Source organism: Nomascus leucogenys, chromosome 13, assembly GCF_006542625.1.
Source record: "Nomascus leucogenys isolate Asia chromosome 13, Asia_NLE_v1, whole genome shotgun sequence".
Lineage (NCBI taxonomy): Eukaryota > Metazoa > Chordata > Mammalia > Primates > Hylobatidae > Nomascus > Nomascus leucogenys.
In genome coordinates this window covers 43,688,276-43,822,100 of record NC_044393.1, presented here as the reverse complement: position 1 = coordinate 43,822,100, position 133,825 = coordinate 43,688,276, and the positions used below count along the sequence as shown (strand labels likewise).

The window sequence follows — 133,825 nt, the reverse complement described above, 5'->3', positions numbered from 1 at the left end:
TGAAGCAGGTGAATCACTTGAGGTCAGGAGTTTGACACCAGCTTGGCCAACATGTTGAAACCCCATCTCTACTAAAAATACAAAAATTCGCCAGGCAGGGTAGTGGGCACCTGTAGTCCTAGCTACTCGGGAGGCTGAGGCAGGAGAATCACTTGACCCTGGGATGCGGAGGGTGCAGTGAGCTGAGATTGTGCCACTGCACTCTAGCCTGGGTGACAGCATGAGACTCCATCTCTAAATAAATAAATAAACAAAAATAGAAAAATGGGCCAGGTACAGTGGCTTATATCTGAAATCCCAGCACTTTGGGAGGCTGAGGCAGGAAGATTGCTTGAGCCCGGAGTTCGAGACCAGCCTGAGCAACAAAGCAAGACCTCATCTCCACAAAAAAAAAATTTTTAAATGTAGTCGAGCTTGGTGGTGCAAGCCTGTAGTCCTAGCTACTCGGTAGCTGGGACTACAGGATGGCCTGAGCCCAGGAGGTCGAGGCTGCTGTGAACTGGGATTGCACCACTGCACTTGAGTCCCCAGTTATGGTCACTCCCCGTCCCTTTGCCCTATTATATTTTAGTTTGTAGCACCTACCACAACCGTCACAGCATGATATATTGTCTTTTCCACCTGTTTGCTGTCTCTCTCTCCCCCAACCTGCCACCCCAAGAAGACTGTAAAATCTAGATGAGCAGGCACTTTGTGCTGTCCACCCAGCACCTACAACCACATCTGGTGCACATCGGCTGCTTAGTCAGGAGTTGTTGAAGGTAATTAAATGAATGGAGTAACTCCAGGAAGGGAGGTGGAGCCTACATAGCTGAAAACAAGTGGCAATCAGACCATTGATAAATAACAGTTATCAGTGTGTTAAATGCAGATCACCAATGTCACAGGCATTCAGACAAGGGAGACAGCATCTCATCCTGACTCATGAGAGCTGGAAGTCTCCTTAGGGGTGACTTGGTTTAGCTCCTCATTTTCTGGGTGAGGGTAGTGGGATCTAAAGGAGATGAAAGGCTCGTTCAAGGACATACAGCAGCAGGCTTAGAAGGCAGGCCACGTGACGTGGGTCACTAGTAAGAGCTCCAGGCTCTCGGTCTTCTGCAGCAGGGCTGCCTCCTCCGCCAAGTGCAGCATCTTTTAGGAAAGGAGTGTTCCTAGCCTGGCAGTGCAGTTAGGTAGAAATGAATGAGATGTCAGAAACAATATTGACTCTGAATTGGATGTTAAAAGTCAGGCTAACACTTTGAGGGTTCTCTTTGTACTAGACAGAAGGAAAATGCATTTTCCTTGGAGTTTTAGGTCATTTGTTTTACCTTTTGTGGTGGGATCAGCCACATAAAAATATTCCTCATCTTTGGGTGTAATAATATCCCCCCCTTTTTTTTCTAACCATAGGCTAACATGCTCTCTGTAAAAGGTAGTGATTTCTAAGCTGGTTCTCTTTAAGCAAGTGATTCCACGATAAACAGATAGAAACGTGTTCCTGCCATTCACTGGAAGAAAAGCTTTTTGATCCTTACCTTTGTTACATTTCTGAGAGCACTAATTAATTTAAGGCATTCTTCTATTGTGCTGGACTAAATTCTACACTATAAGCAGCCCCCACATTGTCAACCATAGCCAGATAATGACTCATTTTTGCATAACGCAAGTGTCCAATTCCCTGTTTTAGTTATTATTCAAGTTTATTGATGGATTCTATTTAAGTAACATGTGTTAGGACAAAGAAACACACTAGTCCAGGTGGAAGATTCATTTCAGAAAAGAGTATGGGGATTCACAGAACAGTGCAAATCAGGTTTTTAAAAAATAGAAGAAATGAGAAATAGTGCTTAAACACGTTGTACACTAAATTCCTAATGTATTTTCTCCTTCAAATTGATATCATTGTCTTACTAAGTGAAATTGGCCATTGGTGATTTAAAAAATGCATAATTCTTCTCCCCTCACCCCCCTCCTATCTTGTTTTAATCTTCATGACTAGCATTACCTTGAAGAAACCACAGCTGAGCCCAGGAGACATTATGGAACCAAATCTTGCCCATGACGATACTACTAACAGGCACAGACTTCATTCAAATTCAGCATCACCCAAATAGATGATTTAAGTTGTTTGCTTAAGCAATGAATGAATGAATGAGACAGGGTGGGTTGCATTTTTCTTTTTCTTTCTCTTTGTAAGTGTCATGAACCATACATTCCAATTTTCCAGTTTGTGCTTCAGTTAAAATCACATCAGTCCACTTAGTTTCTTCAGGCTCTCTAAGAGCCTCTGCTGGTTTCCTCCCTTTTCAAAGGCAGTGACTCTCAACCATCCTGCAGAGACAGTACATTTGTATCTCCCACAAAGCTTTGCTTATAGTAGATGCTTTATTGAATGAATCTTTGAAGAGAGAATGCCCTCTGTACTCCCCTCCTTTCAAAAAACAAGATTTCTGGCTGGGCGAGGTGGCTCACACCTGTAATCCTAGCACTTTGGGATGCCAAGGCGGGTGGATCACCTGAGGTCAGGAGTTCAAGACCAGCCTGGCCAACACGGTGAAACCCTGTCTCTACTAAAAACACAAAAATTAGCTGGGCGTAGTAGCGTGCACCTGTAATCCCAGCTACTTGGGAGGCTGAGGCAGGAGAATCGCTTGAACCCAGGAGGCGGAGGTTGCAGTGAGCTGAGATCACACGACTGTACGCCAGCCTGGGAGACAGAGTGAGACTCCGTCACAAAAAAAAAAGTAAAAATAAAAATAAATAAAAAGAAAAGGGGGATTTCTAAAATCCTAGAAACATGTTTGGTATGGCTCTCCTTAGAGACAAACAAAATTTCAAGATGGATAATGTCTGTGAAATTTGTCTTAAGAAGGTAGTGAGTCACATATCCATGCTGATGCCTAACCTAGATCCTGTTGATCCTAACCCTGACCTTTCGGTTGGTCATTGTGTGTCATTGGCCACATGGAAAGCCAGAAAAAAGCAGCACCAGGCCAGCCTAAGTCCATTTGCAGCCCTGGAAGCACTGTCATGTATGGCTCAGCTGTGGATAAGAAAGTGGTTCAATGGTGAGTGAGCAAGTGAAGCAAGCATTTACCAGGTCAGTGGAAGGCCAAGTCTGGAAAGTGAAATAAGGGCAGACAGTGGAGAGCCAAGGATGCTAGACTCGGGAGTGTGAATTCCACCCAACAGATAACCAGAGAGGCTTCCACATTTTTTTTTAAATTTTATTATTATTGTACTTTAAGTTTTAGGGTACATGTGCACAACGTGCAGGTTTGTTACATATGTATACATGTGCCATGTTGGTGTGCTGCACCCATTACCTCGTCATTTAGCATTAGGTATATCTCCTAATGCTATCCTTTTTTTTTTTTTTTTTTTTTTTTTTTTTTTTTTTTTTTGAGACAGAGTCTTGCTCTGTTGCCCAGACTGGAGTGCAATGGCGCAATCTCGGCTCACTGCAAGCTCCGCCTCCTGGGTTCACGCCATTCTCCTGCCTCAGCCTCCCAAGTAGATGGGACTACAGGCGCCTGCCACCATGCCTGGCTAATTTTTTTATTTTTAGTAGAGACGGGGTTTCACTGTGTTAGCCAGGATGGTCTTGATCTCCTGACCTCGTGATCCGCCTGCCTCAACCTCCCAAAGGGCTAGGATTACAGGCGTGAGCCACCGTGCCCAGCGGCTTCCACAGTTTTTGACAATGGCCATAATGCTCATGGAGGCCACTCCTATAATCACCAAGCAGATATTTAGGAAAAATGGCACAACTACTTTGGAAAACAGTTTGGTAGTTTTACAAAGTCAAATATACACTATTATGCATCCTTTATTCCTATTTGTTCCAAAGAAATGAAAATGTGTTTCCACAAAAAGACTTGTGCATGAATATTCATACTAGCTTTACTCCAAAAAAATCCAACAGCCCAAATATCCATCAATGAGTAACTGGGTAAACAAATTGTGTTACATCTATACAATGAGATACCACACAGCAAAAACAAAAACAAAAACAAAACAAAACAAAACCCCAAAACCAAAAAACTACTGATAAACACAACATGGGTGAATCTCAAAAACATTACACTTAATATAGCCAGATATAAGACTATAACTAGTATGATTTCATTTACATAAAACTCTAATGAAACTAATGTATAGGGACAAAAGGCAGATCAACGGTCTCCTGAGGCTAGGGCTAGGGAGGTAGTTTCTACCACAAAGAAGCAAAAGAGACCTTTTGGGGTGAAAAAATTGTTTTATATCGTGATTGTAGTGGTGGTTGCCCAAGTGTATGTATACATTTGTCAAACTTCATTGAACTGTACACTTAAAATGGATGCATTTAAATATGTGCAAATTATACCACAATAAAGTTGACGGGTTATAAAAAAAGAGAACTATATTTGGGCATAGCTTTACACAATGCCAAGGGGAAGAAACAGAAGAGACTTTCCTAGGGTGTTTATGGTTTAGTACGAAGCTGAGGTGCAGATCCATGGCACAAGGCCCTGCACTTAGGAACAATGGGTGGCAGAATGGATTAAGTGGCCAAAGAAGCCTATGGACAAGAAATAGAGAAGGAGGCAGAGAGAAAGAGACAGAAAGAGAGGTGGGGGAGTAGGTCCACCATAGCCTGGAGTTAAAAGAATGATACATCATTTTAGAGAAGGTCTTATTTCACTCTTCCGTCAAGGCCTGTTCAAATCCCACTTTCTTCGCAAATTCTTGCTTGAGTCCCTACCCACAGCAACCTTTTCATCTTTCCCTCTTTTGTACTCTTATAGTAAGTTCTGTTTAATTTATGTGTAAATAACTATGGCCTCTTTCTCTTGAACTGCTATTCAAATCGCTTACTGCTAGTTATTTTCAAATGTGCTTATGCCTTATCTCATATCTAGAACACAAGTTCCTTAAGAGAGTCCTGTACCTTGGATCTCCCCATAGTTCCTTAACTACAGCAGCTGGGCAGATTTGTAGATGTTCTTGATTCATCGATTTTCGTTCCTAAAACTGGACTGGGTTAACATTTTGGGGAAGGAAGATAAACCTACAATTCTATTATGACTGTACCTAGGGACTAAGTAGGGAGGTATTGTGGTTTGTGAACCCCTTGGTAATTCATTCCACTCCTCCTTTAATTGCCAGACCATACTTTCTATCACAAAGCCAACACCCTCTTCAGGCAAAGGCTTCTGTGAGGCAAACTGAAATTGAGTTGATATAGTTACCCCATCCCATGATTTCATATCTCAATTTTTTGTTTGTTTTGTTTTTCCAATCAGGAATTTCAGCCAGGGCAGTCACATTTGTATTCGAAGCCTGCCAACTCTGACCAGAAATCAGGTCTCCGTTTAAGACACAACTTGACAAGTGGATTACATGTTCTAGTGAAAGGCAGATAAATGTCACTCATGTCACTATAAATAAAAGTCTGGGCCTGCTTATCAGCTTGTAGGGTTGAGGTCTTACCTTCAACACTTCTCAGAGTGCTTTACGCTTTATTATCCTTTAAATGAGGTCTTTTCCATCCAGCTTCTTCCAGGGAATTATTACTGTTCAGCTCTTTGAAACATATGGCTCCTGTCAACTCCCTGTCTTTTCCTTTAAGGAACAATACAACCTGTGGCCTTAAACAGAAATCTGCCAGAATTTTCTCAAATGTCATATTAGGGAATGAAATGTACGAAGATCTTTCATAGTAATGGATCTAGGACACCTTCCATAGTAATGGATCTAGGATCTTGTACCTGCTTTACGAGCAAATCATGTTCTAGCAGGCTTTGGTTGCTTGGGGTTATGGTTTAGACCATGGGATTGGTCATCTAAATCCATGTAATAACAAGTATGGTTTGCAAAAAAGGATTTTCATGGTTAGAGAAATTTAGAAATGCACAATCAAAAAGGCTCTAAGATGGTTGCAGAAATGTAGTCTGTTTAGCTCGATTTAATCCAGAATTCTCAAAATTATTTGACCACAGAACTTCCTTTTCACATATTTTTGGATACACTACTCACAAAAATGTTTTTGAGTGACTTAAGGCATTAATACAGATTGAGAAAGTTTAGAATTGAATTAAATAATCTTTTCTTTTTTTTTTTAAATTTGAGGCAGGGTCTTGCTCTGTTGCCCAGGCTGGAGTGCAGTGGCACAATCTTGGCTCACTGCAACCTTGACGTCCTGGGCTCAAGCTATCCTCCTGCCTCAGCCTTCCGAGTAGCTGGGAATACAGGCATGTGCCACCATGCCCAGCAATTTTTGCATATTTTGTGGAGACAGGGTTTCACCTGGTCTCAAACTCCTGAGCCCGAGTGATCTACCCACCTCGGCCTCCTGAAGTGCTGGGATTATAGGCATGAGCCACAGCACCAAGCCAGAATTAAATAATCTTTCTATATTTATCAAAGTACACTTATTGAGGCCCTAAAAAGGCACATTTTTGTGTCTATATATCTGTATTACCTTTCTGTACATTTCTGAGCTATATTCTAAAGCTCAATGAAGACAGAACTGGATATACACAAAAGTGTTTTGTACATTTGCTCACCAATGTCATGTTCATTTGTACACTTGGTGATAATGATTGCAGACTGTTTTAGGTAACAAGGAACATTTGAGACAAGATCTGAATATAACAAAATCCTGGAAATGTGAAAAATTAGCTTTGGATGGGTTCTAGGAGGAGAAACTCGTAGATTCCACTTCCAGTTTTACATTCTAAGACAGAGGTTCTCAAATTTTTGGTCTCAGGACTTGTTTATACTCTTAAAATCCCAAGGAGCTTTTGTTTAAGTGGATTATATCTATTCACTTTTACTATGTTAGAAATCAAACCTGGGAAAATTTAAAAATACAAATTTATTACCTTAAAAATAAGAAACCCATAAGATCTTAAAAAGCAACATTTTTGTGAAAATAGCTACATTTTTGCAAAAAGATCAGTGAGAATATTGGCATTGTTCTACATTTTTGGAAATCTTTTCAATGTCTGGTTTGGTAGAAGACAACTGGATTGTCACATCTGCTTCTGATTCAATTTGCTGATACTGCATGTCATAGAGTCTCTGAAAAATTTCACTGTTACACTTCAGAATGAGAACAAAAAGGCCGGGCCCAGTGGCTCATGCCTGTAATCCCAGCACTTTGGGAGGCCGAGGTGGGTGGATCACAAGGTCAGGAGATTGAGACCATCCTGTCTAACACGGGCGTCTCTACTAAAAATACAAAAAATTAGCCGGGTGTGGTGGCGGGCACCCGTAGTCCCAGCTACTCGGGAGGCTGAGGCAGGAGAATGGCGTGAACCCAGGAGGTGGAGGTTGCAGTGAGCCAAGATTGCGCCACTGCACTCCAGCCTGCGAAACAGAGCGAGACTCCGTCTCAAAAAAAAAAAAAAAAAAAAAAAAAGAATGAGAACAAATAGGGTAAATAACATCCTAATATTATGAAAATAGATTCAACCTCACAGACCCTCTGAGAGAGTCTCTGAGGCCCTTGGGGTCTCCGAATCACACTTGGAGAACTACTGCTCTAAGAATTCAATTCAATAAAAGTATAATATTTATTGAGAACCTACTGGATGCCCGTAAGATAAATACAAAGACATGTCCTCGCCTCCAAGGAACCTACAGTGTCCCCTTCCACACCTCATTTCCAACCAAATCTTAATATTCCAAGACTCAGTGTCATTCCATAATACTTCCTCCTTGTCATTTTTTTATCCCATTATATGACAAGAGCTCTACTTTTTTCCTAAGTGTCTGTAGCAATTATTATCTGTGCAATTCATTTGGGATTTTAATCATACACCACAGAGGGAGACTTATTATTGATCAAACTGTGACTTATTAATAGTTCAAATTTTGTGGTTATATCTTGTCCTTGCTACTGATGGTAGGCTCTTTCAGAGCAATAACTTATCTTACTTATGGTGCTCAAGGTAAGTAGCGAAGACTGTGGATCTTAAACTGGTATTTAGTAGTTTGATTTGCAACTATTGAGTGTGGCAGAGACAAAGCTATGTGCTCACCAATCCTATTTCCTTTTCCTGTTCTTGAGCACTCAGACTCTTTCCCAGTCTCTCCTGCAATTGGGTTAGGGCCATGTGACTGGGTTTGGCCAACAGAATGTAAGTCACCACGAAGCCTGACCCTTAAAAACACCCAGTGCAGCCCTCCTGCCCTGTCTTCCCTTTCGGTAGTGACTATGGTGGCCATGTTGAGCTGGCAGAATCCCAGGATGAAAACAGCAGGATGCCCGAGTCATCACCTGGAAGACAGCTCTGGAGAGTAGCCTGATACCACATAAACTAAGCTAAAGAGGTTTCTGGCATTACTTGTTACTACAGCAAAGCCTACGTTTTCCTGGAATATTAGTGGAAAAAGAATGTTCATAAATGAAATAGGAAATAATGTAAGACACAATACCATGTACGAAGAGTCAGGAGTGATGTGGAAGATGAGAATGGGCAAGAGTCAGTTTGGGCTCATGTGCTGGGACAGACTTTATGCAGAAGAGGGGAAGAGATAATTTGAATGAGTAGAATTTGAGCTGTAAAAAAGGTGGTGGGAAGACTACGAGTCTCAGCAAAGTGGGAATGAGCAGGAAATATAAGTGAGGGAAAATGAAGACAGAGTCAATATTAGAAAGTTAACACCATAGCAGTGTGGTGGCATGCCTGTAGTCCAAGCTACTTGGGAGGCTGAGGTGGGAGGATTGCTTGCATCTGTGAGAGGGAGGTTGCACTGCGCCACTACACTTCCACCTGGGTTACAGAGAAAGATCCTGTCTGAAAAAGAAAAAAGAATGAACGAACGAGAGAAAGAAAAAGAAAGAAAGAAGGAAATAGAGAAAGAGAAAGAGAGGAAGGAAGGAAGGAAAGAAGAAAAGAAAGTTAATACTAGCTGGGGAGTGGCAAAATGAGGCCTGTTAGATTATTAAATTGTCCAAAATAAGTGGAACATGCTAATAAAATTGTGAGGCTTCTTCAAAGCAGTGTGGAGCACAACAGATAGCCATACAATGGCGATCACTTCCTGGTTCTTAGCAAGTTTTGGCCTGTGCACTGGGCATGGTATCACTGAATTTTCACAGAAAACCTATGAAGTCTATGATCCTCATTTTACAGATGAAGAAACTGAAGCTTAGAGAGGTGAAGCATCTTGAAAATGCATTAGTCAGAATCCTCCTGAAAAACAGGACCAATACGATGTGAGAAAGTTTTATTTGAAGAAATTGGCTCACACGATTGTGGGGGCTTGATGAGTCCAAAATCTGATGGGGTAGGCCAGCAGGCTGGAGACCCAGAGAAGAGGTGCATCTGCTGGCAGAATCCATTCTTGCTCAGGGAATGTCAGTCTCAAGGGCTGTAGTGCTGCAGTGTCCACTTTCAGGTGGTGTCTGCACATCATGCAGAACCACCTGTAAACCAGCCCTGAGCTTTCTCTTCTCTACATTAAACCCAAGTAGGCCTGGCATTTCTCACTCACTCACTGTGGTCTACCTTTTGGTCCACGTTTCAGTCAACCAACCCATCAGTTATAGCACTAACTCCCTGAGTTGCAACATTAAATGCAGAAATCCTGCTCAATTGGCCCCTATTAATACATTCAGCCTGATTCAATTTTATGTTTCTTCCATCTTTATCCCACACCTTTAATTTGCATTCTCACACATATTCCCTGAATTTCTGACTAAATTAGAAAACTCAAGTAGTTCTTTTGGAGTGTAGTATGTCTCGTGGATCACATTTTGTGCCTCACCTTTTGGGACTGCTAGGACTTAAGTCTAGTTATAGTTCTAGAAGCCAAGAGGGGTAATGCGGGTGTGTCCTGAGGAGAATCAGCATTGTCTTGCGAGACAACTCTATCAGGGAAGGTCACGATAGATTCCTTAAGCAATAAAAGGTTAGTTCCCTCAGGTGGGGGTGGAGAGGATATATCTACTGGGGTGGAGAAAATGCTTCTACAGGCAAAGATGACTCATTGGAATTTAGGAACTCAATGTCCCCAGTGCCATCAAGGTCTTTCCATATGCCCCCATTCCAACTTCCAGGATCCTATTCGTTCCCAATCAATGCCCTCACTTTAGAAGTAGACAACCTGCAAAGTCAAGAATTCAATCTGCATTTTAATTCAGCCACTTACAGGATGTGATTCGTAGTTGGCTCTGCAGCTACAGGAGATAAGGGTATCTTTCAGGGAAGAAATAGAAAGTTTCAGGTCACTTACGTTATACTTGAGCTGGGAATTTGAATCCCTGAGCTCATCCTTTTCTTTTCCCACTTCGTCCAGCAACATTAGGGGCAACCAATCTCATTATACTTGTTACTTTGGCAAACATGTTATAAAGTATCATACGCATGGTCACCCAGATCCTGCTTTTTAGTTTTGGTAATATTTTGTGTAATTCTACTACTTCATCATGCCACAGACTATCAGTGTTTTATTTACTACTGGAAAGTCATTCCTGTTTTTAATCTAATCAGACTAGAGAACCACTTCCAGAAACCTCAGAACCAATTACAAAAATGCATCCCTAAGATTCCGTTCCACTTGAACCACTTCTAGTACCAGAATCTAGTGTCAGCGTTCTCTAGAGACATGGAATCAACATGTGGGCATATATAAAGACATTTATTATAAGGATTTGGCTCACATAACTATACAGACTGGCTAATCCAAATCTGCAGTGTAGGCCAGCAGATTCAGGACTCAGAAGGCAGATTACATCTCAAGGCAGCTGGCTAGAGAATTCCCTCTTGTTTGGGGGCCAGACTTTTTGTTCTATTCAGGCCTTCAACTGATGAAATGAGGTCCACTCACATTATGGAGGGCAATCTGCTTTACTCTACTGATTAAAAATGTTTATCTCAACCCAAAACGGCCACAATTACTGTTTTAAATACTTCAGGTTATTCACAATGAATTTTGTAAGGATAAAGAAGGAAAGGAAGCACTTGGTAGAGGGACCAATAGTAGGCAAAAAAAATTGAGATTTTTTCTATGATAATTACAATGTTAATGGGGCTTAAAAATGAATTGATGAATATTTAAAAACATCCTAGTTTCTATATATATTTTTCATATTGTTTTTCACATTAATGTAATCCAGATACTAGCTGTGGCCTTCCTCTCTCCTTTGAGATCTAGGCAAAAATGTTTCAAAACCTCTGGGTTCTCTGCCTGCATAAGTCCAAAGTCTGGTTCAGTATTTCTGCTAATCTCTTTTCTTTTCTCTTTTTTTTTTTTTTTTTTAGATAGTGTCTCACTCTGTCACCCAGGCTGTAGCGCAGTGGTGCAATCATAGCTCACTGCAGCCTTAAACTCTTGGGCTCAAGTGATCCTCCTGTCTTAGTCTCCCAATTTGCTAGGATTACAAATGTGAACCACCACACCTGGCCTCCCTGCTAATTTCTAACACTAATAAATTCTCACCTCTTCTGCTTCTAGAGCTTTGCTATGTTGCCCACCCGGTGGTGGTTCCAGGCCACAGTGACCCCAACTGGAGACTTTTTATTTGATTTCTACAAGAAAAACCCGTATCAAGCCTGAGTCTGACAGGCTTTACTGGACACATTGGGCCAGGGAAAGTGTCACAATACTTAGTCCATATCCTCCTGCCACCTTTCAAGTTTCTTCTCTCTTTTACCCGCCCCTTCTCTGAGTGCCAAAACTCCAATTTTTGTACTTCTATGCAAACCAATTTCACCACTCAGGTGAATTAGCTTGCACTCCCCAAATTTTGTTACTGGACTCTTTCCTTTGCAAGGGATAAGAATTTAGCCCAAGCCAGCTTAGGGCAAAAGGAAACTTTTGGCTGTGAGTGGTGGCTCACGCCTGGAATACCAGTACTTTGGGAGGCCAAGGCGGGCGGATCACGAGGTGAAGAGATTGAGACCATCCTGGCCAACATGGTAAAACCCCATCTCTACTAAAAATACAAAAATTAGCCAGGCGTGGTGGCGCACATTGGTAGTCCCGGCTACTCTGGAGGCTGAGGCAGGAGAATCGCTTGAACCCGGGAGGCGGAGGTTGCAGTGAACTGAGATGGCGCCACTGCACTCCAGCCTGGTAACAGAGTGAGACTTTGTTTTAAAAAAAAAACAAAAAAAAAAACTTTTTTAGCTCACAGAATCAAAGGACAGACTTAAACTGCAGGAAGAGAGGGATTTAAATGGAACCAGGGAATTAACCCTGCTTTTCTCATTGCCTGCTGGCAACAAGTCCCAATTCTTATCTTTTAGTGTTCACGCACTGGAAAGATGCAGTCTTAAATTTCTTATGGTTCAAAGCTCAAAAATGCTGGTAAGGCTGGGCGCAGTGGCTCACACCTGTAATCCCAGCACTCTGGACGGCCGAGGTGGGCGGATCACCTGAGGTTAGGAGTTTGAGACCAGCCTGGCCAACATGGTGAAACCCCGTCTCAACTAAAAACACAAAAATCAGCGGGGCGTCATGGCAGGTGCCTGTAATCCCAGCTACTCGGGAGGCTGAGGCAGGGGAATCGCTTGAACCAGGGAGGTGGAGGTTGCAGTGAGCCTAGATCTTGCCACTGCACTCCAGCCTGGGTGACTGAGTGAGACTCCGTCTGAAAAAACAAAAACAAAACAATAAACCCTCCCAACCCGCCAAAATGCTGGTTAAGGATTCTAAATGGCTCAACTTGGCCAGCTGTCTATCCCTGAACTGCCTATGCTGTACATGTTCCTATAACAGCACCTCCCAGGGAAACCAGAGGGGCTGTTTCCAGGTAAAAGGAGGAATTTCACCATAGACATACTACTTTGGAATAGTTTTGGCTATCCTTAAGTAAAACACGGGATGACTATTTCTCTAATTTCCACACTAGTAGTTTAAACGAAGTAGTCATCAGACCACAGAGGAGGGGGCAATAAATACTGCCTGCCAGGTAACTCGGAGGAATACTTTCACAGAGGCCTCATAAGGTTAGCATTTAGCATTGTGTGTGATGTGTGTCAAACCAAGAGGGGATTCAGGGAGACTTCCAGGCTTGAGCAAATGGACAAATATACCTCCTCTTCCAGACCGCTCCTTTCATATGAAAAAAATTCGTTTGGGACCACCAGAAAACAAAGGATAAAAGTACCATGTTAGAACAAGGACGGATTAAAAATGACCTTTGCTTGAACTGAAACAGAAGCTATCTGCATAAGTGACTTAACCCCTCTGTAACTTGGCTTTCTTATCATCTACACGAGGGTGCTAACAGTACCCTCACAAGGCTCAAGTGATGATTACATAGGACAATCCCTTAGTCAATGTCTTGGTACACTGTAAAGGTTCAGTAAATGCTGGAAAATCATATTAGCAACTATTTTATACCCATAATTGTAGCTGGAAGGTTGTATTGGATGCTAAATACCGGCTAGATTCCATTCGGTATTACAATTATTTATTTGCATAACAAGCAAATTATTGGTGCAAAGCAGCCATTATTACTGTAAAATACTTTAAAATGCTCCTTTTTATAGTCCAGGTACGTACTGCGGCACAAAACTAGGAGAAACCAGGAAATGGAAGTAACGAGTGAGTTTGGATGCTTCGATTCTACCCTAGACGGAGATGGGTGAGAATAGAGACAAAAGACATCTTCTTCCAAACAAGAGGTGACCAAACGGGCAACGGAGACCTCCTCCCGGGCATGCAGAGCGCAGCGATTCTGTGCCCAGGGAGCCGGAGGGCTGGGGCTGGGGCTGGGGCTGGGAAATCCCGGCGGAGCCGCGGCAGAGCAGTCGCCCGTGAGCCCCCGCGACACAGACGCGCTCGGCCTCGCGCTCCGGGGCTGGGACCGCCGAGGGCGAGCTGCAGCCTTCGCCACCCGGTCTGCCGCCGGACTCCACCTCACACAAGCAGCCGGGCAAGGCTCTTTTCCGCAGCTCCCTCACCCAGCGTAGCCTCCTTCCCAGCTTCCTCGGCGGCGGCGCCGTGACGTCACCTCCGGTCTTCAGCGCGCACGTGGGAGGAAGTGCTGGTGCCCTCAGCCGCTGCTCCCGTCTCTTTGGTTACGCTCGTCAGCCGGTCGGCCGCCGCCTACAGCCGTGTGCCGCTATGGGAGTCCCGGCGTTCTTCCGCTGGCTCAGCCGCAAGTACCCGTCCATCATAGTCAACTGCGTGGAAGAGAAGGTGAGGAGGCGCCAGGCGGCCGCCACACTTGAGCCGGGGCTCCCGGCACGTCTAGGCCGCGGCCCTCGGGCTCCGCCGCCTGCCCCCGGGGAGCCTTGCCGGAGCTCGCGCCCTGCTGCCAGCCTCGCTAGCAGTCGCAGCCCCACACGCGGTGGGACGCGGGCTGTGGGGTTCAGCCCCCCGGGGGCGAGGGATTCGGGACCCTCGGCGGGGCAAGGGCCTATGGGGTTCCGAACTCGCAGGAAGGTCGCTCCTCCCCTACCCGCTTTTTCCCGGCACCGGAAGGCCCCGCCCCCTGCTTTGTTTCCTCTCGAGACCGCGCATTTTGGGTCTCGGAAGAGGTTCGGAGGCTGTTGTTGAGCAACGCATGCCAGGTCTGCTGAACTAGCGGGTTATGGTTGCACGGATTTGGAGGCCAGCTTTTTGACAACCTTGTAAAGGAATCCCTGGCGGCGAGCTTTTCGTTGTTTACCAATCGTGCCTGAAAGGTTTTTCTCCTACTGTTCAGGACCATTTGTTGTTTTGGTTAGATTGGGCGCTGAAAGCAGTATGTCGGGTCCAGGATGAGCGCTATAGAATTCTGAGAAGTTACCCTTCTCTATGTGCCCTGACTACTGGACAGGGTGGGTGCTTGTTGAAATTTTCAAGATTACTGGATGTACTTGAGCAGTACAATTTTTGTTGTTAGTTAATACGTAAGTAGATTTTTGGCCCTTATTGAGTTTTGTTTTTATTGTTTTCGTCATTCCGTGCGGATTCGATTTTGTACTCTTAATTAGAATTTCTGGATTGGAAAGGTTCGGAGGCACATCACGCGTACCTCACTCCTTAGTTTTTGAAGGCAGTGCTTGCCTGTCACTGTGAACTTGTTTCTGCTTTTTTTTTTTTTTAACTTTCTTGGCTTCTATCCAAGGAGGAACCAAAAGCCTTGTTTTAGTGACATTCCCACTATTTCTTGTTTTTTTCAAAAAGCAACTGCTAAATTGAATACTTGTTTCCTTTGTAAAATTTTAATCGAACTTTATTGAACTTTACTTGCATGTGGGTTAAACAAAAAGCAACAGCTCTTGCTCTACTCCTTCTCATCCCATTTCTCCACCTTTAACTGTTTTGGTTCTGTCTCTAAGTATCATACTTATACTTTATCACTTTTAGATCTGTTGAATTCTAGCTGGAATAGGAGAGGATTTAGTCACTTATTCAGCCCTCCCTCTATACTCTTAATGGAGTAAATCACTAGATATGTATTTTTATTGGTAAGCGTTATAACTAAGTAATTTGACTTTTTCATTCCATCGCCTGTGTAAAGTATCCCTTGACTTAATGCTTTCTAAGGTCGATCTTAGCTTTTCTTCCCTTTCACCTCAAGTTTGTCAGCTGTACTTTTGCGTTGTGGGCATCCAAAATTAAATGATCAGGGCTTTGACTATACAGATTTAAAAAGCTGAAAAATCAAATAGAATAGTTGACTGTTGACACTGTGTAGATTCAGGTTATGTACTGTGATTCTGTTTTTTTGTGCTGCTTTTGTCTTTTTCCCTGGGGGTGCCTTTCTTTTTCCACTTTCCATCTTGCCGCGCCCGGACTCTATTTTACCAGGTAGTCTATCAAGAGTCATCTTTCTTCTTGAAGAGTCCTCCTTGGGGACTATTTTTGTTGCTGTTACACCTGGCTATTCTGTAGGCTTGCTGGAAAGCTGCATCTGGGATTTTATTATTATTATTGCTATCATATCTTTCTTCAGTGGGAGGTACTGTTTTCTGGATCATCATCTTTATTCATTTATTTATTTATTTAGAGACGGAGTCTCGCTATGTCTCTTAGGTTGGAGTACAGTGGCATGATCTCGGCTCACTGCAACCTCCGGCCTCCGGGGTTCAAGCCATTCTTCTGCCTCAGCCTCCGGAGCAGCTAGGACTACAGGTGTGCACCGCCACGCCCAGCTAATTTTTTTTTTAGTAGAGAAGGGGTTTTGCCATGTTGGTCAGGCTGGTCTCAAACTCCTGACCTCAGGTGATCCGCCTGCCTCAGCCTCCCACAGTGCTGAGACTACAGGCATGAGCCACCACACCTGGCCGTTTTGTTTTGTTTTGTTTTTTTTTGTTTGTGTTTTTAGTAGAGACGGGGTTTTGCCATGTTGGCTATGCTGGTCTCTGTCGTGACCTCATGTGATCCGCCTCCCTGGGCCTCCCTTGTGCTGGGATTACAGGCGTGAGCCAAGGCGCCTGGCCCACCTTTCTTCCTTTAAATCCTTTTCTTAGTTTTTATTCTTCTTTTTTTTTTTTTTCTTGAGACGGAGTCTCGCTCTGTCGCCCAGGCTGGAGTGCAGTGGTGCAATCTCAGCGCTCTGCAAGCTCCGCCTCCTGGGTTCATGCCATTCTCCTGCCCCAGCCTCCCAAGTAGGTGGGACTACAGGCGCCCGCCACCACACCCAGCTAATTTTTTTGTATTTTTAGCGGAAACGGGGTTTCACCATGTTAGCCAGGATGGTCTCGATCTCCTGACCTTGTGATCCGCCCACCTTGGCCTCCTTATTCTTAATTCTTAAGAAATGCTGTGTGGGATGTGAGATTTCGGAGTCATTGTAGGACCCAAAATAGCTGCATTGTACCCTTATACACGTGAATGATCATTAGCTAGGCATGGAATTCGAGGTTATTTTATTTTATTTTTTTTTCAAGACGGAGTCTCGCTCTGTCGCCCAGGCTGGAGTGCAATGGTGCAATCTCGGCTCACTGCAAGCTCCGCCTCCTGGGTTCACGCCATTCTCCTGCCTCAGCCTCTCCGAGTAGCTGGGACTACAGGCGCCCGCCACCACGCCCGGCTAATTTTTTGTATTTTTAGTAGAGACGGGGTTTCACCGTGGTCTCGATCTCCTGACCTCGTGATCTGCCCGCCTCGGCCTCCCAAAGTGCTGGGATTACAAGCGTGAGCCACCGCGCCCGGCGGTTTTTTTTTTTTTCTTTGAGACGGAGTCTAGCTCTGTCACCCAGGCTGGAGTGCAGTGGTGTGATCTCGGCTCACTGCAACCTCCACCTCCCGGGTTCAAGCCATTCTCCTGCCTCAGCCTCCCGAGTAGCTGGGACTACAGGCGCGCCACCACGCCCGGCTAATTTTTGTAGTTTTAGTAGAGATGGGGTTTCACCATGTTGGCCAAGCTGATCTTGAACTCCTGACCTCAGGTGGTCCACCAGCCTCTGCCTCCCAAAGTGCTGGGATTACAGGTATGAGCCACCGCACCTGGCCAGGAATTCGAGTTTTAATATTAGGTTCCCTTAAAACTTTGAAAGAGATTGTTCTTTTGTACTCTCTCATCTAGTAGTGTTGATGACAAGTTCGGTGTTAATGTGGTGTATTTATTTAATCAGCAGTTATATAGCATTTACCATTGTTTTAAGAACTTTATTATAACTTGTTTGATGCTCACAACCACATGACTCCTACTGTTGTAATTATTTTTATTACATACAAATAATAGAAGCATGATATTTAGAGACAACCAATATTGTTATTACGTTATAATAATTACTGTGTTTATTGGCTGGGTGCGGTGGCTCACACCTGTAATCCCAGCACTTTGGGAGGCTGAGGTGGGTGGATCACGAGGTCAAGAGATCCAGACCATCCTGGCTAACATGGTGAAACCCCATCTCTACTAAAAATACAAAAATTAGCTGCGCGTGGTGGCGCGCCTGTAATCCCAGCTACTTGGGAGGCTAAGGTAGGAGAATCACTTGAACCCGGGAGGCGGAGATTGCAGTGAGCCGAGATCCCGCCACTGCACTCCAGCCTGGTGACAGAGCGAGACTCCATCTCAGAAAAATAATGATTATTGTTATGTTTATTATTATTACATATGAGAAAATGGAAGCACAGCAGGGTGGAGTATCATACCCAAGGTCACTCAGCTGATAAATGTCAGAGCTAGTGTGGGAACCAGAAGGACTTAATTTTTATGCTTGTATGCTTTCATTCTTTTGTGATCAGTTTTCCTTCCTAGATTTTAAAAAGATTTTTTTCTTGATAGTGTAAACTTTCATTATTAGGTACGTAGGTATAGATGTTATTTTAAATTCAGATTCATTTTGATCAGTACATGGCTCACTCTTTGAGTCTGGAGTCTTATGTTCTTCGGTTTTAGGGAATGCTATTTGATGATTTCTTCACCTTTTTCTCTTCCCTTTCCAGACTCAGGATACTGGTCCTCCTAGACTCATGTATTTTTATTTTTATTTTCTCTCTCATTCTCTGGCTTTCCTTGAAACCTCCCCCAACCTTTGGCGTTTTTGCAGCTTTGTTGAGGTATACTTGACATAGAATAAACTGCAGGTAATTAAAGTGTACAATTTTCTTTTAACTTTTTTTAGAGATGAGGTCTTGCTCTGTCACCAGGCTGGAATGTAGTGTGCAATCACAGCTCACTGCAGCCTCAAACTCCTGGGCTTAAAGTATATGATTTAATACAGTGCATACATCTGTGAAACCAGCACAACCAAGACAGTGAACGTGACCTCTAAAACATTCCTTCTGCCCTTTTGTAGTTCCTTTCTACCATCCCTCCCTGCCACCTGTCTTTTGTCAACCACTGACTAGTTTGCTTTCTGACCCTATGATAAGTTTTCATTTTCTGTAATTTTTTATAAATGAGATTATATAGTATATACTCATTTTTTGCCCCTGTTACTTTCATTCAGCATATTTATTTTGAAATTCTTCCGTTGTTGTATGTGTCAGTAGTTTCTTTTTTCTTTTTTTTTTTTGAGATGGAGTCTCACTCTGTTGCCCAGGCTGGAGTGCAGTGGTGCGATCTTGGCTCACTGCAACCTCCACCTTCCGGGTTCAAGCAATTCTTCTGCCTCAGCCTCCCGAGCAGCTGGGATTACAGCCGCATGCCACCACACCTGGCTAATTTTTGTATTTTTAGTAGAGACGGAGTTTCACCATGTTGGCCAGGCTGGTCTTGAACTCCTGACCTCAAGTATCTGCCTGCCTCGTCTTTTAATTTTTGGATAGTATTCTGTGTGTAGATACACCACATTTTATTTATTTATTCACATGATTGATGAACATTGGGATTGTTTCCAGTTTTCAGCTTTCAGAAAAAGAAAACCTATGAACATCTGTGTATGAGTCTTTGTAGGGACATATGCTTGCATTTGTTTGGGGGAAAAACATTAGGAGTGAAATGGTTGGATTGTATAATAGGTGTGTAATTACTTAAAAAGAAAAACCTGCCAGACTTTTTTTTTTTCCCAAACTGGTTGTGCCATTTTACATTGGCATCAGCAGCATATCAGGGTTCCAGTTGCTCACCTTCCTCACCAACACTTGATATAGTTAGCCTTTTTAGTTTTAGGTAGTCCAGTGTACTGTTACCTTATTGTGGTTTTAACTTGCATTTCCTTCAGATGCTTATTTGCTTTCTGTATATCATCACGGGTGGGGTGAGGCATCTGTTCAGATCTTTTGCCCATTTTTACCTTCGGTTGTCTTACTTAAATGTAGAGTTTGTTACATATTCTAGATAGAAATCCTTAGTTTGATATATCTTTTGCAAATATTTTCTTTTGATCTGTGGCTTGTCTTTTTACTTCTTAACAGTGTCTTGGGAGCAAACATTTAAAAATTTTAATGAAGTCTGATTAATTTTTTCCCTTTATATTTCTGCTTTTTGTATTTAAGGAATCCTTTGTCAAAGCCAAGGTCTCCTGTGTTTTCTTAGAGAAGTTTTATAGTTTTAGTTCATTCTGTGGTTTGCATTTTTTGGTCTAGTCATATGGTGAATTACTGGTCTTTAAATGCTAAAGCCACCTTGCATTCCTTGGATAAACCCCCACTTAATCATGTTGTATTATTTTTATATACTGTTGAATTCAGTTTGCTAAAGTTTTCTTGAGAATTTTTACGTCTCTGTTCACAAAAGATATTTGTAGCATTCTTGTAATGTCTAGTTTAGATGTCAGAATAATGTTGACCTCAAATTGAGTTCCTTCAGTTTTTTGGAAGAGTTTGTATAGAGTTAGTATTGTTTCTTCCTAAAATGTTTGATAGAATTTACCAGTGAGGCCATCTGGACTTGGAGTTTTGTGGGAAGGCTTTAAGCTGCAAACTAAGTTTCGTTAGTAGATCTAGAACTATTGAGGTTACCTATTTATTTATTTATTTTTTGGATGCGCTTTTTTAGTTTGTATCTTTCACAGATTTTGCCCATTTCATCTAAGTCAAGCTTGTCCAACCTGTGGCTTGCAAGCCGCATGCGACCCAGGATGCTTTGAATGCAGCCCAGCACAAATTCGTAAACTTTCTTAAAACATCATGAGATTTATGCACAGACCTTTTCTTTTTTTTTTTTTCAGTTCATCAGCTGTCGTTAGTATTAGTGGCCCAAGACAATTCTTCTTCCAAAGTGGCCCAGGGAAGCCAAAAGATTGGACACCCCTGATCTAAGTAGTTGAATTGGCTGACATAAAGTTGTTCATAGTATTTTCTTACTATCCTTTTTTTTGTTATTAAAATGTTTTCACTCCTGTTTTTACTTCTCTTTTGTTTTCTTTTTTCTTCCTATTAACTTATTATTATCCTTTTAATATTGTTAGAATCTGTAGTGATGTTACCTCTTTCATTCCTGATGCTTGTAATTCTACTTTCTTTGTTTTGTCCATTATCAGTCTGGCTATACTGTTTTCAGATAACTAGCTTATGGTTTCACTGCTTTTCTTTATTGTTTTTCTGTTTTCTATTTCTTTGATTCTGCTCTTATATTTATTTCTTTGTTATGCTTACTTTGGGTTCAACTTGTTTTTTCTCTTGTTTATTAAGGTAGAAGCTGAGGTCATTGTTTTGAGACATTTCTTCCTCTCTGATATAGATCTTGAGTGCCATAAATTGCCTTCTAGATATTGTTTAAACAGTGTGCCACAAATATTGACATGTTGTATTTTCATTTTCATCCGCTTAAAAATATATTCTAAAACTCCCTTTGGCCCATTGGTTATTTAAGAGTGTTGCTTAATTTTCACACACATGGGAGATTTTCCTGGTGTTTTTTCCTGTTCGTGGTTTTTAATTTAATTCCCTTATCAGAGATCATATTTAATTTGAGATCTGTTGAAGTTTATCAGACTGGTTCAGAATATGGTCTCTATAAATGTTTTATGTATATTTGAAAAGGATACATTTTCTGCTGCTGTGAAATTTTGACTATAACTTTTGGATTTTTCTGTTTCTCCTTTCAGTTCTATTGGTTTTTGGTCCGTGTATTTTGAAGCTCTTTTATTAGGTACATAAATGCTTAACATTGTTCTAGTTTTTTGATGGATAAACACTTATTATGAAATGACCTTCATTATTCTTGGTTAATATTTGCTCAGAAATCTATTTTATTTGTCATTAATACAGCCAGTTATTCTGACTAGTGTCAGCATGGCGTATTTTTTTCTATCCTTTTATTTTAGCCTGTTTACATATTTATGTTTAAAATGGACGTTTTTGTAGGTAACATAAAAGTTGGGTCTGGCTTTTTTTTGTTTTTATTTTTTATTTTTTATTTTTTTTTGAGATGGAGTCTCGCTCTGTTGCCCAGGCTGGAGTGCAGTAGCGCGATCTCGGCTGACTGCAAGCCCCACCACCCGGTTTCATGCCATTCTCCTGTCTCAGCCTCCCGAGTAGCTGGGACTACAGGTGCGCCACCATGCCTGGCTAATTTTTTTGTTTTTTTTTTTTAGTAGAGATGGGGTTTCACTGTGTTAGCCAGGATAGTCTTGATCTCCTGACCTCGTGATCCGCCCGCCTCCGCCTCCCGAAGTGCTGGGATTGCAGGTGTGAGCCACTGCGCCTGGCCGGGTCTGGCTTTTTTATACAGTTTGAGAATCTCTGCCCCCTCTTTTTATTGGGATAAAACATACATAACATAAAATTACCATTTTGACTATTTTTAAGTGTACAATTCAATGGAACCAAGTATGTTCAAATTGTTGTGCGTCACCAATGTCTATTTCCAGAACAATTTTATCATCCCAAAGAGAAACTCTACCCATTAAACAGTAACTCCTTGTCCCCCTCCCCACTTCCTATCTTTATAAATTTGCCTATTCTAGTTACCTTATGTAAATGAAATCATAATATTTTTCCTTTTGTGTCTGGCTTATTTTTCTTAGCATAGTGTTTTCAAGTTTGTCCATGTTGTTACAAGTCCCAGAATTTCATTCCTTTTTAAAGCTGAATGATACTCCCATTGTATATGGGAGTATATGTCACACTCTGGACACTTTGGCTGGTTCTGTCTTTAGTCTATTATGAATAACACTGCTATGCACATTGGTGTACAAGTATCTTTTTTAGTCCCTGCTTTCAATTCTTTTGAGTATGTACCTATGAATGGAATCATTGGATCATGTAATTCTGTGTTTAGCATTTTGAGGAACCACCAAACTGTTTTTCTAGTCTGCTTTGTAATTGGGCCATTTAGAACATTTATATTTAAAGTGATTATTCATGGCCAGGCACGTTGGCCCGTTGGCTCACGCCTGCAATCCCAGCACTTTGGGAGGCCAAGGAAGATGGATCATTTGAGGCCAGGAGTTCGAGAGCAGCCTGGACAACATGGTGAAACCTCGTCTCTACTAAACAAGTAACAAAAAAAAAATTAGCTGGGCATAGTGGTACAACACCTATAAACCTAGCTACTCAGGAGGCTGAGGCACAAAATCACCTGATCCCGGGATACTGAGGTTGTAGTGAGCTGAGATTGTGCCACTGCACTCCAGCCTGGGCGACAGAGCAAGACTCTGTCTCAAAAGACAAAAAAAGATTATTGATATGGTTAGATTTAAATCTGTCATCTTACTATTTGTTTTCTGTCTCATCTGTTCATTGTTTCAGTTTCTTAAGTCTTATGCCTTCTTTTAGGTTGTTTTTTTTTTGTTTTTTTTTGAGAGGAGTTTCGCTGTGTTGCCCAGGCTGGAGTGCAGTGGCGCGATCTCAGCTCACTGCAAGCTCCGCCTCCCGGGCTCACGCCATTCTCCTGCCTCGGCCTGCCGAGTAGCTGGGACTACAGGCGCTCGCCACCAAGCCCGGCTAATTTTTTGTATTTTTTTTTTTTTTAGTAGAGACAGGGTTTCACTGTGTTAGCCAGGATGGTCTCTATCTCCTGCCCTCCTGGGATTACAGGTGTGAGCCACCGTGTCCGGCCTTAGGTTGTGTTTTTATGATTTCATTTTATTCCCTTTGCTCACTTATTAAGAACTCTACTGATTCAATCATCAGCTTCTTCACTTCATATACTTTAACTGCTTGGCTCATGCAGTCCTCCATTTATCAGCTTTCTGACCATCGGAAAATGACTTAAATGCCTAAACTCTAGAGAGCCAGAGCTTCTTGTTAAAACCAAACCCCAAGATAATTTTTTTTTTTTTTTTTTGAAGGCAGAGTCTTGCTCTGCCGCCCCGGCTGGAGTGCAGTGGTGCAATCTCTGCTCACTGCAAACTCTGCCTCCTCGGTTCAAGCCATTCTCCTTCCTCAGCCTCCCAAGTAGCTGGGACAACCAATGTGCGCCATGACGCCTGGCTAATTTTTGTATTTTTAGTAGAGGTTTCACCACGTTGGCTAAGCTGGTCTTGAACTCCTGACTTCAGGCGATCCGCCTGCTTCAGCCTCCCAAAGTGCTGGGATTAGAGGCGTGAGCCACCATGCCCGGGCCCTAGATAAATTAAATAACACAGTTTAATTGAGCAATGAACAATTTGCCAATTGAGTGGGCCTCAGAACCAGAAGCGGTTTGGGGAGCTCTCGAAAACAGAAGTGAGGTACAGAAACAGCTTGATCTTTTGGGTTATTTGAACACGGCCAGATAAGTTGGCAACCTGTGATTGACTGAAGCTTGACTGCTGTGATTGGCCGAGACTGCTTTTTGTTACAAAAGTACGCTCCTAAGTTAGGCTTTTCCTTAATGGACTCTATGTAAGTATTATTGCAGTTCTCAAGTGAAGAATCAGTAAGGAGCCGTCCTCAGGCCAAATTTTCTGTAAGTTACACTATGCTACACTGTGCTGCTCCCTACAGTTTCCCCCTCTGGTCATCTCTGTGCAAGGGCTGAAGCAGAAGGCTGCGTGTCCTCATTTGTTACCAGCTGGGAGTGTGTGTGTTGGGTGACTCAATTTTTCGCTGCTCTGTGCATGTCCACAAATGACTGCGAAAGTACCATGATTATTAATTTTGGGATTAAAAATAAATTTCAATGAGTAGACATATTTGCAAATATGGGATTCATGAATAATGAAGATTGGCTATGTATATATCACAGAGGGTGATTGTGTGGATTAGATGTATTAGTACCAGTTACAATCCTGTTACAGAAGCATTTGCTAAATGGCAACTATTTGGAAAATCTGATTTCAGAATTTTATTTGGTAAATTAATTTTTAGTAGTTTATGTGTCCAAGTAAAGGCAGAGATGTTTTTGAGTCTAACTCTTGGTAATCTGTGTTGTAGTGTACAGTGTGGTCTTACTGTTTTCATGTAATGAAATCCAGGTTTCCTCCACTGCCTCTTTTCTCTCTTCCATTTCATTGAGTACTACTTTTGTGATAGGCATCACTCTGAGGGAAGGGAGAAAAATAATAAGGTGGACATTTATCCTTGACCCTACATTCTATTTTCTCCAATATGATTATTTTTTTGGAGCTGGTTACCACATTCTTTAAACAGCTTTGTTGAGATATGATTTGTATACAATAAAATTCACCATTTAAAGTGTACAACTCAATGATTTTTAGTATTTTCACAAATGTGTGCATCCATCACCACAGTCAATTTTAGAACATTTTAATCACCTTGAAAAGAAACTTGTACCCTTTAGCTGTTGTCCCTCTGACTGCTGTTGTCTTTTCTCCCAGCCATAAGCAACCACTAATCTACTTTATGTCTATATAGATTTTTCCTAGTCTGGACTGTCACATGAGAGGAATCTATAGAATATGGTCATTTCTGGCTGGCTGCTTTCACTTAACATGTTTTCAAAGTTCACCCATGTTGTAGCACGTTTCAGTACTTTATTATTTGCTTATGGCCAAATACTGTGCCATTGTATGGATATACCACATTTTGTTCATCCATTTGTCTGTAGATAAACATTTGAACAGTTTCTATCTTTTGGCTATTATGAATAATGCTGTTTTAAACATTCATGTCACGTTTCTATGTGGATATGTTTTCGTTTTTCTTGGGTATATACCTAGGGGTAGAGTTGCTGGATTATATGGTTTAATCATTTGAAGAACTGCCAGCCACTTTCCCAGGTTCTCGCTCTGTTGCCCAGGCTGGAGTGCAATGGCATGATCATAGCTCACTGCAGCCTTGAACTTCTGGGTTCAAGCGATTCTCCTGCCTCAGTCTCCTGAATAGCTAGGACTATAGACATGTGCCACTATGCTTGGCTAACTTTTTTTTTTTTTTTTAAGAGATGGGGTTTCTCTGTGTTGCCTACTGGTCTTGAACTCCTAGCCTCAAGTGATTGCACTATTTTATATTCCCACCAGTAGTGTATGAGGGTTCCAATTTTTCCACATTTTTGCTGTGAAGCAGGTTTACTGTGTGTTGCTTACCAACTTGTCTGAGTCTGAGGAGACAAGGACATCCATGTTCAATGTTACATGAAGAGGGTTTATTATTTACAAATAGTAAAGGACAACAGAAGCCTAGGATTCATTCTGAATGGGTCCCCCATGGCTCAGGAATCATGCCCAGGGCAGATAGAGTCTTGACTGCAGGGGCCACACTTGCATGGCGGGAGAGGAACCCCGAAAGGCATCCCACTCTGGGTTATACACCTTAGGGTTCATGTGACACACTGAGCTAATGCTTTAATAAAATGTCCTGCTTCCAGGGGTGAAAGGAACAAAGCCCACCTTGTCCTGGGCAGTTGCACCCTCACTCAAGATGTTAAATTCCTGGGAGGGACAGGAGCAAGGCTGGACATTTTCAGGCAGTTCTTCCCTATTTCAGGATATTGCATTCCCATCACATTCTGCAGTCACTTTTGAGAACTATGAGCAAGAAAAGGAACTGAGTTGGTCCAAGGCCAGCCAAAGAACTATGCCACACTTGCCAACACTTGTTTTCTGACTTGGCTTTAGCCATTCTAGTGGGTGTGTGACGTGGTATCTCCTGTGGTTTTGATTTGCATTTTCTGATGACTAGTCGTGTTGAGCATCTTTTCATGCGCTTACTGGCCATCTGTGTATCTTTTGGAGAAATGTCTATTTAGGTTCTTTGTCTCCTCTTCCCCCTTTTTTTTTTGAGACAGGGTCTCACTCTTGTTACCCAGGCTGGAGGGCAGTGGCACAATCTCAGCTCACTGCAACCTCTGTCTCCCAGGGTCAAGTTATCCTTCTACCTCAGCCTCCTGAGTAGCTGGGACTACAGGCAGGCATCACCACGCCCGGCTAACTTTTTGTAGTTTGGATTGAGACAGGGTTTTGCCATATTGCCCAGGCTGGTCTCGAACTCCTGAGCTCAGATGATTTTCCTGCCTCAGCCTCCCAAAGTGTTGGGCTTACAGGCGTGAGCCACCATACCCTGCCTCTTTGCCCTTTTAAAATCGAGTTGTCCTATTATTGAATTGTAAGAGTTTTAAAGAATGTATTCTGAATATAAGTCCCTTATGAGATAAATGATTTGCAAATGTTTTCCCATATTCTGTGGATTGTCTTTCCACTTTCTTGATGGTGTCCTTTGAAGAATAAAAGTTTAAAATTTTGTCCGGGCGTGGTGACTCACGCTTGTAATCGTGGCACTTTGGGAGGCTGAGGTGGGCAGATCACTTGAGGACAGAAGTTCGAGACCAGCCTGACCAACATGGTGAAACCCAGTCTCTACTGAAAATACAGAAAATTAGCCGGGTGTGATGGTGGGTGCCTGTAATCCCAGCTACTCGGGAGGCTGAGTCAGGAGAACGGCTTGAACCCAGGAGGCGGAGGTTGCAGTGAGCCAAGATTGCACCATTGCACTCCAGCCTGGGCAACAAGAGCAAAACTCAGGCTCAAAAAACAAACAAAAAAGTTTAAAATTTTGATGATGAAGTGCAGTTCATCTGCTTTTTTCTTTTATCGTTTGTGCTTTTGATGGCATATCTAAGAATTCCATTGCCAAATTCAAGGTCACAAATATTTACACCTGTTTTTTGGAAGAGTTTTATAGCTTTAGCTCTTAAATGTAGGTTCATGATCCATTTTGAGTTGTTTGAGTTGAGTTGAGTTAAGGTGTGAAGTAATGGCCCAGCTTCACTTTCTTGCATTGGCTGTCTAGTTGTCCTACGCCATTTGTTGAAGACTGTTCTTTTCCCCATTAAATGATCTTGACACCTTGTCAAAAATCAGCTAATAATAGCTATGTGCATTTATTTCTGGACTCAGTTCCATTCCATTGATCTAAATGTTTATCCTTGTCCCAGTACCACACTGTCTTAATTACTGTTGCTTTGTAGTAAGTTTTGAAATCAAGAAATAGAGTATAATTCTTACCTTATTCTTTTCCAGGATTATTTTGGCTATTGTGGCACCTTGCAATTTTATATGAAATTTTAGAAGCAGCTTGTCAGGTTCTACAAATAAATCAGCTGGGATTCTGGTACAGATCACATTGAATTTGTCAATCAGTTTGGGGAGTATCGTCATCTTAATGTTGAGTCTTCTGTTCCATAAATATGGGATGTTATTTATTTAGAACTATTTTGATTTCTGTCAACAGTGTTTTGTAGTTTTCAGAATATAAATTTTGCATTTCTTTGTTAGATTTAGCCCTAGTTTTTTGATACTATTGTGAGAATGTTTTAATTTTATTTTTGGAATACTCATTCCAGGTGTATAGAAATGTAATTGATTTTTATATATTGATTTTGTATCCTATAACCTTGCTGAAGTCATATATCCTAAGAATTTTCTAGTGGATTCCTTAGGATTTTCTATATACAAAATCATGTCATGTGCAAATGTAGTTTAATTTATTTTTTTCTAATGCCAATACCTTTTCCTTTTCCTGCCTAATCTCCCTGGCTGGAACCTCCAGAATAGAAGTGGCAAGAGCAGGCATCTTTGTCTTGTTCCTGATTTTAGAGGGAAAGCATTTAGGCTTTGACCACCAAGTATGATGTTAACTGTTGGGTTATTTTTTTATGTGTTTGTTTTTGTTTTTGCAGATGCCCTTTATGTTGAGAATTTCCCTTTTATTTCTCGTTGAGTATTTTTTTTTTAGTCATGAAAGTGTTGGATTTTTCTAATGCTTTTTCTGTATGAAGATGATCGCGTCATTTTGCTTTGCAATCTTTTAATATGATGTGTTTAATTGATTGGTTTTTGGATGTTCAACCAACTTTGCATTTCTAGGATAAATCCTACTTGGTCATGGTGTATAATATTTTAATATATTGCTGGTTTCTGTTTGTTAGTCCAGTCGTCTTGCAGTATCTGTGAGGGATTGGTTCCAGGACGTCCTGTGGATGCCAAAATCAACAGAGGCTCAAATCTCTGATATATAATGGTGTAGTATTTGCATATAATCTATGCACATCTTCTCGTATATTTTAAATCTCTAGGTTACTTAAATACCTGGTACAATGTAAATGCTGTGTGAATAGTTGTTATACTGTATCGTTTAGGGAATAATGACAAGAAAAGGTCTGCACATGTTGAGTACCAATGCAACTGTCCATTTTTTTCCTGAATATTTTTGATCCATGATTGGTCTATTCCATAGATGTAGAATTGACAGATATGGAGGGCTGACTGTATTTTGTCGAGGATTTTTGCATCCTTGCTCATAAGAGATGCTGGTCTGCAGTTTTTTCTTTTATGTTGTTGTGTAGTCTTGGTATTGGTCATATTGGCCCAGTAAAATGTGTTCGGAATTGTTGGGAAGAGTTCATGAAGAATTCGTACAAATTCTTCTTTTGAATGTCTGATGTAATTCAGCAGTGAAGCCATTTAGGCTTGACTTTCTTTGTGGGTAGTTTGCAGATTACTGATTTAATCTCTTTAACTTGTTACAGGTTTATGCAGTTTATATCTTTCTTGAATCATTTTTGGTAGTTTGTGTCTTTCTAGTAATTTGTCCATTTCATCTAAGTTATCTAATTTGTTGATGTATGACTATTCATGGTATTTCTTTATAATCCTTTTTGTTTTTATAAGGTTAGCAGTAATGTCCTGTCTCTCGTGTCGTATTCTAGTAATTTGAGTCTTCCGTTTTTTTTCTTTCATCAAACTAGCTGAAGGTTTGTCATTTTTTGTTGATCTTTTTAAACAACTAGCTTTGTTGGTTTCATTGATTTTTCTCTATTTTAAAATTTTCGTTTCATTAATTTCTGCTCTAATCTTTTATTCTTTCTGCTTGCTTTAGGTTTAGTTTACTCTCCTTTGGTATCTTAAGGTGGAAAGTTAGGCAATTGATTTGAGATTTTTTTTTTTAATTAACTTTTTCAGAGCCAAATACTTCTGAAGAGATATTTCTTAATCTGAGCATTTGCAACTATAAATTTCCATCTGAATACTGCTTTATATGTATTCCATAACATTTTGTATATTGTGTCTTCATTTGTATTGATCCCAAAGTATTTTCTGGTTTCCCGTTTGATTTCTTCCTAGATCCCTTGGTTATTTTGAACTGTGTTGTTTAATTTCCACATATTTGTGAATTTGCCAATTTTTTTTCTCGTAATGGTTTCTAATTTTATTTCATTGTGGTCAGAGTATATACTTTGTATTATTTCTATGCTTTTACTTTTTTTGAGAGCATATTTCGTCTACGCCTGAGAATGTATATTCTGTTGTTAGGTGTAATGTGCTAGAAACATCTGTTAGGTGTCTGTTGATAGTGTTGTTCAAGTTATCTGTTTTTATGTTGATCTTCTATTTTGTTCTATTATTGAAGGTGGAGTATTGAAGTCTCCAACTATCATTGCTGAATTGCCATATGTCTTGTTTTGTGTATTTTGGTGCTGTTATTAGGTGCACCTGTATTTTTAATTGTTATGTCTTTTTCTTGATGGATTTACTTTTTATCATTATAAAATGATCCTTTTTACCTCCAGTAACATTTTTTTATTTGTTGTAGTCTGTTTTATCTGATACCAGTATAGCCACTCCAGTTTTCTTGTGGTTGCTGTCTGCATGATTATCTTCTCTCATCCATTTACTTTCACTCTTTTGGGTCTTTGAATCTCAAATGTATCTCCTGTAGATAATGCATAGTTAGATCATGTTTTTAAAATCCACTTTGACAAGCTACCTTTTTGTTGGATTGTTTGATCCATTCACATTTTAATGTAGTTATTGATAGAGTTACATTTTACTTTTTGTTTCTTGTATGTCTCATGTCATTTTTCTCTATTTCTCCTTTGTGCTTTCTTTTGCAATGAGAGGATATTTTCTAATATAGCATTCAAATTTTTTTCTTTTCTTATTCAGTGGCCAGTTACTAGAAGGATTCTAAATTCATTAGTAATTTTTTTCCACTATATATTTTTTCAAAGCCATGGTTCTAGAGCTTACCCTATGTATCTTATCAGAATCAGATTCAGATTTATACTTGCTTAGTTTCAGTAATACATGCTAAAATTTATTGAACTTTACTGCTATATAGTTCAATTCCCATCCCCCCTTTGTATATTATTGTTATATATATTACATATATTGACATAACCCAATGATACATTTTTTTAAGAGTTACTTTACCATCCGAAGCCATTACCTTAGCCCACTGCAACTTTGTTTCCATCCACCCCTTTTGTGCTATTAGGGCAAATATATTACACATATATTACATTCTACCTTATAAGCTCAACATTATACTATGTAATATCTATACAATTGCTTTTTAACTCATTTAAGAGAAGAAAGGAAAGAAAATATAGTTGTGCTTATTGTTTGCGTGGACTTGAATTACCATCTAGAGTCACTTGCTTTAGTAACTTTAGTAAACTTTTTGTAACTTTATAGCTTGAAGAACTTCCTTTAGTAGTTTTTGACAGTGTGGTCTGTTAGCAATAATTCTCTCAGCTTTTTATTCATCTGAGTCTTTATGTCACCCCAATTTTGAACCCTAGCTTTCCTGGACTGAGAATTCTTGGTTGACAGGGTTCTTTTGTTATTGTTTGTTTGTTTCTACTTCTTTACTGCTTTTTATGTTATCCCACTACCTATTGGCCTTATTTATTTATTTATTTATTTATTTATTTATTTATTTTTTATTTTGAGATGGAGTCTCGCTGTGTCGCCCAGGCTGGAGTGCAGTGACATGATCTCGGCTCACTGCAAGCTCCACCTCCTGGGTTCACGCCATTCTCCTGCCTCAACCTCCCGAGTAACTGGGACTACAGGCGCCCCCCCACCACGCCTGGCTAATTTTTTGTATTTTTAGTAGAGACAGGGTTTCAACGTGTTAGCCAGGATGGTCTTGATCTCCTGACCTCGTGATTGGCCCGACTTGGCCTCCCAAAGTGCTGGGATTACAGGCTTGAGCCACCACGCCCAGCCTTATTTATTTATTTTTGAGACAGAGTCTTGCTGTCACCCAGTTTGGAGTGCAGTGGCATGACCTTGGCTCACTGCAACCTCCATCTCCCAGATTCAAGTGATTCTCCTGCCTCAGCCTCCCAAGTAGCTGGGGCTACAGGCATGCACCACCATACCCGGCTAATTTTTTGTATTGTTAGTAGAGACGGGGTTTCACCATGTTGGCCAGGCTGATCTCGAACTCCTAAATTGTAGATCTTTCCAGGGATTAGTTTCTGACGTCAGTGTTTGGTATTTGTGCCAACCCCAGGAGTGCTCCTCCCAGCCATCTTAATCCCTAGTTTTCTTCTGCAAACTAGCCTGTAGTCCAGGCCTGTATCTTCATTAGATCCATTAGTCTCCTCCCAATTGCTTTTCACCATAACTTGCACTGTTTTGGTTTGTTTCTTTATATTTGAGACAGGGTCTCACTCTGTTGCCCAGTCTGGAGTGCAGTAGTGCGATCTTGGCCCACTGCATCCTTGACTTCCTGGGCTCAGGTGATTCTCCCATCTCAGCCTCCTGAGTGAGCTGGGATTACAGGTGTGCCATCACACCTGGCTAATTTTTTGTAGAGGTGAGGTTTCACCATATTGCCTAGGCTGGTCTTGAACTCCTGGGCTCAAGTGCTCTGTCTCGGTGTCCCAAAGTGCTCGGATTATAGTTATGAGCCACTGTGCCTGCTGTGTGTGTGTGTGTGTGTGTGTGTGTGTGTGTGTGCAGGGTCTCATTTTGTCACCTAGGCTATAGTGCAGTAGTGGCACAATCAGCTCACTGTAGTTTCCAACTCCTGGGCTCATGCAGCCCTCTGCCTTAATCTCCTAGGTAGCTGGGACTGCAGGTACATGCCACTGCACCTGCCTGATTCTTGATGGGGCTCCGGGACTCTATGTTTCCCAGGCTGGCCTTGAACTCCTGGGTGCAAGGGATTCTCCCGCTTCAGCCTCCCAAAATGCTGATTACAGGCATGAGCCACTGGGCCTCACTCTACTTTCACTGTTCTTGAGAACAGCTTTTTTTTTTTTTTTAAACTTTACTGTGCACTTTTGCAAATGAATTTTGTTCTAAAATTTTTACAGGTTTTCTTGATTTGCTTGCTGTTTGCCCTCAGGATCATTTCCAAAGGCTTTAAATGTTTTTGTTTTAAAAGTAGTATTTACCAGTTTCACTGAGGAGCAGGTCATTGAAGCTCTTCATGCTGTCATGCTAGAATAAAATCTTCTGATAAGACTTTATGTAGCAAATGATGATCAATGTCACACACTTTGACTCTTTTGTATCCTCTGTAGTACTTGATACAGACCTCGGCACACATCACTTTGAATCTAGTGAAATTACAATTAATTAGTCTAACATACTGGTTAAGGTACCATCTCTGAGTCATGGTTTTAAATCATAGTTCCTGAACCTGTAGTAGTGTGACTGTGGAAAAGCCACTTAACCTCTCTAAGCATTTGTGTTCTTAATTGTAAGTGGGATACTCCAGACCTCACAAGGTTGTTGTGAGGATAGAATGGAATAATCCATGAGTAAAAGCCCTTGTAACAGTGCTTATCACATGTTAAGTGCTCTGTAAATACTAGTGGTAATTATTAGTCCTCATTTACTAACATTGTATAAAAATGAAGATCTAACACACGTACAACTTGAAAAAATACTAATCACCCACAAGTGTTAAAATGTTTTATTATAGGTTGAATTTTAAAGCCAAAATACTGTAATTTAAATTTTTCATTAGCCCTTTGGCCATTTCTCTCTAAAATATCACCCATGTTTTGAATTTCTTTTCATAGTTCCAAGCTTCTTTAAGGGAAATCTAAAACTGAGTTGTATGGTTTGGCATATGACTTCCATCAGTGGGATACTCCTGTTGCCCTGGAACTCAGACAGGATTCATGGTTTTTCTAATGTTGCTGTTAAATCCTTTGTAGGTTTCAACAAAAACAGTGCATCTACTGAGCTATTGGTGGTGGTTTCTCCTCATAAGGTTGACTGGAACAGTAGGTTGGCATGAAATTCATTTTAGGGATTTACTTCAAAACCTGTGTAATGTATATTTATACAAACATTATTTGTATATTTGTATTATCTTTACTTCTTTAAATACCTTCTTTATCTTGATTTCTTGGCATTTTCACGCACAAATATAATGATATCCCAACTGCCTACTTGGAATAAATATGTCTCCTGCTTTATCCATGAAGTCATGAAGGAGCAGGCTTCCTACTAGGCAGAGCTACCTTGACTGCCAGCCTTCTGGTAGGGGTGTTCTCTGTTCCTTCCTGGGAATTGTTACTCAGCCAGGGCACTGCACTGCCTTTCTAACCTAAGCCTTCACATTCTCTGGGAGCTCCTTTCTCAAGTTGCCTGGTTCACATGGGACCTGGGTGGGTGAAGGGAGAGGAGAGGGTAGGAGTTGACCCACCTGGCTGTTGCTGTGACTGGCGCTGATGAATCATCCAGAATCTATCCCTTGAGCCTCCTCTCTGGGCCTAGAGCCCTCTTGTGTTAGCCCACCTTTGGCAGCATGTCTCTTCTCACATGTTGGAGGTACAGCACTCCATCTTCAGTTAGGGCTATTGGTTCCCCATATTTTAGATATCCCTCATCATTTCTCAGCCACAGAAATTCTGATTTTCCGCCGTAGTTATACAGTAGATTTGTTTGGTCTTTCATGTGGTCTCGGGGTAGAAGGGGAAGACGGCAGTTTGTGTTCAGTCTGTCATCTGGGGAATCCAAAAAATAATTAAAAGTCGTTACTTGAAATACATTGGTTTTAGGGTTCAGAATGGCTCTCCTTTTAGCTGCTCTTTGATTAAGGATCTCTCTTTAACTGAACAGGAAACGTGTTGGTATAGCATTGGACAAGGTTCTTGAGGAGTCAGTTCTTTGTTGAGCAACAGTCTTCTCTTGATGAAAGGAATTCTGAAGTTACATAATAAGTGTGTTGGACATGTCTACAGTACTCTTGAGGGGAAAATATATTCAGTTTTCTTACTGGGAATACCTGGAGCTCTTTTCTCAAAATTAGAACCCATCTACTCCATACTTTATTTTTTTCCTAGGTAGTAGAAGTAGAAATTCTCATGTAGCTCCACTCCATATGAAGAGCTGTGCCTTTTCTTGTGCTAGGCAGTAGGGCAGTGATTAGCCTGCTAGTGATGTCCTGTTTTTGTGAGTCAGGTTTTATTGGAATACAGCCATACCCATTCATGTTGTGTTGTTTATGGCTGCTTTCACTCTTTTTTTTGTTTTTTTTATTATACTTTAGGTTTTAGGGTACATGTGCACAATGTGCAGGTTTGTTACATATGTATCCATGTGCCATGTTGATTTCTTGCACCCATTAACTCGTCAATTAGCATTAGGTATATCTCCTAATGCTGTCCCTCCCCCCTCCCCCCACCCCACAACAGTCCCCGGTGTGTGATGTTCCCCTTCCTGTGTCCATGAGTTCTCATTGTTCAATTCCCACCTATGAGTGAGAACATGCGGTGTTTGGTTTTTTGTCCTTGTGATAGTTTACTGAGAATGATGTTTTCCAGTTTCATCCGTGTCCCTACAAAGGACACAAACTCATCATTTTTTATGGCTGCATAGTATTCCATGGTGTATATGTGCCACATTTTCTTAATCCAGTCTATTGTTGTTGGACATTTGGGTTGGTTCCAACTCTTTGCTATTGTGAATAGTGCCGCAATAAACATACGTATGCATGTGTCTTTATAGCAGCATGATTTATAGTCCTTTGGGTATATACCCAGTAATGGGATGGCTGGGTCAAATGGTGTTTCTAGTTCTAGATCCCTGAGGAATCGCCACACTGACTTCCACAATGGTTGAACTAGTTTACAGTCCCACCAACAGTGTAAAAGTGTTCCTATTTCTCCACATCCTCTCCAGCACCTGTTGTTTCCTGATTTTTTAATGATGGCCATTCTAACTGGTGTGAGATGGTATCTCACTGTGGTTTTGATTTGCATTTCTCTGATGGCCAGTGATGATGAGCATTTCTTCATGTGTTTTTTGGCTGCATAAATGTCTTCTTTTGAGAAGTGTCTGTTCATGTCCTTTGCCCACTTTTTGATGGGGTTGTTTGTTTTTTTCTTGTAAATTTGTTTGAGTTCATTGTAGATTCTGGATATTAGCCCTTTGTCAGATAAGTAGGTTGCAAAAATTTTCTCCCATTCTGTAGGTTGCCTGTTCACTCTGATGGTAGTTTCTTTTGCCGTGCAGAAGCTCTTTAGTTTAATTAGATCCCATTTGTCAATTTTGGCTTTTGTTGCCATTGCTTTTGGTGTTTTAGACATGAAGTCCTTGCCCACGCCTATGTCCTGAATGGTATTACCTAGGTTTTCTTGTAAGATTTTAATGGTTTTCACTTTTCAAAGGCAGATATTAGTTGTTGCAGCTGAGATCATATGGCCAGCAGGTCTGAAATATTTACTGATTGTTTTCCTAGGGGGCACAAAGAATGAGTTTTGATTTTCCTGAGTGTGGTGGGCCCTTGGACAGGATGAAGGTAGATGTGGACTTTGGGGTATAGAGGTTAGATGAAGAGGCAGAGAGCCTCTTGCCATCATAGAGCTTGTTTTAATTTTGGGGTCATCAAATTATCTTTTTCTATAGACTCCACCTCCCCCCCCAAGAATTGACCTGCTTTTTTCTTTACCGCTTATTGCACTCACTGTTCCTGATCAAGCCTTTTTTTCTTGATTCACAGCATGTATGTACAGAAGATTGTCTAATAGCTTCTTCTCTGTTCTGCCTTAAGTCCCTTTTGTTATTCTTTCCCTCCAATTCTAAATGCAACTTGAAACCCAGTTGCATTCCTGTGATTCCTTCTCAAAGATTGTCAGTATCCTGAAGTTGGTGTTTATCATTCCTTTGCTTTTCACCATGCTTTCATTGCATATGTATTCGTCCCTGAGCAATATTGAATGCTGTTTTATTTATTCATAACTTTCTTTAAGTGGTATACTGTATGTGTTCTTTTTTTTTTTTTTTTTTTTTGGGCTTAGCAGTATGTTTGTGACCATCTAGCTCTAGCTCTTCCAATCTCACTTGCATCTCACAAGTATATGGATGTTATATGAGTTTATTCTTTTCCTGATGGGCTTGTTTCCTTTCCTCTCAGTTGATCTGTTTACTTGTTTAAGAGATGAGATCTTACTCTGTCGCCCAGGCTGACGTACAGTGGTGTGATCGTAGCTCACCGCAGCCTTGAACTCCTGGCCTCAAGCAGTCCTCCCACCTCAGCCTCCGAAGTAGCTGAGACTACAGGCACATACCACCATACCTGATTTTAAATTTCTATTTCTAACAGCTTTATTGAGATATAATTTGTATATCATGAAATTGACCTGCTGAAAGTGTATGATTCAGTGGTTTTTAGTATATTTACGGAGCTGTGCAATCATCACTAGTATCTGATTTTAGAGGGTCTTCATTCTCAAAAGTAATTAGCAGTTGCTACCCATCTCCCTCCCCTGTCTCCACCCTCACCTGAAGCAACCATTAATCTACTTTTTATATTTGCAAACATGTCTATTTTAGACTTTTCATGTAAGTGGGATTGTATAGTACTTGGTACTTTATGACTGGCTTCTTTCACTTAACGTAATGTTTTTGAGCTTCATCCATGATGTATGTACATGATGGACTTTTAAATTGCTTACAGTTTTTGCTGTTACAAGTAATGTTTTTTATGTGTTTGAGGAACTGTTTTTTTTTTAAGTGACTTTTATTGTTAATAGATTACATCTCATAGTCTTAATCTCTTGCTGAGGCTCTGGAAGAGAAAAAAAACATAATTGAGTATCTCTGGCAGTGAGTAAGCCCTTACCTTTTGAAGAACTCAATGTAGCTGGGGTAGATTGACTAATTATAAAACAGTGGAAGTGCTACAAGTGAATAAGCAAAATTATGAGGACATTCAGAAGGAACAATTAATTTCTTGGGAGACATGTACAAGATGTTATAAAGTGAGTGACATTTGATTTGAGTGTAGACCCTGGAAATTAGTAATTTTTCAGGAAGTGGCTGTTGGCAAGGGAGGAAGAAGGCGTTCTGAAAGAAGCGTCATGTGACGGCATTGAGAGATCAAAAGGCATTTTCCAGAAACTTACAAGAGAGTGAGTGGGCCTCAACAACAGTATGGCAGGATAGGAGACTAGGAAGGCTCCAGGCTCATTGGTAAGCACCTGCCGTGAGAATCATTAGAAAAATTAGGTAAGATTAAGACGTACACTTTTATGTTTTAGAAAGAGACAATGCAGAAAGTGAGCTGACAGTGCAGAAAGTGAGATGTCAGAAAACTGACAATGCAAAAAGTGAGCTGGAGACCAGAGAGTCTAGAGGTGGGGCAGACTAGATGAAGGTTGTTGTGCTCTTTTAGGTTAAAGATGGTAACTTCTTGTTCATGGTGGTGGGAATGAAAGGAGATGAAGTAGGTAAGCATTTTTTATGTTACTTTGACAGGACTTACTGATGTGAGTGGTGAGGGAAATGAATTTTAAGATGACTCCCATGATTTCTCACTTGAACAACCTGAATGATTTGGGAATTTTCTAAACATCTCCTACATTGTCAAAAATAACTTGTGTTAGAAGCCATCCACTTCCTACAGATAAAATATCTGCTTCAGTTTGCTTTAAGGAATAAAATAACTTATTATAATTTAAAGGTTACTTGAAGTGTTTTATTTCCAGTTTAGAAATGAAACACAAGTTCATACTGAGCCTAGGATCTGTCATTTTTAGACTTGAACAATCAAACTACTATTAATTATCACTTCCTCATAGCCAAAAGAATGCAATGGTGTAAAGATTCCAGTTGATGCCAGTAAACCTAATCCAAATGATGTGGAGTTTGATAATCTGTATTTGGATATGAATGGAATCATCCATCCCTGTACTCATCCTGAAGACAAGTACGTAACCCATTTTTGTCACTGATATAGCAAATCACAGAGGAAACACTATATTATATTACATTGTTTGGTTGTCATTATAGACCAGCACCAAAAAATGAAGATGAAATGATGGTTGCAATTTTTGAGTACATTGACAGACTTTTCAGTATTGTAAGACCAAGACGACTTCTCTACATGGCAATAGATGGAGTGGTAAGTGCTAAAATAATTAACTTAGAAGCCTCCATTTTTGCTGTGTTACCAGTGTCTAGAATGAAAGTCAGCTAAATAATGAAAAATGTTGACAGTGATGAACTTGAGAAAGAAAGCCTCATCCTTCAGTCATTCATTCAGATTTTTGTGTGTGTGTGTGTGTGTTTTGTGCTTATTTTGTGCTCAGTACTGTGAAATACTGAGGATGTTGGCGACTGCCCTTGCTTTTGAACTTTTGGCTTACCGTCAGAGGGAAGGAGGCATAGATAAATGGGTGAGCTTAGTTATTTATAGGCATTATAAGTACTAGATAATACATGCAGGGTGTTGAGGGAAGAGGAAGTCAGTGCTACTAAGGAAGTTAGAATATAGAGAAGAGGTGACTTTTGTTCCATTTCTTTAACAATGAAAAATAATTGGGAGATTGGTGGGTGGTAGTGGGAGATGGATGGGACAGGGTTTGGGGAGGGAGGACCTTCCAGATTTCTCAAATGTGGCAGGTAAACACACTTTCCATGCCTTTGAGCACACTGACATGTTTTGGCAACTACAGGTGGTTTGAATTGAGAAGGGAAGTATAGCAAAAGCTTGAAAAAGCCTTACCATCTGGAGTTTGGATTGTATCCTATAGGCAACGAGTAGTCATGAAAATGATTTGAGAGGAGTAAGTTACTGACCTGTGATAATAATACCAAGTAGCTCCTTTTATAAATGACCAGCAAACTGTATCAGGGGGGTAAGGTAAGATATAACTCTAAATTTATTTAGCTATGTGCAAGTAGATTCTTTTAATTTTAGTGCATCCTAGCGGCTAATGGAATGATTTTGGAAATCCAGAGAACTTTGAAACCAAGAAGATTAACTTTTCCGTGACATTCGTCTTACTCAGTGAAAAACCTTAGCTACCAGGTGATAACTTGCTAAGTTGCAGTTAGAATGGAGTAAAGAGTAAAAAGAAAAGGAATATGTCTTGTTTAGAGCACATTTCAGTTTATATTCAGCTAATTTTTTTTGAAGAAATCTTTAGCTTTACTCCAGTGTGTTCTTTCTGCTACATCAAGTATAAAATATGTACACATTTATATGCATATGTGTATGTACATATTTATACACACATTTTTTTGTTTATATATAAACGTAGATACAGAACTTTGTACTTGAGAGGACTACATTAGATGGTCTCATTCTACAGAAAAGGGAATTGTTTAAAGAGAATATTAAATAACTTACATTTAGTTGTAAACAAGATATTTCACAGTTTCTTCCCACCCCAAAACTCAGTTCAGTAACTTCCAAAATCTTACAATCTAGTTCACTTTATTTGGGCTTTTCCAGTGAAATTGCATTTGGTTAGAGTGATTTAAAAGTACTTCTGGTTAAAACATTATTTCTTTTCTAACTGCTATGCCTTATTGAAAAGACAGAGTAATAATTATAAACCTTATTGTGGGAAATAGAAGCGCACCAAGATTCTTCACATAAAGAAATAGTGTTCTGTTGCTTTTATGAGACATTGTGGATCCCATTTGGAGACCATTATTCCTTTTAGGTGTGGACATAGAGAAGGTCTTCCTGATCTTAGTTCAGTAGTAACTACTCATCAAATGCTGGCTGGGTCTTTTGAGTAAAGTGAGCTTTCTTTCTTGGGTGCCCTGAATCAAGCACCCTAACCGAGGGGAACTGGTGTTAGACTGGAGGACTTGCAGTATAAGTGCTAGGGCTTCATAGGATGTTTGTCCATTTGACATGGCACTCATTCACCTGATTGAGCTCAGCTTTTAGGTTCTCGGTCCAAATTTAAGTTCTCAGGATCTGGTATCTGTCATGAAAGGATTATTAGACACATTACTTACCTTTCTTCCATTTTAGTATACTACTTTTATAAGAACAACTGATTCAAAATAATGTACAGATTTATTTGTGAATATTTTGATTAGTATTATGGAATATGAAATACATTTTCAGGCACCACGTGCTAAAATGAACCAGCAGCGTTCAAGGAGGTTCAGGGCATCAAAAGAAGGAATGGAAGCAGCAGTCGAGAAGCAGCGAGTCAGGGAAGAAATATTGGCAAAAGGTAAAGAATATGCATCTTGAAGTTGGATTTTTTTATAAGATGTATGCAGAATGAGGGGGTAGTGGCAACTTTTTCTTACAAATAGGCAAGTTTTTAATTTAATAAGGATCCCAGACTATCCAGTGTTCACTGTTGAGGAAAAGTAGTTCATGAAATCTACCAATAGGCTTAATAGGCTTGTTTATTTTCAAACTCTCCAGTGAAAGGGAGCCTTGGGAATAGGGAATTCTGGTGGAGAGTGCAAATTGTCAACTCCTCTCAGGGCCAGTGCAGCTCCTTAACAAACTTTTATATCTCTGTAGAATAGAAATATAGTAAGTACTTTTTACTACTTTTCTCTGTGGTGGCTGTCAGAAGGCTATAGTGCTGTTAACATTTTCCTCAAATCAGCTTTGGTTTGCTTGCTTTTTGAAACTCAGAGGTCTATCTGAGGAAGCCAGAGGTGATTCGATCCACATTTACAGGCTGTTGCCAAGTCATTTTCATACTTTCAATGTAGGTTGATGGAGCAGGCACAGTACTTAGGGTTCCTTCAAGTTTGGAGGGGTTGGGGTGGGATTTCTTCATTTTTGCAGTTCCCCAAAGCCTTAAAATTCCTGGTGGCTACATGGGTAGGAACTGACTAAGCCTCAGAGAAAAGGAAGATCAGGGAGTGTTGATGCCAGTTGGGACTGGTTCTCTCCTACCACACCTGTGTGTGAGGTAGGGTATGGTTGTAGCAGGTTTGTTTGGTGTTCTGCTCCTTAAGGGGGTATAATAGACCAGAAAAGCCACAGTGTCTTGGCTCCAGATAATTGCACTCTGCAGTTGAAAAAGGATGCCATAGTATAGTCAGCTCAGGCCTGCAATTACAATAAATTTTATATTAGTTTAATTTTGCTGGAAGTGTACAAGTATATAGTTCCTTTAGCTGCAACTTGTAATTAAGACTCTAAAACCTGTTTGTATTTGTAACAATGTTTCTGATTTTAAGAATGTCTTTTTTTTGAAGATATGATGAAATATATGTTTCTTGAGAAGCAGCTAATAGTGATACAGAGGAAAAAACAGGATTTTTATATTCCTCTACCTGATAATTGTATTTCTTATCCTGTAAAGCTGTGATGAACTCGGCATTTTAAATTTCACTTTTCTTAGGCACCTTTATTTTAGGAACTGTTATCAAAAATATGGCCTCTATCTGGTGTATATATGTGTGTGTGTGTGTATGTGTGTGTGTGTGTGTGTGTGTGTGTGTTCTCTTACAGAGAGAAGAACTTCATAATTTTTATGTAACAATATAATACCTTTTGTGTACCATATATTGTTTTACAGTCTTATTAAAACATAATTTAAAAGGCTGAGCGCGATGACTCACCCCTGTAATCCCAGCATTTTGGGAGGCCGAGGAGGGCAGATGACTGGAGGTCAGGAGTTCGAGACCAGCCTGGCCAACACAATGAAACCCCGTCTCTACTAAAAATACAAAAATTAGCCAGGCGTGGTGGCAGGCGCCTGTAATCCTAGCTTCTCAGGAGGCTGAGACAGGAGAATCGCTTGAACCCCAGAAGGCAAAGGTTGCAGTGAGCCGAGATTGCACCACTGCACTTCAGCCTGGGTGACAGAATGAGACTCTGTCTCAAATAATAATAATAATAATAATAATAATTTAAATTTGAGAGATGGAATCTTATTTTCTTCCCAGTGAGGGAACATTGTTCCTTGGATGACAAGGCTTCACTTTCTTTTGTATTTGAACTTTTTGTTTTTGTTGTTCTGGCTTAATATTGAGTAATTTATCTCACTTTTTATGGGGAGAACAAAACGTTGCCTCTTTTCTCTAGGTGGCTTTCTTCCTCCAGAAGAAATAAAAGAAAGATTTGACAGCAACTGTATTACACCAGTAAGTAGTCTCATATTTTGCTAGCTATTGCTAACTCTTAAATGATAGGTTAATTTATTTCTTTCTATCATTTTAGGGAACTGAATTCATGGACAATCTTGCTAAATGCCTTCGCTATTACATAGCTGATCGTTTAAATAATGACCCTGGGTGGAAAAATTTGACAGTAAGTTTCACATTTTGATACTTCAGAAAGATTAGGGTGATCATTTGAGGCTGTACTTTGATATGACTGACATTATCCTTCTGCCCTGCCCCATAAAATGCTAGTTGACTGTTGGAGGAAAGAAAAGCTTCCAGGGTTATTGGAGATGGGGTATCCTTGCATGGTTAGGTTTTAGATAACTGAATTTTCTCTTAAAGCCAATTTTGTCCTCTTACCATCACTACGAAGCCATAAAATGGGATTCATAATTTAAAAAATATATATAGGAAAGTAATTTTTAAATGGAAATTTCCATTATTACATATCAAAATACAGCAAGATTAGTGTTGTGGGGCTGCCTTAAATGGCTATGTTCCCAAATATTTAAATAATATTTAAATGAACTTGTTTGTAATTTTAGGTTCATAAGCTGGCTTCCCTATTAATGAGAAATGTTCAATTATATTTAATAGGTATCTGTTATTGATTATTCTTGGGGCATATATGGTTCAGCACTGTATCCTTGCATAGTAGTGAAAATAGGAACTTGTGAATGATCAGTTTTTCTGATGGCTAGGTCTGACCCAGACATTTCATTCCTTTCCATTCCATGTAGTAAGTTAATCAATGAAGTAGTTTTGGTGCCTCACATACACACACACACACCCCTACTTTATTCAGAAAATTTTCATTGAAGTAGTTTTGGTGTTACACACACACACACACACACACCCCTACTTTATTCAGAAAATTTTCAGTGAAGTAGTTTTGGTGTTTTTCTCTCTCTCTCTCTCACACACACACACACACACACACACCCCTTGTTCAGAAAATTTTCCCGTTAACACTTATCTCAGTTTTTCTTGAGACACATAATTCTTTTGATTTTTGTGCCTATAGAAAATTGGGGATAAGCTGAAAGTGTTAAAAATTTTTTTATAGGTTATTTTATCTGATGCTAGTGCTCCTGGTGAAGGAGAACATAAAATCATGGATTACATTAGAAGGCAAAGAGGTAAAGCTTACTTACCAATATTTGATTATATGTTCTATTTTTAAAAAGCCATTGAATAGAAAATATTTGGTATGAAGTGATATTCTTGTGGAATATAATATATTAATGTAAATACATGTTTCTTTCTTGTTTAGCCCAGCCTAACCATGACCCAAATACTCATCATTGTTTATGTGGAGCAGATGGTAAGTTTCTTCTTTGGGATTTGCTTCTCTTGGATTAAACCATATCAAGTTGATGGGTTGGTGTGCAGTAATGGATTATTCATGGTTACCCGGAAGTTCCAAAATGCCTTGGTTATTTTATGTTCGACCGGGAGCTAGTATTGAGTTGCTGTTTAATCTGTGATCAATGATCTTTAATTTCTTTTCTTCTTTCTTACATTTTTCAACCTTTTAACTCCCCATACCTTTAAAATGGAGAATTTACGAAGTGTTTAATCCTTAGTGGCATTCTGTGTTGTAGGTCCATGTATCTAGAGGACTTCCTGTTAACTGGGAACTGCCAGGAAGTGTCAGGCTTTGGGGCTTTGCTGCTCATTTGGGTGCTCATTTGGGCTTTTCTTTGTGTTGGCATCTCATAGTAGTTTATGGTAAGACTTTTCTCAGAATACTCACTGTTCAGTGTTTTTCTCGTTGATTGATAGCTGATCTCATTATGCTTGGCCTTGCCACACATGAACCCAACTTTACCATTATTAGAGAAGAATTCAAACCAAACAAGCCCAAACCATGTGGTCTTTGTAATCAGTTTGGACATGAGGTCAAAGATTGTGAAGGTTTGCCAAGAGAAAAGAAGGGAAAGGTAAGAACTTTGAGATGGTAGTTGCCTCATTAAAAAAAAAAAAAATCTATTGTAAAATGTATATGACATAAAATATCATTTCAGCCATTTTAAAGTATACAATTAAATAGCATTAAATATCTGACTTACATTGTTTTCAAAATGGATGAAGAGAAGATTGTGGTTGATTAGTTTTTTATGTGCTTGTTCTGTTACCGTTACCCTTCACAGAGATGTATCTTTTCTTTTTTTTTCTTTTGAGACAGTCTAGACAGAGACGTATCTTTTAAAGTACTTTAAAATAAACCTGCATTCAAAAACATGCACACACTCATCCTTTCTACTTAGCACTTTTTCTGATATTGCCTATATCTACACGAGGCTTAGTTCCCATAGATAATAATGCCCATAGCTTGTAATTTGTTTGTGGAAGTTATTTGTTTGAAATACTCTTCTTAAACGGAACTACAACTTCTTGAGACTTTTAAGTTATTCCCACTTTTTATGTATTTTAGGTTCACTTGGTTATGTCCAGTCCCCTTTAAAGGGGCTTCTGTTTCAATAATACAGCGCCTCTTGAGTCATATACTTTATGAGGGGAGAAAAAGAATATGGTGCCTCTTTCTTTTTTTTTTTTTTTTTTTTTTTTTGTCCCATGGTTGTGCTTTATTTAAGAAGTATACTGTTATACAAGGGTATATTTTTTTTTTTTTTTTTAACATATGTATCCATGTGCCATGTTGATTTCCTGCACCCATTAACTCGTCATTTAGCATTAGGTGTATCTCCTAATGCTGTCCCTCCCCCCACCCCACAACAGTCCCCGGAGTGTGATGTTCCCCTTCCTGTGTCCATGAGTTCTCATTGTTCAATTCCCACCTATGAGTGAGAACATGTGGTGTTTGGTTTTTTGTCCTTGCGATAGTTTACTGAGAATGATGTTTTCCAGTTTCATCCATGTCCCTACAAAGGACACAAACTCATCATTTTTTATGGCTGCATAGTATTCCATGGTGTATATGTATATGTGCCACATTTTCTTAATCCAGTCTATTGTTGTTGGACATTTGGGTTGGTTCCAACTCTTTGCTATTGTGAATAGTGCCGCAATAAACATACGTGTGCATGTGTCTTTATAGCAGCATGATTTATAGTCCTTTGGGTATATACCCAGTAATGGGATGGCTGGGTCAAATGGTATTTCTAGTTCTAGATCCCTGAGGAATCGCCACACTGACTTCCACAATGGTTGAACTAGTTTACAGTCCCACCAACAGTGTAAAAGTGTTCCTATTTCTCCGCGTCCTCTCCAGCACCTGTTGTTTCCTGATTTTTTAATGATGGCCATTCTAACTGGTGTGAGATGGTATCTCACTGTGGTTTTGATTTGCATTTCTCTGATGGCCAGTGATGATGAGCATTTCTTCATGTGTTTTTTGGCTGCATAAGTGTCTTCTTTTGAGAAGTGTCTGTTAATGTCCTTCACCCACTTTTTGATGGGGTTGTTTGTTTTTTTCTTGTAAATTTGTTTGAGTTCATTGTAGAATCTGGATATTAGCCCTTTGTCAGATGAGTAGGTTGCAAAAATTTTCTCCCATTCTGTAGGTTGCCTGTTCACTCTGATGGTAGTTTCTTTTGCCGTGCAGAAGCTCTTTAGTTTAATGAGATCTATGGTGCCTCTTTCAAAGACATCGTTAAGTGAAAAAAGAGATGTAGTGTATTATTTCAGATATGTAATACAATAAAGACAGTATACATGTATCTATGTACATATTTCAGATATGTAATACAATAAAGACAGTATACATGTATCTATGCACATCTGTTCACAACTGGAAGGGGTAATCGTTGGTTGGGTCTAGGTCATCAGTTGGCAAACTTCAGTCCTCCAGGTTTGGCCTGTGAGCTATGTTTTTTACATTTTTAAAGTGTTGTTAAAAACAAAATAAAAAATGAAAGACTATTAAACAGAGATCATATATGTCCCCCAATAGCCAAAATAATGTACTGTCTGGCCCTTTGCAGAAAATGTTTGCTGACCCCTGGTCTAGACGTGGTTGATTTTATGGGTAATTTTTATTTTAAAATGGGTTGGTGAGCTTTTAAAAATTAAATACTTGTGATATTAAAGTGGATTGTGCGTTAGAAAAAGCCTTAAAATTTGCTTGGTTGGAAAAAATTACTGGACGTAGAGTAGACTTCTTTCATCTTCATTCCTGTTCTTACAGCACGATGAACTTGCCGATAGTCTTCCTTGTGCAGAAGGAGAGTTTATCTTCCTTCGGCTTAATGTTCTTCGTGAGGTATGTAGCAATAATCATTGAAGTCAGCACTCTAAAGCAGGGTGCCTTTGATAGCTGTAATGGCAACATTCCTTTTTGGTTGTAGTATTTGGAAAGAGAACTCACGATGGCCAGCCTACCGTTCACATTTGATGTTGAGAGGAGCATTGATGACTGGGTTTTCATGTGCTTCTTTGTGGGAAATGACTTCCTCCCTCATTTGCCGTCGTTAGAGATTAGGTACGTGCATTTGGGTAGCTTTTCAAACTACTGTTTTAGGCTTCTTGACTTTACTGTGCCTACTGGTCCTAATGCATAATGTTTGTCTCTTGCTGACAGGGAAAATGCAATTGACCGTTTGGTTAACATATACAAAAATGTGGTACACAAAACTGGGGTAAGTTCATTCTTCAATGATTTCAAAACAGAAATATTTGCTTTAATAAGAAGATCATTTTACATGTATTTTATCACTTACAGGGTTACCTTACAGAAAGTGGTTATGTCAATCTGCAAAGAGTACAGATGATCATGTTAGCAGTTGGTGAAGTTGAGGATAGCATTTTTAAAAAGAGAAAGGATGATGAGGTAAAGTGTTTCTATTGCAGTAGCTAAAATTACTCCTGTCTCTAATAGGCTATGATGATCCTGTGATTATTTTTAATCTCTTTGAATGTGTTTTTATATCATTATGGTGTGTCAACACTAATGTAATCATGAGTGGTCAGTTCTTTGATTATTTTATAAAGGTTGTGCTGCTTGCTCTGTGGAACTATGTATTGTACCCTGTTTGAGTTGCACTGTAATGCTTTTTCTGTCTTCATAATCTGAATATAAATCCAAACACATTTCTAATCAATAGGATTTGAAATGCGGGTACCAAGGCTGGAAGACTATTGGGATTGAACTAGTGGCTGTTATGTTTTGAAGGCAGGAAGACAGGTTAAGAAGAATTGATAATGTAGGGAGTGTGGGTTGGATTATATCAGCCAGGGCAGAGGGTTGGGAGAATGTAGGATCTGTGGAGAGCTGCATCTCTTAAGAAATTGAAACACAAGAAGGAAATAAAATAACAAAGCATTTGAAAATTGCATATTATGGATGAGTGCTTACATGAAAAGTCTAGGTTCTGGCTTGGGCAGTTAGGAATTTGCTGGTGCCACTTACTAAGATGCAAGCACTAGGGGTGGAATGGGTTGGGGTGGGGACAAAGTAAAAACTGAGTTTCATTTTGGAGATGTTTAATGTGAAGGGGCTATAGGACACCTGAGAGGAGAAAAGTCCATTAAGCAGTTGAATGTGTATAAAGCTCAGGGCAGAAGTCTTTTGAAAAGAGATTTGAGAACCATTAACTAATGGAAGGTACTTGAAACTATGAGTGTACTATGAGTGTGACCCTGGGAGCTTGTGTGGAGTAAAAGTGCCTTTAACAGAAGCCTGGGGAACCATGGACATTTAAGGAGAAAGAGGAGCCAGTTCTGGAGAGGTAGAAGGAAATTCCTGAAGAGATGAGAAGCCATGCTCAAGGGGTCACAGTGAGATGGACAGGCACTTCGTCTGTGGACAGGGTTTGGGATCCCCTGGTGAGCTGATAGGAGTGGAGGGGCAGCAGCCTGGAGGCAGAGTGATTGGAGGGTGATTGCAGGGTGTAGCAAGGGAGGCCAGCAGTGGGCAAAATAAGCAGATAATAGCTTCTTAGAAACAGTAAGGAAATCCTTTCAGAAACTGATTTTATAAAAGTCATGTGTCTATTTTAAGCAGATAACAACATATGTTACTGCTACATTGCTTCATGATCTCCCAACACATTAAAATGTGTCATTGAATCTTATTTTCTGTTTTCATCAACTTTGTATACTGTAGCTAGTGATCTCTTATTTTTAGAACTTTGGGTGTCATTTTATGTAACATAGTGAGTTGACCGTAAGCATTCTTTCCAAAAGCCTTCAGTACTTGGTAATGTTTTTATGTGATGTCAAGAGTTTTTTGCATATAGAATTCAAATTACAGAACTAGCTTTGTCTGGAGGATCAGATGTCAACTGGAACATTTTTAACTACTTTTTCAACAATTATGGTGGCATCCCTTGATCTGCTGCTACATACTTTGTACCACTTGGTTTAAAAACCTCGAGTTACAGTAGCCTTCTACTGTCTCTTTAGCAGACTCTGCACCTTGAGTTGGCATTAGAGGAGGAAGTGTGGGATTTGGTAGATACCATAGTGTTACAGATTTAATTAATACGATTTTTCAGCTGACCTGGCAGGAGAGGGCATTTTAAAGCTTTGGATCTTTGTTGGTGTCCCTGAAGTCATGCCATGTCCTTCAGCATGATTGGACACCAGGGGAAACCCTCAAAAATGCAATAGGAAAGTTTCCGGATATATGTATTTTTCTGGGAAGTGTGTCCCTGGCATTTGACAGATTTCCAAAGGAGTTCATAGCACAAAAAAGGGAGAGATCCATAAGGTCCACCCAGGTGGTCTTCTGTTTGTGTGTGACTACCACCCTTAGAGATAGGCATTTAACAGACGAGCAGAACAAATGGTAGAAAAGGAATACACATTACTATTTGTTATTGGCTAAGCGTGGTGGCTCATGCCTGTAATCCCAGCACTTTGGGAGGCCAAGGTGGGCAGATCACCTGAGGTTAGGAGCTTGAGACCAGCCTGGCCAACTTGGTGAAACCCCATCTCTACTAAAAATACAAAAATTTAAGCTGGGCGTGGTGGTGGGCGCCTATAATCCCAGCCGCTTGGGAGGCTGAGGCAGGAGAATTGCTTGAACCCAAGAGGTGGAGGCTGCAGTGAGCCAGGATCATGCCACTGCACTCCAGCCAGGGCGACAGAGCGAGACTCTTGTCTCCAAAGAAAAAAAAAATTGTTATTAAAGTTGAGCATTTAGGCAAGAAATGTGTTGCTTTTTATTGTATGAGCTTTCATGTTTACCTTTTATCTTGGGAATGTTGTTCATTTATTAAGCAAATATTTAAGTATTTACCATGTGCCAGACAGTGTTCTGAGTGCTAGTGATACAGCAAAAAACAAAAAAGGAGACAGAAATCCCTGCCCTCATGGAGTTTACATTCTCTTGGGAGAGCTGGAAGATAAACACAGTAACTAAGTAAACCTCATTAAGTGTTAGAGAATAAGTGCCACAAAGAAAACTAAAGCAGGTGAGGAGGCATCTGGGAGGGAGAGGTTGGGCATTACAGTTCTAGAAAAGGTGACAAGAGAAGGCCTCACTGACAGCTGACCTTGATTAAAGATGTAAAGGATGTGAGGGAGCACACCATGCAGATGTTTGCAGGAAGCACATTACAGACAGAGTGCCAAGGCCCTGGGGCAGGAGCATACTCAGGATGTTCACAGAACACAAAGGAGCCAGTGTGGAAGGAGCAGAGGAGGCAAAGGAAGAGCAGTAGGAGATGAAGTCAGAAAGAAGACGGAGGGCCCAGTCTGGTAGGACCCAACAGGTCATCATAGGACTTTTAACTTTCATTGTGCATCAGTGTAAGGTTTTGAGTAGAAAAGTGACAAGATTGGACACATACTGTAAAAGGATCACTCTAGCTGCCTTGTTGGAAGTACTGTGTGGAGGGAAAGGTCAAAGCAGTGAGCCCCAGCCCAGTGAGGAGCCTTTTTTACAGTAATCCAAGGGAGCCTGGATGGTAGCAGTGGAGATCATCAGAGGCAGTTGGATTCTGAACACATTTTGAAGGTAGAACCAGTGGGATTGGCAAATGGATCAAATATAGAGTGTAAGAGAAGGAGAGGTGACAAAAGACTGAAAGATGTTTTGAGCAACCCTCATGGAAAGACTGGGAGGTGCAAAGGTGGGGTGGGGATTCTATTTCGGACATGTGAAGTTTGAGATAGCCAAATGGAGATGCTAAGTATGGAGAGGCTCTGGTTGGGGAGTCATCAGCATGTGGATGGTGTTTAAAGCCATGAGACCAGGTGAAGACTCCCATGGGAGGAGAGAAGTGGAGAGATCCAAGTACTGGGCCCAGGGGAGTACCAACATCAACCCATTTGTGCCCAGTGTTCCATTATTGGAACGATAAGCTTGTGGGAGTTATTTATATCCTACTGCTAAAGGTCGTCACCAAGGTCTGATTTTTCACACAAAAACTTGCAACCTCCGGCATAAATGGGTTAAGAGGCTGGGGAGTTGAGGAGCAAAGACACATAGCAAGAGGGAAGGAGATCAGGTGAGTGTAGCCTCCTGGAAGCCAAGTGAAGACTGATCCAAGGAGGAAAGAATCCTGGTCAGATAAGGACTGAAATCTGACTAATGGATTTCATAGTCCGCAGGTCATTGGTGACCTACACAAGAGAAGTTTCATTGAAGTTGGGACAGAAGCTTGATTAAATAAATCAGTGGTTTCTGCATCAGAGGAGGTTTTAGGGTAGTTGATCACCTGGGCTCCACTTTAGAGCAGGAGACTTATGTATCCGGCATTCAGCTTTTTGCCTGGCAGAAGCACCAATTTCCAAGTTCCTTAAGGCCTTATATTGCAGTTGGTAGGACTGACTTGGAAGCGTACCTACTAGGATGACCATCAGTATAGGATCCACTGGCCCCTGTTTTAGGCTACAACAGTAGCTATGGCCACCCCGTCATTTCAGTTCCTTGATACTCAGGGAAACTTGGGCATGGGTATGGGAGGCCTGCGAATGGCCCAGAGTTAGTAGGGAACAAGATGAACACAAAATTCTGTTTAGTTGAAACCATGGCTACAATTTGGAAATGAGTAGGGGGAAAGAATCAACGTGGGCTGGACCCTCTCCTGTGAATTAGATTGGCCCAGAGTAGTAAGCCGTGCATACATCTGAATTTCCTTCCTTTTTTTCCACTGGATTGATATTTTTGGAATCTGGCCAGGGTGGGGGATAATGTTTGCACAGAGTCCCACTTCTCTCTTTTCTCCATTGTGCCATGCATGCTACAGAGTAAGAGCCCTTTTTAGGTAACAGAGTCTAAATTGTCTTGCTAATTTTTTAAAAAATGGATACCTTAGTTATTAACTACCTTCAACTAAACCTTAAGAATTTTTTTTTTTTTTTTTTTAAACTTACTTGTATCTTCTCCATATTGACAGCCTGTTTGCTCCAAGATAAAACCAAGGGTCTTTGTAATGGTTTTGCATTTTCCTGAAGTGATTGAAAAGCTTTCTGAACAGAATTACCAAGAACAATTAAATTGTATCTAAATTCAGTCTTCCATTGTTAAGTTCTGATAAGCAGCATTTTGAACAGATAGTCTTACTGCCTGGTTTAATCATGTACCTAGATTTCTGGGGTCGTCCTTTAAAACTTAAGTTGTCTCCCAAATCATTCCTGGTAATGCTTAACTCTGACATTTTTGTGTAATTGACAGAATGTGTGGATTTTATACTTTTAGGACAGTTTTAGAAGACGACAGAAAGAAAAAAGAAAGAGAATGAAGGTGAGTTTTAATTGATTTCATGAGATTGGCAATAGCGTAATTTTACAATTTATGAGGAAGATGTTCATTACAGTAGCTTTATTCCTTGTCCAGTAGGACTTGGTCAGGGACGTAAGTGTCCACCCAGCTGCCTTTTTACCTGTAGAAAGAACACTGGTGTCGATTTTAAAGAAGGTCCTCTAGGCTCTGATGTCTGAAGGGACACACTTGGGAGGTGAGAGGTGGGTGGCGTTTAGCTATTTGAATGGTTTACAGCAATCAAGTATTGTTTTTTAAGTAAAAATGGTCAATCTTTTGTATCCCCTTGAAAGTTACTATACTCTTATTTCTACATCTTTGTCAGATTAATCTTTCTAGAACACAACACTCTAAACTTGTTCTCTGTTCTAAAAGCACCACTGACTCCTTAATCCCCTCAGAATCCAATTCTTAGTTTGGTGTTCAGAGCACACTGTCATCCGGTTGAATTCCAGCCGTCCAGCATATCCCCTGTTGTCTTCTAAATACACCATGTCCCTGCTGACTAAGAGTGTTGCCTTCATTTGTAACCTCTGAATGGATTTTTGACTTTGCATCTCACTGACATCTTACCTTTTCTACAAGGCCTCCCTTCTTGGTTATGCTCATAGTACAGGTTGAGCAATCCTTTCTTTTAACTCTGGTGCTTCCTACCTCTGATACATGTTTTCTTACTTAATTGCATAATGCTTTATAGTCATTTAATTTCTTTAGTTCTTGTTTTCTTATCTTCCCTACTAGATTTTCAAGCTTGTGGAGTTTAGGGACTGCCTTTTACTACGTTTTGTTAGAATTAAGCAATTTCAGGAAACAAGAAGGGAGAAAAGTAGAGTTGTTTATTGTTGCAGTGGGTTAAAAATCATTTAGATTGGGAGGGGCATATTTGGTTTCTACTTATATATTATTATTTTTGTCAATATCTTTTATCAGTCAGCCAATACTATCACCTATGCTAGCTATAATCATATTAATTGGAAATAAAGAGTTAAATTCTAGCAAGGCGAAGGGTAAATAAAAGTTGTATTTCTACAAAAATTAGCCGGGTGTGGTGACGTGCGCCTGTAATCCCAGCTATTCGGGAGGCTGAGGTGAGAGGATCCCTCGAATTCGGGAGGCAGAGGTTGCAGTGAGCTGAGATCGCACCACTGCACCCCAGCCTGCGCAACAGAGTGAGACTCTGTCTCAAAAATAAATAAATAAATTTAAAAAGTTGTATTTCTCAAGTATAACTCAAACTCAACTTTTTTTTAAACCTAAATTATGTTGTTTTTATTTGCCTGAAATTGTGTCTTGAATGTTTTCTGTAATTGTAAAAAGCAGTGGATTAGCCTAATGAGACTTGAAAGATTTTCTCTATGTTTCAGGACAATGTATTATATGTACTTTAGGGCTGAGTTATTAAGTATTATAGGCTATTGTTTAGAAGGTAAAAGTTACCATCAAATCGAAGTGTAGACAACCTTGTAATATTAACGAAGATCATTTGGTCTTTTAGTGAGTTTTGTAAAGTGCTTACGGTTTGGACTTTATTCCATTGCCCTTCTTTTCTTTCTGTCATCTAACTGTGTTGTGATTTAATTTTAATTTCTACATTCATTTCCATTTATGTTAGAGAGATCAACCAGCTTTCACTCCTAGTGGAATATTAACTCCTCATGCCTTGGGTTCAAGAAATTCACCAGGTTCTCAAGTAGCCAGTAATCCGAGACAAGCAGCCTATGAAATGAGGATGCAGAATAACTCTGTAAGTGGCTTACTTTTATGTGACATTTAAGAGTGGTGAATATCACATACCTCTTGCAGGGGTGGTGTGTGTGTGAAATTTATCACAGCCTGGAGTTTTGTTTTATAGTTTTTCTTAATTGCTTTGCCTTGAGATATTTTTAGTTCTGTTAAGTCCATCATTATCAATATGAAAATATCCAAATTATGTGAAAGAAGAGCACGTAGGATTGTTGATACATGCGAATATAAAGAGATAGCTGACTCCAGTTTGGGTGACAGAGTGAGACCCTGTCTCAAAAATAAGCTAAGTGGCTGCAGTGTTTTTGTAATGCAGATGAACCACATACTGCTTCTCCCTTCTCCAAAGAATAGGATAGTGAATGGTGCTAGAAGCTTGTCAAGGGACATCCATGTCTCAAAGCTGGGGCAGGAGGAGGAGGATGGGTTTTATTCCCTTATTTCCCCTTTCCTTCAGTGGGCCATTGTGAGCATTTTACCTTAGGTGTAAACTCTGGCTCTCCAATTCAGCATGGAATAGATCTGAATAAATAAGGTAGCCCTTACTATTCAAACTCTGGTTACTCCCTGTTTGTGAACTCAGCAACTGCATGCATTTATTTGCCTTGTGGTATTCTTCCGTATTTGAACTTGGTAATCCAAACTCCAGAAGCAAATCAACCTATCCTGCAAGGCTGTACTTTGTCCACCACCTTCCTATTGTAGTGGAAATAGACCATGAGCTCTCAGAATACCCAGTGGGGCAGCAGCAGGGCTGAGGGAACAGACCCTGATCTAACAGTAGAGGAAGGAACGTACACTTTTGCTATGATATATCCAAGGAAATTGAATAAGCTTGGATATTTAATTTTTGTTATTCTGTTAGTTATCCTATTGATGCTCATATGGAACAGACATAGCTGATGCCCATCATTCAAGATTTTAGTGACTACCATCCCTGCAGAGCAGAACTGAGAGTGACTGGTGTTGTCATATGCCCCGTTGATGGTAGAGTACTTTTTTTTTTTTAAATCTTGGGAGGCAGGCAGGTTTAAACTTTGCCAGCTGTGGTTGCTTCAAGAAGGATTCTGGTATTATCTTCAGGCCCGGTAGTATTAGGCCACAGGACCAGACTGTAGATCAATAACATCTGCCATAGGAGTAGTAATGGGGAGATTGGTGATGATGTTGCTTCTTTGATTCTGTCTTAATTAACTTCCCTTGCCACAGTTATTTCTATATAGAGGAGGTATGGAATTTGAATCTTTGCAGAGTGGGATTTTCACCTAGAATGTTCTAAATTTATGGAAATTTTGAAGTCAAATTACCAGTTTATTTAAAGGGAGCCATTAAAGTTACAGATTTCTCGTGTTTTATTTTTCTGAGCTGTTGGGTTGTAGTCTCTAGTACTTGTCTACTGATGATTAACATTCTTAGTGTTTTATTAAATAGCTTCCATTTCCTTATATATGTGGTTTTATATTTAGCATTCTTCAGTATGGTTTCATTATATCTAATTTGATGAAAAAAACAGCTTAAGAAGAAATTTGAATTTAATATGAATCTGGTATGTTCACAAAGGAATATTTTTGTTGGTAGAGACAGAGCAGCGGAGATTTAGCATTAAATGGTGAACAGCATTTTTTTCTGGAAAGTATGTTATTATGTTTGTTTTCTAAAGATAGAGTTTATATCTTGTTAGTCAATAATTAATTTTGTTAAAGTTTGCTTTTTACACAACTTCTCTGTAGACAGTTAATGGGAATGTCGCTCTCATAATTTAATCCAAATGGATTAGTGTAGGGTTGAAAAAACAATAGTGATTACTTACTGAATGGTTAACTACCATGTACCAGGTAGGCAGCGTGCCAGTAATCTTTCACATGTATTGATGCATTTAATCCTTGCAATAACTTGTAAGGAAACAGAACATTATCATCCCCATTTTAAGATGAGGCTCACAGAGGTTAAGTAATAAATTGTTCAAGGCCACGCAGTCAGTAAAGGTTGAATTTGGTATTTCAGACTCAGATCTGTATAACTAAAATACAACAATACCTGCCTTGTTTTCCAAGTACAACAGTGCCTTCTTGTATTTATTTTATTGGGTTTTTTTTGACAATATTGTCTATATCTTTTCATTAATAACATTGACATTATGTTTTTAAAAGAGACGTGCTCTAAGTTCTATGTGAAATATGATTTCATGTTATTTTAGCTTTTCTTGACCTGTGGTATGAACTGTGTTTATGCTGTGGTTACTCTAATTGTTATATCATTGAAATGGACTTCTGTGCTCTCAGTTTTAAAAAAATTCAATTTACTTGAAATAGCTAATATACTGTGAATAACAGAAGAAAAACTTGACTGTGGAAATGTTTCTGCCCCTTATGTTTTTGGTGATGTGGTCCTTTAGCCTGAGTAACTAAAGTTGCAGAAGATTTTTTTAAATTTTTAAATATTAAAATATGTTAATTAAAATTAATCTATTATGTTAATTGAGTTAGGTATAAAGGGAAAATAATACTGAATTTAAAGTGACAGCTAAGTCTTTGAAATACTAATAAAATCTGCATTTTTCTAAGATGACTGATAGATTTTTATTTGTAGATTGATTTTTAAAATGGAACATATAATTTTTCTAACACAGTCTCATTAAACTTGCTTTTCAGTGGTTGTACTAGGTTGAAGACTTAACCATTTAACTGCATTCTCACCAGCATTGACTATTTTATATATTATTACATCTATATTATTGTATATTATATGCTATATATGTAATATATTTTATATATAACATAGAAATATACATATATATAAAATATATGTATGTTTTTTCCCCTCATAGCTTTGCCATTTGGTAGGTGGCAAATGATTGTGAATTCCTAACAGGAATTGTTACAATTGATTGTCACAAATGATTGTGAACCACCAAAGGAAAATAAAATTCAAGTACTATAATTTTTAAAAATCTATAAAATTAAAACTTTTTTTCTTCAGGAACTTTTTTTTTGCCCTAATAATGTTAATTCTTTTCAGTTTAAGCATAGAAAGTTTGGGTATTATGTTACTTCTTTTGAGGGGAAGTGAAATGGAGCAAGATCAGTCTCTGTACCTTCTAAATATGTTTACCATCTCTATGTAGTAGCTTTAAAAATGTTACTGTGAAACACAGTAAGTAGTGGTGGTTGGATGTACCTTCTTATGTAAAATGAATAATGAAATCCTTCTTCTGTAATGTCATAATTGTCTGCAGAGTCCTTCAATATCTCCTAATACGAGTTTCACATCTGATGGCTCCCCGTCTCCAATAGGAGGAATTAAGCGAAAAGCAGAAGACAGTGACAGTGAACCTGAGCCAGAGGATAACGTCAGGTGAAGCCATTTTTTGGTAGCACTTTGTTAGCAAATTGCTGAAATAGATGCAGTCTAATTAATGCTATTTAGCTTAGAGCAGCAGTGCCTTCAGATGCTTGCCTGTGATCTTTTTATCCATCAGTAATTAATGTGGAGGGTTAGAATAGTCAGTAAATTCCAGTGAGATGTGTAAGCTGTAGCTGTTAAACCTAAGTGTCTAGATTAGTATGCGTGCAGGCTTTCGTCCTCCAATCCACTTTTCCCTCTGAGACCAGGCACAAGATCAGCTAGATATGAGGTGTTTAGCTCTGACTATGTGATCTGAATGTTGCTGTTTGGAGACTGATTAAATTTTCAAGCTGCTTAACCTAGAAAGTTCAGTTATACTTAGATACTTAATATAGTTTGCCTTAATCTTCTCTATTGAGAGTTCTTCCTCAAAATGAAATATGCAGAAATCATTCTGTTAAGAGATCAATATGTATGTTTTTTAAAAACCACAGACTTGCATATGTGCAATTATATTTCATGACAGAGGAGTTTCCCTTTAACTGTATACTTCAAATTTAAAATAGGAAGCTGATTCTTTAATTCATCCTGAAGTTTGAGATCATTATATAATAAGATTAACAACCTCTCATGTAATTAAATCCAGATTTGAACCGTGGGCTCCAAGTGCAAAAGGCCAACAATCTCAATAATTGTAGCTCATTAAGAATTTAGGAAAACGATCTATTTCAAAGGTAAACAAGACAGTAGTCACCTACAGCTCATGCTTCTTTTACAGGACATGGAAAGTGTGTGATTTGTGTTTATGATTAGAAACTTTGCAAGGGTCGTGTGGTTCTGCACATTTTTCTAACATCCTTTGATTTCAGATTCATGTCTACTTGTGATTGAACATTTACTCTATATATCTTTAGTTTCTATCCTCTACTTTCTGTACTTTGGATTTTCCTCTTACAGCATGTCTTTGGTTTTGTTTACTATGTAGCCATCATGATCAATACTAGTTTAATAGGTAACTTGAGTTGTTTAGTATTTTATTGTTTAATCCTAGAGGATAATTAAGGGTGGAAATGCCTCTACCAAGAAATGCTTGGGGCTTTTAGCATTTTTTCATTAATATTTTCTGTAAAATAGTGATAATCCACCTTATGAATAGGGGATATTTCTAACTGTTATTCTATGAATCCTTTGTGTTGTGGGAGGGATAGATTAAAATTGATACGGTATATTCTGAAACATGACTGCAATTAATATGTGAAATCTGGCACATGGAAAAGAGGCCTAAATGGAGAATCATCTTGATGTTCTTGATCTGTTCTGATGTTTTTAAAAGTGTTCTTTGGCTTCTTCATGTTCCTTAAATGTTAAATCTTAGAGAATAAGAAATGGATTCTTAAAAAAACATAATACATTGGGTGAAAATGTGGTTGGTCACATTGTATTTTCAGTGATGAATGATAATTTAGTGGATTCATTGACCTGCTTCTAGATTTTACCATAACATACATATGTTTGTGTGTGTGTATGTATACATAGATACATAGAGATATAGAATGTGTATGTCTCTCTATATATATCTCTATCTCCTTTCCTTAAGCCATCAACAGCTCTTAGCTGAAAGAGGGATAAGGCCCAAGCAAGGATAGAGAGAGTAGGTATACACATAATTTCTGCCTAATGTCTAGATTATTCTTTTATAAACTATTTTTTACATTTAAAAAAGTTACTTGTGTGAGTCTTAAGTAATTTAGTTGACTTTCTTTGTATGGTTTAAATATATTTTAACAAACTAAGGAATTTGAACTATATAAAATATCTTCAATATTTGAATCTTAAAATGTAGCTTTAGAATTGTACAAAGAAACATATAAAGTAGTAGTAAAATTTGAGCAAACGTGTTCTATATCTTTTTCAATAATATTTTTTAAAACGTGGTTTTATAATGGTCTTACCAGAATCAGTGATTGGGGTGTGTTTAACTGTCTTTAAGTTGATAATAAATCCTATGAAATTAGACTTTGTAGAAATAATTAAATGAATCTGTGTTAGCATGACTGTTTAACTCTTTCACATTTCCCCTGGGTATTAAATATAAATTGATTTGGGGTATCAATTGGTAGACAGCCTGTTACTGATGGTGTGTTAATTCAGCATAAATGAGCTGTGCCTGGTTTTAGGTTATGGGAAGCTGGCTGGAAGCAGCGGTACTACAAGAACAAATTTGATGTGGATGCAGCTGATGAGAAATTCCGTCGGAAAGTTGTGCAGTCATACGTTGAAGGACTTTGCTGGGTTCTTAGATATTATTACCAGGTACAAAAAAGAACATTTCCCTCTGAATTTGTAGTTAATCATTTAAGAAAAATAGTAATTTCTTTTTTTTTTGAGATGGAGTCTTGCTCTGTCACCTGGGCTGGAGGGCAATGGCGTGATCTCGGCTTACTGCAACCTCTGCCTCCCAGGTTCAAGCGATTCTCCTGCCTCAGCCTCCTGAGTAGCTGGGATTACAGAGCACACCACCACACCCAGCTAATTTTTGTATTTTTAGTACAGATGGGGTTTCACCATGTTGGTCAGGCTGGTCTCAAACTCCTGACCTCGTGATCCGCCTGCCTCGGCCTCCTAAAGTATGGGATTACAGGCATGAGCCACTGCGTCCAGCCCAGTAATTTCTGTAATAATGGTATTATTGAGCTGGATCTTGAAAACAAACCCAGGCTCATTTTTTAAAGCTCCCTATTCAGAAGTCCGTATTTGTAAATACTTGTTTCTGAAGATGTGGAAGCTTCTTAGGTATTAATATAGAAACAAAGCTAATTTTGTTAAAAGTATTTTCAGCATCAAGTAATGTGGTTGACTGCACTTTGTCTTTAAGATGATGAAAGGTTAGTGCTTTTTAAATTGGAGTTTAAAAATAACTGAGTAATGAATTGACAGTCACTAAATGACTGAACAGAGGACAAAGCCTGGAATATACCAATAAGAATTCTAAAGGAATTTGAATGCTGCTCTCTTTATAATACAGTGATGATACATGAAGCACATTCTAATTGGAATAACCTGTATCCTACCTTTTGATAATTGAGGTGTCAGATTGGTGAGAAATTATGTAGACATATTGAGGATTGTAACACTGATAGTTAATATCTGGTTTCGTGCTTAGAGAGCAAACCAAGTTAAATTTGATGTGACCTGGGAATAGATGAAGTTTGTTGACAAGTAGAAAGTAACACAGTGCACTGAGTCTTGACTGTTAAGTACTCTGCATGTTTTACTCCTACTGTCAAGATTTAAATTCGCTAGACATTGTCTTAACACATCTTAGATATCTCTTTCCTATGAGTATAACTTGCTTTTGTTTTCTTTTTGCTGTGTTTACTCACATGTTTTTATAGTCAAAAGAAACTTGTCAGGTGAAAATATAATGGTGAATTTTAAAATGAAACTCATGGCTGTTTTACTTTCAAGTGCTGTTCCAATAATGTCTCTAACCACCTTACATGCTCAGTAAATGTCTGCTGTGACTGCTTTTGGTTTTACTTGATGATGACAGCTCAAGAGATGGAAAGAAATGTCACCAAATGTATTTTAAGGATAAAAATCTTACCAAATTGTGTTTGTGAATATGAAGTTTGGCAGTAACTACTGATTTTTCAAAGATGCTTTGTAGCATTTTTAAAGTCAAAGAGCCATTGATATGAATTAGAAACTTCAAACTTAACAATTTTTAGGAGTCATGGAAAAGATCAGTATTTGGAATATATGCCAGAAGTCATGTGTTTTATAAATAGAATATTCTAGCTTAACAGTCTAATTTTTGTTTTGTAATTGTGTTCATCATTAACATAGGTTTTTGATATTGTTGTTACGTTTTAATGATTCTAGGGCTGTGCTTCCTGGAAGTGGTATTATCCATTTCATTATGCACCATTTGCTTCAGACTTTGAAGGCATTGCAGACATGCCATCTGATTTTGAGAAGGGTACAAAACCGGTAAGCTTAATTACTTAAAGTCATAAAGTTTATGGAATTCTGGATTAGATAATAATCTTGGGTCTTTAACGTTTTTCTTTTTTTGCAGTTTAAACCACTAGAACAACTTATGGGAGTTTTTCCAGCTGCAAGTGGTAATTTTCTACCTCCATCATGGCGGAAGCTCATGAGTGACCCTGTGAGTCTCAGTATTTTGAGTGTGCGGGTGACAGGATTTTTGTCACATTTTATTAATATCAGTTACAATTGCTTTTGCAGCTGATAGTTAAAACAGTGAAGTACAGAAACAAAGTATGTTTTTTACTCCAAACACACATATATTTCCTGCTTTCTTTGGCCCTGCACAGTAAATCAGTTTGTTTTGGGGAGAAATTTTTTTGTTTAGTTTTTGATTTTTTGTTTTTGTTTTTGTTTTTTGTTTTTAAGATGGAGTCTTGCACTGTTGCCCAGGCTGGAGTGCAGTGGCACGATCTCAGCTCACTACAAGCTCCGCCTCCCGGGTTCACGCCGTTCTCCTGCGTCAGCCTCCTGAGTAGCTGGGACTACAGGTGCTCGCCACCACGCCCAGCTAATTTTTTGTATTTTTAGTAGAGACGGGGTTTCACCGTGTTAGCCAGGATGGTCTCGATCTCCTGACCTCGTGATCTGCCCACCTTGGCCTCCTAAAGTGCTGGGATTACAGGCGTGAGCCACCGTGCCTGACTGGGGAAAATTTTTGTTCTCTGGCTACCTGTAAGTCTTAATTTTATTTGTTCCAGCCATATTTGGTAGCCACCAGAGATGAGGAGACTGCCTTACCCAAAATCACCTGTGAACTTGTTTTGTATGCTAGCTAGAAAGAGTGAGACCCAGCCGGGAAGTAGGAAGTGTTAGAGTACGTAAACCCTTTACTTTCTGCCTGCCTGAAGCATAGTTGTCAATTCTAAAATTCTTCTACAGTAATGCTTTTTCTTTTCATCTTTTAAAACAACATTGTTCATTTTGTTTTAGTATACCTGGGATTAATGACCTAATGTCTCTTAACATTTTTTAAAAGGAATGCACTTTATTTTCTCATCGGAGCTTATAACTTGAATGAAAGTCGTATCAAATTCTTTATAACAGAGATGTGTGACTTCTGTTTTGATTCTTTACTTTTCTCCCTAATATAGGATTCTAGTATAATTGACTTCTATCCTGAAGATTTTGCTATTGATTTGAATGGGAAGAAATATGCATGGCAAGGTAAAATTTAGACGTTCTTTTCTGGTAAAACTGTGAATAAACATAATTTTTGAAATGAAATAATTCTGTAAAAGATAAATATTTTAGCCTGAGCAACATGGTGAAATCTCATCTCTACAAAAAATACAAAAATTAGCCTGGCGTGCTGGCTTGCATCTGTAATCTTATCTACTTGGGAGGCTGAGGTGGGAGGATTGCTTGAATCTGGGAGGTCTGGGTTACAGGGAGCCATGATTGCACCACTGCATTCCAGCCTGGGGGACAGAATGAGGCCCTGTCTCATAAATAAATAAATAAATAAATAAATAAATAAATAAATAAATGTTTTAAAAGGTAAATACTTTGAGAATTATATGTGAAATGTTGATATTTCTCCATCCAACCTGGGCTTAGCAATGATTAATAGTAAATTTAATTATAACATTCTTAGAAGCAGTAAATTGGGTTGAAATAGGTTGATAATTACATCTTTTGTTTCCTTTGTGATTAATTAATGGGGCTTGTTACAATTCAGTCAGTAGCTCATTAACACCTTTTGAGGTTGCTGAGAAATACAGAAACACAGTAGTGTCCATGTGGAGATTTACGTATACTCCATGGAAACTTTTGAAAGATATGCTCGAAACTTTTATTTAGTTTGAATACTTGATATTGATCATTACTTTTCCTACTAGTTTTTCATTCCATTAACAGATTTTGTAGGAATGGCTGTACAAAATTTGTACTAACTTTAAGGTATGTTTACCACTCAACCAATGTGTGATGATGATTGAATGTAAAATACAATAAAGAAATATCTCGGCTGGGTGCAGTGGCTCACGCCTGTAATCCCAGCACTTTGGGAGGCCGAGGCGGGCAGATCATGAGGTCAGGAGATGGAGACCATCCTGGCTAACACAGTGAAACCCCGTCTCTACTAGAAATACAAAAAATTATCCTGGTGTGGTGGCAGGCCCTGTAGTCCCAGCTACTCGGGAGGCAGAGGCAGGAGAATGGCGTGAACCTGGGAGGCAGAGCTTGCAGTGAGCCGAGATAGCACCACTGCACTCCAGCCTGGGCGACAGAGCAAGACTCCGTCTCAAAAAAAAAAAAAAAAAAAAAAAAAGAAATATCTCTTACACTGTAAACCAGCTGTTGTTTCACACTAAAGTCATCCTGCAGCAAATTATTTAACCTTTTCTTCCACCATACATTTTCCTAGGGTAATAAACACATTTGGTAAAATCATATTTTCATTTTTTACTTATTGTTCCCTGTGGTTGGAATGGCCAATAAAATGACACAGAGAATCTTGAGACAAAGGGGAATAAATAATACAGTTTACAAATTGAAAAATCAGGAGGCTTTGGAGTTGACTTGATTTATTTAGTAGCAGAAATATCATATCACTTCAGTGGAATGATCATGAAAATGCACACATTGGGGTTATATAAGTGTTGTGTGCTTCATGATCATGTATTATTACATGTTAAATGGATTGGAGATTCGGGTTTTTCAAGGTGCTTTGTGGAGGATGTCTTGATTAAAGCAGAGAGAGAAGATGCATAGGACAGTGAGCGATGTAAAAATACTAAGTAAATTAATTAAGCAAATATATTTTTGTGTTTGTTAAATAAGTAAATTATTAAATCATCTGGGTTTATTAAGTAGATATATAAACATGCAGGTGACTTGTCAACTCTGTCATTGTGGTATATATTATTTCTTTCACTGACAGGATATGAGATAATGTACAAGAGTTCAGATTTCTTCACATCCTCTCCAACATTTGTTATTTTGTTTTTATTAGTAATAACCATGCTAATGGGTGTGAATGGTATTTCATTGTGGTGGCGATTTGCATTTTCCTAATGATTAGTGATACTGAACATCGTTTCATGTCCTTTTTGGCCATTTCTAAATCTTCTTTGGCCAATTTTGAATTGGGTTCAAGTCCTTTGCTCAATTTTCAATTGGGTTGATTTTGTTGTTGCATTATAGAAGTTTTTTATATATTCTAGACATTAATCTTTTATTGGATATATGATTTGCATATATTTTCTCTTATTCATTCTGTGGATTATCTTTTCACCCTATGGTGATGTCCTTTGATGCACACAAGTTTTTAATTTTGATGGAATCAAGTTTATCTTTTTTGTTGTTTCCTGTGCTTTTGGTGTCATATCCAAGAAATCTTTACCAAATCTGACATCATGAATCTTTCTTCCTATGTTTACTTCTAAAAGTTACACAGTTTTAGTTCTTACATTTAAATCTGATCCATTTTGAACTAATTTTTGTATATGGTGTAAAGTAATGGTCCAACTTCATTCTTTTGCATGTGCATATCAAATTTTCCCGGCACCACTTGTTGAAAAGACCATTCTTCCCCCCATTGAATAAGTTAGCACTCTTGTTGAAAATCTTCTGGCCTCTCTATTCTGGTTCATTGAGCTATGTGTTTGTCCTTATGCCAATGCTATACTGTTATAATTACTGTAGCTTTGTAGTGAGTTTTGAAGTCAGAAATTGTGTCTTCCAACTTTATTCTTATTCAGGGTCCCTTGAGATTTCACATGAATTTTAGGATGGGTTTAAATTTTGACCTCAAATATTTTTGTATTTTATACAATGTTTTATGTAAATATTTTTACTTAGCTTAGTAGCGAGAACACACTTTTCTTGAGGTAAAATTTAGTACTGTTGGGAAATACAGTTTCTTCCTCATACATGTTTTTAAAACTTACTTAGTGAAAGTAATGATAATAGTTAAGGTCTTACCTGGGTTGAGTACATCTTAATAGAAGATGAAATATATCTGGATACGTCAACATTTTTAAACGTGTGCTTATCAACATTATATGTAATTTTTTTTTTTTTTTTTAAAGACAGAGTCTCACTGTCACCCAGGCTGGAGTGCAGTGATGTGATCTCGGCTCACTGTAACCTCCGTCTCATGGGTCCAAGCAATTCTCCTGCCTCAGCCTCCTGAGTAGCTGGGATTACAGGTGTGTGCCATCACACCCGCCTAATTTTTTTGTATCTTTTGTAGAGGTGGGATTTCACCATGTTGGCCAGGCTGGTCTCGAACTCCTGACCTCAGGTGATCCGCCCACCTCAGCCTCCCAGAGTGCTGGGATTATAGGCGTGAGCCACTGCACCTGGCCCAACATGCATAATTTAAAAGCAATATTGTTTTGGTAATTTGCTTAGTACTATATAGATATATAGCATAGTAGTTTTGATTGCTGTATATTTTATATATGAATAGAGAATTTAAGTAATTCCCTCAAGTCACACAGTGGCAGAGTTAAGACCTGAACTCAGAAAGTCTGATACTAGAGCTCACATTTGAAGTGACTGTGTAATACCTAAGTTATTACCACTACTTGGGCTCCATCTGGGTATTGAAAGAATTCAGTGAGATAATGCATGTAACGTAAGAAGTGTTCAGAAAACAGTAGCTGCTATTCTCATGTTTACTATCAGCTCACTCTAGCTCTGTCATATCTGGATGTAAGGCATTCCTTTCTATGCTGGCCAGTAGGGCTGATTTATTGCTTAGTAATTTTCTTGCTGTTGAGTAGCACTTTACATTGTTAACTGATTGGATTTAGCTTCTGGAATTGATATTGTAGAAAAGTCTCATATATATAAATGTAGTGGGTAGGATATATATATATATATACCTTAAATGTAGTGGGTAGAAAACAAGCTAGATGATGCTGTAGTTTCCCCTTGATATATTTCTCTTAAGTGTATGACTAAATAATATTTTAGCAATTTCCTGGGTTTTTTTCATGTGTTTACCAGTAATTGAAATAGCCTGACTCACATGTTAGGTATTAAGAGCCTTGAAATCACTCTTTTAGGCCATTCAAAATTCATACTAGAACTTAGTTTCTTTTTAACTTAAAAAAAAAAAAAAAAAAAGATCAGGTGCAGTGGCTCATGCCTGTAATCTCAGGACTTTGGGAGGCCAAGTTGGAAGGATTGCTTGAAACAAGGAATTTGAGACCAGCCTGCGTAACACAAGGAGACCTTCTCTCTACAAAAAATTTAAAAAATTAGCTGGGTGTGGTGGTGGCATGTGCCTGTAGTCCCAGCTACTCAGGAGGCTGAAGTGAGAGGATTGCTTGAGCCTGTGAGTTTGAGGCTGCAGTGAGCAATGATCGTGCCACTGCAATCCAGCCTGGGTGACAGAGTGAGACCCTATCTTAAAAAAAAAAAAAAAAAATCTCTAAGGTAGTGAAATTGAACATGTTTCCTAACTTTGAAAATGCAATAGCTAAATAATTAAGACTTGGAAACCTTTTCATTTCTCATAATTTTAGAGGGAATAATCACAAATAACAGTGGTTTTGAGTAGCAGTAGTTTCAGAATTATTTAACACTATTTAGCATTTGTCTTTGCTATGTATCGTAAAATTTTTATTTAGCCAAAATACTACTTATACTGTGTAGAGCAGAAAATATATACGCTTCAATAGCTTTGTATATTTTTCTTATAGCATTGTATTAGTGATGTGCTTCTTTGAAAATTATGCTTCTGGGTCCAAATAAGTGTCCTTAATTTCAGCATACTCCAGACGATCATTTTAAGCCCCAAATGAATAGCCTCTGTTCTGTCCCCTGCCCCCTAAGTTATTTAAGCAAGTCTTTAAAATTTTTTTTATATAATTAGTAGACTTTAAAATGTAAAAAGAATACTATGGAATTTTAGAGCAGGAGGAGATCTATGCATTCTGGTTGAACAGAATTGAATATTTTATTTGAAATGCTCTCATTTTACAAAAGATGAAACCAAGTACTAGAAAGATGAAAGGACACACTCAAGCCCTAGGGAGAGTAACTGGCTTGCTTGGGGGCATCTTAGTAACTAAAGTGAGAACATATACGGGTATCCAGGTAGCCATTTGTTCATTCATTTAAAATTTTTATCACCATGGAGTTAAGATTCAGAAAACATGATTTTCCATATAAGCCATTTTAAGAATGGAAAATACGTAGAATTTTTTCTTCTGCGACTACAGGGGAAATATTAGCATCTGAGTTTTGGCTTAATGAGACAATAAGAGTTCAGTTCCAAAATGTTTTTGTACCAGCAAGGAAACTCTACTAGAAACGTCCATTTCGAGCAATGATAAGTTGGAATTTGGATGATCCTGGTAGCAGGGGTGGTTCATTTACACTTGTTTTCCCAGGTGTTGCTCTCTTGCCATTCGTGGATGAGCGAAGGCTACGAGCTGCCCTAGAAGAGGTATACCCAGACCTCACTCCAGAAGAGAGTAAGAATTATACTTCGTAGTTAACATTGATCTATGTAATATACACTTTATATATCTGTATAAAATTAGACCTTCCTTCCCCCATTTGTCAGATTTCCCATAAAGGGGTATAAATCATTGATTTTATTTTCTTATTACAGACGTTGACTTTGCTTCTTAATTCATTATCTGTAAGTTGAGTAGTAGTTAAATAAAATGTTTTAACTTACAAGTATTTGTTAAATTTTTTAAAAAGCAATACTTCAACAATATCCTTTGACATTTTGATTCTTATATGACATGCACACACGAAAGTATCTTTTGCCTGTTGGGAAGATATTATTCATTTTCTCCATCTGCCTTCTTCCCCACTCTTCCTTCCCCCCAATAATAACTACTTTGTTTAAAAGGTTAGGGTGAAACAAAAGCATATGCTCTTAGAGTGCTAACTTGAAATATGACAAAAGGAGGCAATTTGTAATTAATACTGACAGTAAAAAGTATTCATATTCGGAAATTGCAAAGCTGGGCTCTATTGAAAAATTTAATATCATTATAATAAACCTCTAGAAACAATTTCTGTATCAAAAAGATTGTCTTTTAGAACAATCATTTCATCAAATGACACTGTTTATGTTTCCTCAGGGAATGATTATGTATTTCTTATACTAAGAAAATGAGTTTATTATAAATATGAAAACATTGCCCTTTATCTTGCAGTATATTCATACATATTTCAGTGGGTTTTTTTTCCTGATAATTATTGATCTTTTTGAAACTTTTTTGTTAAAATATTTTTTTCCCCATAGAGGCACATCACACATTTAGATCTATCACTATAATTAAAAAAAATTTTTTAAATTGATATGGACCCAAAAAATATGTGTAACTATTACATGTGATATTTTGATACCTATATGCAATATGTGATGATCAAAATAGGGTAATTGGGATATCCATCACCTCACATTTATCTTTTCTTTGTGTTGGGAACATTGAAGTTTTTTTCTTCTATTTTGAAATATGTAATAAATTACTAACTTCCCCACAGTACTATCAAATACTAGAACTTACTCTTGTCTAACCTATCACTTTAAAATTATTTTTCATAAATTTTATAATTAAGTTCTTAACAGATGCTTTCCCTTGTTTTATGCTCATGAAAGTTGGTCTTGTAGGTACAGTTTTTTTATGTGTAGGTCTTATTCTTTTCTTTCCCCCTAGCCAGAAGAAACAGCCTTGGAGGTGATGTCTTATTTGTGGGGAAACATCACCCACTTCATGACTTCATTTTAGAGCTGTACCAGACAGGTTCCACAGAGGTATGTTACGCGATTTGGTTAATTAGAAATGCACTTTTTAAAATTCTGGTAAAATATGCATAACATAAAATTTACCATAGTAACCATTTTTAAGTGGTTATAATTCTGTGGCATTAAGTATATTTACAGTGTTGTATAACCATCAGCACTTTTTCAGAACTTTTTCATCTTCCCAAATAGAATTTCTGTACCTTTTAAATAATGTTAAATAATATCTCCTCATTCTGCCCTTCTCATCCTTTAGTGACTTCTCTTCTACTTTCTACCTCTATGAATTTGATACCTGTGTTCTTGATACTTCATATAAGTAAAATGATACAGTATTTTGTATTGGCTTTGTGTCTGGTTTATTTCATTTAGCATAATGTTTTCAAGGTTCATTGATGTTGTAGCATGTATCAGAATTTCATACCTTTTTATGGCTGAATAATACTCTGTGTGTACTTTTTTATCCACTTATCTATTGGTAAATATTTGGGTTTGTTTCTGCCTTTTGGCTGTTATGAATGATGCTGCTATGAACACTCAAGAATCTGCTTGAGTCCCAGTTTTCCATTCTTTGCATATGAGATCAGGAATGCGTTTTTCCACAGCCAGTGGATGTACCCCCTGAACTATGTCATGGGATTCAAGGAAGGTTTTCTTTGGATGAAGAAGCCATTCTTCCAGATCAGTAAGTTTCATTTTGTATATAATTGAGGTGGCTGGAAGGAAGTTTAGTTAGGATTTTTTTTCCTTGTTGTCTAAATGTTTATTTTCTAATAATAGTGAGAAAATTGTATTTAAAATAATACAAAACCTTGCTGACTGAAAAAGGCTTGAGTTCAAAGCCCCGCTCTTCATAGTAGCTGTGTCACCTTGTGCAGGGAGCTCTGGGAGTCCCTTTCAGGATATCCTAAAGGTCAAAACTCTTTTCATAATGATACTAAGATGTTACGGTGTTACTTGATTTTCTTACACTTTCTCTATTGAGTGCACAGTGGAGTTTTCCAGAGGCCTCTCAAGAGATAGAAGCAGAGGAGAGTAGCTATTAAATAGATACTAACCAGATATTAATGAGATTTTTGAAAGTATACAAAAATGACATTGTTTTGCTTTGTAAAAAAAAATAGCTTTTCATAAGAATGTTATGTTAACATGTAGGGCTATCTTGTAGTATTTTAAAAATTTCTTAGTCATAATTTTTAATGGGTAAATGTTCATAAATATAACCACTATAAACAAAAGCCCTTTGAGATTTAAGAATGTAAAAGGGTTCTGAGACCAGAGTTTGTGAACCACATCTCGAGGGTACATACTGCTGGCCATAGAGTATGTATATCTTCATTTTTTTTCTAGGTAATATTTCTAGGTGGTTTGTCAAGGTGGTTACACTGTGTTGTAATCCCAGTGGCAGTTTGTGAGATATTTTGTTGCTCTACGTTTTGGCAAACCCTTGGCACAGCTTTAATTTCTGTCAGTCTGGTGGATGCTCATTGACATCTTGTGGTTTATAGTTGCAGTTCTCTGAGTACTAATGAGATTGAATGCCTTATGGTTAATAGTTAACCATTTCATTTATGTGGTACTTACTCTCTTTTTTTTAAAGATATCAGTGGTTTTTATTGTTTTTGTTAGTGCATTCTAATGATTTATCTTTTCTAAAGACTAACAAGCATAGCAACATCTTATTTCCACTTACCTAAAGGTTACAGTTTACAGATAGATGTTTCTTCTCTTGTTTCCTTCTAGAATAGTGTGTTCTCCTGTTCCTATGTTAAGGGATCTGACACAGAACACTGTAGTCAGGTAAGTTTTCCAAAATTCATGGCATTCACCCAGAACACAGCTCTGAACTTGCAAATCCATTTTAAAAGACCTTTGATTCACAAGGAAATGGCAGCTGTTAATCCACCAATGCTTCAAGATTGGAGAGTCCCTGTGTTGCAGACCTTAGAGCAGAGCCTCTTGACTCTAAATTATGTATATTGTTAAGGTTACTGATTTAACATGCTTGCTTATCTGTTTTCTGGTTTCCCGTGACAACCTGTAATTCTTCCTGGATTAGGCAAGTGGGAGGTAAAGAGTAGGAGTATCTAGCAGTTTGTTATATAGGAACAACAGAACTCTACACCCCAGAGGTTCACACAGCTTCCCTGTATTACAACAGACTATTTTACTTATGTTTATAATCATGGCCCTGCAGAGTTTGAAAACAAAAATATTCCGTAGTATGTTTTAGTTAAGATGACCTAGAACAGAATATATTTGTGAACATTTTTAGTAGCAATTATAAACTTAAAGGGCTAATTTCTTCTCTCTGGAAAACTAATTTGTATCTCAGTTCTTTGGTGCCGACAGCATTTTCTATTGAGTAAAAATAATATAAAATGTAATATGACCGTTTGGACTAAAATCCAACAAATTGACTACTCATTTGTGTTTTATAATGACAAATTTTGATGACAGAATTTAGTTGTCATTTTCTCCAATCTTTAGGTAAGACTAAAGCAAACACATCTCAGGTATTCAAGAATTTGATAAAAGCCTGCTAATCCTGAATCCTCCTTTTCCATCCATTTTTGTTTCTCTCCCCCTCAGGAAATATTTTAGATTTTTTTTTAGATTTCCCTTTGTGAAGTATAAACATGTTTATTTCCTATCTTTAATGGATTCAGGTAGTAAATGATTGCCATTCTAGAAAGGCTATTTAAAGAAAACTACTGTGAATTCGGAAAATCTTTCTGGATGAGTTGCTTACGTTTATCTTTACGTATAATTTTTTGTTTATCTTTACACCTAATTTGTCCTGGCTCTTTGTCTTTGTGCTCTTTTGTTAAGGGTGGAATACAGAATTGAAAGCCATGCTCCTAAACCCATCACAAACAATCTGGCTCTGACAGATTCAGTGTGAATACTGTGTATTAACCCTTGGGGTCTCTGGCTTTCACTAAAGCATTGGCGCTTCAGGCCAATTAATTCCACGGTTCTCTCTTTGGATTGTCACATGTTTGCTTGTGCTTCTCAATTTTTCTGCATATATTCAAGGGCCTTCCTGCCTAACCCTCTAGAAATCGTTAATTCTACTTAACTTTCTAATTAGGATAGAGAGGCTTGCCCAGAGGAGAGTTACAGAATTAATGGAAACATTTTGGAATTTTTGTTTGGATGATGATGTTGTTGGTCGGTTGTTTCTGAGCCTAAAGGGGCCTTTGGTATTTAGTACACAATATGTTCACAAGATTATTAAACTTATAAAACAGGCCGGGCGCGGTGGCTCACACCTGTAATCCCAGCACTTTGGTAGGCCAGGGTGGTGGGTGGATCATCTGAGATGAGGAGTTCAAGAGTGGGTGGTGGGTGGATCATCTGAGATCAGGAGTTCAAGACTAGCCTGGCCAACATGGTGAAACCCTATCTCTACTAAAACTACAAAAAATTAGCTGGGCATGGTGGTGCATGCCTGTTGTCCCAGCTACTCAGGAGGCTGAGGTGAGAGAACCGCTTGAACCCGGGAGGCCAAGGCCTCAGTGAGCCAAGATCACGCCACTTGGGCAACAGAGCAAGACTCCATCTCAAAAAAAATAAAAATAAAAATAAAACAAATCCTAGATCTAAATGCATATTCAGGTGTATATTGAAAATAACTTTATAATAAAATCAATTAAATTAGGTTAATTTGCTGAAGATTTGTGGGAGACCAAAGTTAACTTTTCCCTTAGGTAAAAGTAATTTTCAGTGTTTTCTCTGAAGGGCGACAACATTGAGGCTGAGATCCAGTTTTTACAGCAGATTTTTACATGTTTGTTTTAGGGCTTGTTGTACATTCCAGTGTTAAATTTGCTTTATAACTTTAACTTACAATTTTCAGATTTAAAAAATCTCAGAATATACTCACCAGTCATTTGCCAGTTATTTCTCTTTTGACTCCTGGCATTTTTTTCCTCTTCCTTATTTAAATACATCTAGTATCCCATTTGATATTTGAGAAATCGTTTCCTCAAGTTGAGTTTAGGTAAGTTCTTCCCATTGTATTTATTCTTATCTGTAGTGCTCAGAAAGTATGTTATACAGGCTGTTGAAGTCCCTTAAATTCGTAGACAGACCCTTAGAGAATATAGTCAACTCTAACCTAGGAGATCATATTTTTTTCCCATTTCTAATTCCATAAACTACTCAACATATTAGCTTCTGCATGTGAGTTTTCCTCCCAGTCTGTCATCTGGAGGGTAAGTGCATATGTGTGCTTTTACTTTTTCAAGGCCTGACGCACCTTGGCAGGGCCCTGGCTCTGTGCTTGAACCCCCAGGTCCTCAGGATGCTTCCTTCCTGCCCAGGCTGATCCTTTCAATACCTACGCCTCTTCCTCCTGTTGTTTGGAGTGCTCTTCCTTTCTTTTCTCCACCTGCCCCATAGCCTGCCGTTTATTGCTTTGCTTTTCTTCTAAAGCATAATTTATACAGTTTTTGTATGTGTTGTTTCCAGCAGTAGTGTTGTTAGGTTGTCTTTTTTTTTTTTTTTCTCATGGCACCTAGCAGAGTTCTAAACCCATATTTAAAAAGCTCAGTTGTTCATAGTGTTGCAATCAGTGTTTGCCAAAGTCTTTGAAGAGCCTAAACTTTTTTCTTCAGAGGAGTGTTTCTTAGACGTTTTGTGTTCACTTTTGGATGAATCAGACAAGATATAGAATGTTTTATCCCTTCAAAGAGATTTTTTGTTTTAATGTGAATGTGTATGGAGATGGATTTTTTAAGTAGCTATTTCTGCAGCATTTGCAAGGCTTATGCTTGGCAAGCAGGTAACTCGAAATCCAAAGCCTGAAGGAAGTGGAATACATGCAGTCAGCAGTGGATTTGATGGTGGAAAACAGTTGGGAGGGTTTCACTTTCACTGCCTGCAATATTTTATAGGATGCTGAATTGGTTAACCTCTTCTGACAGAATGTCACAATCCTATAAACTCTTTAAGTGTTTTAAAATGTCAAGTATATGAATCATGAGATTTTCCTGCAAGAACAGTTTGCCTTTGTATGCCAATTTAGCATTAATTATGGAATGTATCAGGGAAAGGTTGTGTAAAAATGAAACTTGATATTTGGAGTTTTCTGCTTTCTTTCTGAAGTGTGTTAACACTCTCTAACAGTAATACTTAAAATAGCATTTCTAAGGATAATTCTTAAAGCGAATCAGAAAAAGGTGTTCTATATTCCATTCCTTTTCTACTGAGACATTGCTACAATATTTTCTTCTTACCGGCAGTGCTGAAAGTGCTACTTGTGATATAAATAAAAGCACTGTTCAATTTCCTTATTTTCAACCATGCTTAGGTTTTAAATTTTTATTTACTTTGTCCTTGATGTGTTTATGAAGACAATCAAGCATTCAAAATAGTGAGGTTACCTATCAAGGAAAGGATCTGTTACGCTAGTTGGGGGAAAGCTGGTCTGGTACATAAAAGCTTGATGAGTCAACAGTGTTTCACCTGCATTTGGAAAAAGTAGATAAAAATACTATTGTTTAAAAATACCTCAGTGTATTCATCTAATACAGAATGAGATGAAGCAATACAAATGTAAACACAAGTCTCTTACCTCAGCTGGGCAGACTGTTGAGTCCATAGGCTGTGTTAACTCGTTTCCTTCCTCTGCTTCTCAGAGCTTGCGTGAGGGTGCTTCTCTCTTTACCTCAGTGTTACTTACTACTTCCCTAGATAAGCCTTCCACAAGTAAACCCTTTTGCTTCTGATGATGGAATTTAAATGATATAGACATGAAAAAAATAAAAGACCTTCAAAAGTTTGGATCCATATAAAAAGTTACCTTTTTGAGTCTTTGCCTAATGGGTTCCTGCCTAGTCTCTGTGTTTGACTTTTAGGAAGTTTGTTTGAATCTGAGTCATGGCTGTTATCACATTGGAAAAATACATTTCTAAAAACATAATAGATCTTAGTATACATTTTTGGGAACAAATTAAAATACTAAGAATCTTTCAACCCTTGGAAGCTTAATCCATTTTAGGAGAAAGTGTGTCTTCAAATTGTTCTTAAAGATCGAAGGAAAAATGATATTAATACTTTGGTATTATAAATAGTGTCCTTGTCTTTGAATGGAAACTTCCAAACTTATTTTTAGATACTCCTTTTCTATCTCCTAATGGTTTGTATTAAGTGTGTAGATCCTTTTGTTGAATGTGGTTCTGAGGGGAAGTAGGGATGATCTTGGAGATTGTCCTATTGACTTGGAAAGTTTTTCCCTTTCGGAGCATGAGCGTGAATAATGGAATTTTAAAAACAATTTTATTAAGGAATAATTGGAAAACAAATGGATTTGTTTTCTCAAACTTTAGTTTCAGCTGTCTTATTAAATCTCTTGTTATAACCATTCTCCTGCAGAAGTGATTATCTCTGTGACCCTGGGATTTTCTCTTCTCCCTGGGAGCTTATTACCTTGGCTATTTCCTTCATTTTCTTAGTTTCAGGTCTTTCTGTGCATGACTTGGAGATCTTCATCTGAGCTCGATCTCCATTCTAGTTCCAGCCTTACCATTTTATTTACTTTCCCAACATTCCCATCCAAGATGTATGTCGAAGACTGTTGCTTAGGCTCTGTTGGTGACCTCTTTATGGGTGTCCCTCTGCTGTCTCGCACACTGCTGCTGGGTTGTTCTTTCTGAAATTACCTTTGATCACTTTTACGTCCTCATTGACTACTTGCAAAGGCATCACATTATACTCACACAAACCCTCCATGACCATAACCGACTTTAGTCACCTTTCTTCCTGCCCCACTTCTGCTCAAATGTGTTTTTACTCTAATCTAGCCCTTCTCAACTGGAGTTCCATGGGAGAATTCTGCCTTGAGATCTTAAAGCATCTGTTGTACGTATCAGATTGTAGGTAGCAGTTTGTGTCCTGTATCTCTAGAATGATACTAGCTAGGTTTTTTCTTTGGAGAATTGAGAATGTACTCACTTATCATTTTTTGTAGGGCTTAATTCCTTCCCACGTCCCCGTTGAGAAGGGCCGCTCCAGTAAAACTGTACTGTTCCTTGGTCCTGGGGCCCTTTCCATATCTTTGTTCCATTTGTTTCCTCTGCCACCCTGTAACCAATCCTGTCTCATCTTAAACCTCAGCCTCTTGGATGATGTTTTCCTTGGTCTTCAGGTGAAATAATTCCCTCCCCACAGTACACACATACCTTTAGCCCACACTGACAAAGATGTTTATATGGAAGGTATATACACACACATGCTTTGACTCAGCATCTTTTCTGTGCCTGTTTTTGCATTTTCCACTTTCTTCCTTATTTCCCTTATTAGAAGGGGAGGCAGGCTTGATGCCTGGCTGTGTGCATAACCCCCCTCCCACCATGAACTGTGCATGCAATAGGTATTCTAATAGTTTGGCAGAGTGCTAAAAAAGCCCTGCTGAAACATAGATACCTGCTTCAAAACACTTTATTTGCAAGTCTTTCTTTGTTACTTGACTTTTTATCTGCAAAGCCCTAACGAGCACAAATACTTATCATTTTCTCTGTCATCCTCTTAAACCTTTGTCACTGCCTGTCCTACCTTGCCCTGCCCCATGCCATCTTACCAATAGAGAAAATCTGAGCTAAAGACAGTTACCAGTGAAGAGTGAATTGTAAGAAGAACTAGTTGAGTAATAAGTATTGTTCAGCTGTTATTGAGCTCATGGTATATTTATTATAAGTGAATCCATTTTTGTGTACTTAAAATTAAAATGAAAATTTCTGTAAAGCAGATGGACTCTAGTTAAAGCGGCAGTATTCAGAAAGAAAACTGCTATCTAAAAATGTCCACCAGGTCAATAAAACTTTTTTAAAAAACCTTTTTAACTGACTGTAAGTGTAATCATTGGAGGAATTTTGAAAAATATTTAAAAAAAGGAAACAAGTTACTAACTTATAGAGAAAAATCACTGATAATCGATTGATGAATATGTCTAGTCTGTTGTATATATGTTTCCCATGTCATTAAGGTCATTAAGTATTCTGTTACTAAAATTTTTTTTTTTTTGAAACGGAGTCTCACTCTGTCGCCCAGGCCGGAGTGCAGTGGCGTGGTCTTGGCTCACTGCAACCTCCGTCTCCCAGGTTCACACCATTCTCCTGCCTCAGCCTCCTGAATAGCTGGGACTACAGGCGCCCACCACCACGCCCAGATAATTTTTTGTATTTTTAGTAGAGACGGGGTTTCACTGTGTTAGCCAGGATGGTCTCGATCTCCTGACCTTGTGAGCCACCGTGCCCGGCCTTCTATTACTAAATTTTTAAAAATATTATCTGAGTTCTTCCTAAAAAGGAAGAACTTTAGTTTTTTTTTAACCAGTCCACTGTTATTCATACACTTGGGTTTTACAGTCTTTGAAACATTATGAATAATAGTGTTATAAGTATCCTTAAGTATAAATCTGGTGTATAACCAGAGTCCTGGAAGAAGCATTGCTGTGTCAGAAGACAGACTTAGGTACTTACCAACCTTTGGGATAGGTACACACACATGCATACCACTACCACCGCCATCACTACCAGAAAAGAAGTTCGACCCAGCTTATACTCAAAGCCTGAGTGTATAGCTTTTAAAAATAGTCGTATTGGCCGGGCGCGGTGGCTCATGTCTGTAATCCCATCACTTTGGGAAGCTGAGGTGTGTGGGTCTTATGAGTCCAGGAGTTCAAGACCATCCTGGGCCATGTGGGGAAACCCCATCTCTACAAAAAATACAAAAATTAGCTGGGCATGGTGTTGCGTACCTGTAGTCTCAGCTATGCGAGAGGCTGAGGTGAGAGGATCTCTGAGCCTGGGAGGTTGAGACTGCAATGAGCTGTGGGTGTGCCACTGCACTCCAGCCTGGGCAACAGAGTGAGACCTATCTCAAAAAAAAAAAAAAAAAGCGTATTTGTGTAGTTTTCAAATGGTGAAAATTATTTTATTACTTAAAAATCACACATTAGGAGAGAAGGGTACAAAGCTCCAACTGTGAAGTTTAATTTTTTTTGTAAGTCCGTCCCCGCCCCCACCATAGATTTCTTAGCTATTTGTGTGCATTTTTTGATTTTGCAAATATTTCTATTGGTATATCTATCTTTTCTTTATTAAAATAAGAGCTAATCTGCCTCAAGATGCTTTGGGGTATTTGCAATGGACTGAACAAAATGAAAGGTTATTTTATTTTTATATTTTGTTGTTGTAAATGTCTTCGACCTGTCTACAATATCATACTGAAATTTGAGTTGGGGCAGTGTCTGTTACTTCTCTGTCATCACCAATAGTCAGCTAGAACATGACTTTTCCCACAGATAAAGTTACATGAAGGTTATATGTACCAGGAATTAGAGACAGTTTGGTGAGGAAGACATTTAGCCATTTGTCAAACCCATTTATTAACTAAAATAATTTTTGGAGAGGACTTAAACATGAAAAATACTTCAGTCTGCATGATAATTAAGACAGGCTGATATAATCAGATCATTGAATTGTTTCTTGTTCTTTTCCAGTATTAATTTTAAAGACCCACAGTTTGCTGAAGATTACATTTTTAAAGCTGTAATGCTTCCAGGAGCAAGGTAACAACAGTAAATTACCTAGATTTATTTTGTACAAATGGTTTTCATCCCTATTACTAAGTGTTGTCTTTTTAAATGGTCAGAAAGCCAGCAGCAGTACTGAAACCTAGTGACTGGGAAAAATCCAGCAATGGACGGCAGTGGAAGCCTCAGCTTGGCTTTAACCGTGACCGGAGGCCTGTGCACCTGGATCAGGCAGCCTTCAGGACTTTGGGGTGAGTTGTCAGTTTCTAGCCCTTGTATATTTTGCTTTTTCTGAATCATCCCATAAAACAAGTCAGTATTTATGCCATATATATATATTTTTTTAACTTTATGAAAATACTGGGTTTGGGCCGGGCACGGTGGCTCACTCCTGTAATCCCAGCACTTTGGGAGGCTGAGGCAGGCAGATCATGAGATCAAGACCATCCTGGCTAATACGGTGAAACCCTGTCTCTACTAAACAAAATACAAAAAGTTAGCCGGGCATGGTGGCAGGCACCTGGCGCCTGTAGTCCCAGCTACTCGGGAGGCTGAGGCAGGGGAATGGCATGAACCTGGGAGGTGGAGCTTGCAGTGAGCTGAGATTGCGTCACTGCACTCCAGCCTGGGCGACAGAGCGAGACTCCGTTTCAACCGAAAAAAAAAAAAGAAAAAGAAAATACTGAGTTTGTTTCACACATATTTTTTTGTCTCGCCACCATGGCTGACCACCACTACTACTATGTCCTCTCATAACATTGCTTACATACTTAAAACCAAGCAAAGAGTGGAGCTCCATCTTTAAAACCTAAACAGGCATTTTGGACAACACATTATTGTATGCCACAAATATCTAACAGACCATAAAATACAACTGTTTTGTAGATATTTTAATAACTTCGATACTGTTCTGCTTTTCTTCGTTTTTAAAAATTCACTTCTCCATTTATGTATTGCTATATGTGTTGCATGAGAATTCTATTACTTTCTCTAAGACGTTTTACTATTTTTCTGACTGTTATTTCAAGGGAATAAAACCTCCTCTTTACCCACAAGAAAGTTTTAGCTGAATTAATTAATGTATGATGGAGACTCTTTTTCAAGTATTAACCAATACATTGGTATAGAAGCCTCCAGTCTCTTAAATTTTTGTTTGCCCAGTGCTTGAACAGTGGTATCTCATAGTTGCTTGAATTGGCATTTCCCTGCCTACTGAAATTATCTTTTAATATGTTTATTAGTAATTTGTATTTCCTCTCCTATAAATTTCTGATTTTTATCCTTTGCCCTTATTAGTTAACTGAATTGTCTTTTTCCTAGCTGTAGAAGATACTATAGAGAGAGGGGACTTGTAAACAATAACAGGTAAAGCTGGTATAGAAAGAGCAACAGGCTTGCCATAATATTAATGAGTTAGGATTCATGCATTAATAATGATAACTTATAAATAGATGTTTCCAATTAGTGGGGAAACCTTAAGATTCAAAAAATTATTTAGGCAGAAGATCACCATCAACATGTAATTTATACAGCAAATACTAAGAGGGATAGTGTGGCAGAATGATTAAGAGCATGGGCTTTAGATCTTAAATGTCTGGATTCAGATAACTTTTTTTTTTTTTTTTTTACCACTTAATATATTTGTGAACTTTACCAAACCGCTCTATGCCTCTATTTCCTTATGTCTAAAGTGGAGACAGTAATTATACCTACATATTCTTAAAATTATGAAGTTGTAAGAATTAAGTCAGCCTAATGTCTGTCAAGCGCTTAGTGTAGTTCCTAAACACTATGTACACATTAGCTATTATTGTCATTGTTTTCGAAAATCTTCATTCTTAGTGGCAGTAAAAGAAATGCAGATTTAAAATAGTCTTAACTTTTTGTATTATTTCAACTATTTTGGAAAGCAACATAGTATTTCCTCTAAATAGAGCAGTGAGTTCAGAAGATACTCTTAACCTTTGGTCCAAATTCCTACCTCTTGGATTTGTGAGGAGGAAATAATTTTAGATGAGCATAATTATATGCCCGAATATTTACATTGTATTGTAATCTATACTACTAGTACGAAATGAGAGAAATGGTTTAGTAAAGTGTAAGACATCAACATAGTAAAGTATTCTATAGGTTTACGTGTTGGAATTACAAAGATGAAGAAAAGATACAGGCAAGTATTTGATATAGTAAATTAAAAATAGCAAGATGTAGAGTAGTCATGTATACAGTGATAGCAAGAACATGAATCCTTAAGGACAAAACTGAAACATAATGAAAAGAAAAATATTCAAATTATTTTTTGTATGATGTAAGTTGTAAATATTTAAATGGTTATCGATTAAGAGTCTTGGTGTGGCAGGTGAACATTTGCTATCACTATTACCATTATGTAGTTTTGAGCTTTAATTATAAACCACCTTTTTGTTTGTATTATCTTGATCAGATCTGTTAGTGAAGACATGGCTATGAGCATTTGTTTTATTTGTGTCAGCTGTGTTATGATGGGTATATCACTATACAATTTTTTTTTCTTGTGTTGGGTCCTTTTATAGCCATGTTATGCCAAGAGGCTCAGGAACTGGCATTTACAGCAATGCTGCACCACCACCTGCGACTTACCAGGGAAACTTATATAGGCCGCTTTTGAGAGGACAAGCCCAGATTCCAAAACTTATGTCAAGTAAGCTTTTACAAATCGGTTATTTTACATTATAAATTAAATATCACAGCAAATGTTGGTTTCTAATCTTCGTTGCTGAAAAAGATTTGTTGTATCAGTGCAGACAGTGAACTTTAAAAACATGTAAGTTAGAGTTGTAAGAGAATACCTTATGCAAAATCTTTCATATATTTTTTATCTTTATTTTTATGGGTACTTTGTAGCTGTATATATTTATGGGGAACATGAGATATTTTGACACAGGCATACAATGAGTAATAATCACATCAGGGTAGATGGGGTATCCATCACCTCTAGCATTTATCCTTTGTGTTAGAAATAATCCAATTATATTCTTAGTTATTTTGAAATGTACAATAAATTATTATTGACTATAGTCATCCTGCTGTGCTATCAAATACTAGATCTTATTCATTGTTTCTAACTATTTTTTCATAGCCATTAACCATCCTCCCCTCCCCAACCCTTCCCCTACTACCCTTCCCAGCCTCTGGTAACCATCCTTCTACTCTCTGTCTCCACGAGTTCAGTTGTTTTAATTTGTAGCTCCCACAAATAGTGAGAACATGCAAAGTTTGTCTTTCTGTGCCTGACTTGTTTCATGTAACATAACGACCTCCGTTTCCATTCATGTTGTTACAGGTGACAATATCGCATTCTTTTTTGTGGCTGAACAGTACTCCATTGTGTATATGTACCACATTTTATTTATCCATTCATCTGTTGATGCACACTTAGGTTGCTTCCAAATCTTGGCTACTGTGAATAGTGCTGCAGTAAATGTGGGAGTGCAGATGTCTCCTTGATGTACTGATTTCCCTTTTTTGGGGTATATACCTAGCATTAGGGATTGCTGGATCATATGGTAGCTCTATACTAATTTACATTCCCACTAGTGGTCCACGAGGGTTCCGTTTTCTCCACATCCTCACTGGTATTTGTTATTGCCTGTCTTTTGGATAAAAGCCATTTTAACTGGGGCAAGATGATACCTCACTGTAGTTTTGATTTTCATTTCTCTGATGATCAATGATGTTCAGCAACTTTTTATATACCTGTTTGCCATTTGTATGTCTTCTTTTGAGAAATGTCTATTCAGATCTTTTGCCCACTTTAAAATCAGATTATTAGGTTTTTTTCCTATAGAGTTGTTTGAGCTCCTTACCTATTCTGGTTATTAAACTCTTGTCAAATGGATAGTTTGCAGATATTTTCTCTTATTCCATGGCTTGTCTCTTCACTTTGCTGATTGTTTCCTTTGCTGTGCAGAAGCTTTTTAACTTGATGTGATTACATTTGTTCATTTTTGCTTTGGTTGCCTGTGCTTGTGGGGTATTGCTCAAGAAATGTTTGCCCAAACCAATATCCTAGATATTTTCCCCAAAGTTTTGTTGTAGCAGTTTCCTAGATTTAAATCTTTAAACTATTTTTATTTGATTTTTGTATATGATGAGAGATAAATTTATGGTTTTATTCTTCTGCATATGGATATCCAGTTTTTCCAGCACCATTTATTGAAGAGACTGTCCTTTCCTCAGTGTATGTTCTTGGTTCCTTTGTCGAAAATGAGTTCACTGTAGATGTATGGATTTATTTCTGGGTTCTCTGTTGTGTTCCATTGGTCTATGCTATCTGTTTTGATGCCGGTACCATACTGTTGTGGTTACTATTGCTCTGTAGTATAATTTGAAGTCAGGTAATGTGATTATTCCAGCTTTGTTCTTTTTGCTCAGGATAACTTTGATTATTCTGGGTCTGTTTTTCGTCTTGACTATATATAGTTAAATGAATAAGATAATTTGGATTTCTTCCTTAATCTTCACTTACAAATCTGTTTCTTGGTTAACACAGGCAAAAAAATGTATGTGGAAATGATTACAATTTATTTCATTAATACAGGTATAATTAAATCAGATGTGATAGATATGGATCGTCATCACTTAGTTGCCTGAAAGACAAAGGTGTCCCTTTCTTGATTCAAATTGTATCTCAGCACTACCTACAATATAGCCAGGCACTGCTTTAGGTAGACTATACCTTTAACCCTATAGTTCTGGAAGACCTTAGTCTTTCCTTAACCCCTCATAATCTGTTTTGTGGACAGGTCAGAAATGTTGACCACAAAAATAATTAACATGGCATTTGGATTGCAGTGGGAAAGGGAAAAATAGTTGAATGTTAGACTTCATAGATTTTACATGAATTTAAAATTGTGTCCCCATTTAATGTTATTTTTGAGCTCCATTGCTATGCCCATTTATCAAAGAAGTGTAAGTCATGTGCGTTTCTCAAAACGAATGTCTTCATGAAGGCTTTGTTTCTCCATTCCTGGTTGTCTGGTTGCTACAAGGGCAGCATGGGGAAGAAGAAACTGTGGCAAGATGCTCACGTTTGTTAAATCTGAGTGTCATATCATGAAAACATTTTTTTCTGAATGTTTGAAATATTTCATAAAAATTTGATTTCCAAAAAACAGAGTGATACTTTGTTATAGATACCCCTCAGAGCTGTTTTTAAACTGAAGCTGTACTTATTAAAGAACGTGCCAGGTTAAAATGGATAACTGATGGGAAATATTTGTACTATGCACCTAGTACTGTTGTAATGCTAGTTAAGTTACACACCAGAGGTCCAGATTTTCTGGATGTAGTACCCAAGAAGAAATTGGTTCTATAGGTCTTACTCTTTCAGGGCCCTCTGTTTTTAGTGTATTCACTCTCTGTCTCTGTTCCTCTCTCTGGCGGTGTAGCTTTGCTGTATGGCTTAATGACATTGAGTTGAGCTTTGTGAGGCTCTATTATGAAAACTATGGACTTCTGTTCAGTGAAGCACAGAAGGGGCACAGAGGTACAGAGTCAGTGGTCCTGTGGGAATCTGCTTGGTGCAGTGGTTAACAGCTGCTTCCCGTAAGATTTAGCAAATAACATTTCTAGGTATTTCCATATATTCAGTATCAAGTCATACCATGTACAACAGGAGAGTCTAATCATTTTGAATGAACTATCTTTGCCCTAAGATTTTATGAATAAATGGTGAAAGCATATCCAACATATTTTTAAAGCCAGCTGTTATTGACACATTCCTTATCAGTTCCTTTTTTCTTGTGACTTTTTACCATTTACATGGATACCATGGCCTTCTGCTTCTAGCAGAAGGATCATGGTCCAATAATAAGGGAAAGAAGCCAGAAGATTCTTTTATTTATTAGCTTTACACCAAAGGAGAGAATTTCATGCCCTTAGGGGCCTACAGTTCTATAGTTCTTGGTCTGCCTTCTTTGGAAATAGACAACTCTTGTTTGCATCTGTGTATTTTATTTCAAATAGTGGAGTCCCCTCTCTACTTTTATTAGTATTACTTTGGTTAAATAACTCCTTATTTGCCATTGTTGTGGCTGTTATTAGATTGAATGTGTACTTACAAAGTACAAAATACTTACAGACTTTAATTAGAATCTATTCCAGTTAGAATATCTTTATTTCAGTTACATCATGAAAAAATTGGGAGATATGTTTTGTAAAGTAGGGATTGATTTAGAGCAAGAAACAAGTACCCTCTGCCTTGTGACTTGTAAACATTGACTCAACTGAGGATTAGTGCTGGGACTCTAATGACATTTAACATCTTTTCAAAGGGCACAGGAATGGGAGGAGTGAAAAAGTTTATGGACCAAAAATTGGCAATCATGTGATATTTAAATTGAGCCAACAAGTGGGGAATTGGGGCTACTCTAGGCTGAGAGAAAATAATGAGCTTTGAAGTACATGGCAAGTAGTTCGGTGGTATTAAGCATAGCATAACTGGTACAAAATTAGACTGGGAGCATACTTGGAACAGATTATGAGGGGAGGAGAGCTAATTTTTAAAATATTTTTAGTGATTTTTAAATATACGTTTAAAATGCATTTTTAACTACAGTACATGTTAATTGAATAAAATGTGGCATGTAGCAATAAAACATAAAAACACCCATAATTCCACAGTCCTGAAATAAGCAGTGTTTCTTTTTATTATTTCATGTGTGCAAGTTTTGAAAATTAGATTATTGTACATGCATTTTTACATATACTTTTTTATTGAAATGTAACATACGTAAAGTGCCAAATCGAACTGTACAGTGTAGTTTTTATGAAATGGATATATTCATGTAGCCACCATTCAGATTGAGTAGAAACGCGTCAGTCCTCAGAAGCCCCCTATTGTGTCCTTTCCAGGCACTACCCCCTGCCCATTAAAGGGAACCTCTATCCCGACTGCAGTATCATAGTATCATACATTACCTTTTTGTTTTTTTAACATTACCTAATAGTTTAAAAAGCTATTACATGACGTACCCTTTTAAAAGCTTGCCTTTTTTTCAGTCTTTGTTTCTGACATTTATATTGCTTGTAGTAGTAGTTCATCCATTTTCTTTTTCTTTTTTTTTGGTCTCCCTGAGATGGAGTCTTGCTGTGTCGCCCAGGCTGGAGTGCAGTGGCACAATCTTGGCTCACTACAACCTCCACCTTCTAGGTTCAAGCAGTTCTGCCTCAGCCTCCTGAGTAGCTGGGATTACAGGCATGTGCCACCACACCCGGCTAATTTTTGTATTTTTAGTAGAGATGGGGTTTCACCATGTTGGCCAGGCTGGTCTCCAACTCCTGACCTCGTGATCCGCCCGCCTCGTCTTCACAAAGTGCTGCGATTACAGGCATGAGCCACTGTGCCCAGCAGTTCATCTGTTTTCATTGCTTATAGTGTTGAATCATAGGACTATATCACCATTTATTTACCTATCCAGTAGGAATAGCATTTGGGTTGGTTTCTGGTTTGAGGTTGCTGAACTGGACTGCTGTGAAACCTGTGCGTCCTTCGACACACATATGTAAACACTCATGATGGGTATGTACTCCATAGGAGTGGAATTGCAAGATTGTAGGATTGTGTGTATGTTCAGCTTTAGTGAATGAAAGTGCCAGACACATTTGCCAAATTACATTCAGTTTGTATGAATTTACATTCCTCCAGCAGTGTAGGACAGTTCTGGTTGTTTCATGTTGTTGCCAACCCTTGGTGTTGTCGCCAACCCCTGGTGTTGTCAGTCTTTGCACTTTTAGCTATTTGACTAAGCAGGGAGTGAGTATCTCACCGAGCTTTTAGTTAGCATCTTCCTGGTGATTAAGTAGAGCATTTTTTAAAAAGTGTTTATTGACCATTTGGATATTTTTGTTTGTGTGATGCAGTGTTCAAGGTTTGTGTGGTTTTTTTAAATTGAGTTGTCTGTCTTTTTGTTTTGTAGGCGTTCTTATATTCTGGTTATGAGAGTAGTTTTATATTGGAAATATCTTTTTCCACTTGGCAATTTGCCTTTTCGCTTTTTTATTGGTGTCATATGATGAACAGAGGTTTATGCCAGCATTTGGGGAATGTGGGTGAAGGGGATGTGGGAATTCTTTGTACTCATTTTGTAACTTTTAAGTTTGAAATCATCACAATAAAAAATTCAGGACAAAAAGAATTAATACTATATAATTGATGTGTTTTGATGTTTTAAGTAACAGTATCTTAAATATCATTTTCTCATTGTTTGTTTTTATGTAGAAATAAAGTTTTTTTTTGATATTTGTACCTGACATCCTTACTAGATTCATTTCTTCTAATAGTTTGTATGTTCTTTGAAATTTTTTTGTGTACACAATTATGTCATCTCCAAGTGGTGACCATTTTATTATTTTCTAATCTTAATGCCTTTTTTGTTTGTTTTTTGTTTTGCTTTATTGCAGGAGCTAGGACCTCTCATAATTAATAGAAGTGATGATGGTAGATATACTCATTTCATTCCCCATCCGTTTTAAGGGGGAGACTTTTACTATTTCATCATTAAATATGATGTTTGCTGCAGTTTTTTTCTGTGTAGATAACCTTTATCAAATTGAGGAAGTTCTTCTATTCTTTGTTTCTAGTGGGTATTGAATTTTATCAGATGCTTTTTTTCTCTAAAACCTGGGGGTTTTGTTTGTTGTTTTTTCTTTGTTGTGTTAATATGGTAAATTACACTGATTGATTTTGAAATATTAAACCAACATGGCATTTCTGGAGTAAACCTAATTTCTGGAATATATCATCTTTTTATATGTCACTACATTCTATGTGTCAGTGTATGGTGGGATTAGTTTTATTTCCCTTTTTTGGACCTTCTGGGGTAGGGTTTTTCTGGCCTTATAAAACAAGTTAGAAAATATTTTCTACATTTTTGTTCTCTGTATGGGTTATCTTAAGATTGTTGTCATTTCTTAATTTTTAGAAGAATTCAATGGTCAAGCCAGTTGGGCTTAGAGATTCCTTTATGAAAAGGTTTTCAATTATAGATTCAAATTTTTTAGTTCTGGCTTTTCAGATTTTTCAGTAATTCTTATGTTGGTTTTGGTAAGTTCTTTTTTTTTGGTGGGAATGTGCCCATTCTAAAATTTCAAATTTATTGCCAGAAATTGTTCATAATATTTTTAGATATATTTTTAATGACTGTAAGACTTCAAAATTAAGTGCTGATACTGGTAATATATAGTCACTCTTCTTGATTAGTGTTGCTAGAATCTATTTAATTTTTTTTTTAGAACCTATTTAATTTTATTGTTTTTTTCCCCCATTGAACTAACCTTTGGCTTTGTTGATATATATTTTTTCTTTTCCCTCCATGTACATTTGTTTTCTATTGATTTCTGCTTTTGTCTTCATTATTCTCTTCTACTTTTTGGGGGGATTAAATTGGCATTCGTTTTCCAAGTTTTTGAGATGGAGACTTAGGTAATTTATTTTTGGTCTTTTCCAATATATGCACTTCAGTGTTACAGATTTCTCTCTAATCACTTTAGCCTTATCCCACAAAGTTTTGTCTCACATATTTATTATCATTTAGTTCATGATATTTTCTGATTTTTATTTTTTATTATGTACCCATGGGTTATTTAGAAGTATATTGCTTAATTTTTTTTTTAATTTATAGGGCTTTTCCAATAATCTTTTAAAAATATATATATTTCTTAACTGCAGGCTAAATTTCTAGAAATGGTATTGCTGGATCAGAAGGTATGGTGAATTTCTAGACTTTTGGTCAATATCACCACATTAACCTCTAAATAAGAGTATACCAATTTATACTTCCCACAATGTCTAATATCCCACTCCCACAAATACCAGGTGTTATTTTTTATTTATTATTTATTTATTTATTTATTTTTTTGAGACAGAGTCTCGCTGTGTCGCCCAGGCTGGAGTGTGGTGGCGCAATCTCGGCTCACTGCAAGCTCCGCCTCCCGGGTTCATGCCATTCTCCTGCCTCAGCCTCCTGAGTAGCTGGGACTACAGGCGCCCGCCACTACACCCAGCTAATTTTTTGCGTTTTTTGTAGAGACGGGGTTTTACCGCGTTAGCCAGGATGGTCTCGATCTCCTGACCTCGTGATCCGTCCGCCTCGGCCTCCCAAAGTGCTGGGTTTACAGGCGTGAGCCACTCCGCCCAGCCACCAGGTGTTATTTTTAAAAAGTTCTTGGCCGGGTGCAGTGGCTCACACCTGTAAATCCAAGCTCAAATTTAACCAGGCGTGGTGGTATGTGCCTGTAGTCTCAGCTACTCAGGAGGCTGTGGTGGGAGGATTGGTTGAGCCCGGGAGTTTGAGGCTTCAGTGAGCTATGAGAGCGCCACTGCCCTCCAGCCTGGGTAACAGCAAGACCCTGTCTCTTTAACATAAAATAAATAAAGTTCTTGCTAATTTGATAAGGAATAATGTGTCTTTAAGATACGATTTTTCAATTGCTACTTTGGTCATATTTTTACTGACCAGTTTTTCTTTTGTAAGTTGGCTGTTCTTGTCCCATGCTGATTTAATTTGGGCACTAGTCTGTTTGTTTATGAGGTTTTAAAAACTCTAGAAGAATGAACCAGATACATCTCCATTCTAGAACCACAACTCTGTGGGTTAAGGAGAGATGATGAAGGTCTGAACTACACTGGCAGAGTGGATCCAAAGTCTGGAAGGTGGGAGGAAGGGAAGGCTGAAAGTCTGGATAATTGAATATGAAGAGTGAGGAGGAGAGGGAGAAGGGAATGAAGAGTCCTATGTGTCCACTGTGATGCCTGGGTGCTTAGTGAGGCCTTTCACAGAGTTGGAAACCCAAGAGGGTGAAGGAATATGAAAGAATGTGATGAGTGAGTTTGTGGGGGTCAAAGTGCCTGAAAGACATTAGAGGCATCTGTGCTAGGTAGTCACAGGAGTCAGGTTCTTGCTCAAGAGAGAGAGGACATACTTGGAGAGAAATTTGGGGATTGTCTGCATATAAACTAGAAAAGTAAAAGCTCAAAAAAGATTTGAATAGATTGATGGATTTTGATTGCTCTTGGTTATAAAAAAAACCTTGGAAAGCTTGGGTTAAGAGTTTGGACTTCCTAGAAGGCAACCATGTCATTTCACAAATCATTCCCTGATACTTTTGTAAGAAATGTATTGGATAAATAATTAGCTTCATCTAGAATGGTCATTAAAGTATGATAAGTTCAGGCAAATGCTGCAGACAATGAAGAAACAAAATCTGATATTTTCCTAATAGTCTTTAAACATAGTCCAACATATGATTTGTAGGGTTTTTTTTTTTGGTTTTTTTTTTGGTCAGAGTCTTGCTTTGCCACCCAGGCTGGGGAGTGCAGTGGCACAATCTCAGCTCGCTGCACCTCTGCCTTCCAGGTTCAAGCGATTCTCCTGCCTTAGCCTCCCAGGTAGCTGGGATTACAAGTATGCACCATCATGCCCAGCTACTTTTTGTATTTTTAGTAGAGTCAGAGTTTTGCCATATTGGCCAGGCTGGTCTCAAACTCCTGGCCTCAAGTGCTCCACCTGCCTCAGCCTCCCAAAGTGTTGGGATTACAGGCGTGAGCCACCACGTCCGGCCTGTGTTGTTTTTTTTTTCTTTTAGTTTACTGTCATTAAGACTTCTGACATATTTATTTTGTGATCTCGTTACTTCTAGATTCAATATTTGTGTAGAACCAGTCTTCACCTATGTATCAATCTTTCATCCATTCATCCACATCTAGCTATAAGAGGAAGAAAAACATAAAAGGGAGAGAGATAGAGGGCAAGGAAAAGCATCCTTAAGATTATTTGGACTTGGACGGGATTGTAGAGTGAATCTAAGTGCCACATCTTTCCGTCGCTTCCTCTGGCTATGAGGGCAGAGAGGTACCTTTTTGTCCCTAGGGAGGTAGGCTTGACCAGGAAGGGGACCTGGTTCGTTTCACCCAGGCTGTCACGGCTTCGAGAGCACCTCTCTGCTCTTTCCGTCGCTCAACAGACCGGCTGAGCTCTTTGGAGTGATGTTGCATTTTGGTTTGTGCTTCAGGAACCGCTGATACTGATTTTTATCTGATCCCTTCTCTTTATATTTTAAGCGCCAGATTTTGAGGGGTAGTATTATCCTTTTAAAAAGAGCAGAGATTCCAGTGTTTTAGCCAAGACGTTTTCTTATTTTCTCCCTATAAATCCTGTATTTGCCTAGATGCTTACAACTAAAACGTGTTATTTTTCTTTCCTATCCTATTTGGATATGAGTAACAATGTCAGTTGTAAACCTTTAAGATGTTGAGAGTAGTTGTTAAACCCCCCATCCAGCCTTGTTGAAACCGTAAGTTTCTGAGCCTCCTGATTAAGAAGCACAAAATCATGGGTGGTTCTCCTCTGCATCTTCTGAAATAAACTAACATGAAGTGCCATCTCAATCGACAGCATAAATGTATGTGAAACTTTGAGATTGCACAGTGTAGTAGAGAGTGGTTATGAGAACATAGCCCCTGGCCTCACTCTGACCCTTAATAGCTGTGTGACCTCTGACAGGTTTCATCATTGCCCCAGTTTCCTCATTTTGAAAGTAGTACAGAGGATAAGAATATTTATCTGACAAAATAACCAGACTAAATGAATTTAAGTAGCTAAGCACTTAAAATAGTACCTTGTACATAATAAGTACTCTGAAAGTATTAAGTGATAAAAGATCATCTTTACTTTTATAGAATTTTGAACTTTAAAATTTAGTCAAATAGCTTGTTTTATAGTAAGATTGAGTTCTAAGCCATTTATTCAGTCTAAAATATTTTTAGTATCATAATCATTTTCTTCGTGTAATAAGAAATTGCACTCAAGAAGGGCCATTTGGTCAAACTGACAACTGTCAAGTGTCTGCTGTAGGTATTTCTTATTGTTGGTGTTTGTCTTTGATGTGTCAGTTTTGGCTGATGAGTAATTGTCTGAGTACTGATAACTTGTTGGAATCTAGTGTAGCCCTGAGTACTCAGTCTGAATAAAGCATTTGGTTTCTGTAGCCCACAGAACCTTAAATGTGACATGTCTTCATTTTAGTCTGTAAACTTGTCAATTAGCCACGTTGAAAAGTGATTTTTGACTAGTGCAATCAGTAAACATGGAATCTTTTCTGTGATTGCCATGTTGATTAGGTAAATTGTCACTTGAGAAGCTATTGGCGAAGCTTGGTTTACGTGGTCTTAGAGCTCTAGAAAAGGAGTAAGTTTTTAAAGACCAAAGGAAAAAATTAACTGTCATTTTTCCACTCTCGCCTGTACCTTCTGAAGTACAATTCACTGTCTCAGAATTTTTTTTCTTCCTCTCAAATGGATCTTCTGTTAGAGCCATACAAATGAATGATAAGTTTGTTTTACCATCTACTTCATTACAGATCAGCCAGGAAATATTTCTGCTTTATGAATACTTCCAGGTTGTACATGTTACTAAGAGCCATATAAAGAAATTTGGTTAAAAATAGCCTTGAAATATTTCTTTGAGCCTTTTTTTCTTTTTGGATTGAAAACAGGGAGTGTTTTAACAGTTGCATCAGAGTTTATTGAAAGTTTTGGAAAATTTGCTTAGGTTTTAACAAAAAACTGTAATTTTTGTATGTGCTTTAGTTTATATGGAAAAAAAATTGTCCTGGAGGTGAGAGATAGAAAATGGAAAATAGAGAGGCACCTGGCACACTAGAAGTGATATATTAGGAATGTTTGCTGTTTTTTAAGACACTTCTAGGTGTATAGGTTAGACAATTATTTCCTCCTCTAAAAAAAGCATTTACACTTAGTAAACTTTACATTCCAGTTCTACTTAGAAATACTGCTGTGCTTAATCTAAGAATAGCCTGTTTGAGTCTAATGAACATATATTATGGGTGGTGATGGCTTCATCTCCATTAGGACAGTTTCTAGGATAAAATATACAAGATTTTTTCCCGTCTTTATTTTTCTTAAAACATTAGATTGTTTCTGAAGGTTTCTCTTAATGTAGCTGTATTGTTGTATTGTCTTCATTCGATTTTAAATTTATTAGGGAGCCACTGTAGAAGCTTTCGTAAGTACCATGGAGAATGTGTATCCTGCGATTATACCATACGTAAAAAGACACCAGGCAAGCACAATATGGAATTAAGTCCTAATGGTAAAAAAGGGTGTGTTTCCAGGGTAACCGCAGTGATTCCAGGGGATGTGAAGTAGAGGGGTCCGGATGAATATTTGCTGTATTTCTTTTGACTTCTGTTACATTTGCAAATTTTGTATGTATAAGGGCACTAAAATGAAATACTTCTGGGAACATTTTAACTGATTCTCACTAAACTAATTTTGTACATGAACTGAAAAAGTAGCTCAAACATTGATTTTACTTTCAGTAGATTACTTTCTCACAAATGGTAACTCATTGAAAGTCATATATGTAAATGTATCAAGTTTTCCCATAGAAATAAACCATACAAATGAAATGATTGCTATTATTGTAAGAATTTTTTACTTTTATCTCTTCAGAAAATTGATTTTCTGATAGTGTATAGTCTGTAGTAATGACTCAGAACTTACTGGGCCTAGGGTGGGGAACTGTCTTCCTCTGTTTTCTGTGGAATGTGTGGTAGTCAGCATCCTCCACGTTGTTACTCGGTTTGACTGCTAGTAGTTTGGTTTTTAAGAGATAAAAAAGGAACTTAATTCCAATTGACTAAAGATACCACCTTTTAATTCACAATGGGAATCTGCCTGGAAGTGACAGCTGGTGAAGGGTGTCCTGCACCTTTCTGAGAGGTGGGTTTGGCACCCATGGGTATGGCTGCAGAAACTTTCCAGCTGGCCATGGACTGAGGTGGGAGTGGGCTGTGGCAGCTGCAGATGGCTGCCCTCCTTCAGGTAGTTTGTCCACATAAAGAAAACTTTCTTCAGTCTGGCCTTCTCAGCATGTCAAGATGGGAAGGAAGCCCAGGGCTGAGGCTGCCAGTTATGAGCTAGAATCATTGTGAGCAGCTAGATATTTTATTGATTCCGTGTTCTTTGTCATGGGACTTTTAAAGCATGATTCTACTTTTTTCTTTCTCTTTCTTAAGTAAAAACCATATATATTTTTGGTTTCTAACCAGAGATAAGCTTTCAACTCTTCTTTTCTTTAAGTAATTTTGAAAAGCAGTTTTCTAGTTTGTGTTTCTATTAAAATGTGAGCCTGAATACATTATGGTAAGCGTTGTTGTCCTTGGTCTCGGGAGTCTAGAGGAGGTTACTGTCCTCACATGGTGAACTCATTAGACAACTTCTGGAACCAGCAGTTTTAATTAGGTCACAGCAGACCCCGCTGAAGGTGAAGTGACTGGAAGCTGTGGTTCATTGATACAGACAGGGACAGGCCCAGATGTTTCTTTCATCCCATATCTGTCAGTTTATGTAGAAGAGCAGGAGCCATTTAATTGTTTCTTCTAGTTAGATGATGTTGCTAGTTCAGCTTTGTGTTACAAGAAAACTACAGAAAAGATGGAGAAGTGGGTGGTCCCTTCATTAACGTGTTTTCTTGGTTTGTGTTGGAGAGATTGTGTGTGCTCTGCTTAATGTTAATGATAGCAGTTTATACCTTCAGAAGGAAAATTTCAGGATTTCTGTTGTAGATACTATTCAGTTTGTATTAATTCTATTTATGGAAAAGAACTAAACCTTTCCTTTTGCACAGCATTTAAAATATAAATGTAAAAACTGTGTGTAATATATGTATCTTTACTTACACACACACACACACACACACACACACAGATTATGTGAGTTTAGTGGCCAGGGGTTACTAAACCTATTTTGTTATCAAAGGAAAAATAATAAAACAAAAAATTTGCGACCTTGTTAGTTACTTACCTTTTTACATTTGTGGTGTGTGTTATTATGATACTAGTTTATTTGGTTTACAGTCTTTCTCAGATTTTTTTCAAGAACTTTTAATTATAAAATATTGGGTAGTTGAATATTGGTTACTTTTAAAAATCTTAATTCTTTCCTGTTTCTTTTTCAGATATGAGGCCCCAGGATTCCTGGCGAGGTCCTCCTCCCCTTTTCCAGCAGCAAAGGTTTGACAGGTAATATTAAAGTAGACATGACTTTTAAAGACATGACACCAACATTTGGGGTTTATGGGTTTTTGGAGGCTAAAACCTCCATGGTTTGAAATGTACTTTTTCCCACCAAAAACAATTTCCCTTGTGCCTATCCTTTAGGAAAATATATAGCTAATACTTTGAATTAAAAGACTCATGTTTAATATACTTTCTTACTTTTCTTGGTTCTTGGCCTTTATTTTATGGATGCTTTTGAGATGCCCTGAAAAATGCAACACAGCTTAAAACTGTATTAGGTTTTGGTCAGGCTAAACAAATTTCTTTTTAGAAGGGTTGTGCAGCTTAATGAGGCATAACTAATGGTGTTCCACTTTTATCATTTCTGTGCGGGCATTGCAGCGTTAGTACAGACCAACCATTGATTCTTGCTACAAACCTCTTGAAGTCCTAATCAGCTTCTTTGGTACAACTTTTTCAGGGCTGACAAGCCTATTGTAGGGCAGTGTCACTGTAGGTCAGTAGTTATTAGTTGCCACTGAAAACAGTTTCTTTAACTACTTAAGACTCAACTGAATTAAACGCAGAAGGGACTCAGAAGAGGATTATGGGATCTGCAGTCTAATAAGTACCATGGACTAGGAAGAATGTGACATGGTTTAATAACAAGGGATGTTTAACATGTATTCCTTCATTGATGAGTTGTGTGCTCCTAAGTCAGATGGACTCTGTACGACAAGACAACTAGGCTAACATCTGTAGAATAATTTTTAAAGGCCAGCTTTAAGATGCATCATTTCACGATGGTTTTGCCAACATCAGTAAATGCAAAAACAAATTAAGCCCCATCATAATAAGGCTTTCTTTTTTGCCTTCCCAGTTTTAATCTGTTTTATTCTCTTCTCCTTTGCCATGTTAACAGTCTCTAATCTGTTCACATCTGAAATGAATAGTGTTTTTATAAATGGGGTTCTAAATGCAGCTTCCCTTTTAAGAAAACTTTATAACTCTTTAGAGACTCCAGAACTTCATTTCATTGTTATCTTCAAGAGGATAAAAGGAATCAGGTTATTCGATGTTTACTAATAGTATCAACTTAGTGCAAGTCTCATTAAATGTAGTACGACTAGCAATGTGTGTATTAATGTTTTGATTTTAGTATATGTTCTGAAAGCACACAGTATGTGCTGTTTCAATTTCCTCAGTACCACCAATTTTAAGCAGAAATTAAGTAAGTAGGGGGTAAATTTTTCCTGAATTATATACTTGGTTTCCCTATCTTATTGCTCACTTTCCATACTAATAATAATGGTGAATGTCTGCTTACAAAGTGTTAACACTGTGTTAACGTCCTTTAATAAGAATGATTTCATTTATTCCTCCTAGCAATGCATTGAAATAGATGCTGTTATTTTTACATTTTTGCAAATGAAGAAAGTGAGGTACAGAGAAGTTCAGCAGCTTACCTAAGGTCACTCTTTTGTGCCATTCTTTACCAAGAAACTTTTCACTGGAACAAAACTTACCAGAATATTTACTCTGAGCGTAATATAAAGACGTAGGGACTTCAAAGGAAGTAAAGGATCTGTTTCCACTTCTAAGGCCCCAACAGCTTTCCTCCCCTCTGTTCACATTAAAAGTTTTCCTAAGATCATCATCATTGTCCCTTCCCTTGCCCTGCTGTCCATCAGGTTTTGTTCTTATTCTACCCTAGCCAAATACTAGTATTATTCTGACTTTGTGAACCCAGCAGGTTAGTGACAGTTTTGTGGGGATGTTTTTTGGTTTAGTTTTAGTCAGATACTTAAAATTATGCCTGAAAGCAAAAGGTAAATGTGAGCATAGTAGAGCTCCATCATAAAAGTCTTACATCACAGACATTTAAGAAATATATCATTTTGTTCCAGAACCAGGTTTTACCAGTTCTTAGTTCAGTATGTTTCCATGACACTATTCTGAGTGTTTATTGAGAATCCTATTAAGAGAATTTTGAGTGTCTTTTTTTTATTACATTGCATTTCTTGAATAATTTCCTACTTTAAGATGGTGTGTATAATCCATATATCCAGTAGATTTAAAAATACAACAGGAACATCCTCCCAACACAGACACAGCCTAGAGTTAATAGATACCCAGCGTTGGAGTTCCCGTTGTCACTTGAGTTCTGCCACATTGTTTGGGTTCTTCTTGTCAGTGGAGGCCTCTTTTTCAGTCATTTGCAAGGCAGCCATTTAGTTTTTCTATGGGTGTTAAGCTCAATCATGAAAAATCTTTTAAAACTCCAATTTTACCATATGTATACATTTAAAATATCCAAATTGGTAGTAGTTCACATCTCCAGTAACTTTCCAAAACAATTTGGAAACTTAAGATTGTTGCCATCTACAATGCCAAATGGCTCAAATAAGTTGCCTTATTTATTAACTTCTTTTATTGATTGATTGATTGATTGAGACAAGGTCTCACTCTGTCACCCAGGCTGGAGTGTAATGTCATGATCTTGGCTCACTGCAGCTTCTGCCGTCCAGGTTCAAGTGATTCTGATGCCTCAGCCTTCCAAGTAGCTGGGACTACAGGCTCCCACACCACCATGCCTGGCCGATTTTTGTATTTTTAGTAGAGACAGGGTTTTCCCATGTTGCCTAGGCTGGTCTCAAACTCCTGGGCTGTAGTGATCTGCCTGCCTCGGCCTCCTGGAGTGCTGGGATTACAGGCTGAGCTACTGTGCCTGGCCTAATGGCTAATTTTTATAATTTAGGATATGTCAATTTCTGTGCTTCCATCCCAGATTTTAAAACATAATTTCCTAGGCAAATTTTTAGTTTTGTAAGTATTTGCAAAGTATATAATTAGTCTAGACATATGATAAACTTGTTGAAAATAAAGGCCTGTCATAAAAGTCAGAAGAGGGTAGTACATGACATCCTTGCTTTATTCTTCTGCTTAATTTTAATTATTGATTTTTTTTCGTAAAAATTATCTTTGTCAAAAACATTATAAGTGATCCATTCAAACAAAAAGAACTCTGCGTTTTTAAACTGTGGCTTTGTTCTTAACCTGTTTTTGGAATATAAAATAGTTTTGAATTGCATTTATAATGTATATTATTTATGCAAGCAGATCTGGCATAAATAATTCCTAAATTGAATTCCTAAAATTGAATTCCTAAAATTCAATTGAATTTTATTATTGTAAGACTCAAAAGAAAAACTGATCACAGTTAAGATGTAAATTGTATTTTTAGCCCGTGGGTTTTGCATTAATTGGCCCATTTTTGGTGAGACTTTGGTTACAGCACAAACCTTAGTTTAGCCCTTCACTTCTGCAGAGACTGGAAGAGACCATTCCTATCTCTGCACACGGAGCTGTTCTTGCTAAAACAGATGGAGGCATTCTTGCTAAAATATATTTGTGCTAGTAATTATCCTGAAAAATAATTAAAACCCTAGCCATATGCATTTTCTTTCTGAGATAAAAACTTATTTTAATTGTATTCTGAATTACTTATAACAGATTGTTATTAGAGCTCTGGTTTCAGCTACCAACTGTAAAGAAAAACTTTAGCCTTTCTAGAGTTCCTTAGAGAGCAGTTCATCTCTTCAAGCCATCACACAAAAATAATTATCTCTGGTGTTGTTTTAATAAAAAGAAGGCAAGCTCCAAGTGAAGGGAGGAGAGTGGGGGTAGAGAGGATGGATTCAGGCTTGAATAGCTGTGAGAAGAATGCTTTACCCAATGAGCCCAGCGCCAGGCTTTTTTCCCCCTAAGACCTCGGAAGTGAAATTCTTATGCTGATATGGTTATAACTGATTACCAGCTAGTCAGCACTTCAGTGAATTTTAAAGTTTTATTGAATTCCTCCTAACATGGTCAGTGGCCCCAAAGCTTCTGATGTTCAAATATACTGGAGGATTTGCCTCTGTGTATTCTTTGTAGTGCCTTCCATAAAATGGAAGTTATGGAAAGTGCCTTAAGGAGAAAGTAGTCTTAAATGGTGATTGCCTTTAGAAGGTATATCCTTGCTACATTGTTTATGTGACAGTTTTTAATTAAGTTATGATTTAGTACATTATACCTGTTGCTTTGCATCTGCAAAGTTAAAATAGGCACTTGAAGACAATTAAAACATTTCTTTCGACTAGTAATCTGGGACAGCAAACTGGGTTATAATAGCCGTTGAATCTGTGTTCCCATGTAAACTGTACACCAAATGCCAGTCAGCCCATGCCAATTAGTGCTCATGTTGCTAGGTCACCGTGGTCAATTGAAAGCTGCATCAATAGAACTTGAAAAGGTTTCCTCCCAATCAGACCTTCTGACATATTGAACAGAATAATGGATGGGAAAAAACAGCCAAGTCTCCTACCCTGGATTCAAAATACTCAGCAGTAAGAATTCATTTGCAACCTGCAATTAAGTAGAAAGAATGGATCCAAGAACGAGTCTGGACATTTTTGAAAATAAAGCCTCATTCTCCTGTCTTGTACATGTTTACTCTTTGGATAGCATCTTAAATGTAGCCAACTTGGTGATCTTGGGTCTACATCTTTAAGTGACTAAAAAGGAAATTTCCCAGTTGAAAATGAACAATATAATTTTTAAAAGTCAGAACTTCTCAGCTGAGTTTAAACATCCATTGTAATAAATGCTGATGCTTCATGAAACATTTAGATTATACTGAATATAAGGGACACAAAGGCCATTCTGATACTCTGTATCCCATATGATAAATCCAGGTAAATTGGATTGTACTAAAATTTGGAGATGACACCTGCCGATTTTAGGCTTTGTGCTGTATAATAGGCGTGGCTTCTGATGTAAACCTGATACTTTCCTACAGAGGCGTTGGGGCTGAACCTCTGCTCCCATGGAACCGGATGCTGCAAACCCAGAATGCAGCCTTCCAGCCAAACCAGTACCAGATGCTAGCTGGGCCTGGTGGGTATCCACCCAGACGAGATGATCGTGGAGGGAGACAGGTAAATGGGTTGTGGGATGAAAAGCATACTGCTCACTTTATATTTCAACAAGCCTCACAGGACTCCATATTTTCTTACCAATATTTCTGGAGAAGACACTGATACAGTAGCGTGGCTGAACTTGGGTCTGTCTTTAAAAATGTATATGGGTTGAGTACCTGCTTCACTAAATAGGTTATATACCTTGAAGATGCCAAAGAATTTCTAACCCAAAAGCCCTTTAAATCATAGCAGTCAGTGATAATTAGTCCAAATATAGTCAGTCACCAAAACACATTGTTTTTCCTTTAAGGATATTGTTCTTTAATAGAACCTAGATCCCTCTTAATGGGTGATGATTTTCTGGAAGCTGGAAAGTAAGTCTGCCTTTTCAGCTGTTGTCTTTTAGAACTCATTTTAAAATGTTGTCATTTTAGAAATCTCCTGTCTTGATTCATCTGTTATCCCTCCTCATAAAAGAAATCTCTGCCTGATAATCTTCCACATATTTTTCTTCTCAATGTAAGCAGCTGTATCACTGAATGAATATCGTAATTCCTAGACAAATTTAGTGTATGTAAGCTTCATGTCCTTCTCTTTACAGCATCCAGTTTTAGCAGCATTTAAGACTGAGGTCTGTTTGACATAATTTCCTCCAGCAATTTGACACCCTGACCAGTATTTACATGCTTTTAATGGAATCCTTACTAGAGAATAAGATTGGAATGCTATGATTCAGAGTAATGTGTATGGAGTTTGGCACCTGCAGTGATGTGAAGTGGTTTTTAAATTGCTTACCTGGTGTTGCCTCCAGGCCTTTTGCAGTGCTTCACATATTAATTAGTAAGACCTCTCTTCTCACAGCCAAGGAACATATTTTGTATATTTTTTGATGTATTCTTACAAGTATCTCCACCTTACAAGAAGATAATCACCTTAATTGCAAATAGTTAATGTCTTCTGAGAGGATTTTGTTACGGTTTATTTAAATCAGTTTATAGAATTTTGCTTTGATTTCTTTCAACCCAGGACCTCTAAAAATCATATCAGTGAACTAAGGCTCTTTATGTTACTATGGTCAGATGGCACTAGGCAGTTTCAGTGAAGAGCATTTTTGAAGTGAGGACATATTTGTAACTGGAAGACACCTGAGAGAATGTGTGGTCTAGTCACCTCATTTTCCAAGTCAGGAACTGAAACCCTGAAAATCCCACACAGTTGGGCAGGAGAGCTGGGAGCTGGCTGCCTAGACTGCTGACCCCAGTTCATTCATTTTCCTCTCTCCTTTGGAGATCTTCCTTTTAAAGGAACTCTCTGCTGTTATAGGAGGTAACATTCTTATTTACTTAGAAGATATAAACCAATTGGTAAACTTATTATTCTTTTAGGACTTTTTGAAAATAACATTTCTTCTTTCTCAGTCTCTTTTCCAGGGAGATACTTTTTATTAAATCACAATTGTTGAAGCACACTATTAAATTGCAGAAGTTTGTTGTTAAAAACATAGAATCATTACTTCATTGTATGAAGTTTTATATGACCAAACAAGGCCTTAGCCTGCATTCTGGCCTTGATTCTGCACATGTTCATATTTAAAGTACTGAAGTGCTCTCTGGGTGGCAAAATGAGGAGGGAGGGGGTTCCATTTCAAAACCCTAGAGGCCTAGAAAAGGACTTACAATGAAGAGGTGTCAGGTTTATCTTTTGTTATACAGGAATGTTATTTGCAAACATACTAGGATATGGTTGTAAAGGTCACGGCTAATGAATTGTGTAATAACCTTAATAAATCATTTAATGCCCTAAAATCCCTAAAATCAGTTGCTCATTTGGCCTTAACTGACTTAGCAAGCTCTTGCCTTCGTTAAAGCAAAGTTACTTTCCTTGTGTAATAAGTCTAAATTGATGTGGGTATCTTACCACAAAGTGACTTGAATTACTACTGCTAGGACAGTGGGAAAATTGAGAACACTGTCTGTACATGTTGTTTACACAAAACACTTAACTCTAGTTCATTTGTGTGCATTTGTGATTGTTAAGGTTTTTTGGTTTATTTTTTAGTAATAGCATTTGTGCTAGCCTCCAACTTTGCAACAAGTTTGTATTAAAGCTCTGGATCAAAGTACCTTTTATGGGGCCTTTCCATGTGCTGTACCTTTAACACATACTCAGTTTCCTTATGATGTGTTTTTCCATAGAGGTTTAAAATTAACTGACTTGCAGGAGTATCGGTCCAGAAAATAAACTCTTTCTTTTGTTTATTTTCAGGGATATCCCAGAGAAGGAAGGAAATACCCTTTGCCACCACCCTCAGGAAGATACAATTGGAATTAAGCTTTTGTAAAGCTTTCCCAAATCCTTTCATCATTCTACAGTTTTATGCTATTTGTGGAAAGATTTCTTTCTCAAGTAGTAGTTTTTAATAAAACTACAGTACTTTGTGTATTTCTTTTAACTGTGTATATTTCTACTGATCTGATCTCACTGTTTATGTTGCTTTCCAAAGATGTATGTTGCATAATACAGTGGATCTGAATTTATTATTGCTTATAAAACACATTTGATGGAATAGGAGTACTGGTTTTTCATAATGGTTAAAAATGAAACCAGCTGTGGATTTCAAAACACAGTGTATTCTAGATCATGTAAGATCCATGCTGATTTTTATTGCACAAGAATTAGGTTTGAACTCTTGAGCTGGAACCCTCAGCAAACTAGAGTATATATTGTTCAGTATTTCTTTGGAAACATTTCATTAATGTACTTGTCTTACAGAAATTTCTGGACTTTAGTAAAAAAAATAAAGTTAAACTTTTAAAACTCTGTTTTGTGTTCTTGTTATTTTGCAGTATTTCAACTTTGAAAATCTTGACCAAGCATGGTTTTTTAAAACTAACTTTTGCAGAAAACTATTTCTATAATCAGATGTCCAAACCAAAGGACAAAGAAGTCAACGAAGAAGTAGATTTTAAAAGATAGGGTCAGCAAGACATAACAAAAGCTTTAACTTTGTTGTATTATGTCAGTGACTGATCTGGCTAACTCAAAAATCTTTGTGAGATAAATTACATTTTTACAAATTTAATGTAGACTTCTCCAGTTTTAAGGACTTGTTTTAAATCTTCAGGTTGACAATTTTAATTAATGGCCAAATAGTCTATGCTCCTTAGCATATTTTTTGTATGTCATTAGATTGCAATTTGTACTCATGTTTTTCCTTGCTACTAAGTACACTATAAATTGCTTAAATGTGTGTTTGGAGTTCACATACAGCACGTACATAGGCATTTTCATTTGATTGCCAAAACATTTAGACACACATACAAAGACTTGCTTTGTTTCAGTTTTTCCCTCCTAGCCCAAGATTGTGAGGTAAAGTTTCTCTTTGACCTCCTGACTTAGGATATTTTTGCTTTAATATTCAACTGAAGCACACTTGTTAAACTTAGTCTGTGGGAAAAAAAAATCTCACCTCAACCTTGAATAGGAAGGTATTTTGTAGCTATTGAGTTCATTGCTAATGATGGGTGACCAGAGCAGGATCCTTTATTGTTGAGACAAAGAGTCTCTCCATCAGGAATTACCAACCTAAACCTTACATAATTGCCTTCGCTCAACATTCAAGTGATAATGCCTTCTATTAAATTTCTCTGTAAGTTTATCTCGCAAATATTAAAAATGTAGATAGCCATCTCAGTAAAGCATTGCATATTCCAAAGGAGCTTATAAGTGTTTTACTGTTCATAGTCAAAACCCACAATTCCACTCTTTATATTCTCAGACATTTAGTTTTGGCTTAGTTTTATTTTAAGCTGTCCTGAGACTCAGTTTTTGACTGAATGTTTAAAGCACTGTTTGGAAGGCATCTGAGCAAAAGGCCTGATGGAGAAACTGATGACGGCAGATTTCCTCTGCAGAACTGGCAGGTGTTCTCTCGCTGACCCGGCTTCAGGCCCTGCTCCCTGACCTCACCCTTGCTTCCTCCATCCTTAGTATTCATCTTTTTCCAACTTGGCTCCGCGTTTGAATCTTCCAGGAAAATGCCCTGCCCATTTCAATAAGCAAAATGCTTTTTAGAGCTTTAATGTTTAAAGCTGTAAATATCTCCTTCAAATTCTGATGTAAAAATAAATTCGTTGGGCCAATTTTAAGTAGTTACTTGTACGCAATTATATTCTCTTTAAACGGCACGTTTTTTCAGGGTCTGCTATTAAACAAAAATCTTAGAACCTGGAAGCAGCCTGACTACTTAGTCCCGTAATGAGCAGTTGTCTTCCCTTTAAAGATCAAATGGGGTAATGTATGTTAATGTACAAAGCCGTCTACAAACTGGTGTTAGATTGCCATTTAGCGTTACAAAGGCAAATTGGGTGTAATGAGCGATAGGTTAATTTTCTTTACGATGACGTGGGATGCCAGGAACAGGCCGGGTGAGGCCGGGGTTCCAGCACTCCTTTGCTGGGCGCGCCTGGACCGAACTGAAGGGCCCGGGCGCGGCGGCCTCGCAGCCAGGGGCGGGATGGTGGCGGCGCCCGGGACCTGCGTGCTACTCAGAGCTCAGGTCCTAGGTGCTTGGCTCAACTTTCTCCCAGTGGGGTCGGGAAGCGCCGGGCCCTCGGTGCACGTGGGGCACTCGCCCGGCGCCTGGGTCTCCCCCGAGGCTCGCTAGCGGCCCGGTCCAGCCCGCAGACCCCGCGGCTGGCCCTCCTGGGAGCCCCGCGAGCCGGCCGCACGCACAGGATGGGCGCGGAAAGCTTCTTCCTCCACCTTCGGGCGCACCCTCCTTCCTCGTCCGCGTCCCGGCACGCGGCGCCGCAGCTTCTCAACCTGCTGCTGCATCTCAACTCCCTGCAAGCAGCAGAGCTGTAGAATACCAGAAATGGTCTTCCTTCCGAGGCTGCCGTTTTAAGTTCCAAGTGTGAAAGTAACCGAATTTCGCTATGCTTAGAAATCTAAAATCTGGACATTCTCTGAAGAGTCAACTTAGAGTCCCCAATTTCTCGATCTGGCTCCGTCCCACTGACTGACGCCTCCTGCCCACCCCGAAAGGGTCCTGGAGCTGCGATCTCGCCAGACTCTATTCCTGGTGATCCACTGCTCTGCTATTTCCCATCAGGAAAAAGTCACCAAACGAATGAACTAGCAAACGGCACATTCTCGATGGATTTCTCCTCCACTCAGTAAAGCAGAATCCTCCTGTGGCTTGTTTCTCCATGTCTTATTTATGGAATGAGGGCCAAAAGCGAACAGGCTTTAATCGATGTGTATGAAATAGGAATATAGCTGTTCACTACTGCAAAATAGTTTGCACAACTTAAATTTAGGCAATGTTCCTAGTTAAACTTTTTTAGAAGTCACCTGAACAATTACTGAAGGTTACATGGAATTTCAAAAAACGAAAGGCATTTCATTCAATTGCAGGTAAACATTCTAAAGCAAAAACAAAACCAAACCCACCTCTCCCAGAAACTTCCATTACCTCTGAAGTTAAAAATAATAAAAACAAAAGTGATCTTGAAATCACAAAGTTATCTCAGTACTTACTGGAGAGCGCAAATTCCTGATGGGATGTGAATGCAGTTCCCCAGTCTAGGCATCTTCTTTGAAACTTCCCCAGATGTTCAGCAAATCTCACTAGTAGTGAAAGGGTATTTATATTTTTAAAAATGTATCATCGTTCTCTGTCTCACTGGGTTGCAGGATAACAATAGCGTTTCAAAAAACTGTACTCAAATAATTAACATACAGGGTTTCATCCACACATTAGTGTTATGGTAAGCAGTGAGGGAGTATTATCCATGCTTTGAACTGTGTCTGAAATTTGTGTTGCCACCACATAATGCATTATTTTCTCCGGCACAAATTCACATCTAAAAATCCAATTGATAGGTCTTTATATAATTATGGCTCACAAATTTATTCTAAAAAGTTTTTTTAAATCATCAGTATTCAATGCAGTTAACAAAGCAAGTCTATGGAAGATGCTTGCATTTAGTGAACAGGATTGAGTCTCTGATTTGCTTTAAATTCAAAGTAAACAGTCGCTAGCCAAATGGAGATTGAACACAACATCTGTGTTGATAGAAGTCTGACTACTTGTTCTGACCATTAGGTTTTAGTTCTAGGCAAAGACTTAAATAGAAGACAACTGGGTTACACCCCCATCCTTCCATATACAAAACACCCTTCTTGTGTCCTTCAAAACTGCACACACTTTCACACACACAGCACTTCAATATACATCCCAACACAGATTATAGAAAAGTACCTGCAATCCCTCCGTTCCTCTCTGCAACTTTGATTCTGGCTTTTGGTTTCCGTGCCTCAATTGGAAAAGACAAGTTAGATTGTTGTAAAACCCAAAAAAAACATTTAGGAAAAGGTCATATCTGCTGAGTAAGCATTTTTGAAACAGGTTTGCTGTGGCCTCTGCCAAACTTTGAGGGGCCTTTGTTCCACTCAGACCCTGCGCCAGTCCTCCCTCTCAGTTGTGGAGACACTTATCCTCCTCTTCAGTTAATGAGTTTCACCTAGTCTGGCCATTTGTATTTTTATAAAAGATCTGCAAAGCACTAATTGCAAAAAGAAGAAAACAGCTCGTTTTGCATTCATCAGAAGGTGGGATTCTATGGTAAAAACATTTCTATTTTAAGTTTCAAGAATCAAACCTTTCCCTAATTTCAGGATATGCACACATACACTCAGTAAGTCTCTGGGTATAGAATGTTAAGCCCTTTGCAGCAATTATTTCTGGCTTGGGGTTTTTTACTGCTTAAAGGAATGCTGAAAGGAATACGATATGCCCACACAAAATACACTTTCAGAAAATATTGTATATAAAAGTTGTTTCTTCTTAATGTGACATATTTCTTAAAGAAAGTGCACTTCTTCAGTCTAAAGGATTTTTTGTTCCAGAAATAAACTGTCCAGGAAGACTCATTTTCTTTAAATATGTTACCCAGAGCCCTTGGACTATAAGCTATTGTTGTTTTTGTAGGTATTAGACTGTAACAAAAAACACTGCCAACCATGTGGACTTTTAGAACGTTTTCTACAAGTAAAATTTCAGAATTATGGTACTATTGTGAGGAAATCAAACTAATATAAACAAACATTTTGAAATTTGGCACATCAATAATAGATTTGCTATATTAGTTAACATTTCTAAAGTCATTTCCATTAATATGCCAAAAAAACCCCAAGTTGAGAGAATTTTCTGTGGGTGTACAGTACCATTTTCATACAAATTTGTCTGCTCAGATTATTTGTTCTTACATAAAATGTTTTAAAAATTAGATCTCATTTTCTAAAAATTCTTTTACAGCCCCTTGATAAAGGGTGATTCCCTTGCTTCTTTAGTGTTTTTTCTCCCTCTGTGAAAGAAACTGGAGTTTTAAAAAATTACTATACAAAAGAGTCTAGAAAAAGTGCAAGTTTAACTTCTAAAACACCTTCTTATGAATTCATGTTGCACATTCAGAAAAATGTTCTAACAATGAAGTGAAACACAATGTTTCAGCCCCAAGCTGTAATTCTAAAATCTCAAATGTGGAAGAGGTTTGGGGTCTCCGGTAACTACTTGTTTTGATCATTTGCAAATCATGCTTTATCCATGTTATTTCTTTAATTTTCATTAATTATTTATAAGCACAAATTCTTCAGCTTTCAGTATTTGTACTCCAATACCAATCATTTATGAGTAAACTGAGCTGTGTTGTCACATCATGACAACTAGTATTTTAAAAACACACCAAGCCCTGTATAAACTTAATGAAAACGAAATGACCACTTGACTTTTAGAAAAAAGAACTTGTTTCTTTTAAGTTATATTTAAATATCCATTTGAAACATACGAAATATAAATCGGCATATTAAAGAGTAAATACATTATTTGTACAATAAAACACCAACAAAACCAGTGCAACTCTTAAGTTCTAAATATGGTGGAAAAATTATATTTTAGTTACTTATTCCTTATATCGATTACAATTCAATAAATCACCTTTCTTCTTGTCATGCTTTTGAATATAGATTAATTGATGTCAATTTTAGAAATTTTACTTGTTTGTTCTAGTACTTTATCAAGGTATTCAAATTCAGACAAGAAAATACCTCAAAGAGAGTAAATGCCATGTTTACAGAAGGACAGGGTTATTTATTTTCTCAGTTGATTTTGGGAGACCAGATTTCATATACAAATAGTATACAACCTTTCTTTCTTATGGTGAGCTGCATCTTAGGGGGGAAAATCCTCTTTTAGGGTAACATACAAACACTCATTTGCCAAATAATCATCAAAACATTTTGAAATCAGCATTAAATTTAAAAAGCTCCATCAATCCATATAATTAGTATTTTATTTTGATTCCATTGCTCTATTACCTAAATGGCAATAATTCCTCTGCAATAATGTTGCTATGTGTACGATCCACCTTGAGCTACAATTCAATTTACTTTCAATCAAACATTAATGAAATTGCACTTAGGGGGCCCTTCGAAAATTAATCTCCCAAGATAAATTCCATTTCAAAAAGGACTCATTGTTAAAGCTGGGTTGATTTTTATAGTTACAAACGCCAACAAAGTTTCCAACTTTGAGAGCTGTAGTCAAGACTTCACCTTTGCGCGTCATTTAAGAACTTCTAGGAGGAGAAAACCACCACCTCAAAGCCGCGTGGCATAATGTTACACTACTCGGTTTCCGGGCTGTCGCTGTCCCCCGCCCCCAGCAAGTGGTTCACAGCCTGCTCCTCTCTGAGACCGACGCGAGTCGGTTTTCGCATGCCTCCCCCAACCGTTCTAGCAGTTTCTTGCAGACCCTTCGGCTGCACCAGAACCTAGCCCCGGGGCACCCTCGCTGTCACCACGTCCTGCCATAGAGCAGGTTGGCGCCCAGGACGCCGCCGCTATACTCCCCGGCGGCCGCGTCCAGGGCCGCCAGACCGCCCCCCGGGCCGTGCAGCGCGGGTGGGCTGGGCGACAGCTCCTCCAGCTCAGGTGCGGGCGTCGGGGCCGGCGGCTGCGGACCGGCCTGGCCGGGGGTGGGCGTGCTGGCGCCGTTCTGGCACGGCTTGCCGTCCTTGACCAGCACAGGCACCGCCACGCGGCGCGGGGACGGCGGCGGAGGTGGCGGCGGGCCCAGGCCGCCCTCCTGCTGCAGCTGCTGCGCCGCCTTGTCCTTGGCCTGCCGTTTCATCTTGTAGCGGTGGTTCTGGAACCAGATCTTGACCTGCGTGGGCGTCAGGTGGATCATGCTGGCCAGGTGCTCGCGCTCTGGCGCCGACAGGTACTTCTGCTGCTTGAAGCGCCGCTCCAGCTCGTAGACCTGCGCCTGCGAGAAGAGCACGCGGCGCTTCCTTCGCGGAGCGGCTGCCGCCGCTGCCGCGTGCAGCGGTGCCAGCGACTTGGCTGCGTCTGCGATGCCCGTCAGCGACCCCATGCCGGCCACATTCACGCCCGCCGACGGCCCCATGAACCTGGAGACTGGGGAAGAGGCCCAAGGGGGAAGGCGAGTGAGCTCCAGGCCCGCCGGGAGCCTGTCCAGCCGCCGCTCTCTTCACGCCGCGGCGGCCGCGACGCCGCCCGGCCCTCGCTGAATCCCAAGACCCCCTGAGGGTCGCGGCCTCCTGCCCCAGCACGCCCCGCGCGCCCTCGGCGGGTCCCAGGGCACAGCGCGCCCTCAACGGGTCCCAGGACGCCGCGCGCGTTCCCGGTCAGGTCCCAGGACCCCCCGCGCGCCCAGGGTCCCCGGAAACCCCGCGCGTCCCGGGCCGCGTCTCAGGACGCCCCGCGCGCCCGCTCGGCCCCAGGACCGCCTAAGCCGCGCGCACACCGTCCCGCGCCCCCGCGCCCCCGCGCCTCTCGGCTGTGGCGGGAAACGCCTGAGCCGCCCGCAGCCCCGCGCTCCTGGCCCCTCTCACTTGACGAGTAGCGTGGGTCCGGGTTGGCGCCGTACCAGCCGGTGGCCGCGCCACCCCGCATGCCGTCGGTGTAGGCGGGCAGCTCGCCCATGTTGCCCAGGCCGCCGTTGCAGTAGCCGCCCATGGCGCCGTGAGGGAACTGCGAGACGCCGGGCGGCATGTGGTAGGTGGCGGCCGCCGCCGCCGCCGCTGCTGCTGCCGCCGCCGCGGCCGCCGCGTTGTGACCCGCCATGGCGTGAGAAGGCTGCATGCCCGCCACGGTCGCCGCCTGCGAGGAGGGCCCAGGTGGCGGCGCGCGGTAGGCGGCGGCGGCCGCGGCCCCCAGGGGCGCCCCCAGGCCGGGTGGCGCGCCGTCCATGGCGCCGCCGAACTTCTTGTAGGTCTCCTCGATGGGGCTCAGGATGTCGGAGACGGAGAAGGGCGTCGTGTGCTTTGGGCTCAACGACATGGCTCGGCGGGCGGCCAGGTAGGGGAACCCGGGGCGCGCGCCGGCAGGACGCGGCGGCCGCTCGTCGCCGCCACCTCGGCCGCGGCAGCTGAGCCTGTGACGAGGAGTCGGCGGCTCGGCGAGCCCCCCGGTCTGCGGGATCTGGGGTTTATTTTAGTCCGGCGCCAGGTTTACGACAGACTCGGGGGGCGGAGCAACATCCCAAACGAGCAAACAATGGTCATTGACATCTTTTTCTCTCAACCCCCCCAACCCCCGCCCCATAATGGAGGCAAAAAAGGTAAAAGGGGCAGTTGGGTGTTTCTTGGAAAGATCACTCCCCGTTGCTTTTCCCATCCTTCGCTCCTCCATCCGCGGCCGTTACCCCAGCCCTCGAGAACCAGAAATAGAAACTCGGAGGCTGGCGTCGAGGCTAGACATGGACTCCGCGCCTGGCCCCGTCCAGATCCCAGTTTTCTAAAGTGACTTAGCACCAAAGTCCGGTATAAGTGCGGAGTGGGGAACGTGCTGCTAAGTTTTGGGGGAGGGTGTTGCGGGGGCTCGCTTCGTCCTCTCCAGTTATCAGCCTCTCATTCGCTCCATCACCTAAAGTGTTAAAAAAAAAAAAAAAAAAAAAAAGCTCTTGGGTCCCACCGTAAGAGCGCATAAAGAGAGGAGGTACAATGACCGTCCTTTGCCATTGTAGGGCTCCCTAATTTATGCGTTTTTAGACCCTTAAGCATCATTTTGTGGGCAACCAAACGGGCACTTCCAAATTAGCTCAAAGTATCCAAGCCCAAGGAAGAGAGAAAACACACATACACTGATAAATACGCAGATGCTAACTTGTAAGTATTCTGTTTTTCCTCTGTGGGGATGGAGATTGAACAAGGGAAAGAGGGGGAACATTTTTATTTCTTAAAATGTTTCCTACTGAGTTTGCACTTGTAAAGTTGTTTTTTCTGCTTTCTTTCCCTTTGTGTGTGTTCTTACTCTCCTTCTCTCAGTAAATATCTCTGACTTAAGTTTGTTCTCCCATCACTACTATGATCAAAAACAAGAGAAAGACAAAGTACCAAAACTTCTAAATATTTCTAGTTGTTCGCAATGGGTCTTTTTGTTGTTGTTGGAAAAATATAACCTGTTCAAGCGATATGAAAATGGATGCAGAAGTCAGGTGAAAATTGTAGTTTCTTTGGAAAAATACAAAACCATAGATAAACAGATTTTTAAAACTTTGTCATCCTTTGACTTGCAGTTTTACCCGAATACTTAGACATTATGAACTCTCTACTAAATACTGAACAAGACAAAGCATAAGACAAAAGAAGTGCGCAAAGCATATTGATTAAATTTTGAAAACAATCTTGCAGCAATAATAATGATAACGAGAAAACGAAGATAACACTTTTAAGTTTTCCTGGAAACTGGAGCAGGAGAAAGAAAAACAAGGAGATTTTATTTTTTTTCCAGAAAAGGGTGTGTGGAAACGATTTAAGTTTAACCTGACAGTACATGTCTTGAAGGCAGGAACAGTATTACATATTCCTTTTTCTGTTTGGTTTTAGCCCTTTAGTGGAAATGTTCTCCATGGTTTTGTTCTTATGATTTTAATAATTGTTTTGTTCATCTCAGTATAGTTTTGCAAAGAATCTGTCCTTTCTAGGGGGGAAAAAGCCATAGGTCACCTATGGGAAGGAAGTGACAGACGAAATGTTAAGAGTAATGTTTTAATATACCGTAAAAATAAAATGCAAGGTTACAGGAATTGTTTACAGACATCAGGATTGACTTAGCAAGATTAATATTGCTACAGTTTTAACACGATGCTACTTTTACAGGTCTTCTATGAACTTGAAACATATCGGCTAGGTCTTCATCCTCACCTGCACTGAAATTACCTACTTAAAAAAAAAAAAACTAATGATACACACAGAAGCATTTATTTATGTATTTAAACCCTTGCTGGGATCCTTCTGAAAACTACAGTTTGGATTTTACGTTTCCGGTTTAGTTTAAATTGTATTGTTTACTTGTGTGTATTAGCTTAAATAAAATAATAGTCATTTCAAACGTTTCTCCGAGACAACAGGGTAAGTAAAAAATAATTGTGTTATGACATCCGTGAATATAAAAGTTATTTGTGGCCCATTATATTTTATTTTTCAAGTTCAAACGTATTTCAGAAATGAAACCCATTATCATAATCTCCATATTGATTAGTTGTCCAAATTGAAAGGTGTTTACAATTTTAATTTTTTCCAGATGATTATTACTCTGTTTTCAGGCTATATATTTCATCTCGTGTAATTTTCTTTGTAGAACTTTGACATAGCAGTTAACATCAAGTGGTTGTACTACAATTTTTGCTTATTTTGTTTTTCAACTGCATTGAGTCCTGTTATAAGTGCATATACATCTGGAATGCTTCCATCTTTAAATTGAAAGCACTTTATCACATCTGAAGGTTCTCTGCAGAGAGTCACTTTCTGACTGCTTAGGAACTTGATAAGCCAAATAGTATTCCATCACTATAGGTAAACAGTTCTGGGAAAGAAAAATCTACAATCTTTGACATTTCTCCCTGTCAACTGTTTGTACCTCATTCTAGAAATTACATATCTTCATGCCGGAAACACTATTTGGATGTGTGTGGATGATTCTGAAAATTGATATAGTGTGAAGGATGTATATGTACATTTATATATCGACACAATATAACCCAACTGATACTCCATTGAAGCTTCGTATTCATTTCATCAGATTATCGTGTACCTAAATTATGTGTGGAAATTTATACTTAGTAGATTCTCAAATATTATTGACTAAACTGCATTTCACAGGAAATGTATTTCTCAGGAGTGTTTTCTCATTGTTTTCCTTAAAAAACAATGCTGGCACCCAGCAAAATAATAAAATTAAAAAATAAAATGCAAATACTACCTAAGGGAATACAGTGAAAAGAATTGGTTCTCTCTCCTATCCTTCAAGCCTCCTAGTTCTTCGCCTCAGAGGAGTTTCATGTTACCTGTTTCTTTTGGAATAGCCTGTCCATTTAGAAGCATACTACCATTTTACACACAAAAGATAGCATGCTCTATGTGATTTGGTACCTTGCCTTTTTCATAGTTTAGGTTTTTATAGTTTCACACATTACAACATTGAAAGCAGACTAAGATAGGCTGTGGCAGATACAGAAATTTTTTCTAGACAAAAAGACAAGATTTTTCTAGACAAAACACTCTTGGCTTTCTGGCAAAAATGTGGTATTTGTTGAAAATCTCTGATGTGTTAGATAGCCTTAGTGCCAAAAATATTTAGCAAAAAAATTCTAAAGAAAGAGCCTTCTGCAGTTTGGATTTGCTGTTGGCAGACAGAAGCTCAGCGAAAGGGACCTGGGAGGAGTTGAGAAACTTCTGACGTATTCACTTTGAAGTGGGGGTCCAGCCAGTACTTAGAGGGAAATATTGTTTCTCTAGGTGGTGAATAGGTTTCCAGTGGGTCTTGTATTTCCTCATCAAGACTAACTGTTTGAAAATACAACTTTCTGCTTGATACCCAAAAACTAAATGCCTTTTAGAACTGAGACACTTGCTACATTTGCAATTAGTTTAAACTAGTTGTGAAATAATTTGATTAATGAAAGTTTTATGTTGTGGAAGTAGCCTTAAAATATTGTCTTTGCAGTTGGGAAGGAATAAAGAAACATCTTAACGATACTAGTATTTTGCAGCAAAATTTGAGGTTATAAAGTGGAAAATAAAACTGCCATAGAGATGAAACACAAAGTTTATTTGAATTATTTTACTTTTTTTTTGCTAAATTCATCAGTTTCTGAGATCCGGTTCTCATTTCTTTTTTGTCCCTTTATAAGCCTTTTTCCAATAGTGTTCATTTCAGTTATTTTAAATGTCTTACAGTAATTTTACACTTGCATTTATAAGGCTTTGTTATTTCTATGTGACACAGTAATCCTTTCATATTTTCTTCACAAAATACAAACTCCTGGCAGTTTACTCAAAAAAATCTTGTGATCCTTTTCCTGAGATTCAGATATTTTAGACTGAAAATTGTTTTCTGACCAATGATAATTGGTATCAATAAACATTTTAAGCTAACACAGTTATTAGTACAGTGTGAGAATGAATAGTAGGTGAAGACATTTTGTTGTCAAAATTATTATAGTCCAATGAAATGATTCCTCCTCCCATCCCCTAAGGAAAAAAACAAACAAACAAGAAACCTCCCCTTCTACGGTCAAGCTGTAACACTAGTTTTTACAGAGTAGAGAATAACATTGGGCTATAACAGGGGAGTAAAAATAGGGAAGTTATCCAGTATGTCCCAATTCTCTCACCCTAGGATTAGGAGCTTGAGCCACAAATTCAAATGTTTCTATGTTAAAAATTATTTTTTAGAGTAATAATACATGTATGGGAAAAACAATGGCAATATTGAAATATAATTTTTTATTTCTGAATTACAAGTTTGTTGTATATTTTGTGTATATAGAAAGTTTAAAATATTTTAGAACATAGTGATATTTCCATTGAACAACATTTTTTAGATGTTTTGGAATGTCATTAAATGGCTGTTTTATAGGAAAAAGAATCCTTTGAATTTTAAGCAAAACTCTATTTCTGTTGGTTATTTTGTGTGAGGAGTTAGTTTTTCTAAGTGTTCCACCATGTTTGCAACACAACCTAATTAGAGTAAATACACGAAGCTTTTAAAAATACATTATTTTATAACTTCTCACATACTGTCACATTTTTCAAATCTGAGATTTAATGGCTTTAATGTAAACTCTTTTTCTCCTACAAGTCTCATTAAAGATGTGTCATCTTACATTTACAAATTACTTTGTAATTATCAAGGAAGGTATCAGTTTTTAACATCTGGGCTGAGTAATTGGGTTGTTGCCACCATCAGGTACTTGAAGGAGAGCTCCAATTTTTGATATTTTGGTAAATTTATTATTAGGTTGTTGGATTTGTTAATAAAAAGTTTTACTGTGTACATTTTAGAAGGAACAGCTATGACAATATAGTAATTAGAGAATAATTTGCTCAATTTTGTCACCTTTTGTTCTTCTGTGTACTACTAATGTTGAGGGAATAGTTGACAGATACTTGTATTCACATGTATCTTAACCACAACAGACGTGTCAGATGGACTTGAAAATTACTGATTATTGCCCCAGAATATCCAGTTTGTGAAATAAATTGTGGGATCTGACTCTAGTAAATCTAGGGTTTATTATAAAGTTTTTAAAAGTGCAGTACTAAATGTAAAAGGCAATTTGATCTTGTCACTATGTAGGGAATTATGTAGGGTAATACTGAAAAGTTACTCAAACTGGTGTTTTTACTTTTAGAAATCATGGAAATTACACAAAAATGTCACAAACCACAGCCATTGGAATTTGGCCCAAAATACCAAGCCAGAGAAATGAGAGAGAAATGATAATTGCTTGAGAAAATCGGAACCAGCTTAAATGAAAGCAGCTTATCATTGGCATGTATATGTCTTTTAAAATGTATAATTATCTAACAGAAGGAAAATGGAATATTTGGAGTAGATTACCTCTTCAAAAACAAAAAGCATATACTATGTATCCAAGATAAATTTTTAAAAAACTAACTCAACCATAAAAAATGGCAAACTTCAATGAGTGAAAGATTTTTTAAAATAACATATTCAAAAAAATTTAAATCAAATTTATATTTTTTAAAGTTCACTTTTTAATGAAGAACTAAATCTTGAATGGTAAAGGGTATATTAAGGTTAAATGTTTTGCATAAGTTATTCTAGGATTTGGATAATAGAATAATTTACAAGGCCATTGTTTCAATACAATCTTTATATGTTTACCATTACAAACATATAAACAAAATACTCTGAAAGATCTGAATGGAAAGTATTATGTGAAATTTTATTTTCTATAAATATTGAGGTATATATATATTTTTGGTTTTTATTTCTTAGCTACGTCTGCTGGAATGAGATGTATGATGATTTAGAGTTGATTCTCTTAAGTGCAGTATTTCTTTAGGATAATCAGTGATAGTGCATATATGATTGAGCTACTGTTGTGAACATAATTGATGGCAGAATGCCTTGATGCAGCTCTTACCAACAATTTATGGAGATTAAAAGGGTGGTAGAACTGGTGGGTTAGAAATTGCTTTCTAAAGAACTGGAGGATCGAAGAGAAACCTGGGTTTTCCAGTGCCCTCTGAAATAATCTTTACATAAAACCCAGGTTTAGCAGGTACAATTGTTGCTTAAGTGGGCTGCTCATGAAAAAAATTTATGTGGCAGAAAGAGATTATTTGGTCATGGATATTGTATGAACAAATCAGGGCTTCTGTACCCATGTTAAAGGAAAAATGGAGAATGTTCTGTATATTTAATATACACATATGATTGTATTTAACTTTATAGGTAATAAATGATAACAGATAAACACACTTATGAAGATCAAACACCTTTCATGCACAAGAAAGTCTAATCACGAATTGTCCTTAGCTTCCTGTATATGGATTGTCCCGTTTCCATATGTTCAAGCAAGATGTATCTCCCTCACATAGATATTTTTACTTAGAGACTCAAGAGGACATATGTAAGGCAAAAAAGAAAAACGTAAACATTTATTCTTCCTTTGCCTTGATTCATAAAAAATCCGAGACAGTTTATAAATAAATATATTTGTGCACTTTAAACATTTAGTAAGACTTGACCTCATAAATAAGGATCTTATAAAAGAGTAGGAAGTTAAGATATAAGTTGTAAAAACATCAACTAAACAGGCTATAAAGCCTACTGAATTCCTATAGTTGAGCCTCACATTTGGCTCTAAGCTTCCTCGTGGTCAATTGAAAAAGTCAGTTATATTTTCCTTGCATATAGGAAGAACACCCTCCCAATACACACACATACACTCAACATTTCTCAAGGAAAGAGGCATTTCCTAATACTCGGCTCTAAAAAAAAAATTTTGTCAGGGGGCTTCATGGAGGGAGCACTGAATATAAACATCTTAATAGTTCTATAGCAGATGGAATTATTTTTAAATATTGGCTTGTTGTAGTGGCCATTCCTAAAAAGTCTGAGACCTCAACATCGAATCATCTCAATTAAGGACTCTAAGGTTTAGGAACAAAATATAGTTCAGGTTTGTAGCCTTCTGGTTCAGGAATGCTTCATACTTCAAAAAAATGACTTCATAGATCATGCCTATAATCCCAGCACTTTGGGAGGCCGAGGCAGGTGGATTACGAGGTCAGGAGATCGAGACCATCCTGGCTAACCCGGTGAAACCCCGTCTCTACTAAACATACAAAAAATTAGCCAGGTGTGGTGGCGGGCGCCTGTAGTCCCAGCTACTTGGGAGGCTGAGGCAGGAGAATGGCGTGAACCCAGGAGGCGGAGCTTGCAGTGAACCGAGATCGTGCCACTGCACTCCAGCCTGGGTGACTGACTGAGACTCCGTCTCAAAAAAAAAAAAAAAAAAACTTCATAGAAACCACAACATCGTTTGATACCCTATTTATTAGAAAGTTCTGATACTGAGGCTAAACAGGTCACAATAATTTGCAGGTAACAGTCCTAGATCAGTTCTTTGATACTGAACTGTAACTCTAGTTCTTTCCCACAAAGCACTCTAAATATAACAGAATATTATATTCTACCAATATTTTCTCCTTTTCATACTAAAAAAATCCTCCAGAGCAAAAAGATCTAGAATGAACACATACAATTATATTAACTAAGAATTTATTTAGCGATTACTATATGCTTAAGATTGTCTTAGTGCTTTAGAAAATTGGGGAAGGAGCCCCTCTGATATTAGAGGGAATAAGCTTATTCCTGGCATTCATATCCTGATGTTAAGCAGTATTTTAAAATTATATATTGGTGTAGTTTGGATGCTTGACCCCTCCAAATCTCATGCAGAAATTTGATCCCCAGTGTTGGAGTGGGGCCTGGTGGGAGATATTTGGATCATGGGGAGGCATCCCTCATGAAGGGCGTGGTGCCTTCCTTCTGGTAGTGAGTGACTGCTTCCTTTAGTTCTTGCAAGATCTGATTGTTTAAAAGAATCTGGCACCACCCTCTTCTCTCTCTTGCTTCCTCTTGCCATGTGATGCCTGCCGTCCTTCACCTTCCGTCATAAATTGAAGCACTCTGAAGCCCTCACCAGAGGCAGATGCTTCTTGTACAGTCTACAGAACTGTGAGCTAAATAAACATCTTTTCTTTATAAGTTGCCCAGCCTCAGTTATTCCTTTATAGCAACAGACTAAGGTATTCCTATATAGCAAATGGACTAAGACATGTATACATAATATGTATTAGTTTGTGTACTTTTATGTACTATTTGAAATTATATGTTTATATCCACGTGAATATATCCTGTATGTATATGTGTGTGTGTGTGTGTATATATATATATATATATATGTCTAAAAGAAAATGCATGTCAAATTCTAAATAGTTGACTTACTAATGAACTTTTCAGAACACATCCCATTTGTAAGGTGGAGATAAGGCAAAAATTATAAACATTACTAATATTTATTAATCTTACATACTAGTTACTTTCATGAGCTTTATGTGTTTATCTCATTTAATAGGTACAATAGAAGAGAACTTAAGTGTCATCAACATTGACAGTTCAAACGTAAAAACCTTCTAAATAGGGGTGAAAAAGAAATCTTAAGGTTATTTATGGCTGCTCTCCTGCATCTGTACAAGGTTAATAGATGATGATTTGTGCAATTTTTTTTAGTCGGAGTCTTGCTGTGTTGTCCAGGCTGGAGTGCAGTGGTGTGATCTTGGCTCACTTGCAACCCTCACCTCCTGGGTTCAAACGATTCTCCTGCCTCAGGCTCCCAGGTAGCTGGGATTACAGGCACCTGCCAGCACATCCTGCTAATCTTTTTATTTTTAATAGAGATGGGGTTTCACCATGTTGGCCAGGCCAGTCTAAACTCCTGACCGCAAGTGATCCGCCCACCTCAGCCTCCCAGAGTGCTGGGATTACAGGCATGAGCCACAGTGCCCGGCCTGATCTGTGGTATTTTTGAGTAGCTGTTGTTAATGAGACTATTCTTACATTGCCGGATGATTTTGATGACTATTTTAATTGGATATTTGTTTTGTATACATTTTCTTTACAAGGGCAGCAGAAGGTTTGGAAGTTTCAAGTGGTTAGAGCAGAGTTAATGGAGCAGTAATAGAAGGTGTTTCTTTCCTCTAGGTACTACAGTAATGAAGTAATTTTCATTTTTTCTTTTTTCTTTTCTTTGAGACAGGGTCTCGCTGTGTTGTCCAGGCTGGAATGCAGCAGCATGACCATGGCTTACTGCAACCTGTGCCTCCCAGGCTCAAGCAATCCTCCCACCTCAGCCTCTGAGTAGCTGAGACTACAGGCAGGCATCACCACACCCTGCTAATTTTTGTATATTTTGTAGAGACGGGGTTTTGCCATGTTGCCCAGGCTGGTCATACTCCTGAGCTCAAGCAATTCATCACCTTGGCCTCCCAAAGTGTTGGGATTATAGGCATAAGCCACCAAGCCTGGCTTGAAATAATTTTCTTAGATAATTGAATAATATAGTTTCTCAGGTATAGTGACAAATATTTGTAGAACACTGGCATTGATTATTATTAACTCGATATTATTAAAATTACTGAGGTGATAAATAAAAGCTTGTTGTAAAACAAATCAAATAATGTGGAAATATATAGAGCAATGCTATCCAGTAGAAATACAATGTGAGCCACAAGTATAGTTTAAAATTTTCTGGTAGCTATGTTACACATAATGAAAAGAAATAGGTGGTATTAAATAGAAATATATTTAGGCTGGGTGCAGTGGCTCATGCCTGTAATCCCAGCTCTTTGAGAGGCTGATACGGGAGGATTGTTTGAGGCCAGGAGTTTGAGAACAGCCTGGTCAACATAGTGAGACCCCCCCATCTCTAATTTAAAAATAAAAATAAAAATTGTATTTAACACAGTATATCCAAAATATTGTTATTTTCATATACTATATACTCAACGTAAAATCATTAAGGAGGTTTTTCTTGTACTACACCTTTGTAATTTTACACCTACTGCACATGTCAATTTGGACTAGTCACAATTCAAGTGCTCAGTAGCAGTGTGCTGCTCATGGCTATTGTATTGAGCAGCATTGTTCTAGAGTAGGGATCAGGAAACTATGACCCAGTAGGCCAAATCTGGTCCAGCACCTGTTTTTGTACAGCCCAGGAGTTGAGTGGTCTTTACATTTTTTAATGGTTGAAAAAAATTAGATGATTAATAATATTTCATGATGTGTGAAAATCCTATGAAATTCAAATATCAGTGTTCATAAATAAAGTTTTATTGAACACACTTGCACTCCTTTGTCTGTGACTGTTTTCTTGCTACGGCAGCATAGTTGAGTAATTGCAAGAGACTGTATAGCCCACAAGCCTAAAATATTTAATTACTGGCCCTTTACAGAAAATGTGGGTCAACCTCTGCAAGAGTAAAAGAGAAAGTTACTTATGCATATACCCAATCCCACACCTGTTTCTAGAAGCAATCACTATTAGGGTATTTTTTTGTTTTTCTTGATCTTTGTATATATGTCTGTATATCTGTGTGTATACACACCCACATATATCCTATGGCTAGTTTTATTTATGTATCTATAACATATTTACACTTTTTAATATAATGTTATTACATATATATTCTGTGATTTCTTTAACTATATTTTATATCAGTTTCCACATCAGTACATATACATATGTTTCTCATCAGTACAAATACATGTTTTCACAGCAGTGCACATCTTCATAATTCTTTGTTTTTTTCTGAGATCGTGTCTTTTGTTCTGTTGCCCAGATCTACTCACTCTGAGTGCATTGATGTGATCTCAACTCACTGCAGCCTCCACCTCCTGGGCTCAAGTGATCCTCCCACCTTAGCTTCCCAAGTAGCTGGGACTACGGGTGTGCACCACCATACCTGGCTAATACAGAAATTTTTTGTTGTTGTTGTAGAGACAGTGTCTCCCTATGTTGCCCAGGCTAGTCTCAAACTCCTGGACTCAAGTGATCCTCCCACCTCAGCCTCCCAAAGTGCTGGGATTACAAGTGTGAGCCACTGTGCCCAGCTGATCTTCAACATTCTTTCTAATGATTATTTATATTCCATAATATGGTTTTACTGTAAGTTATTTAACCAGTTCCCCATTAAGGAGTTGAGGTTTGTCCTTTCTTTTCCTTTCTCTCTTCATTCTTTTGTTCTTTATTTCTTTTCTTCCTTTCTGTTATAAACAGTGTTGCAGTGAACGTACAGATCTTTGTGTACTGGTACAGAAATTTCTTCAGGATAGATTTCTAGAATTAAAATTGGATCAGAAGGTAAATTTTTTTGTTTGTTTATTTAGAGACAGGGTCTTGCTCTGTTGCGCAGGTTGGAGGGCAGTGGCTCAATCATAGCTCACTGTAACCTTGGACCCTGGGGATCCAGGAATCTTCCCCACTCAGCCTCCAGAGTAGCCAATACTACAGGTGCATGCCACCATGCTCTGCTAATATTTTTAGTTTTTGTAGAGATGGGGGTCTTGCTTTGTTGACCAGGCTGGTGTTGAGCTCCTGATCTTAAGCCATCCTCCCACCTCAGCTTCCCAAATTGCTGGGATTACAGGTGTCAGCCACTTCGTCCAGCCAGTCATAGGATAAATTTATTACACATTAGTGTAGAGGTTGCCAAAGTGCCCTCCAAAAAGACTATTAGTTTACACATTAGTTTACATGTTAGTAGTGTTATGACTTTTCTCCCTATGTCTCTCGCCAACACTAGATAATAATTTAAAAGGTTTTTAACCAGTCTAAATTCAGTTTTACTAAGTACTTTAATATTTCTTTAATACTCTTCACTTACAAAAAAAACTATTGCTCATTTAAACAACCAAAAAGAAAAGAAAATTAACCAAGAAATATATAAACTGTAAGGGGGAAGTCCCCTGAAAATAATACCCGGAAATACCACTATTATAGAAGTATTCAAGCTGAAAATTTTAGCCTACACTCTAACATATTTTTACTTTCAACCTTGTTACTTTTCCTTGAGAGGATCATGGTTTAGTAAAAAGCAATTATGTTTTAGAATTAGATGGACTTCAGGCCAGGCGTGGTGGCTCACCCCTTTGATTCCAGCACTTGGGGAGGCCGAGGTGGGCAGATCACCTAAGGTCAGGAGTTCGAGACCAGCCTGGCCAACATGGTGAAACCCCATCTCTACTAAAAATACAAAAATTAGCTGGGGTGTGGTGGCACTTGCCTGTAGTCCCAGCTACTTGGGAGGCTGAGGCAGGAGAATCACTTGAACCTGGGAGGCGGAGGTCACTTAAATCTGGGAGGTGGAGGTTGAACTCCAGCCTGGGCGACAGAGTGAGACTATCTCCAAAAAAAAGAAAAAAAAAAAAAAAAAGAATTAGATGGACTTCAGTTGAATCACATTCTACCAAACTGTAAAATTTGGTGGCAAATTTTACTTAACCTTTCTGAATCTAAGTTTTCTCATCTGTAAAAATGTGAGGTTAGATTAAATAGGTTTAAGTAATAGATGAAATCACCCATCATAGCAATTTTAGAAAATACTTGCTTTATTATTTCTTTTATTCGTTTCTCCTTCAGTATGTCCCAAAAGTATGTATTTTTTCTTTTCCTTTTTAGGTAACACCTCATAATTGGACCTATTTATGAGATAAGGTGATATTTCAATACATGTGCAATGATCAAATACAACGTACAATGACCAAATCAGGATAATTAACATATTTGTCACTTCAAAAATTATCATTTCTTTGTGTTGAAAACATTCAAAATCTTCTACCTTTTTCAATATACCATAAATTATTATTGGCCATATTCATCCAACATTGCTACAGAGCACTAGGACTTACTCTTCCTATCTAGCTGTAATTTTGTATCTGTTAACCATTATCTTCCTACCCCTGCCTTTCTCAGCCTCTAATAATAACAATTCTACTCTCTACTTTTATGAGCACAACTTTTTAGCTCCTATGTGAGTGAGGACCTGTGGTATTTATCTATTTTTCCAACTTTTCATTTGGATTATTAGTTTTTTTGCTTTTGAGTTCCTTATATATTCTGGATATTAGTCCTGTTTCATAGTATAGTTTGCAAATGTTTTCTCCCATTCTACAGATTGTCTCTTCACTTTGTTGTTTCCTTTGCTGTGCAGAAGCTTTTTAGTAGGAGGTAGTACCATTTGCCTGTTTCTGTTTTTTGTTTCCTGGGTTTACCCATAAAATCTTTGCCGAGACCAGTATCCTGAGGATTTTCCCTATGTTTTCTTCTAGTAGTTTTATACTTTTGGGTCTTACATTTAAGTTTTTAATTCATTTTGGGATGATTTTTGTATATGGTAAGAGATAAAAGTCCAGTTTTATTCTTCTGCATATGGATATCCAGTTTTCCCAGCACCATTTAGTGAAGAGGGTGTCCTTTCCTCAATTTATATTCTTGATGCCTTTGTTGAAAATCAGTTGACTGTAAATATATGGATTTATTTCTGGTTTCTCTTTTATGTCCCATTGGTCTATATGTCTGTTTTTATACCAATAACATGCTGTTTTGGTTACTATAGCTTTGTAATATATTTTAAAGTTAGGTAGTGTGATGCCTCTAGCTTTGTACTTTTTGCTCAGAAGTGATTTGGCTACTTGTCTTTTGTGGTTTCACACATACTTTAGGATTAAAAAATTTCTGTGAAGAATATCACTGATATTTTGATAGAGATTGCATTGCATCTGTAGATTGCTTGGGGTAGTACGATCATTTTAACAATATGAAGTTTTCCAGTCTGTGGGCATGGGAGGTCTTTCCATGTTTTGTGTCCTCCTTAAATTCTTCCATTAGTATTTTGTAGTTTTCATCGTGGACATCTTTCACCTCTTTGATTAAATTTCTTCCCAAGTATTTTTTGGTAGCAATTGTAAATGGGATTGCTTTCTTGATTTTTTTTCAGATAATTCGTTATTGGTGTGTAGAAAATCTACTGATTTTTATATGTTGATTTTGTATCTTGCAACTTTACTGAATTCATTTACTAGTTCTAAGAGGTTTTTTTGTGGAGTCTTTAGGTTTTTCTATCTATAAGGTCATGTTCTCTGCAAAGGGCCAATTTGACTTCCTCTTTTCCAATTTGGATGCCCTTTATATCTTTCTCTTGCCTAATTGCTTTGGCTAGGACGTTCAGTACTGCATTGAATAAGAGTGATGAAAGTGGGCATTCTTGTATTGTTCCAGTTCTTACAGGAAGAGTTTTCAGTTTTCCATGTTCTGTCTGATGTTAGCTGTGGGTTTGTCATATATGATTTTTATTGTGTAGGTACGTTCCTTCTACACATAATTTGTTGAGAGTTTTGTTTATCATGAAGGGATGTTAAAATTTATCAAATATTTTTGTGCAACTATTAATCATAAGGTTTTGTCCTCCACTCTATTGGTGAGAGGTATCACATTTATGGATTTGCATATATTGAGCCATCCTTCCATCCCTGAGACAAATCCTACTCGACTGTGGTGTACTATCTTTTTGATGTGCTTTTGGATTTGGTTTGCTAGTATTTTGTTGAGGACTTTTACAACGATGTTCATTAGGGATATTGGCCTGTAGTTTTCTTTTTTGGTTGTATCCTTGTCTCACTTTGGTATCAGGGTAATGCTGGCATTATAGAACGAATTAGGAAGAATTCCCTGCTCTTCATTTTTTGGAATAGTTTCAGAAAATTGGTTTTAGTTCTTCTTTGCACATTTGGTAGAATTTAACAGTAAAGCCATCTGGCGGTAGGTTTGTCTTTATTAGTCTGTTTAGGCTTTCTATTTCTTGGTAGGTTATATGTATATGTGAATTTATCTGTTTCCTCTAGGTTTTACAGTTTTTGGAGTATAGTTGTTTATTAATAGTCTTTAATGATCTTTCTGTTTCTGTGGTATCAGTTGTAATGTATCCTTTTTTGCTTCCAATTTTCTTTATTTGGGTTGTGTCTCTTTTTTTCATAGTCTAGCTAATGGTTTATAGATTTTATCTTTTGTTTCGTTGATCTTTTTTGTCCTCCCTCCTTTTTTTTAGACAGGGTCTTGTTCTGTCACCTGGGATGCAATGCAGTGGCACAATCATGGCTCAGTGTAGACTTGACTTCCTAGACTCAAGTGATCCTCCCACCTTAGCCTCCTGAGTAGCTTGGGATCATGGGACCACAGATATGTGCACTATGCCTGGTTAATTTATTTTTATTTTGATATTTTGTAGAGATGAGTTCTCACTATGTTACCCAGGCTGCTGCTTGATCTTTATTATGTTTTTATTTTTATTAATTTGGGCTTTGGTTTTCCCTGTTTTTTCTACCTTCTTAAGGTACATCATTAGGTTGTTTATTTGAAATATTTCTACTTTTTTGATGTAGATGTTTATTGTTATAAACTTTTCTCTTAGCACTGCTTTTGCTGTATCCCATAGGTTTTGGTATGTTGTGTTTCTATTTTCATTTGTTTCAAGAAATTTTTTTATTTCCTTCTTAGTTTCTTCACAGACTCATTGGTCATTCAAGAGAATATTAATTTCTATGTAGTTGTAAAGTTTCTAAAGTTCTCCTTGCTATTGATTTCTAGTTTTATTCCATTGTGGTCTGAGAAGATATTTGATATGATTTCAGTTTTTGAAAATTTGTTGAGACTTGTTTTTTTGTGGCCTAATATGTGGTCTATCCTGGAGAATGTTCCATGTGCTGATAAGAAGAATGTGTATTCTGCGGCTGGCAAGATGGCCAAATAGGAAAAGCTCCCGTCTGCAGCTCCCAGCGAGACCAATGCAGAAGGCAGGTGATTTCTGCATTTCCAATGGAGGTAGCTGCTCATCTCATTGGGACTGGTTAGACAGTGGGTGCAGCCCACAGAGGGCGAGCAGAAGCAAGGTGGGGTGTCACCTCACCTAGGAAGCACAAGGGGGTCAGGGAACTCCCTCCCCTAGCCAAGGGAAGCCGTGAGGGACTGTGCTGTGAGGGACAGTGCCATCCGGCCCAGATACTACACTTTTCCCCTGGTGTCTTCACAACCCACAGACAAGGAGTTTCCCTCAGGTTCCTACACCACCAGGGCCCTGGGTTTCAAGTACAAAACTGGGCACCATTTGGGCAGACACGAAGCTAGCTGCAGGTTTTTTTTTTCATATCCACAGTGGAACCTGGAATGCCAGTGAGACAGAACCATTTACTCCTCTGGAAAGGGGGCTGAAGCTAGGGAGCCAAGTGGTCTTGCTCAGTGGATCCCACCCCCACGGAGCCCAGCAAGCTAAGATCCACTGGCTTGAAATTCTCGCTGCCAGCACAGCAGTCTGAAGTCGACCTGGGACACTCGAGCCTGGTGGGGGGAAGGGCGTCTGCTGCTGCTGAGGCTTGAGTAGGTGGTTTTCCCCTCACAGTGTAAACAAAGCCACCAGGAAGTTTGAACTGGGTGGAACCCACCACAGCCCAGCAAAGCTGCTGTAGCCAGACTGCCTCTCTAGATTCCTCCTCTCTGGGCAGGGCATCTCTGAAAGAAAGGCAGCAGCACCAGTCAGGGGCTTACAGATAAAACTCCCCTCTCCCTGGGACAGAGCACCTGGGGGAAGGGGTGGTTATGGGTGCAGCTTCAGCAGACTTAAACGTTCCTGCCTGCTGGCTCTGAAGAGAGCAGCAGATCTCCCAGCACAGTGCTCAAGCTCTGCTAAGGGACAGACTGCCTCCTTAAGTGGGTCCCTGATCCCCATGCCTCCTGACTGGGAGACACCTCCCAGCAGGGGTCGACAGACACCTCATACAGGAGAGCTTCGGCTGGCATCTGGCCGGCACCCTTCTGGGGCGAAGCTTCCAGAGGAAGGAGCTGGCAGCAATCTTTGCTGTTCTGCAGCCTCCACTGATGATACACAGGCAAATAGGGTCTGGAGTGGACCTCCAGCAAACTCCAGCAGACCTGCAGAAGAGGGGCCTGACTGTTAGAAGGAAAACTAACAAACAGAAAGTAGTAACATCAACAACAACAGAAAAGATGCCCATGAAAAAACCCCATCGGAAGGTCACCAACATCAAAGATCAAAGGTAGATAAATCCATGAAGATGAGGAAAAACCAGTGCAAAAATGCTGAAGATTCCAAAAACCAGAATGCTGCTTCTCCAAAGGTTCACAACTCCTTGCCAGCAAGAGAACAAAACTGGACAGAGAATAAGTTTGACAAATTGACAGAAGTAGGCATCAGAAGATGGGTAATAAACTCCTCCGAGTTAAAGGAGCATGTTCTAACCCAATGCAAGGAAGCTAAGAACCTTGATAAAAGGTTACAGGAACTGCTAACTATAATAGCCAGTTTAGAGAAGAACATAAATGACCTGATGCAGCTGAAAAACACAGCACGAGAACTTCATGAAGTATACACAAGTATCAATAGCCAAATTGATCAAGTGGAAGAAAGGATATCAGAGATTGAAGATCAACTTAATGAAATCAAGTGTGAAGACAAGCTTAGGGAAAAAAGAATGAAGAGGAATGATCAAAGCCTCCAAGAAATACGGGACTATGTAAAAGACCAAACCTATGTTGGATTGGTGTACCTGAAAGTGATAGGGAGAATGGAACCAAGTTGGAAAACACACTTCAGGATATTACCCAGGAGAACTTCCCTAACCTAGCAAGACAGGCCAACATTCAAATTCAGGAAATACAGAGAACACCACAAGTATACTCCTTAAGAAGAGCAACCCCAAGATACATAATCATCAGATTCACCAAGGTTGAAATGAAGGAAAAGATGGTAAGGGCTGCCGGAGAGAAAGGTCAGGTTACACACAAAGGGAAGCCCATCAGGCTAACAGAAACCCTACAAGCCGGAAGAGAGGGGGACCAGTGTTCAACATTCTTAAAGAAAACAATTTTCTACCTGGAATTTCATATCTAGCCAAACTAAGCTTTGTAAGCAAAGGAGGAATAAAATCCTTTACAGACAAGCAAATGCTGAGGGATTTTTGTCACCACCTGCCTTACAAGAACTCCTGAAGGAAGCACTAAATGTGGAAAGGAAAAACTGGTACCAGCCACTGCAAAGGCATACCAAAATGTAAAGACCATCAACACTTTGAAGAAACTGCATCAACGAATGTGCAAAATAAGCAGCTAGCATCATAATGACAGGATCAAATTCACACACAACAACATTAACCTTTAATGTAAATGGACTAAATGCCCCAGTTAAAAGACACGGACTGGCAAATTGGATAGAGTCAAGACCCACTGGTGTGCTGTATTCAGGAGATCCATCTCACATGCAAAGACACACATAGGCTCAAAATAAAGGGACGGAGGAATATTTACCAAACAAAGGGGAAGCAAAAAAAAAACAGGGTTGCAATCCTAGTCTCTGATAAAACAGGCTTTAAACCAACAAAGATCAAAAAAGACAAAGAAGGGCATTACATACTGGTAAAAGGACCAATGCAACAAGAAGAGCTAACTATCCTATAAATATATACACCCAATACAGGAGCACCCAGATTCATAAAGCAAGTTCTTAGAGACCCACAAAGAGACTTAAACTCCCACACAATAATAGTGGGAGACTTTACACCCAACTGTCAATATTAGACAGATCAATGAGACAGAAAATTAACAAGGTTATTCAGGACTTGAACTCAGCTCTGCACCAAGTGGACCTAATAGACATCTACAGAACTCGCCACACCTAATCAACAGAATATACATTCTTCTCAGCACCACATAGCACTTGTTCTAAAATTGACCACATAATTGGAAGTAAAACACTCCACAGCATATGCAAAAGAACAGAAATCATAACAGTCTCTCAGACCACACTGCAATAAAATTAGAACTCAGGATTAAGAAACTCACTCAATACCAAACAGCTACATGGAAACTGAACAACCTGCTCCTGAGTAACTACTGGGTAAATAACGAAATTAAGGCAGAAATAAATAAGTCCTTTGAAACCAATGAGAACAAAGACACAATGTACAAGAATCTCTGGGACACAGCTAAAGCAGTGTTTAGGGGGAAATTTATAGCACTAAATGCCCACAGGAGAAAGTGGGGAAGATCTAAAATTGACACCCTATCACAATTAAAAGAACTAGAGAAGCAAGAGCAAACAAATTCAAAAGCTAGCAGAAGACAAGAAATAACTAAGTTCAGAGCAGAACTGAAGGAGATAAAGACACAAAAAACCCTTAGAAAAATCAATCTAGGAGCTGGTTTTTTGAAAAGATTCACAAAATAGACTGCTAGCCAGACTAATAAAGAAGAAAAGAAAGAAGAATCGAATAGACACGATAAGAAATGATAAAGGGATGTCACCACTGATCCCACAGAAATACAAACTACCATCAGAGAATACTATACACACCTCTACACAAATAAATTAGAAAATATAGAAGAAATAAGTTCCTGGAATATAAACCCTCCCAAGACTAAACCAGGAAATAGTCAAATCCCTGAATAGACCAATAACAAGTTCTGAAACTGAGGCAGTAATTAATAGCCTACCAACCCAAAAAGCCCAGGACTAGACAGATTCACAGCCGAATTCTACCAGAGGTACAAGGAGAAGCTGGTACCATTCCTTCTGAAAATATTCCAAACAATAGAAAAACAAAAGGACTCCTCCCTCATTCATTTTTTGAGGCCAGCATTATCCTGATACCAAAACCTGGCAGAGACACAACAAAAAAAGAAAATTTCAGGCCAATATCCCATGATGAACACTGATGCAAAAATCCTCAGTAAAATACTGGCAAACCAAATCCAGCAGCACATCAAAAAGCTTATCCACCATGATCAAGTCAGCTGCATCCCTGGAATGCAAGGCTGGTTCAACATATGCAAATCAATAAATGTAATCCATCACATAAAAAGAACCAATGACAAAAACCAAATGATTATCTCAATAGATGCAGAAAAGCCCTTCGATAAAATTCAACAGCCCTTCATGCTAAAAATACTCAATAAACTAGGTATTGATGGAATGTATCTCAAAATAATAAGAGCTATTTATGACAAACCCACAGCCAATATCATACTGAATGGGAAAAACCTGGATACATTCCCTTTGAAAACCCACACAAGACAAGGATGCCCTTTCTCACCACTCCTATTCAGCATAGTATTGGAAGTTCCAGCCAAGGCAGTCAGGCAAGAGAAAGAAATAAAGGGTATTCAGATAGGAAAAGAGGAAGTCGAATTGTCTCTGTTTGCAGATGACGTGACTGTATATTTAGAAAACCCCATCATCTCAGCCCCAAAACTCCTAAAGCTGATAAGCAACTTCAGCGAAGTCACAGGATACAAAATAAAAGTGCAAAAAACACAAGCATTCTTATACAGCAGTAATAGAGAGCCAAATCATGAGTGAACTCCCATTCACAATTGCTACAAAGAGAATAAAATACCTAGGAATGCAACTTACAAGGGATGTGAAGGACCTCTTCAAGGAGAACTACAAACCAGTGCTCAAAGAAATAAGAGAGGACACAAACAAATGGAAAAACATTCCATGCTCATGGATAGGAAGAATCAATATCGTGAAAATGACCATACTACCCAAAGTAGTTTTTAGATTTAATGCTATTCCCATTAAGCTACAATTGGCTTTCTTTGCAGAATGAGAAAAAACTACTTTAAATTTCATATGGAACCAGAAAAGAACCCATATAGCCAAGGCAATCCTAAGCAAAAAGAACAAAGCTGGAGGCATCATGATACCTGACTTCAAACTCTACTACAAGGATATAGTAACCAAAACAGCATGGTACTGGTACCAAAACAGATACATAGACCAATGGAACAGAACAGAGGCCTCAGAAATAACACCACACATCTACAACCATCTGATCTTTGACAAACCTGACAAAAACAAGCAACGGGGAAAGGATTCCCTATTTAGTAAATGCTGATGTGAAAACTGGCTAGCCATATGCAGAAAACTGAAATTGGATCCCTTCTTTACACCTTATACAAAGATTAACTCAAGGTGGATTGAAGACTTAAATGCAAGACCTAAATCCATAAAAACCCTGGAAAAAAACCTAGGCAATACCATTCAGGACATAGGCATGGGCAAAGACTTCATGACTAAAACACCAAAAGCAATGGGAACAAAAGCCAAAATTGACAAATGGGATCTAATTAAAGAGCTTCTGCACAGCAAAAGAGACTATCATCAGTGAACAGGCAACCTACAGAATGGGAGAAAATTTTTGCAATCCATCTGACAAAGGGCTAATATCCAGAATCTACAAAGAACTTAAACAAATTCACAAGAAAAAAACAATCCCACCAAAACGTGGGTGAAGGATATGAACAGACACTTCTCAAAAGAAGACATTTATGAAACCAACAAACATGAAAAAAAGCTCATCGTCACTAAGAGAAATGCAATTCTCGTTAGAGAAATGCAAATCAAAACCACAATGAGATACCATCTCACGCCAGTAAGAATGACGATCATTAAAAAGTCAGGAAACAACAGATGCTGGAGAGGATGTGGAAAAATAGGAATGCTTTTACACTGTTGGTGGGAGTGTAAATTAGTTCAATCATTGTGGAAGATAGTGTGGCGATTCCTCAAGGATCTAGAACCAGAAATACCATTTTACCCAGCAATCCCATTACTGGGTATATACCCAAAGGATTAGAAATCATGCTGCTATAAAGACACATGCACACATATGTTTATTGCAGCACTATTCATAATAGCAAAGACTTAGAACCAACCCAAGTGCTCATCAGTAATAGATTGGATAAAGAAAATGTGGCACACCCAGCGATCACATTACTGGGTATATACCCAAAGGAGTATAAATCATGCTACTATAAAGACACATGCACATGTATGTTTATTATGGCACTATTCACAATAGCAAAGACTTGGAACCAACCCAAATGTCCATCAATGATAGACTGGATTAAGAAAATGTGGCACATATACACCATGGAATACTGTGCAGCCATAAAAAAGGATGAATTCATGTCCTTTGTAGGGACATGGATGAAGCTGGAAACCATCATTCTGAGCAAACTATTCCAAGGGCAGAAAACCAAACACCACATGTTCTCACTCATAGATGGGAATTGAACAATGAGAACACTTGGACAAAGGGCAGGGAACATCACACACCAGGACCTGTCATGGGGTGGAAGGGTGGGGGAGGGATAGCAATTAGGAGAAATACCTAATGTAAATGACAAGCTAATGGGTGCAGCAAACCAACATGGCACATGTATACATATGTAACAAACCTGCACGTTGTGCACACGTACCCTAGAACTTAAAGTATAATGAAAAAATGAAATAAAATAAAAAGATGGAAAAGTTCTGGAGATGGATGTTGGTGATGGTTATCCAGCAATGTGAATGTAGTTAATGCCACAGAACTGTATACTTAAAATGATTAAATGTCAATTTTATGTTATGTATATTTTACCACAATAAAAAAAATGGATGGGAACAAAAAAGAAAATGTGGCACATATATACCATGGAATATTATGCAGCCATAAAAAAGAATGAGTTCATGTCCTTTGCAGGGACAGGGATGAAGCTGGAAACCATCATTTTCAACAAACTAACACAGGAACAGAAAACAAAACACTGCATATTCTCACTTGTAAGTGGGAGTTGAACAATGAGAACACATGGACACAGGGAGGGGAACATCACACACTGGGGCCTGTTGGGGGGTGGCGGTAAGAGAAGGGATATCATTCAGAGAAATATCTAATGTAGATGACAGGTTGATGAGTGCAGAAAACCACCATGGCACATGTATACCTATGTAACAAAACTGCATGTTCTGCACATGTATCCCAGAACTTAAAGTGTAATAAAAAAATCACAAAAAAAAAGAAGAATGTATATTCTGTGGCTACTAGATGAAATTTTTGGTAAATGCCTGTTAGGTCCATTGACTCCATAGGGTAGTTTAAGTCTGGTGTTTCTTTGTTGATTTTCTGTCTAGATTATTTGTCCAGTGCTTAAAGTGGGGCACTGAAGTCCCCTGACTTCATTGTTTTTGGGCCTATCTCTTACTTTAACTTAATATTTGCCTTATATATCTGGGTGCTCTGGTATTGGGTGCATACATATTAAAATTGTTATATCCTCTTGCTGAATTCATCTCTTTGTTATTATATAATTATCTTGTCTCTTTTTACGTTTTGACTTAGAATCTATTTTGTCTTATATAAATAAAGCTATTCTTGCATGCTTTTGGTTTCTATTTGCATGGAATATCGTTTTTATTTCTTTCACTTTGTCTTTCTGTGTTTTTACAGGTGAAGTGAGTTACTTGTAGGCAGCATATAGTTGGGTCTTATTTTTTATTCTTTCAGTCAGTCTGTATCTTTTAATTGGGGGATTTAAATGGTTGTTATTAATAGATGAGGACTTATTCTTGTCATTTTGAATATCCTTTGTTCCTTTCTTCTTCTCTGATTGCTATTTATTATTATTACTGTTTTGGAGACAGGGCCTTGCTGTAT

At 38.6% G+C, this 133,825-nt stretch overlaps 2 protein-coding genes across 4 annotated transcripts; one reads left to right on the top strand and one right to left on the bottom strand.

Moving 5' to 3' along the window:
• The first annotated feature begins 12,559 nt into the window (after positions 1 to 12,559).
• On the top strand, positions 12,560 to 102,688 carry XRN2 (5'-3' exoribonuclease 2). 3 transcript variants are annotated; one of them, XM_003268245.4, is made up of 30 exons: positions 12,560 to 14,124; positions 38,471 to 38,598; positions 38,682 to 38,793; positions 40,759 to 40,870; positions 42,694 to 42,752; positions 42,829 to 42,918; positions 43,840 to 43,912; positions 44,047 to 44,097; positions 44,559 to 44,716; positions 46,924 to 46,998; positions 47,084 to 47,217; positions 47,317 to 47,374; positions 47,458 to 47,565; positions 52,384 to 52,428; positions 54,059 to 54,190; positions 57,425 to 57,543; positions 59,712 to 59,847; positions 61,420 to 61,527; positions 61,616 to 61,705; positions 62,679 to 62,751; positions 67,935 to 68,018; positions 69,222 to 69,319; positions 69,913 to 69,992; positions 71,051 to 71,107; positions 78,816 to 78,884; positions 78,968 to 79,099; positions 81,401 to 81,528; positions 94,868 to 94,931; positions 99,748 to 99,886; positions 102,134 to 102,688. In XM_003268245.4, exons 1-30 carry the CDS (start codon positions 14,050 to 14,052, stop codon positions 102,197 to 102,199), a joined length of 2,853 nt encoding a protein of 950 aa, XP_003268293.1. In that variant the 5' UTR covers positions 12,560 to 14,049; the 3' UTR covers positions 102,200 to 102,688. The 3 variants fall into 3 exon arrangements, with proteins under 3 accessions (XP_003268293.1, XP_030681646.1, XP_030681645.1); XM_030825785.1 differs by lacking the exon at positions 12,560 to 14,124 and adding an exon at positions 14,131 to 14,747; XM_030825786.1 differs by lacking the exons at positions 38,471 to 38,598; positions 38,682 to 38,793; positions 40,759 to 40,870 and having other exon boundaries at positions 14,106 to 14,124.
• A 5,531-nt stretch (positions 102,689 to 108,219) lies between these two features.
• NKX2-4 (NK2 homeobox 4) lies at positions 108,220 to 110,354 on the bottom strand. The gene is made up of 2 exons (XM_030826651.1): positions 109,786 to 110,354; positions 108,220 to 109,348 (listed from the first exon to the last, which is right to left on the bottom strand). The coding sequence occupies exons 1-2, from the start codon at positions 110,231 to 110,233 to the stop codon at positions 108,726 to 108,728; spliced, it is 1,071 nt and encodes a 356-aa protein (XP_030682511.1). The 5' UTR covers positions 110,234 to 110,354; the 3' UTR covers positions 108,220 to 108,725.
• Between the last annotated feature and the right edge of the window lie 23,471 nt (positions 110,355 to 133,825).

Excerpts from the sequence above, each read along its gene's own strand:
- NKX2-4 (XM_030826651.1), bottom strand. The coding sequence starts at position 110,233 with ATGTCGTTGAGCCCAAAGCACACGACGCCCTTCTCCGTCTCCGACATC. Across the intron at positions 109,349-109,785 it reads GGACCCACGCTACTCGTCAA|TCTCCAGGTTCATGGGGCCG; the intron begins GTGAGAGGGGCC and ends CCTCTTCCCCAG.
- XRN2 (XM_003268245.4), top strand. The coding sequence starts at position 14,050 with ATGGGAGTCCCGGCGTTCTTCCGCTGGCTCAGCCGCAAGTACCCGTCC. Across the intron at positions 44,098-44,558 it reads TTGTTTATGTGGAGCAGATG|CTGATCTCATTATGCTTGGC; the intron begins GTAAGTTTCTTC and ends GTTGATTGATAG. Across the intron at positions 69,320-69,912 it reads ACCAGACAGGTTCCACAGAG|CCAGTGGATGTACCCCCTGA; the intron begins GTATGTTACGCG and ends GTTTTTCCACAG.